Source organism: Pelodiscus sinensis, chromosome 27, assembly GCF_049634645.1.
Source record: "Pelodiscus sinensis isolate JC-2024 chromosome 27, ASM4963464v1, whole genome shotgun sequence".
NCBI classification, from domain to species: domain Eukaryota; kingdom Metazoa; phylum Chordata; order Testudines; family Trionychidae; genus Pelodiscus; species Pelodiscus sinensis.
This window is the reverse complement of record NC_134737.1, coordinates 5,730,385-5,873,732: the sequence shown is the minus strand read 5'-3', so window position 1 is coordinate 5,873,732 and position 143,348 is coordinate 5,730,385. Positions and strand designations below refer to the sequence as shown.

Here is a 143,348-nt window from a genome sequence, read left to right as displayed (position 1 = left end):
CTGTATTATAAAACTTCTCATCGCTTTATTGCAGCGTAGTCAGCTTTGCTGGGTGTGGCAGGCCCGATTCCCCACTTTACATTGCATTGGGGATGGCCATTTACTTCTGTGCCAAATGGGCATAAGCACACTGCCAGACTAGTTGGGTACAGTGTTGTTGTAGCCATGCCGGCCCCCAGGATATTAGGTGGGTGCGGGAATGTTTTTGATGGGGCCAGCTGCTGTCGAGGAGAGAGACAAGCTTCCAAGCTTGTGCAGACCTGATGCTAAACTGGTTTGGCAGCATTTGCAACTCACTTTGCCCAGGGGTAGGTGAGTCTCCCAGATGCAATGCCACGGAGAATCTACCCGAAAGGATGGAGGGCGGGCTGCTCCCATCACAAACTGCCTTGCATGAGGGTGAAGGAGACCAGCAGCCAGGGACAGGGAAGAGGTAACTGCACTGGGACCCAGTGATTAAAACAGGCCTGGGACTCCCAGCTGCTCCTGCAGCAACAGCTGCAGCCAGAGCCCCGGACCCTTTAAATCACCTTTAAATTGCTTCAAGATGTGTGATCTGGGTGGTGCTAAGGGCCAGCTGTTCCCAGCCCAGCCCAGCCCTGCCCTGCCCCGCCCCGCCCCATCCACACAAGGCCCTGCACCTTCCTGGAGCATGGAGCCAGCTTTCCTACATATACACCTTGCCCAGGGACTTGGCAATTCTGTTCGCCCCCCCACTAGCGGCTTATCCGTAGTAGATCTGGAAATGAGATGGCTCAGGCAGTTTAGTAAAAGGACATAATCTCTCTCCCTTCTAGCTCTCCCATTCCGGGCCAGCTCAGGTGAGTAGGAACTATTATCATGTGGAAACTGTTCTTTGGCAATATGTGGAATGTCCATCATTGGCGCTATTTCAGAGCAGGCTAGACACACACCTGTCAGGCAGGGGCTGGGTGGTGCTTGGTCCTGCCAGGAGCGCAAGGGGCTGGACTAGATGACGTCTCGAGATCCCTTCCAGTCCTAGGATTCTATGCATGGAATAAATTTTGTTACGTGCACCAAGTAAAATAGAAACATGACTGCTGGCTTTGGATGCTCTGCTAATGGAGATACACCTGTCTCATAGAAATGGAGGGGACTGCGAGAGATTATCAAGTCTTGTCCTTGGCCTTCATATCAGCACCAAGCACCATCCCTGACAGATTTGCCCCAGTTGCCTAAATGGCCCTCTTAAGAATTAAGCTCACAACCCTGGGTTTAACAGGCCAATGTTCAAGCCACTGAGCTATCCCTCCCCGCAATCAGCTGAGCAGCACCAGAATCTCTCCTGGGTGGCTACCCAAGCACTCAGCTTACAGGGACCGCTAGTGCTGCGGGAGCCTCGGCCACATTGCAAGAACCCAGCAAGCAGCAGTTCCCAACCTTTTCCAGATAGGGCCCCATTTTGACAATTCAGGAAGACTCGGTGACCCAAGGCAATTCAAAAAGGAGGGGAGAGGGGGGAGGGCAAGGCCACCTGGGGAGACACTTGGTGACCCTTTGGAAATGTAATGGGGACCCATATTTGGGTCCCGACTCATAGATTGAGAAACCCTGCCTGACAGTCCCCCTTGCTGGCTGCCTCAGGAAAGAAGCTCAGGATTATCCACAGAGAATGAACCCTACTCCCACCATTCGGGAAAGGCACTTCAGTCCAGGTTGAATCACATTGTGGGTAAGGATGTTAAGGATGATTAATTGAATAGTTAATTGAATTTGATTAGTCGATAGGGTGGCTCCGCCTTTGAAGTATAGCGACGGCCCTAAGGCTGTCGCTACATTTCAAAGGTGAAAGCGTCACGTGGAGTCCAGGTTCAGCTGGGGACTGATCTCAGGCTTCACGCAGCGCTGCCGCTTTGAAGTGCCTGACGCCAGGCTCCTCGTGGCATTTCAAAGCGGCCGTGCCGCAGGGAGCCTGGGGTCAGCGGGGGAGCTCCCAGCTGATCTCAGGCTCCATGTGCCATGTGCTGCCTGGGGACATCCTAGGCTATGTCTAGACTGCAGGCTTCTTTCAGAAGAAGCTTTTCCGGAAGAGATCTTCCAAAAAACACCTTCTGAAAGAGAGCATCCACACAGCAAAAGTGCAGCGAAAAAGCAATCTGCGTTTTCAAAAGATAGCGCCCGCATGGAATGGACGCTATCTTGCATGTAAGCTGTAATTGCTATGGACGGAGTGGCCACCAAGGCACGAATGCCTTTCCCTCTTTCCTCTTTTTTCTAAAGAACTCCCTCTTCCCCATCCCCACGCCTTTAGAAATAAAGCACACCTAGAGCGGGCCTTACAGTTTATCAATAGATCCAATCTGCTGAGCAGCAGACCTGTGTCAAACTGATCGTTTTCCTTTCTGGTATGATCTGGATTTTTGGCGTGTCCGACAGCGCACGTCCTACAAAAAGCAATGCAGTGAAAGAAGGATTGTGATGCACGTTCATCTTGTGTACACACGTGTTTTTCTTGATGGCACCTTAGGAAGTAGAGATGATTTGTATTAACTTGGGGCAGACAAACCCCCATGCTAGCTAGTAAGGGGTTTGTCTGCCTCAGGTAAAACTCTCCCTGAAGAAGTGGGCTGTGCCCACAAAAACTCATCTACATGTTTGTAAGTCTCTGAGGGTATGTCTACACTACCACCCTAGTTCGAACTAGGGTGGTAATGTAGGCAACCGGAGTTGCAAATGAAGCCCGTGATTTGAATTTCCCGGGCTTCATTTGCATAAAGCCGGGCGCCGCCATTTTTAAATGTCCGCTAGTGCGGACTCCGTGCTGCGCGACTACACGTGGCATGGACTAGGTAGTTCGGACTAGGCTTCCTAGTCTGAACTACCGTTACTCCTCGTTTCACTCCTCGTGTAGCCGCGCAGCACGGAGTCCGCACTAGCGGACATTTAAAAATGGCGGCGCCCGGCTTTATGCAAATGAAGCCCGGGAAATTCAAATCTCGGGCTTCATTTGCAACTCCGGTTGCCTACATTACCACCCTAGTTCGAACTAGGGTAGTAGTGTAGACATACCCTAAGGTGCTGCAGAACTATTCATTGTTTTTTTAAGTTTTTCCTGGAGTCAGTGGCAGTTTTGCTTGAGTAAAAATAACTGAAGACTTGAGGATTTGCTCCTTGGTCCTTGGGATTGCTCTGGCCTATACTTAAAACTTAGGCTGACATAGCTCTGTGCTCAGGGATATGAAAAATCCACCCCCTCTCTGCCCAGTAACTATGCTGCCCCGATTCCAGGTAGGAATGCTTTTTTTAACCTACCTGCCATTCCTCAGGGAGCTGATGTTTCTCTGTGTCCCCACTATGAGTTTACTCCACCATAGGTACAGTCTCATAACCATGTTGCCATAGACAGGGTTTGAATAAGGACTGTAGGAGACTTCCCATTGTTAGTGGCATAGCATGGGTCACTGCCAGCATAGTGTAGACCTACACGGCCAGCTCAGAGTCCTTCCCTGGATCCATTACACTGCACATGCAGGAAATAAATGCAGTCAGGACAACAGAGGATGTAACGAGGAATTCAGGATGCTGTCACCATCTCATCCCCATTAATCAAACTGATTTAGTCCTGAACAACATTCCGTGTCATGGCATTCACTCCCGGGCGCTGCCAGCCAGTCAGGGTATGTTCAGCCTGATGGATCCTGCAAACCATTTTGCTCTGACGTGTGAGCAATTCTGGACCCTGCCAGCTTGCTAATTCACTGACGAGAAGCCAAACCCTGTTGCTGTTAGAACCGCTCCTGTCACAAAACGGGATGCCAGGCATACGGTTCTCTTTATCATCCTGTCATGGTAGGATGGTGTGAAAAAAAAGAGAGGAGCCTCTTGGCAGGTCAGGTTTCCAGCGAGCTGCAGATGGCATAATAATGCCAGCTAGCAATGGTTTCTGATTCCACAATAGTTGAGCGAGACAGAGTTTAATATTATTGTATAGTGCCCCAAAATGCAGTCTGCAGGTTCTAGAAAACACAGAAAAATGTTGTAACTGAGCATAATGTTCTAGGATCTGCACATGGATCCTCTGAGTCATTCCAAGTTCCGGGATTGGGACACTGTATACATCCGGTGTGACTTCTGCTGAGTCACTCGAGTGTCAGCCCAGATGGATGATGCTTGCTCCAATCCAAGAGCATGAAACACTGTGAATGTTGCTTTGTCAGGCTGAGAGCACAAGGGGCAGAAATATAGGAGGTTCTGCAGGGAAAAATCCATTGCAGCAGCTTCACTGAGGAGAAAGCATCTGCTAAAATAAACTCTAAGAGTATAAAGTACTTCCAGCAATTAGTGAGCTCCTACTTTGGCAAAGCCAGCCTTTCCTGGATTTAACACCTCATTTACATCAAAAGCTAAGTATGAGACTCTTCTAGCCCACTCAGTTAACCTTATTAGCACCAGTCCTACAATTGACAGGTACCTTTTTTTTTCCTTCCCTTCTTTTTCTGTTATAAATTCTGGGGTCTTGTTATTTCCACTCCAGCTTTCAGCTCATCTGAGGAAGTAGTCTCCAAGGACCATGTCTACACTAGGGGCACGTTTAGACAACATGGCTCCGTCGTCGGAGCCATGTAGATTTGGGTTGTAGGCAAAGGGAAATGAAGCGGCGATTTAAATAATTGCCGCTTCATTTAATTAAAATGGCTGCTGCAGTGTGCTGATCAGCTGTTTGTCGGCACAGTGCTGTAGTCTGGACGCTCCGTGGTTGACATCAAAGGCATTTGTTGACCTCCTTGGTATGTCTCGTGGGATGAGGTTTACCGGGGAAGTCGACAAATGCCTTTGATGTCGACCATGGAGCGTCGTGACTACAGCGCTGTGCCGACAAACAGCTGATCGGCACAGCGCGGCGGCCATTTCCCTTTGCTGAGTAAACAAATCTACATGGCTCCGTTGATGGAGCCATGTAGTCTAGACGTGCCCTAGCTGATTATTTTGAATTTACTAAGTTCGACTTCTGGGCACCCAATTTTACAAATTCAAAGTTTAGTGTCTTCACTAGAGGGAAGCATCGAATGTAGTCAGAGGCAGGCTCCATTAATGTGGACATGCTACCTCAGACTCAGAGCCCAGGAAGCACTGTGGGGAGCTGCGGGAGGCCTCCCAGAGGCCAATTAGTTCGAATTAGCAGCACTGGAGCATCCACACTAACGTTATTTTGATTTACAAGTTCGAGAATAGTGTCATTCCTCATGAAAAGCAGGAGTATTGAAGAATAACAGGCTTGGTAATGTGGATGCATCACTTACAAGTTCGACTTTGGAGGGCTAATTTTGGACGAAGGTCCTAGTGTAGACCAGACCGAACGTGCCACACACAATTACGTGTTACTTTGGTACTATCAGCCAAATAAGACTGTCACGGGAGGTACTTAAATACTAGAGTGATCGGTGACAATATAAGAACATAGGAATGGGATTTTTCATGTTCCACTGAAATTCAATGGTATTTAGGTAACGAAGAGCTGGCTTTATAAAGATGCTTAGTTTTCTAAAGAAGCAGACAAGTCCTCAGTGAGATTTTTAAATGTGCCTATCTGTATCTTTAAGCTCCTAAATACCTTTACAAAATCTAGCCCTAATTCCCTTTGGCCCCTCTGAAAATCTTAGTCTTGATAATGTCAGCAGCTCCTCACCTGGAAAAATGCCCCGCTGAGAGGATAAGAGCTGAATGCAAATGTGCTGAGGCTGTTTACTATTGGCCTTTCTGCCATTCTTGTTATCAAACACAAACCCCTTTAGTAGAGTGCAAACACAATAAGAAAAATTATGGTGCAAAATCCAGACAACAAGGATAAAGGGATTTTAGGTTAAGTGGGATGTTATTAAGTAATATTTATACCATGACAAGCTTCAGCCAGCTTGGGGCCCTATTCTACAATGTGCTGTACAAATATATAGTAAAAACCCTGAATACGTCTTTTATAATAGGAAAAAAGTTCCTTTGTAAAAAAAATCGTTGTGTGGGCTTGTGATTCATTTATTGGCCCTGGTGTACACTAGAGAGTTATTTTGAAATACCCCCCCCCCCTTATTTCGAAATAATAAGGGGAGCATCCACACTACCAAGTCTATTATTTTGAAATAACGGGATGGTTATTTTGAAATCTGCACTCCTGCTTTCCTTGGGGAATAATGCTAATTTAGCAATAGTTATTTCAAAATGGTGGTAGTGTGGATGCTCCACTGCTGCTATTTCAAAATAACGACTCCCCAGAGTCATCTGAAGTAATTAATCCCCAGTGCTTCCTGGGGCTCTAAGTCAAGGTAGCGCTTCCACATTAACAGAGCCTGCCTCAGACTAATTTTGAGGCTTCCCTGTTGTGGGGACATGCTATTTCAATTTTGTTATTTCAGGCATTATTATTTCAAACTTAGTTATTTCGAAATAATTTCCTAGTGTAAACATGTCTGTAATCTTCAGATGTTTCTGTACATCTGTTGGTCACAATTACTTGCCCAACAGTACATCCAGGTTAAAATAATTCCTTTCATCCTAGAATGGTTTCTAAATGGACGTAGAACCTATACACGGAGATCATTTCACTCAGCATTAAATGCCACCGCTTCTGGGAAAGAACACAGCAGCTGTTTAGCAGCACTCAGTAACACTCCATGACACTTCAGAGCCAGCTGTGAAGAGGAATGAATGTATGCAATGAAAACAACTGGGAGAATTTAGTTTGACAGCCAGAAATTTGAATGAAGCTGGCTGGCTTGGTTCTGATTCATCAGTCCCACTTTCCGCATGCCCTACGCATCGGGAAGGATACGTTTCTCTCATTTACACACATAACTGAATGGCGCTCTCCTCATTTTACTGAGAAAGGATAACCACACACAGTACATTTACCAGCAAGCTTTCCCAGCACTACTGCCTGTCCTTACTGCAGCATCCCAGTTCGCTCATTGCTCCAAGAAGGACTTCAGTAGATTTAATGGGAGTTAACAATATTTCTTCCACTCAGTTTCCTCTGTCCTGAAAGCATGCAAGGCTATTCAAATGCATGTAATTTTTTTAAGGGGGCGAAAGGGAAGCTTGTCACCAGTTTCACACAGGCACAGGCACAGACATATCCATGGACAGGAGCTGCAAACATACAGCCTTAACAACTATTACCCTGAGCCGTCAGGGCCTTTCCCCCCCAATAATGCAGCTGTAATCTACTATATATTGTCTGTGCATATGTCTGTCTGTTTGTTCAAGAACTCCTCCTAAATGGGAAGAGTGAGGACCACCACATTCGGTAGGCATCTTCGTCTTATTGTAACTTAAAGCAAGGTCAGGGCTTGAGTGTGCCAAGACAATGGGAAGTGCCTGGAATGGGATTGCTTCTCATAAAACCATACAGAAAAGAAACAGAATAACTAGACAGGTGAAAGGGGCTGCCTGGGGGTGCCCAGCCCCGAGCCTCCCACCCCCTAAGTGTTCTTTGGGGAGAGGAGGCTGAATCCCCTTCCCCCCAGTTCATACAGGAACATTGCTGGCTGTTCCCTTTCATCAGGGAGTGAGGGGAAAATGCATAGTTTGCTGCATTCCTCACTCTGGCTGGGGAGCACAGGGGGCAGACTAACTTGAACCTGCCCCAGCCAGGGGACATGCTCCCCTACCTTGGCTGTGCCCACTGGAGTTGCAGTAGTCATGGAGAGGCGCTTCTCACCTATCCCTAACCTGCAGTGGTGCGAGAGGGCTGGAGTAGTCTGAGGAGTAGTCTCTCCTCAGACCTGCCTGCATAATTAACCCCTCACCCCTGTCCTACCCCAGAGCAATGACTTAAATGAAGCCTGGACATTTACATTTTATTTTCCAAAAAATAAAAATGAATTGATTTAAGGATCCGAGCCACTCCGGGCAAATCTTCTAGTGAGTACAGAAAGGCCAAGCTTATTGCCAGCCATTTCTTTTCCCAATGGGGGTCGGGAGAGGGAGAAGGGAAAGGATAGCTTCCTCTCATTGAAATCCACATCCTGATACATTATTCTAATGGGCACGGGTTGGAAGTCACACTATTCAATTGGTTCCTCTGTTCCTAGTCGCAGCTGGGGTTTTTCACTCATCATGGGGAACAAACTGCATTTAGAAGAGAACAGCCTGCCTGGAGAGAGGGGTTTGAGATGAGAGTCCAAAAAGCAGGGGAAGACTCATCAGGTAATTAAATTATCGCCCACACAGCCATTTCTCAGGATAAGTATTTAATCTGTCTATAAGAGCATGGGGTTATGATGGGGCAGACCAAGTCCTGAGCACAAAAATGGTCATAGAGAAGTCCTCCAGGAGGCTAGAATGGGGACAGAAGAAATCGGCCAATCAGGAGCCAGAGCGCCTACAAAAAGAGCTGCAAAGCTCAGTAGCAGTTCAGTGGCTCTGGAGCCCTGAACCAGTGAAGACTAGCTGGCTATGGTACTACTACTGGAACCTGTGTGTGGGGAGCTAATGTGGACTATCTGTTGAGACTGAGATAAAGTCCTGAAGTAAGAGAAAAGGAGTTGTCTCCGGGAGGGGAAGCCCTGTCCAGAGTGGGGCAACAGACTGAGACAGACACTCTGCAGAGGGCGATGGGATGGGCCTCTGTTAGAGGTGTTCCTCAGAAGGGGTTTGTGATATGCAAGGTGTGACTTGGCTGGAGGGTTGACTTGCTGAAGAGGCTTTCAGCATCAGACAGACAGAGTGCAGGCACCTGCACTCGGCCAGAGGGGGTGCTTGGATGAGATGAGTGCTGACCCCATTATAGGGATCCTAGAAGTTTAAATACCTGTAAATCTATTCCCCATTACATCAGCCTCTCCATGGTATTTTTTTTATTAAATAATAAATGAAGATTGCCTATCTCCTAGAACTGGAAAGGACCTTGAATCCAGTCCCCTGCCTTCACAGCAGGACTAAGTACCATCCCCAACAAATGTTTGCCCCAAATCCCCTCCACAAGGATTGAACTCACAACCCTGAGTTTAGCAGGCCAATGCTCAAACCACTGAGCTATCCCTACCTTCTATAATAAAATCCTAGAAGGTAACTATCTTTCACCTAGCAGGCTGGTCTATTTAAGGTTTTTTCTAATCACAGCAGCCTTGAAGCTAGAGATGGGAGAGATGTATCCTATCAGCCCATCCATCCCTTGGGACCAAGTACAGAATTGTCCTCGCCCACAAATTCTTCTTGTCTGGAAATGGGTGACAGGAGAGGGATCATGATTCCTGGTTGTGTTCCCTCCCTCTGGGGCATCTGGCATTGGCCACTGTCAGCAGACAGGATACTGGGCTAGATGAACCTTTGGTCTGACACAATATGGCTGTTCTTATGTTCACAAATCAAGCATTAGAAGCCACTGCTGGATGGAGGTTCGAGGTTTTTTTTTTATGAGCTAAGGCTGAAATAGCTAGATGTTCAGGGGATGGATGTGCTGAAAGAGACATTCCTGCAGCAGACTCAGGATGATGGGGTGGATGATCTAATGTTTTTTTCCCATCTCTCACTTCTACACTTCTGTGAGTAGAAGCACCAACAATGGATAGAGTATCTAGGCATTTCAGCATTTGATAGTAACAGCTCCTACCCTTCTGATACTTCAAAAACAGTCAAAATGAGTCACAGATGGCTTCCAAAACAGGGGTGGGGATCTGTCTCCCCAGGATTATCTCTGGTGGGTTTCCACGGCTATATTTGCCTGCATCCCACAGGTACGGATGATTGCAGCTCCTGTTAGCCATGGAGTGTCGTTCCCAGCTAATGGGAGCTACGGGACGTGGTGTCCCGGTCTGTGCCGCATCCTGCCGCTCCCATTGGCCAGGAACAGCAGTCCGCAGTCAATGGGAGTAGCAGTAGTCCATCGCTGTGGAGGCGCAGATAAATAGAGCCGTGGAGACCCACCAGGGGTGAACCACGGCTGTTTTATTGCCCACCCCTTTTCTAAAACGTTAGGATGATGAACGCGAGCATAGCTACGCAGGGGGCAGGTCTTGATTGTGGCCCATTCTCAGGCCCACATCTTCCCTTCTGAGACAGTCAGGGCTTATTTATAGCAGCAGGTACAGGTTTTACATCAGCTGCCCAACTTAGGAGCCTGGCCTTGGTCCATGGAAAACATCCTCACAGCTGGCCCCCTCGGCAGAGAGGCCAAGGCACGTCTGGGATAAGGAGCCTGACCTCCTCCCTCAGCCGGAAGGGCTTGTCCCTGTAGGAGGGTGTTAAGGTGGACGCAGGTGATGATCTGCATTACAAAAGTTCTTAAAAGACCCAGTCTGATCCAGGATGCCAGTGCGCTAAACATGGTGCAAACTCGTAGTAAGATAAGTCTGCGAGTCCATTTTACAGATGGGGAACAATCCTGGGTGGTGGGTGAAGGCCCAGCTGGGGAAGGCAAACCTCAGCACCGCCCTTCTGCAACCATTTCCCCCTGCCCCCGTGGAGCCATGCCCAGCCCTCCACCCTGCTGAACGTCTCGAGACCCCTTAGTCTCCCCATCCCAGAAGGTGGCGTGGCCTCACCCTTCCTGACCAGCTGGAGAGCAGCCCCCAGCCCTCCCAATGGGCCAGGCAGCTGCCCTGCAATCCCAGCATTCCCCAGCGGCTGGAGAGCTGGGCAGCCACACTTCAGCCCCAGCCCCTACTGGGTGGTGGGAGTGTAGGCAGTTTGGAGAAGGCAATGCCTTCCCGTGCCTACATTATCTGCTGCCCATGACTGAGAGATTTACAGCCCAGCTCCTCAAAGGAGGAGAAGCACCAAACTCCCCATGAAATCAATGGGAGGTAAGTGCCTAAAGGCCTCTGAGGATCTGCTCCCAAGTGACTTGGCAGGAGCTCAGAGAGGAACCTAGGGTGTGTCTAGACTACCTAGTTTTGTCGACAAAACTGGACTTTTGTCGACAAAACTATACCAGCGTCTACACTACCGCTGAGTTCTGTCGACATAACGTCGACAGAACTCAGCAGTTTTGTCGACGCTGGTAAACCTCATTTTACGAGGCATAACGCCTTCTGTCGACAGAAGGTGTTATTGCCTGTAACATTGCGTCCAGACTACGGAGTTCTGTCGACAAAGCAGCTTGCTTTGTCGACAGAACTCAATGTGTCTGGACGCTCTTTGTCGATGGAAGTTTTTTCGACAGTATCTGTCGACAAAACTTCCGTCGACAAAACGCGGTAGTCTAGACGTACCCCTAGTGTCCCAGCCTAGTGCCAGAGACATAAGGCTTATCTTTCCTCCCCAAACCTGTTGCATAACATTGTACCTGCCCTGTGGCTCACCGGGGGGCACAAGTCCCCAGGGCTACAGTTACTGACAGATTAAGGCAAAGGGAAAGACTAATGTGACATCTGTGCACGCTGTCGAAATGGTTTGGGATAGCTGTGTGTCTCCTGGGGGTAAAACTAGTAGCCAGGAAGAAACGTACAGCAGTTTCTGAAGAATATGATGGTTCTTGAAGCAATTATACACCTGTTGGTGAAGTCACTTGGAACCAAAGGAACCCACAAGACTAAGTGCCCCTACTCTAAGTCAGCTGTATTGACAACATCTTCATCATCTAGGCCAAGGGTGAGGAACCTTTTTTGGGTTGGGGGCTGCTGATCCTCAGAAAAATCAGTCAGGGGCCACACACAAGTGAGAAGCAAAACAAAACAAAAAAAAAACCCCAACCCCTCACTGATGTGGCCTCAGAATGAGAAGGAGAAAGACACTCCCCACATTCCTCTCACATACCAGAGCCTGGCAGGGGCCCAGGCTAGTAGATTTTGTGTGCTCCAGTCCCACGAGGGGATGTGTATGTGTGTGTGTGGGGAGAGGGGGGGGGCAGGAGCACCAGCACAGGCTCTCCAATGTTTGAGGGAAGCCCCTGAGCCTCGGGGTCTGGATCCAGGCAAGCCAGGGGCCACATCCGGCCCCCAGGCCTTGGTTCCCCACCCCTGATCTAGACCCATGAGAAGGAGGCCTTTGAAGAATTCCACTGGGATTTCAACGATTTCCACCCCCCTCCCATTCATCTCAGCCAGCATCCCTCCCCCCCTCCCCCCCCCCCCCCCCGCCTAGCTGCTGCTTCCGGCTCTGCGCAAGGCTACTGACTAGAGCCAGGACGGGAGCCCCGTGGAGCTGAAGCAGCCCTCTACTCGGGGCGGGCGGTGGGCAGGAGGCTGCTTCTAGGTAACATTTAACCATTACCCAGTAAGCATCACCCGTTAAGGCTGAAGCGTACTGGGTAACTCATTCACATCCCTAATTTTAACCTCCCAGGGCATACAGGTTACCATTCTCAGACAGAAAAACTTCAAAAAAAGACTGCAGAGAGAAACTGCTGAGCTGGAATCCATATGCAAATTTGACACCCGGATCCAAGGTCTAAACAATGTTTGTCACATTACATTAGGTAATTTCCTATTCAGGTACTCTCAGCTTCTCATCTGTGCTGGAGATGAGCCATGTCCATTCTCATTTAATTAGCACTGATGTCACACTCCCATCTCTGTATCCTTTTTTTCCCTGTCTTGCTTTTTCTCTTTGGCATCTGAGGAAGTGACGTGTAGCTCATGAAAGCTGATGCTCTAACACCCTAATAAATGTGTTAGTCTTTAAAATGCCACTGGACTCCTTGTTTTTACAAGATCATGGGACAGTCTCAGAGCTGAAGCAATTTCGCCCTCTGGTGGTTAGAGCGGGAGAATGGCAGTCAATTGGGGTTCTTGGTTGGAGCAGGAGGAAGCTGAAAACCCTAAATCCTGTTTGGGTTTTTTTTTTTCTATAAAGCAGAAACTCAGCCCAAGTTTGCCAAGAAGTTTCCTGGGATTCACCAGCCCTGTGGAGTGAATCCGGACAATTTTGTGACCAAGAAGTGGGGACGCGCTGAGATTTCTGCTCCATTTGAATTGGAGGCTTTTGGCTTGTTTGCCCCTTGAATCCTAAAGCAAAGGGCATGTGAACCCAACGAGAGTCACAGCCGCAGGGCAGGTTCCCAGAGAGCCCTGTCACCAAACCCTCCATGTCCCCCAGGGCACAAATACTGGGGGCCTCTGGGGAGGAAAGAGCAGAGTAAAGATTTGTTCAGGCTCTGCCCTTTCTGTAGGGTTTTTTCCAAAGAAATGAAGAGAGAGAGACAGACAGACAGCCTGGGGGGTTCTTATATTTTTGTTGGGATCTTTTATTGTAACCATATACAGGTTACTCCAGTAGCCTATCTGAGCCTTCATGTGGCCAGACTGTATCTACATATCTGTGGAGGCCATTTTCTTTTTCTTCTGGGGAATCACTTCCTCCAGGGACAAGGCAGGGAAATACAAGGCATACCCTCACTCTCCTTCTGGGCTTTCCCTTGTGAGCACAGACAGAAGACTAGCAGAGGGGAGTTTACACCTCGTGGCATTGCCCTCCCCCCGCTCCCCAAATGCATTGGCCCATCAATTTCTGTTCTGTATTTCTGCCCCTGTGGTTCACTCCAGGTGGTTGCCCACAGGGAGTATGTGCATGTTAAGAGAACTCTCTGCGGTATAACCCTCCCCTGAATCTTTCCAGCAGGTGCTGGAGGATGGCAGTATGATCTATAGCAAGTGAAGGAAAATGACTTTGGTATTTGGGGATTGTTTCTTATACAATGGCTTGTTAATGAACCAGTGAACAGTTTGCAAACTGCACATTTTAGGTAGGTGCTTTTTCACCAGTGACCAAAAGGACAAGTATTGTCATCTGCTTACCAGCAGGCTAACCTTCAAGTCTTTATTTTGTTCTTAGCTATATGGTGGCATAACTTTGGTGGGAAAGCAGTGGTGTAAACAGTAGCAGAATTTTTCCTTCTGTCTCTTTCACTCTCCCCTCCTCCCCCCGGGCAGCATTTCAACTGCCATACATTTCGTGACAATCTAACTCAGTTGTTTAGAATATTGTGAGCAAGGTAATATTCTGTGAGGATAGGAAGAAATATGGGATCCACCCAGAGCAGTCCATGAATGCTGCTTTCCCCCTTTCTGGCTAATTGTAACACTTTAAAGAAAAGCTATTACTGAAAGGTCTATATAGGCCAATCTGCAGCCTATTGCAAGCTTCTTTCTGTGGTGAGCACTGCAGATGGCTAGACAGACACACATACAAACTTACCCTCCATACAGACATACACATGCATGTCTCCTTACCCCCCCACTTCACATCCATGCAAATATTTCCCTTCTCGTGCCCCCCCAAATCACAACCTTGCTGCATCCTGTTAGCTTGTTGGTTTTACTGAGAACTGCAATCAGTCACACGCAATACTAAGAGGAGCAAAAAAGAATCCTTCTCTAACCAAAGGAAGAACCAAAGCAGCTGAGGCGTCATTTTCATTTCCAAATGAAAATTATGGAGGTGAGATGATTTCCTGGTTTTAGGGCTGGTTCCCCACTGTTTGTTCCTGGAGCTGCAACATGCAGTTTGTCTCAGACACATGGGGTACATAACTGCTGGACCCTGCAGACTGTTCCGGGAGCTTGGCCTTTCCAGTTGCCCTGCGTGGCAACCATCCAGCAAGGTTTCCTATGAGCTGCCCATGCTATTTCATGGAAGGCAGAGGCTTGCAATGGAAAATTGAGGGACTTGTTTTTCATTTCAAACCCCAGCTGAAATGGACAGTCTGAAAAGTTCACTACTAGATTCTTTGCGGAACTAAATCAATGGTATCATGGGGAGAAGAAAGCAAAGGCCACCGTCTATATATATAAAATGTGACTATTGTATTGGATGGATGAGATCTGGGCAGACCACATTATGCCTCTTTTCTACTGCTGATTGGCGGCACCAAGGAACAGAACTTAGCTGGAAAGTGGGTGAGTTATGTGCTTCCACTTATCTGTGCGGTTTGGGATGCTTCTTGCTGAAGGCCAGTGTGATGCCTGAAATGACTCAGTTAAAGGAAATTGCTTCTGGTTCATTGTGAAACCGGAATGGGAAGTAAAAGGACCCTGTCTCTTTTGTCACCAGAGGATCAGTGTCCTCCGGAAGGTCTTGAAATGCTCATTCTTCCTTGAATTCCATGGGGTTTGGGGAGGGTGAAGGAGGTTTCTCAGGGAGGATTATTCTTGTGGGATATGGCACATGTCAATCAGCACTTCCCTGCAGCATGACACGAGTGTGGTCTGTTGGCCAGACTAGTAGAGTGGCTCATCCAGTCACCGGCTGGCCTTCTCCTCCTTGTTGTTCAGTGCCCTTAATAAAATGGAGAAATTGCTGTCCAAAATCATGGTGGATTGGTTATTTCTCCTGCAATTCCTAAGTCTCAGTCCAGAACGAATGGTGTCATTACCAACATAAAGTTATGGCGAACGCTGTACTCATTCCTTTGCATTAAGATGACAATGTAACAGGGACAGGAGAGTGACACAGGCCCAGGACGAGGGCTACTCAACACGTTTGTTTGTGGCCTGCGGTGTGGTTTGGGTTTACGTGGGGCTCAACACGCGGCCGGCAGGTGGGAGCCAAAACAAAAAAGGAGTCAATATAATGGTCTTCTGTTGAGATGCGTTTTAGTAGTTAAATTCCTGGACTGTCATTGCTCTTTACAAGTGCTGTCATATGGGTGGAAATCGGGTAACTATTGCATTTTATTAATATCAGCAGAACTGACTGAAATGGAGCCTGCATGTTGTATAGTCTTGACTTAATCTTTGTATTCATTCCCGTCAGTGTGATAGAAGCTATTTGCATATATTTGCATGTATATGCAACCCACACTTAAATTGCGGCCCTCGGCAAGTGCTGTGAGTATCTTTGTGGCCCCCGGAGTTTCCAAAGTTGAGTAGCCCTGCGCAGGTGTCGTGTATGTGAGACTAGGAGGTCACTGTTTCACAATCCTTGGCTGTAGTACTGTGTCCGGTTCTGGGTGCCACACTTTAGGGAGGATGGAGAAATTGGGAAGAGTTCAGAGGAGAGCCACAAAGAGGGCAAATGATTTAGAAAACTTGACCTATGAGGAAAGATTAAAAGAACTGGGCCGGGTTAATGGTGAGAAAAGAAAACTGAGGAGGACCTGAAAACAGTCTTCATTCTGTTAAGGGCTGTTATAAAGAGGACAGAGGTAAATTGTTTTCCATGTCCACTGAAGGCAGGACCAGAAATAACAGGCTTCTCTGAAGCAAGGGAGGTGTAGGTGAGATATTAGGAAAATCTTTTTCAGGATAGTTAAGCTCTGGAATAGGTTTCCAAGGGAAGGGTGGAAACCTTGTCATGGGAGTTTTTTAAGACCAGGTTAGACAAATACCAGTCAGGGATGGGCTAGGTCGGGGTGGGCAAGATATGGCCTGCGGGCTGAATTCAGCCCGCCAAGCCTTTGGATCCAGCCAACGGCCCGTCCCACAACCCTTAAGCAGGCTTCCTGCCTGCCACAGCCTTGGGCTGCTCAAAGTGGCTGGCTGCTGGGGCCCTGTGTCTCTCTGTGCTTTGTGCCCAAGGGAGAAGGAAAGGGGGAGGACTTTGCATGCCGCCGCCACCCCAGCCCAATCATCCTCCCCTGCATCCCTACCTCCTCCTGGACCCTGATCCCCAATCCCCTGTCCCGGGTCATAACTCCCTCCTTCACCTAAACTCCCTCTCAAACCCCACATCCTCTCTGGCACCCCAGTCTCCTACCCTGAGCTCCCTTCTGCACCCATTCTCTGCCCCAGACTCCCTCCACAGGAAAGCGCAGCCCTTGACTTACCAAAAATCTTGGAGTGGCCTCGCCCATCCAAAATTATTGCCCAACGGTGGGCTAGATTTACTTGATCCAGGGACTGCCACAACCACAGGGGGCTGGACTACGGTGAGTTCAACCCTAGATTTCTGGGATTCGGTATTGCTGGTGGAGAGAATGTTTTATGGCGACTGCAGACACAAAGCACTGTGATGACGATGAAGTCCAGTATCACGTCCTCTTTGAGTCTTTTTCACGTTGCTTGGCACCGTTGCTTGCTTTTTGGTGCCACCTAGTGGATAGTGAGTTAATCACCGAAGCCATAACAAACGGATGTAACAGGATGAGACGTGAATCTGTGGCCACAGCCACTTGGGATCGTGAAATATCCCACCACACATATTACTAAAGATGTTAACCCCACTCCCTCATCAGATTCCAACTAAGCTAACCAAATCATCCTCACATAAACCACAATGTAATGTTGCTGTGTGCTGTTCAACAGCAGCTGTGCACCAACCAGAGGGGCATCTACATTTCAGCAGAGGATGAAGAGGTACCTTGTGTACAGTTTGCTTGTAAAGTGTTTTAGGATCCTGTAGGTGCTGCATAATGCAAGATGGAGTGTAGCATGACTGGTCCTTTATCAGAGGACTAAGTCCTGACCATGCAAGGGAAAAGACTCAGTGGTCTAATGGGTCCATTCTACAGGTTGAACCTCTCTAGTCCAGCACCCTTAGGACCTGACTGGTGCTGAACTGGAGAATTTGCCAAATCACAGGAGGTCAATATTGTCCAGCAGCATTACCAGCACTTGCATTGTGTGCTGGGCTCTTAGAAGCTCTTTTGGGGGTAAATTAGAGCTAACAGCACAGAACACTGAGCACTTGAAGTGGCTGTAAACAAACTTTATGGGACTGCAGGAAACTTGGCCATACCCATGCTAAGTGGACAGCCAACTGACAAAGTCATGCCAGACCATGGATGTTGCCGGACCAGAGAGGTTCAACCTGTATATTCAACCACTCAGACATCATTGACTTTAGATGTTTATGTCTAGCGAGTGACTGATTCTTGTGTTTCCTTGCCAAAAATCATCCCCACCTCGTGATCATTGGCACACAGAAGCAACATTATCCTTTCCTTAAAAGATGCTAGTGACTCCCCCTTGTTTGGCCTAGCAATGGATTCACAAAGAGACCATGCGTTTTAGTATCTAAATCTCCAGGCACACTGAGATTGCTCGGCAGAGATATAATGAAGAATTTCACCTCCCCTCTAGTATGGGGAAATATTGAGGTTAGATGCTCCATTTTGTGTGGCTGAGAGACTTTTGCAGGAATCCCTATGAGCCAAGGAGGAACAGCCTTTGTCAGGCAGTCAAATACTAAGGGCAGGGCAGTCCTTAGGCATACGCAGAATAGGCAGCTGTGCCCCAAACGTAGTAGTGCCTATGCTGCGTATGCCACACCAGCCCGGGCGGCCCAATCCCCCAGCTTCTGCTCCACCTCCTGGCCCCAGGCCCCTTCTCTGACTGCCTCCCACCTCTGACAACCACAGTCCCCCACTCTGCTGTGCCTCCCATCCCCAGTGGTCCCAATCCCCTGGTCCCCTGCCCTGCCTTCCGTCCCTGGGGGCCCAATCCCTTGGCCCTCTGCTCCGCTTTTAGCGGTACTTGCAACTCCAGTTGCCCCCCCCCGCACTTTGCCTCCTGGCCCACAGCTCTGGTGGGCTGCACCACTCCGCTTTCTGCTTGTTCCCTCCCCCAGCCTCCCTGCCCTGTTCCTGCCCCCACAGCCCTAAGCGTAGCCCCCACCCCCAGGAGAGGATGGGGGTGCAGGTGCTTGGGCTGTACAGGGCACCATAAGGTGACTGAGGGCGGATTTTAAGAGAGTCTGATTGTGTTGTGAGGTGGGTGGGTGGATCCCTCCTGGGGGCTGGCATGTTGGGGGTTAAGAAAAACTCTGGTTCTTGCAGCTGACAACTCCAGGCTTGCCCGTGTCTCCCTCAGGAAACTCCTTGCAGGCAAATTAAAGTTGGCAGGCATCTGGTTCCCAGATGCGCTTCACCTTCCTCTGAAGCACCAGCACAGCTGCGGATAGAGGCCAGGTGCAGGATCCAAGGGATCCATGGCAGAAAGGATAGTCACATGGTTACGGCATAGCACTGGGACATAGGAAATGTAGAGTCAGTTTTTTGGCTCTGCCACAGATTGTCCGGGTGACCTTGGGCAAGTCATTTAATCTTCTAGTATCCCAATCCTCCATCTGTAAACTGGCAGTGAGAATATCTCCCATCTCAGGCCCCTTTCTCTGTGTTTAGATCATAAGCCGTTTAGGGAAGAGTGTTCTTTTTCTGTGTGTAAGTACAGTACCCAGCACAACAGAGCTCTGAGCTGTGGAGGAGTTTGAAATTCTACTTGGTCCATCCAGGCAAACCCTGCTTTCCCAGACAGTGTCTTAAATAATGCCAGATCTTCGGGACAGGCCATTAATCTGAATAAAAGGTCAGTGTATATCTGGGGATGGAGGGAGTGGGGGAAGAGAAATGAGTCAATCAGTTTCCTTCGCTCTCAGGTACTTTTACAAAGAGCAACTTTGGCTCCATGGATAACTCTCACAGCATCTAATGAAAGTAATCTGTCTCAGGGGAGGCAGACCAGGAAAAACTCCCATGAACTGTCTTTCAAGTGTCTTTAATCTCTAAATGGCATCGTTATAACGCCTATTGATATTTAATCCCCCCCCCCCCCCCCAACAAAACAAAACAAAAAAAATCAAGACCAAACAAAACAGTAAAAAAAGCTTCTTAGGGTGAAGGAAAAAGAAAAAAATTGATTGAAAGCAAAGATTCTCTGGTTTTTGTGATGAGGATACGTGTCAGTATGGAAATAGCTACAAGACACTTCTTTCAGACCAGCAGGCCAGTGTAATCTGTGTGAATTGTTGACCAGGGTAATAACTGAACAAATGTGCACGTTATAACTAAGGGTGAGTGTTCTGTTATTTAATGTTTCAGTGAATATTAGTCAGCGATCCTGTGACAGTAGTTCCATCTGCTGGAGTCATGTGCAAATCCCATTTCCGGATGGGCCCTTGTTTAGGGATTGCCCAGGTTCAAGTTTCATGTAAAACCAATTGAGCAGTGTGCATGGTTTTCATATAGTCTGTGAGCAACTCCAACAGTGTTTACAATTGTTAGACACGGATGACCAGATCCAGTGAAGCATGGAAGAGCCGTGTGTACCTAGACATGGGGGTAATTTCCATGGGTAAAACTTTCAAAAGTGCCTGTGGCACTTCGGCTCCTAAAGTTCCTTTTTCATAAGTAACGTAGGCCCAGATCTTCAGAGGGATTTAAGCTGCCCACTTCCACTGAACTCAGTGGAAATTCAGATACCTTTGAGGTATCACAGCAGCCTGACTGTTAGGAACAAGGACTTGAATCTCTACCTGCCCAGTCTCCAGGGAGCCTATGAGCACAGCTGAGTCCCAGCAGGACTGCCTGATTGACCACACTGGGGATTTGGGCAGTCATGGCTAGTGGTTGGAGCAAGGGTCAGCAGAAGGCTTTTAAGCCCAACAGTGATACATGGTCTCTGGCAGCTCAATGCACACACCCCTGCACAACTGTGAACACTCCTGTTGGCCTGGCTGCATCCTGAGCCTGTCCTGTTCTCAGCCTTACTCTGTCCCTGCTTCCTGATTCTGACAGCTGGCTTTGATTCCTGGCTAGAGTTACTGGCTTCCTGAATCCAGCACTGACTCCTGCTCCAACCACTAGGCATGACTGCCCACGTCCCCAGGTTTGGGATCCTCAGATCTATGAACTTTCAGTGATGTTTAGGCTCTTAAGTGCCTGAGTCATGCTGGAAAATGAGACTTGAAAATGTTACCTTCCTTGGAAGAGACATAAACATGCTGAACTTTAAGCACATGCTTGGATACTCTGCTGGATAAAGGCCTTAATAAGGAACATGGCAGGCTACCATGTAGGAAAGAAAAGGCTGTAAGATCCCCCTCCCTCCAGTGATTATCACCTTATATCACTGTGCTGGTCCAGCTAGTTAAGGACCATTCCAGGGATGTGCTTTGTGTCAGCCCTGCTCTGCTTTCCCAGTGCTATTCCTGCCTGGGTGTGCAGCTCTTTTTTTTCTCCATAAATCTTATCTGATGCTGCATGTAATAGAAGGGCCGAGGGCGTAACCTAGCATTGCTGGTCTGGGAGGTATTAACAATGGCAGATGGTGCATTGAGCTAAAAAGGAATCTACTGTGTGTCTTGTTAAAGGAAAGACGTCACATCGAACAATGCAATGGAATGCCGCTTTCATTTTTTAACCCGTCATCATTTTGGGTTAAATTCACTGCTGTGCGAAGTCCAGCCAAAGCCCTACGATCTCAAACCAGGGCTTAAACGGCAGTTAAGTGGTTCATATAGGCCTTGAGCTGGCTGCAAGATAATGACACTTTGGAAACTGCCATCATGTACCAAAATCCCCGAGCCTTTTCTTTGGTTCTCATCCAGTCTATTTCCAGCTTCCATGGTTTTATAGCATGTCTTCCAGTAGCGGGTGTTTTTGCCAGGTGCTCTGGAACAGTATGTATAGTGGGGGGTTATATCCTGTAAGCTCTCTATATAATGGAAATCATTCCAAAACGGGGTGTGTGTCAACCCCCTTACTTGCAGCATCTATTGTTTTTCCTTATAACCCCAGCAGCTAGAATCTGGTGTTTATGGGAGAATCTCAGCTCCACCATCCATGTTCCCCCCTCCATTACATTTTAAAGAATGATTTTAAGCCAATTTCATGACTTGGGGGGGGGGGGGAGCTGACTCATTCTTCTTGGTTGGCTGGGGTTGGCTCCACAACATTCACATGTCTGTTCCTATATTAAGAGCCCTTTGTCACAGTGTGGTTCCTACCCAGGGGCTGATATTCTTGTTGCTGTTTTTTGAAGAAGAAAAATGCAGCAAAAAATGTTCTTTCCTCCCATTTAAGCTTCCCCCTGCAGGGTTAGCAACAATGAACCCAAATGTGTGCTGCTGAGCAATCTGGTTTCATTGTGGAAGGAGAGCCACATGCAGAAAATTAAGGTCATCGGCTGAGCGAAGGAAGGTGGGTACAGCACTTCCGGATTTGAGACCCATACGGCACAAATTATTTTGATTGCTCCGGATTTTAAAAATGCTCCGTTCTCCTAATCTCTGGCAGGAAGGGCGGGTCAGGGGTTGGGACGGCAGCCTGCCTCTTGGGAGACCTGGATTCCCTTCCATGCTTTGCTACAGACTCCCTGTGTGATCTTGGGCGAGGTGCAACTCTCTAGACACACCTAGACTAGCTTTACTCTGGCTAGCTCAGTAAAAATAGCCCTGAGGAAGTGACAGTGCAGTTCTGCACAAGTGAGAACATACTCATGGATTTGTGTGATCTGCAAGGCTGTGTTCTCACTGCTGTTTTTTGTAAACTAGCTAGATTAAAGCTAGCCCAGGTACACCTACATGAGCTGCAAATCACACCCTAAGCTGCAGCACAGATATACAGGCAGTCCCCGGGTTACATGGATCCGACTTACATCGGATCCCTACTTACAAACGGGGTGAGGCAGCCCCGCACTAGCTGCTTTCCCCCAGCAGACCACGGACACGCGAAGCTAGCGCACCCCCCAGCAGGCCAGGGAGACGCGGAGCGGCTTTTCTCAGCAGACACCTCAGCTTGAGAATAAAGGACTGAGGGAAGTGAGGTGTGGGAGAATAAAACTGAACTCTGGAGAAATGTTTGGCTAGGGTTTCCCCTACAATATGTACCAGTTCCGACTTACATACAAATTCAACTTAAGAACAAACCTACAGTCCCTATCTTGTACGTAACCCGGGGACTGCCCGTAGTCTTAGGCCACATTTTTACTATAGGGAAGATCGACCACTATGGCGGTTTATCTTGCGGAATTTGATTTAGCGGGTCTAATAAAGACCCGCTAAATCGAATGCTGAGTGCACCCCCATCAACGCTGGTACTCCTTGATTCATGAGGAGTAAGGGAAGTTGACAGGAGCGTTTGCTTCCATGAACCTCCTCTTTTGGAGACGGTGCTGCAGGTCACATTAAGGGATGGTGACTCCAGCTACACAATTAACAGAGCTGGATTTATGTATCTTTATTCAAACGTCCAGTTAAGTATAGACAAGGCCTTAATTTCTGTGTGCTGTGTGCTTCAGTTACCCATCTGTACAATGGGTGTAATAGCACTGTCCTAACTCCAAGGGGAATTGTGAGAATGAAGACAGACTCTGAGGTGCTCAGACACTGTGGTAATGAAGGTCACATAAGTACCGGACATAGTCTTGGGTTGCGAGCTGGGACTGAGGAGATCTGTGTCTGTTCTTTGCTCTGCCATTCACTGCTTGTGACTTTGGGTAAGTTACCACAACTCTCTCTGCCTCATTTCCCACACTCCACATGAATGCTTTGCCATGTCACTGTTAGGCCTGTGCGTGAGTGTTGGTGAGAGCATCAGGCACTACAGTGATGGGCGCCAGAGAAAATCCTATATATGAATTAAGAGATAAATACAATTAGGTGTTATTAGTGACTCCAAAAAGGCATGGCTGAACCTTGACAGTGACTCTTCTATAGTCACTGCATAGCAAATGCTTCTAAAGTGCAGTCCATTTCACACCCATAAATGAAAAATCTCTGCCTTCCTTCCCTGTAGCCCCAACTAAAGAGCTTTTCATTGGCTCTCGCCAGATACCAGGTTGCTGAATGATAAATTGGCTCTTGGCAAGGATTCCTTATCTTTGTGGCCCAGTGCTGAGGTGTGTGAGTTTCTTTATTGAATTCTGGACTGAACATGGAAGCAGGTTAATCTGCTCTCCACGGGATGTCCTTTGAAGAACAGTTTTTTACCTCTTATCCTTTCCCTGACACTCCCGCTGCTGGCTCTATTTTCCATGTCTCTTGTCTTCATGGGAATTGATTGTAGATAAATGCTCATCAAAAAACCAGGGCATTTTGGCAAATGTAATTATTTACCCATTGACATTTTAATTTGTAATGTTGTGGATGCCTTCGGGAGACAGGGAAGAAGCTGAAAACGGTGGGAAGCTTGTTAACTGGCTCCCCGTTGGGAGGATCTGGAAGCCTGCGGTGCACTGAACTCTTGCTATGTGTTTTGGTTTTATCACATAAATTGCAAAATATCCCCTGATTTCCCTATTGCTCACTTGTCGCTTTATAGGGGATTCCTGGGTAGTACAAAAACAACCAAAGAAAATTCAAGGAGGCAAGATGGCTGATGATGTCCTAGGTGACCTCCTAGTACAAATAATCAGGCCCTCACTGCTGTGGTGTCTGAAGCCATGTCTTCGCTCAATGGAAGATCGATGCTGCCATGATTGATCTTCTGGAGTTCGATTTAGCAGGTCTAGTTAAGACTCCCTAAATCGAACTCAGAGGGCGCCCATGTTGGCATCCAGTTCTGTTGCTTCTGCAAGGAGCAAGGGAAGCCATCTGGAGTGTTTGTTGCCATTGGCCTCCAGCTGTGGGGATGGGCGGGAAACTCAAAACAAGGTACACCGACTCCAGCTACATAATTAACACAGCTGGACTTGCGTGGGACCACTTCATCGTGGTGGGACGACCAGCAGTGGCTCTAGAATTTCTGCATGAGGAAGGACACCTTTCTGGAGCTCTGTGAGTGGCTCGCCCCTGCCCTCAGGCGACAGGACTCCCTCATGAGACCCACCATCCCCTTCAAGAAGTGGGTCACCATCGCCCTGTGTAAGCTCGCTACACCAGACAGCTACTGATACGATGAGAACCAGTTCGGCGTGGGGAGATCATTATGCAGGTATGGCACTCTCTGGCTGTTGTCCCAGGAGGATGATGGAAAGAGGGTGGTGTTGGTGTTGGTGGTGGAAGCTTCCTTCCTGGGAGGTTTTTCAGTCCTGCCTTCATAAAGCCCTGCCAGGGGACGGAGTAAGTAGGGTTGCTAACCTGGATCAGAAGGGGTACTTTTTGATAATCCTGCAGGCTGTCATGGACCACCATAGTCATCCATGGACATCTATATCTGGTGGCTGGGTAAGGCGCACGACATTCATTATTCCAAAATAATGTTTCTGTGTACCCTTACTGTACCAAATGTCACTTATTTATCCACATATCCTTATTTTCAGAGGCTTTCCGAAACCCATCCTTATTCAGACAGCTCTCTGGTGTTGGTCTTTTGCTGGGAGGAGGAGGGAATATTTGAATGAAAGATTAATGGTCCTCTTGTATTTTGGGGTGACCCCTGTGAGTCCCAGATCAAGGCCAAAGGCCCTTCATAGCTCTCCTTTAAGCCCTGTTTCCAGATCAGAAGTGAAGCAAAGTATTCGCTCTGCAGAGGGGTCAGTTTCACCCTGTCTTTGTTATTGTCCATTCATGGTGAACATCACTGCATTTGAACAAGGCAGTGTGGGCACAAGCGGTTCTTATTCTAAATGTGTCTTCTCCTCCTCCCCTAGCACCAAGCAATCCCAGGCATCAGACAGGACCCCACTGTGCTAGGCGCTGCACCAGACACAGAATCAAAAGTCGATGCCCACCCTATATTTTAGCAGGCCCTTCCTGTTGGACTCCCTTGAACAAATTTCTCTCCAATCTTCTTGCTAAAGATTTCTCAGGCTGTCTCCCTTCCAGTAACTGAGCGATAGCCTTGTAAGCAGGGTGAGGACCAGGGGACTGACGTGACACTCAGGGTAAGATTAGGACTTGCCTACAGCCAATGGCACAGTTCAGATGTGGAATGGTTTGATGGGATGAAGGGGTCCGCCTCCAGGAAGCACCAATTTAATTGCAAATGTTTTATTTCTTAGGGATGGGGGGAGGGCGGGGGGACCCTCACGGAATCCTGACATTTGGTGATACTGGGACAGCTAGAGGAAAACTGGCAGGTCTGTGTGGGGTCGGATCACTGGGGGGAGGGAGAGGGGCAATCTTCCCAGTCTCCTCCCCTGTGGGTGAAGTAAACATGCCCCCAACCTTTGCAAATTTGTTACCTCCCCCAAATCTGAGATTCCTGCCCAAAGTTTAACTTCCCTCCCCTCCCCCTTCCTTTCTCCCTCCCACCCCATCGCCTCTCCTTCCCTTTCTCCTCCCTCCCCCGTATCCACGCCCCTGGGCCCGCCCCGCCACAGGGAGGCAGCCAATCCACGCGAGGCTGTGACATCAGTGCCGTGAAATTGACCCGGGGAGAGAGTCTGCTACATTGTAGCAATTCTTTTTCCTCTCTTCGCCTTCCAAGAGCGAAGCGGCCGGGTACAGGGACGCGCCTGGGGAGGGGGTGGGGGGGTTGAGGGGTGGGGGGCCCCCAGCAGCGTCTCCCCTTCAGAGAGCGGGGGGCTGAGCAGCAGTCTCCGCCCGGAGCCTTCCCTGGGACAAGGGGGGATTGTTTTCTCCCCCCGTTTCTAAGCGGCGGGGGATTGAGTTCCCCCCCCCTGCGCCTGTTGAGATCAAACTTCCCTCTGTGGGGGGGGAGGAGGGGACGGACGACAAGGGCAGGAGCCGCTGTGGCTGCCCCGGCTTTGCTGCTATGCTGTCCAACTCTCCTAGCCCCAACCCCCAGGTGCTGTTCCCCACCCCGCCTCCGCCGCCCCCCCCGCCGCCCCACCAGCACCCCCTGCCCCCGCAGCACCCCCCCATCCAGCAGCAGTTCCCCCAGTTCAACGTGAAATCAGGCCTCCAGATCAAGAAAAATGCCATCACGGATGATTACAAGGTCACCACGCAAGTGCTGGGTCTGGGCATCAACGGGAAAGTTTTGGAAATCTTAAACAAGAAGAGCGTGGAGAAATTTGCTCTGAAGGTAAGCTGGCGGCGAGGGGGGGGGGCGGGAGCTGGTGTGCCCCTCCCATCTTTTCCTCTTTTAATTCCACCCTTCTTATGTCCCCCTCCTCCCTCTTGGGCACAGGCTGTTCTTGTAGGAGTGACACAGAAGTGTCACTGTCTTTAGAGAGGCGGGCTTCTGAAGTTACTTGGGGGGGGGGGGCATTTGAGCCATGCTTGCTTGGTGTAAATTATCCCCTCCCTGGAATTGACGGGCAGAAAAGATGGTGCTTTAAATTCTGTCTAGGCAGATACCGCGGAGCGCCCGTGGTAGCCTCTTCCTCTGCTTTGGGTGTGGGCCCAAATCCCCCACCCCCTACGGCGAAGGTCTACCGGGGAAGTTCTGCCTCTGATATTTTTTTTCCGGAGGGGGAGGGGGGGGGTTGTTGGATGATCTAATCCTTTGCCTTTTGAACAAATGAAACTCAGCGTTTCATTCCCTCCCCCACCCTCCGTTTGCAAAACAGGACTTCCCAGCGACAGAGGAGAAACCCCCCAGTTAGGAGCTCCCCGAGGCCTGCAGTGGGATAGGACCCTTCGTCTTGCCTCTCAAAGAGTTGGGCTTTTGTGTGTCTGTTTAGTCGTGGTCTCCTTGGATCCACTGATCAAAGCAGTTGGTGTTCGCAGAGGGAGGGCAGGCCGTGTGCTCTGATTTCTTTTCAGATCAATTAGTTTGGTAAAAAGGCTGGTGGGAAGGGGAGAAGAAAGAGCAAAGAGATCCTCCTCCCTCCAGCACTTATGGCCTTGGGCACTTCAGTGATCACTGGAGGAAAGAGTGTATCTTGTCAGAGAAATAAATTCCGTTGTGGTTCTGAGAACACAAATGCCCCCCTCTTAGGTTGTAATGTCTTTGATTGTCCATTCCCCATTTTCTGTCTTCCCCTCCCATCTTTGCTGTGCTGGTTAGTGGTTTTTCTCTGTAAAGTCTGACTTGACTAGGCTTCCAAAGAAAGAACTTGAAATTTACCAGCTGTGCTTAGTCCCTGACAGGAAAGGAAAGGAACATTTTTTGCTGTTTTGTTATATGTAAATATAACAAAGAGAATCTGTTTTAAAGACAAGTGGTCTCTTGGGATGGAGTCAGAACCAGTAATTCAGTGGTTTATAGGGATGCAGTAGAGGAAAAAAAATGATATTGTGGAGCGTAACAATAAAAATCAAGACTTTAAAAAAATCATGGACTTTTAACAAACATACTTTATCTGTCTCAGCTGAGCGCAATTAAAAACAATGAGGTGGGGATAGTCAGTTTCACTTTCTGACTTTATTGCACTCCATTGCTGTGTAAACTAGTCTCATTAAGAAAGACACAATACAGTTGTGTGGCCTTTTAATTTAAGACAAAGCAAAACAGCATTGGGAAGGGATGACTTAATGACCTGAGCCTCGGGTTTAAACTCTACTGAAACCTCTGGACTTGTTGATTTAATCTAGTAAGTTTACTCTGTTGTGTTTTGTGGATGAGCCCTTTAAAATGCATGCTCCTTTACGTGGACAGTAAACTTCCTGTAGCGCTTTGTGTAAGAATAGATGTTTGTCTGGTTTTCCCTGTTCAGTAACGCCCAGTTGTTCTACCACTGTTCTTCTCCCCAGATGTGGTTACATTTGTGGTTCTAGATCTGTATACAGAAGTCCTTAACATGCATTTGATTAGAAGGTTTATCAATACATAAGGTATTGTACTAAAATATACTATTTTGCATCCAAAAAAATTTGATGGTTGCCCTGTTTTTTAATATATTTTTTTGGAGTGAGGAAGGGTATTTCTCTGTTAGAGGGAACCTGGGGAAAATGTAAATGGATTGTGATGGGTAATGCTAAGTATTAGGAGAGATGGGTACAATTTGTCTCCTCCAGTGTAGCTGAACATTGCATGTCTTAAACACAATTTGTTCCCACACGTTAGCTACTCAAAAGCACTATACGTTATCTTGCTTAATTGTGAAGATTTAAAAAAAAGCCTCCTGTTTTTACTGCATTTTTTCTTTTAAGCCAACATAACACCTTAAAGCCAACAAGTCACTAATCCTAAAAGAATACTGAAGAATTTCATGTAAAAAATCTACTTCTGTGTTACATATCCCCTTCAGAAATGAGGTGTCTGTGTGTGGGGGAGGGGAGATAAATCTTTAAGGCAAATACATTATCATAAGGAAAAGAAGTTCTTCAACTTACTCAACTGAATGGCAGATATTTCACTTTTCCCCCTCTGGAAATAAGGAAGTTTCTCATTAGTTGCACTATTACATTTGAGGAAGACAGTGACTTTTTTTTCTTTAGGTTGTAAATGAGTGGGATCAGACTCTGTTTTGACACTCACTTTTCTCCATTAATTTTCAAGTTGACTCAACCACTTAAATAGCAGTTGCTAACACTTCCCTGAGTGAAATAACAAAAGAAGGAGGAGGAGAGGGGAATGGCATATGGAAAGGCACAGCTTGTGTCAGCAGTCTCCCCATATCAAAATATTGGCTAAGATAAGATCATAGCCTCCTAGCTCTGATGAACTTGTCAGTACCGGAGTGGGATACTATAGACACATTCCGGATCTAAGTTTGATGTATTATTTATACAGTTATCCATAAAGTGATTTTAAAAATAGGGAATTTTTAGATAGCAAGAATTCAGCATAAATCATGGACTTTAGCTTTTTGCTTAGATCTCATCCCCTGCTTGTTTCACCAGCTTTTTACCATATAACAAGGGACATATTACGACCACACACATCTACAGCTGTCCATCTTATCTCCCTGCGCACGAGAGATCTCAGAAGGAATGAGAGAAAAATGGAATCAATTCACAAGGTCTAATATATTCAACTCTTCTTTGAATTTTTTCCTCTGAGAAGTTTTTTAAATGTTTGTTTTCCATTCCCCATGGTCTTATGGAGAGTTAGAGGTTTAGTGGAGCCATTGAACGTGCCAGTGTCAGTTCAAAGGGCAGCGCAGCTGGTGCTATAAGTGACTCCTTCTAGCTCTGTAGAAAATGCTGTGCTGTTAGTTCGGGGTGTTAGCAGACAAACTATACTCTGTTGATATCTAACGGACAAGGGTGTATGACAAGCTGTTTGTTTGTCCGGTGAGTTTTGGATACTTCCTGTCAAGATATAGGTCTAAAAGGTAAAGGTGTAGTGTGGATAGATCAAAATGCTGCTTTTTGTTCTTTGGCGGTGGATCTGTTTATAAACTTGTAGAGTATTGTTCAGAACTTCTGAATGACTCAGAATCATCCAACACAGATCAACACCATTTGTTGGGAAGGAGGCTTTTGTAAAGGGAAATCATGCCAAAGACTCTATTAGAATTATTTGAGGGGGATCAACAAACATATAGACAACAGCATTCCAGCTGATACAGACTACTTGGACTTTCAGAAAACCTTTGGCAAGGTTCCACGTGAAAGGATCTTAAGCTAAGTAGGCTGCCAAGAGGGAAGGGCATATCGTGGATTATTAACTGGTTAAAAGATAGGGAACAAAGGGTAGGAATAAATGGTCAGTTTTCACATTAGAAAGAGGTAAATAACAGGCTCCCCCAGCATCTGTACTAGTACCTGTTCAGTTCAACATATTCGTAGACAGTGGTACTATTTTGGGATACCGGAATAGCTATTCCGATCTTTTGAGTGCACCTGTTATTTCGGAGTAACGGGCGCACTATTCCAATGTCCCTGTAACCTCGTTCCGCGAGGATTAAAGGATGTTTCGGTTAATAACTAGTGCTTTATTTTGAAATTAACTCAAAATAAGCTACACAACTTGCATAGCTCAAATTGCGTAGCATACTGTGAGCTAAGGAAACAGTGTAGATGCACCCAAAGGGATCTCACCAACTGGACGACAAAATAATAGAAGTTTAGTGTTGAAAAGCACAAAGTAATGCCCATTGGGCGATATAATCCCAGCTGTACATACAAAATGATGGGGTCTAAATTAGCTGTTACCACCGAGGAAAGAGATCTTGGAGTCACTGGGGAAACATCTGCTAAACTGCGCAGCGACAAGCAAAAAAGCCAATTATCTGTCAGGAATCATTGGGAAAAAGAGTGATTGATAAGAAGACAGAAAATATCATAATGCCACAATATAAGTCCATGACATGCCCACACTTGAATACTGCATGTAGTTCTGGTCACCCCATTTCAGTAGAGTTGCCAGATGTCCGGCATTGGCCCAGACAGTCTGGTATTTGTGGCTTCTATCTGGTAAAAAAATCACAGAAAATACTGGACACATAAAATGTCCGGTATTTTTTGTTTTTCTTGGCTGGAAGGCCGCTTGGGACATTCTGGGGGGGGGGGGGGGGGGGGGGGAGTGTGTAGGGATTTAAAGGGGCCATGACTCTTTGTTTGGTCTATGTTTTCCCCCCTTCAACCAATTTTTTTCCTGTGGTGTTCGGTATTTTTTGTGAAACTATCTGGCAACCCTACATTTCAAAAACGGTATATTAACAGGCCCAGCCTTAGAGCAAGGTGAGCAAGGCGGTTGCCTTGGGCCCTGTGCCGTCAGTGCCCCATGCTGCCCGGTGCCCGGCTGATCGCTCGCTGCCCTGGCTGGGAGTCATCCAGCCATATGGTGTAGCCAACCACAACGGCCCTGCAAACTTTTTGGCCAGGCCTGTATGTTAAAGATGGAAAATGTACAGAGAAGGACAACAGAAATGATTAGGAGTATGAAAACTCCCATATTTGAAAGATTGGGACAGTACAGCTAAAAAAAAGGGAACACGAAGGGGGGAAACGATAGAGGTGTACACCTCTATCATGACTGGTGCGGAGAAAGCGAACAAGGGAGTGTTATTTACCCCTTTACATAACGCAAGAACCAGGCACCGCCCAATTAAATGAATGGGCAGCAGATTTAAAACAAACATAAGAAAGTATTTGTTCACACATTCCACAGGCAACCTGTGGAGCTTGTCACGAGGGGATCTTGTGAATGTCAAAAGCATGACTGGGTTAAAAAAAGTTACGTTAATGAAAGATGGGCTGGTCAGTGGCTATTAGTCGGGATGGTCTAAGTGTCTCAACCTCTTGACTGCCAGAAGCTGGCAGGGGATGGATCACTCAGTAATTGCTGTAGTCTGTCCATTCCCTCTGAAGTATCTGGCACTGGCCATTTTTGAAAACAGGATACTGGGTTAGATGGACTGTTGATCTGCTCTTATATTCTTATGACTCATTAGTTACATCAGTGTAAAAGGAATAACTCAGATACAAGGAATGATTGCACTTTCTGGTGACCTTCAAAAGCATGCAAGTGGCCCCATAGCAAGAAGCCAAAGGTGAAATTGCTTTGTGTTGCGTGCTAGGTTTGAAGACTAGCATTTCCATTCTAAACGTCTCTATTTACATCTCATGTTCCAAAAGGTCTTATGCATTAATACAATCATGCAGCGATGGGGAAATAATGGTAAATCCCATTAATATGAGAGACTTCTGGTTCTGCATGCTTGGGAATTTTGTCCCTCGATAATTTTGTAAAACCACAAATTATAAAACCTCTCTATTCTAAGGTCTGTCATACTTTATTCTGGGATTTCATGTAGAAAGCTACCACTATAATGTGACTGTTCAGAGGGGTAGCTGTGTTAGTCTGCAACTTTAAAAACAACAGGTAGGTGAAGATTGTGTCTAGAGAGCAGTGAAGATTGTATCTAGAGAGCAGTGCTATTTCAGCAGATGCTGGGGGACCCGAAACTGATACCTCCGGTATCTGGAAATAGCTATTCTACGTCTTTTGAGTGCGCCTGTTATTTTGAAATATCTCTTGTGCTATTCCGACGACCCAGTAAACCTCGTTCCACAAGAATTAAGGGATGTTTCGGAATAGCACTTTATTTCAAAATAAGCTATGCAATTTGCATAGCTCAAATTGTGTAACTTATTCTGAGCTAAGGGTGCAGTGTAGACACACCCTAACAAATATATCAACAAATGCCAGATGAGGTTATCTGAATAAGTGGGTTTTACCCACAAAAGCTCATGATCCTATATATTTGTTAGTCTCTAAGGTGCCACAGGACTGCTTGTTGTATTCAGAGTTCAGTAAGAGATGTATCAGCTTCAGCAACAGAGCAATGGGGCTAATTTCTCCATTTCTCCATTTCCCATGTAGAGTTAGCAGCAGAAGCATTTGATTGCTTAATAACATACATTTCTTCCACATGTTTGTAAGTTACTTGACTATCATCTTGTTTGCCTGCACTTTGCCTAGTTAAAAACAATAGAAACTCTTTAACTTGTGCCTTATTAGTAATTAGTCGAACTGGTGAGTGTTCCACTGATTACTGCAGCAGGAAAACATCTCCAGTGGAATCCATAAATTGACTAGTATTAAACAGGCCCAGTATTGTTTAAAAGGGCAAATTAGCATTGTTTTTTAAAATTGCATTTTAGGTTTGGATGCTTTCTCCTTTAGGGGTTCAGGCCCATAAGGTGCTGAATGATCTTAGCCCCAGTGGGAAGCATCCGAGCTCAGCAACTCATGGGAAGCTCTCTGCCGCAAGCAGCGGCAGGCCCATTGTGGATTGTTTGGTGATTTGCTCATCAACATCTGGCAGTCTCAGGCAAAGGGCAATGCAGCTATGACCAACAGTAGGAAACATGGGGTGGGGTGTACTGCGAATGTATATTTTCTCAGCTTGGTGTGACTCCTTATTTGAAGAAAAAGAGATTTGTAATTTCTGGAAAATGTGTCGTATGTAGGTCACTGCTGAGTTTATGTGGCTTTGTTTGTTGCGCTTGGGCTGTTGGTATTAGGTGAAGCAGATTGCAAGGGCAGGAGAGCGGGCAAGACCTAATTCTGTCCCATACTGTAAATTCCATTTCTAGATGTTCTTTTAAGCCTAATCTTCGGATGAGACCAGCATCAGTGGCTGGCTGCCTCAACGCAGCTTTTCACAAAGAAATCGCAGGTACTCTGGGTTGGAGGCTCAGCTAATGCTGGATGGACAAAGCTTTGCTTGCGAATCGCTTTCTCTGCCAGTTTCAGTTGGGGCTGTAGGATGCAGAGCAAGATTCTGCTCCATGAAACCTAGCCTCTAACTTCAACTCTTAGGATACGTCTAGACAACATGCCTCTGTCAACCAAGGCATGTAAATTAGACATACCGACATAATCAATGAAGCGGGGATTTAAATATCCCCCGCTTCATTAGAATAAAAATGGCCGCCACGTTGTGCCGGCTCAACTGTTTGTCAGCACGAAGCAGCAGTCAAGATGGGGATCGGTTGGCAAGGAAAGCCTTTGCTGACCGATCCCTTATGCCTCATGCAATGAGGTTTACAGGATCAGTCGGCAAAGGCTTTCCTTGCCGACCAATCCCCGTCTTGACTGCCGCTTTTAGCCGACAAACAGCTGAGCCGGCACAACGTGGTGGCCATTTTTATTCTAATGAAGCAGGGGATATTTAAATCCCCACTTCATTGACTATGTCAGTATGTCTAATTTACATGCCTCAGTGGGCAGAGGCATGTAGTATAGATGTACCCTACGGGTAGTTGTCAGTGGCTGCTACCACGATGCGTGGCCACAGAACAGTAGCTTTAGGGGCGTCATGCCTTCAAAGGTAACTTGCTAGCATCTGTAGTGCTGTAGAAGCTTCTCCATGGGACCTGTTTCCACGAGTGCAATACACGTTGGGACGATATCATCCCATTTATACACACACAATGAAAATTGACAGAAGTGGATCAGTTCTTCATGAGTAAGTTTATGCCACTAAATGCCTGACCAGTAATGCAGTTTGATTCCATTAGATTACCTGTCTGGAATGGCTTCTCTGGGGGCAAAATCTAGGTACATGAATGGTATTCTATTTGGGAAGTGCCCATCACCATAGTGTCTAGGTATGCTTTACAAAAGCCACCTGGTAGGGAAGGAGGGCAAAAAACTAGCAGACTGGTTTCAGTCCATAGTCTGCCATAGCTTGTTTGATATTAGGGAAATTGCTTACAGTGTGCTGCTGTTCTCGTTATACACCAGGGGGATAATGAAACCCCATCATCCTCTGTCAAGTGTTTTGCAAGCAGTAGATTTGACAGTTTTCAGCTCTTGAACACTGTCTTCTGCTACAGAAAATGTGACCAGAAGTTGGCAGGGTTCACCTTGTCCTTTGGACCCAAAGGACCAGCGTCCGGGACAGCTGCTGTGTCTCCGAAAGTAGGGATCGTAAACCAGCTGTTTCTTGCTGAACATTGCCAAACGAATGGAAAAAGCTACACATTTCCTCTCGTTTCCACTATGGTTTAGCTGACATGTCCATTACATTCTTCCCAGCTCCAACACAGAAGGGGTTTGGTCCTACTGTCTCAGTCCACTTTTCAAGATGCTTAACAACTTAGACTAGCCTCCTTGAGGCTGAGCTATATGAGATGATCCTTGATGTGAACTGGTACCCACCATTATCTGGAGTGCAGGACAGGTTCTATGGATATTTTCTTTCCCTTTGCTCAGGCAGTGAATCTGTCAGTGCCCCCTGTACAGTGATTACAGTGAACATTATGGAATGTGATCTAGTAGTTCCCTTGAAGCTATAATTAGCCTCCAAGACTCAGGATCTGTTTTTAACTCCGTTCAGCACAGAATGTTAACAGAAGGGCCTTCGCTAGCCAGGAGCGGCTGGGCCTTGCGTTTGAGCCGGAGAACTCCAGAAACTGCTCTGAGATTCCCTCACTTCTCGTTATGCTTGCTGAACATTGTGTTTTGTGAGGAGTTTAGTTTGAATGCCCTCTCCAGCTTTCAAAAATAAATAACACCCCCGCCTCGATCTTCTACTGATTGTTTGCTCTACGGAGCATGAATAGGCTTCTACCTGGCCTATTGAATGGCTGCAAGACACTGCACGTAGCCACATTCTTTCCACCGATGGTCCTGTGAGCATTCTCCTCCCAGAGTAGGATTTCCATTTGGACTTCAATTGGGATTGGCACCTTGCTCTTCAAAACTCCCGGTCCCAAACTATTAACCCTCTAAAGCAAGGTTGGGTAAAATGTGGCCCAGGGGCTGGATCTACGAGCCCTTTGCTGCAGGGCTGGCCTTACCATGAGGTGAACTGAGGTGGCCGCCTCAGGTGCCAGACTGTGGGGGGGTGCCACTAGGACCCAGAGTGTAGACAATTGTGTCGGCTGCTGGTGCGTATGTAGGTAGCAGAGCAGTCCCATGAGAGGAGTAGAACAGGAAGAAGGCAGAATTGAGACCTTTCAAAGTTTTGGCCTAAGCGAGGAGGTATGGGAGTGTCATTTGAGCTCCCGGCCTCAGGTGCCAAAATTCAGGGGCAAGGGGAGCCGCTCCGTGACCACATACCAAAATTCATTAAGTGGCTCCCTTGCGAAAATTATTGCCCACCCCCACTCTGAACTTTAGACTACATGAATGTTCAGGGCTAGGGTGTATGTGGCCTATTGCAGGGCAATCTGTGGAGAGCACTTCAGATACTCTAGCCCAGTGGTCACCAACCGGTAGATCGGGATCTACCAGTCGATCTTGGAGCCTCTGACAGGTGATCCTGACTAGTTTGGCCAAGAGGCTATCAGGTGCTGGCACTTCAGCTGCCTCTCCCCGCACTGCCCTGATACTCCTGCTCAGAGCTGCCCCTGGGAGCCAACCGCTTGTTGTGCAGGGTGGGGGAAGACGGGGGCGCTGATGTCACTCTGTCCCCCTCGCCTGTACCCCATCATTACAGAGTGAGAAGGGCAGGGCCCCAGTGAAGGGGTGGAGCAGGTACAGGGCCTTAACGAAGGGGTGGGGCAGGGGTATTTGGGTTTGTGGTAGATCCTAGACTGACTTAAATTCAAAAAGTGATCTGCTTAAAAAGGTTGGAGACCCCTGCTCTAGCCTGTGTGGGGACTTTTCTGGGTTTTTTCCCCCCCCTCACTGTATAGTTTGGACAATCAAAAGCATCCTCCCGTGACACTTCCTTTTTTTTTAAAATTGCGACAGTGATTTGTGGGGGTTTTCCAGAGCAGCAGTTTATTGCCTCTCTGACTGAGGGCTTCTGCTGGCTTGGGTTCTGAGTTCTCATCAATAATTTAGGCATTGTCATATTGTTTCTCAGTTATTATGAATGACAGGCCCTCGCCGCCGCCTCCTGAACTAAGTGTCCGAGTTAAACTGACAAGAGTCAAGCAATGGGGAATTGACTGTTGCTCTGTGCTCAGGAATTCGGACCTTAAGGAAACAGCAGCCCAGTTCCTTAGTTGTAACATGTCTCTATGAATTTCTAGTGCTTTGTGATTTAGATTTCAAGGCGCTTTACGAAGGAAGATCATTATGTCTCCTCCCCTTTTGCAGATGAAGGGAGCTGCTGTCCAGAGAGTTGAAATGTTTTTCCCAAGGTTATGCAGGAGTTGGGTGGCAGACCTGGGTTTTGTTCTAGCTCTCCTCGGCCAATACCCTGTCCACTGGCCCGTGCTTGGGACAGCTAACCCTAGAGGTCACAGAACAATAGGAAAGGCACCATTAAGGAATGGTTCTGTGCTGTCCAGAGAAGATGTGTCTTCATGATCTTTCCTCTAATTCAGTGTTTCCCAATTATTTTTTTTTTGGCCATGGAACCCTTTAAGAATTTTGAGGAACCTCAGCCAGGAAAATTTGTCGGGGGGGGGGGGGGGGGGGAGAGGGGAGGCATCTGTCTCTTTAAGGGGGGGAGGGGAGAGGTCCAAGTTCTTGCAGAACCCTTACTTACACTTACGGTACCACACCAATTAGAGCAGTTTCCCCCAAACGGTGCTCTGTGGAACCCCGGGGTTCCGTGAAGTGAAAGAGAGCCTGTTGCGTTATCTTTGTTACATCATGTTTCCTTTTTTGTCTGAATTTCCTGCCTTTCTCATCTTCCCTTTTAAACATTTCCATTAATTTGCAATACTGACGTGAAAGAGAAGATATGTAATATTGTGCCACTCTTGGACAGTTCTGAACGGACAGACTTGCTGTCTCCTTGAAGGTGGCAAATGGATAAAGCTTGGTGTAAGGCGGCTGTCAGGGTGGTTAAGCACTGGAATAAATTGCCTGGGAAGATTGTGGAATCTCCATCTCTGGAGATATTTAAGAGCAGTTTGGATAGACACCTGTCGTGGATGGTCTAGATGGTGCTTGGTCCTGACGTGAGGGCCAAGGACTGGACTTGTTGACCTCTCGAGGTTCCTTCCAGTTTTGTGGGTCTAGAAAGCACTGGTGATTTGTCTTCACTCTCTCCTCCCTGTTCTTTATAGATAAAGGGCTGGGTTGCAGCCCTGAAATTGTCTCGGTAACTGCAGGGTGAGTACAAACGAATGCTTGTCCTTGCACAGTGCTATGCAAGGATCCCCTAGCAATGTCCCTGCCCTTGTGAAAGATCACGCCCAGGTAGGGATGTGAATGTGTACTTGGGTACATGGCTAACCGATAAGTCTGGGTTCACTGGTTAACCCTCACGGTTGCACTCAGCTCTCCCTTCCCCCCGGGCTACTGCTTCTGTAGCAGAGACAGCAGCACGGTGGAGCGGGGAGCTGGCTCCCATGTGCAAATGTGTAACTGCTGCAGTTTTCAGCGGATACGTGTTTACAAAAATAAATGCATTTTAACATCCTGACGCTGAGTTCTTTGTGCTCATTCACTTTTATCTCTTCATCTGAGACTAGCAAGAGTGTTAACCACCAAGGTGATTTTGTAATGTGTGTATTTAAGCCTACATGTGGCTTTTGAATGATGGTCACTGGCTTGGGCTGGATTTAAACCCGTGTCCAGATCCACCTTGTGTTGGGCTTCATTGCAGCTGTTTTTTGGTATTCTTTCAGCCCTTGCCCAATAGGGAACCATCGTATCATAAATCTGCTAGGTGGGTTGCAAAGGAGAGGGAAGCACAACTTCCCTGTGAGCAGGCTTTGCTAGAGAAGTGTGACTCAGGTGAGCGTTTTGTTGGAGTTTCATTTAATGCCACGGCTAGGGTCTTAACACACCTGCAGCGCTGCTGGCCATTGTTGAGGTGACTTGAATAGGCCTTAGCATTGGATCCAGCAGCTGATTCTCTTACAGAACTGTGACTCTGTTATCTCAAACACAGCTCGGGTCAAACAGCTCCAGTAGGGAACGTGGCCGAATGATCCAAATCCAGACCCTCCCAGCAAGAAGAAATATTGTGCGCCAGTGCAAATTAAACAGCAGGGTCTTCAGATAGCCAGGAGCAATGTTCCCTCTAATCTTTGCCATCCATGTGAAGAATAAATGTAGCTATGTGCACCAAAGTGTGTGTGAATGTGCACCACAAGGAAAAACCCAACTGTAAGCGTGGGACAATTGGCTGGGCGGCATTAGAATCTCTCTTGGGCGGCCTCACAGGGAACACTGGCCAGGAGGATGTGATTGAAGCACAAATCTATCAAAAAGTAGAGAGCATCCCATCGTCATTTTCAAAAGTGCTGAGTGCCCTGCCCGGCAGCTCCTCGATTTCTCTGAAGGCAACTGATGGATGATGAATGATGGATGAGAACCTAACCCGAAAGGCATGCATGGACAGGAAGCTTGGGGAAACCATGTAAGTGGCTTTGGTCCTCTCTCAAAATCCTGAGGCCTGCCAGTCCCAGTGACAGAAGTTGCCTTTCAGTGTATTTAGTTCCAAGTCACCCTTATTTGGACAGTGCAGCAGTGCAAGGGTGCTTGAAGGAGCTAGCACTGGAGAGAGCTGGAATCCAGGTGCTGGGTGTCTGGGAGAGTTATAGGGTCACTACAGGGAGCTAGTAATAGAATGCAACAGAACCTCACCAGCCTGTTCCTACACCGTCCCACCACGGACACATCCATGCTACAGCTTTGCTGGGGTGTTTATTCCATCCATTTCCAGGCATCTTAAGCCCAGCAGGCGAGCAGATGGGGAGAGCCAGAGGGGCAGGGAGAGGAGAACCCTGCAGTCATAGCTACAGCTGGTGGGCTGCTTTTGGAAGTCCCTGTCTGCACTGGGTTTGCCCCAGCCACAGCCGTCGGTGCAAATCCCCAGTGTGGACAGACATGACTGCTGCAAACCGCGGTTAGCCCTGCTGCAGCCTACTGCCTTCTGGGCGTTTCAGGGGGAGGGACTTGCACCCATGTCTGGTATTCCCCGGTGGTGTTTAGGCCTGAGGTTCCTCTCCAAGAGGCTCTGTTACCCCCCACAAATAGAGTTCAGTCTGCACTAGCACAGTACAGCGCTGTACCTTCTGGCTCAGGGGTGTGAGAAAACACCCAGTGCCACGGCTCCCAGCTGTTAGCTGGGGGGGGGGGGGGAAGTGCTGGGAGAACTCTCTCCCAGCCCTCATACCCTGGCCGCGCTGTCCGTTGAAAGCACTCCTGCAGCTGCGCTTCCAACTGTTCAGTGTAGACAAAGCCCAGGAAATGCAACTCCGCCCTTGCCATGCTGAGCTGCTCTTTGGTGCTGTGGTTGCCTCAGGTCCCTGGGGGCTTGCTCTGATCCAGACTCATTCTCTCTGCCGAGAGGCAGGAGAGAGAACACGGGAGCCTGCCTCTCAAATCAGCCATGAGGCTTGAGCGGAGGGCTGGCTTGTTCCAAGCAGAGCTGGCCCCGTGTGCGGCTTCAGGTTGCAGCATTCAGACCGCATGACCTCACCTCCCGGCTTGCAAGATAATGCAAGGCCTCCCGTTTTGCCTTGCCATTGCTGTCCGCAGAGCACGCGGGTGCCTTAATGCAGCATCCGGCCGCATCCTTGGCTCGGAGAGGTGTGGTAGACAAGCCAAGCCCCCAGTGCAAAGTGTCCTCGCCTGACGTGGCCTGGGAAGAAAGCACGGCAGCTGACGGGTTGTCTGTGACTTTATCTCCCTCACCCGTTGTGTGCAGTGGGGTTAGGCACCTGGGAATGGTAGCCAGCCTCTTGAGTGTGCAGACTTGTTCTCTTTGCGGTAACGTGGCAGTGATGTGTATCCAACGGGCTCAGCACTGATAAGGTCACTGTGGAGTTTTTAACGCAGCGTAAAGGATGATCCCTAGAATGGAAATCTTCTGCTCTCTCCTTGCCCCGAAATTACCTACTAGCCTGGGGTTTCTTGGGCAGCCTTGCCCCATCTCATGGGGGTTGTGGTTTCCTGCCACCCAAGCCTATTGTTGCAGGTGTCTGTGTCAGGCGGTGATGACAGGCTGAGAGAAGCATGTCTGGAATGTGGCTCAGCAGGTGAAGTTCCTTCTACCCTGGCTGACCCATCTGTTGGGCACCAGGCCTGTTGCTGGGCTGCTAGGTTGGTATGGAAAGAGGGTTGGTTTGTGGAAGGGAGCAAGAAACCTAGAAGCACTGAGGATAAATTATCCCAGATCGGATCTGTTGATGTCAGTGATGTCTGGGCACGTTCCACGTACCCTGAAATCATGTGGCCTGCGAGTTCTGACTGCAGCTAGGTGCTGTTTAGGAATGCAATATGGAGCTTCCTTGGGCTCCTCTCGACATGCCCTGCCAGCCTGGCTGACTAGCTTTGTGGGGTAACATTTGTAAGAGCGCCTAAGTCATTTAGGGCTCACATTTCCAATGGGACTTAGGCCCCTTCAGTGCTTCCAAAAGACTATAAGCATCTTTCTAAATGGGGAGTTGGAATAAGAACACCCAAAGTCCTTGTTGCTGGACCTTAACTTGGAGCGGGACATCCTAGAAGTAAATCCAGCTGTATACTGGGATTCAGCACAGTGGGCATTGGTTTAAACCTGGAAGGATCATACGTTCTGGTGTCTTTGACAGCGAGATGTCTCTTGTGACATGAGTCCCGGATTGCTAACGTGGGGGAATGTCCAGGGCGGTACCAAGAAGTTTGTCTACGTGGCAGCATAGTGAAAAACCAGAAGGGTGGGAATTGTTCTCTATGCTACAGACCTTGGTGGCATGTTCTAAAAGGAACCCAGTAGCTGTTAATGTCCTGTATGAAACAAGACTACATCAACTCTCGGAGCTGGAATGCGGGGGCGGGGTTTTACCCACGAAAGCTCATGATTCCTTATATTTTGGTGAGTCTCTAAGGTGCCACAGGACCACTCATTTTTAGAGTTGCAGACTCACACTCATCCCCCTGAGACTATTAAGCCACTGGTGCAAGGGATGTCTGTGATTCTAAACTAAATCTGAGATCTGAAGATCCCTGACCTTCTGCGGGAGTTTTGAGCCAGACCTGAATTTTGCAGCTCTCTCCAACACGAGACATCCTAGCCCCACGTCGTGAGCAAGGTAGCTGCTTTGCTAGGCATTGAACTCTTCCCCCCCCACCCTTCCATGCCCTTCTGCTGCTCCACCATTCACCCCTAACGCCAGTTGTCCCACGCTTACATGTTCAGGTGAGTCCATTGTGTCTCCTTTCCACGCTGCTGCAGACTTGAACTGGAGCATCAGCTGGGTGTGGGTTCGTAACAGGATGTCTTCCCATGCTGACTTTGCATAGTCCATCAAACCTGTGCTCTGAGCCTAGTCTTAAGTGAGCTGGGGAGAAGGGCACAGAAGCCCTCAGCTGCGAGAGTATTTTGGAGGCTGGGAGAGGTGAGAAAAAGGCAGGATGAGTAGCTGGGAGTGGGATAAATCTATTTGGGGGATGGAGGATTCTAACCGGTCAGAGGGGTTATTGAAAGGGAAGCCCTGAAGTTGGAGTGTTTGTCTTCCTTACTTTGGCAAGAGAGCTGCATCTTTCTCTGCTCATGCCTGCCTCTATCTGTGCTTCCTTTTTTCCTGTCTCCGCACTCAAGTTCCTGTTGCTTTGCTATTTTCTTCTGTGCCTGGCAACCTGGGCCCTTCCTGAGGACTTGTGCTACCTGCTAGAAGAGCTCTGAAGAGCCCCTAAGCCATGCATCCGGTGAGAAGGTTGAGGCATGGCATTGTGTCTAACCGACAGTGGTCTGTTAAGCTGCTGTCTCGCAGGGTGTCTGTTGGAAAGGGATGAGTGGCTATATCTGAGCAAGCAACACACCTCCCACTGCTCTGCAGTGTCCTTCCATCATGGAGTGACACATTCGGTCTTCATGGTCTCCGGAAAAGCTCCATCGTCTTCCTGCCAACATGGGTGTGTTCAGGGAAATCCAGTCTGACCTAGAGCCGGGAACCACTGTGGAAGTTTGGCAAGGCACCCAGACAGCCTGGAATTGCAGCTGCTGCAGATAATTGTTTCTCAGAAAATGAGGGGGCTGGTCACAAACTATGCTGCTCAGAAATGGCTGCAGAACCCCGGATACCTGGGCTCATCTGTGCAGCAAAAAAGCCATGCGAGCTGACTCTGGTTTTACAAATACTGATGATGTGAACATGGATTTGGTTTTGGTAGTAATATTTCTCTCTCGTCCTTCCTCTGAACAACCAAAATAATTCCCCAGCCCTATTCCCCTTAGCAGGAAGATAAGGCTTGTTGCTATTTGCAGAAGGGGCTATTGAGGCACTGAAAGATTAGGTGTGTTGGCCCAGGTCACCCACTGGATCAGTGTCAGAGCTATGAATAGAAATCTGAACATCTACTCCCATGCCTCAGTGACATGATCATCCAGTAATAGCATAGCTGAACCAAATGGAGCTTCCTTACGAGCTATCCCTATTATCCCACTTCTGCCAATAATCCTTGTTACGTGCATAGGTGTGACAGGGTTTTCCCCTCTATTCCCCTCCTTCCATTTCATATTTAAGCAGCAGACTGCTTGGAAAACACTGACTGGTGTTGCAGAAGTCACTTAGTCTTTGCTGCATTTGGTGGCCTCCAGTAGATTGATCTCTCTCTCTCTCTCTCTCTCTCTCTGTACGTCTACACTGCAACACTATTTTGAGATACCGGAGTATCCCAAAACAGCTATCCCGTGTTTTCACAGCAAGCCCGTTATTTCGGGCTCACTGTTCCAATGTCTCTGTGAACCTCATTCCACGAGGAGTGAGGGACGTTTCGGAATGGTGCTTTATTTTGAAATTTGGCGCTGTGTAAATGCTTATTTCGAAATAGCATTGAAATAAGATGTGCAATTTGCGTAGCTCAAATTGGGTATCTTATTTTGAGTTACAGTGCAGTGTTGGGATGAGGACTTGCTAGTAGTTCTAAAGCTGGGCTGTCTCTTAGAGGTTATCAGGAGAGTGAAGCCAGCTTTTAGAAGGAATAATTGGTATGTCTGAGACTGTTGTGTGGGTCTTGCAGCTGAGCCTGCCAATGTTAACATTTGTATAATTATTCAAACTGCATCATCATTCTAGTGAAATAGTGACTCAGCACCTTTTGGCTGATGGCTCTGCCTGTGGTAATCCGTGTATAGGCATCCGGGAGGTTGCATTGCTCTGCAGTGCGGAGGGGAGAGCATCAGGAAGTAGCAGATGTCTATGCTGTGGCTCATGACTCACATTTTTGGTTAGGTTGCTTCAGGACTGCTAGCTATGCATTGGTGAGGTGGGGTGGTGGGGTCTGCAGTGGGGAGCTTAGGGTACCTTAACCCCTTGAGCAATCACTAAGTCAAACTTTCTCGGGGAAGCCTGGATGTAAGGTATAACCACCAGCCTCCCTCTTTCTTTCCCCCTGTCCAACCTAGTTCCCAGTGTCCTCTGCTCTGATGAATGCATGGACTGACCATTGCAAAAGCCGAGGTACTTCTGGACTTGGTCTGTTTTTACTCAGTATTGAAGGATGACATTATGGCCAATGGTGCAGTCCTGATCAGATGATTATAAAGCAACCTGCCCTGAACTTATGGGGGTTTTCTCTTTAGCTTCAGTTTGTGGCTGAAGCCCCTGATCACAGCTCAGGAATGCTTCCTCCTTCCCTGTCAGATTGCCTTGGAGCCGGTTATCTTCTTCTTGACGTCCTGGTTTTGTGTGCCCACGGCTCCCCTCTTCAGCTCCGAGTCCTTCCCATGCTCTGAAGGAAGCCGTGCCCGCCCTCATTGCGGATGCTGCTTGGGTTCGGTGACGCGTTCTGCCGCAGTTCTGTAGTGAGGTGTCGGAGCTGGCGTTCGAAACGCCGCCCTCCCCATCCCAGGCAGAGGGCTCACGGGCTGGGGCTGCTGGTAGAGAAGGACCTGCCCAGCTTGCGAGCCAAGAGCTTAACAGCTGTGCAGACCAGCCGGCCAGAATATCGGTGCTTGTGTTTTGGAAGCGGACGGACTTGATGCTGTTCCCATAGCTACTAGAACTGATTGACTGAGGGGCTTCTCTTCCCCAACTCCTCACAGGGATAGACACCTGTGTTGCCAAAGCCGGGAGGGCGTGCGATTGACTCTAAGGTGCCAATGCTATCCTGGTGAAGGCTTCAATATATGAAAAGCTGGGGAGTTCCTAAGCTTGTGACTAAAACAGGACCATGCCCATACTGCTGGGCAGCAGATCACATGGCGTCACCCTAAACTCTTGGAGGACTGGCGTGGTGAAAGCTGGGCTTGCTGTCCCTGTCACCAAGACCTTTAGGCTTCCAAGGAGTAAATTTAATAGCTAGGGCTGTACCAAATTCACAGCCATGCAAGATGGGCCTCAGACCATGAAATCTGGCCTTATGTGCTTTTACCCTATCCTACACAGATTTCATGGGGAATACCAGCGTTTCTCGAATTGGGGGTCCCTAATGTGGACGCACTGACTCAATGTAGAGCCCCAGGAGGCATTGGGGAGGAATAACTTAGAATGGCCCTGGTGAGGACCTATTTTGACATAGCAGCAGTGGAGCATCCACACCCTCCCCCTCCTTCCAAAAGAGCTTTTTCAGAAGAGGCCTTATTCCTGGTGGAATGAAGCTTACCAATGTTGGAAAAAGCCCTCCGTTATTTCAATTTACTTTCGAAATAACACAATGGCTATGTGGACCCTAGTATTGTTTTTGTGGAATAGCAGCCATGTGGATGCACCCCTACAGACAGAGACAAACACCTACAGGGTCTTTATCAGGCATTCTTAAACCTTAAATACCCACCTGGGGAAGTGAGAGAACACGTTGACAGAGCCAGACAAGTACGCAGGAATCTGCTTGAAGACAGGCCCAACAAGGAAAACAACAGAACACCACTGTCATCACCTACTGCCCCCAGCTAAAACCCCTCCAGCACATCATTAATGATCTACAACCTATCCTGGAAAACCACCCCTCACTCTCACAGGCCTTGGGAGACAGGCCAATCCTCACCTACAGACAACCCCCAACCTGAAGCAAATCCTTTCCAGCAGCCATACATCATACCTCAGATACACTGATCCAGGAAACTGCTCCTGCAACAAACCCCATTGCCAACTCTGTCCACACATCTAAACAAGCGACACCATCACAGGACCTCACCATATCAGGGGCTCATACAACTCCACATCCACTAATGTGATCTATGCCATCAAGTGCCAGCAGTGCCCTTCTGCCATGGATATTGGCCAAACAGAACAGTCTCGACAACAAAGGATAAATGGACACAAATCAGATATTAGAAATGGTAACACACAGATGGTAACACACACATTAATGGATATAAAAATAGCCATTCTGTTGCTGGCTTGTGAAATTCCTTTGCAGAATAGAGAGAGTACAAAATTGACTTTCTTATGCAAATGTTTTAGACGGGAGCCAAGTTAGTCTGTACAGAAAAAAACAACAAATGGTCCTGTAGCACTTCAAAGTTTAACAAAACATGTAGATGATATGAGCTTTTGTGGGCACAGCCCACTTCTTCAGATGTCTGGAGTTTTGTGTTTAGGATGTGCAGACCCAGAATAAATAGGAGAGAATGGGCGGGGGGAGGAAAAAAAAGGAGGGAGTAGGAGATAGGGAGAAGAGGGTATAGAAAATTCAGGAAGGTAGAGGGAATCAGTAAATGTGGCAGTTTCTTCTGTGGCCTGAACAAAGATTTGAACTGGTTAACCTATTTTAAAATGAGCTTTGCTTACAACACCCCACTGTCATCAAAAGCTAATTATGGGACGCTTCCAGCCCACTCAATTAGCCTCATTAGCACCGTCACTACAGTTGACAGGTATTCCCCCCCCTTCTTTTTGTGTTATAAATTCTGAGTCCCCCCCCCTTTTTTTCTCCACTCCCGCTCATCTGAGGAAGTGGGTTTTGCCCACACAAGCGTATGATACTATGTATGTCTATATGCATTCATTAGTCTCCAACGGGCCACAGGACTGCTTGTTGTTTTTACACCTTTCAAGTCGGTGAAGAAAACAAGCTTCGGGCCTTGCGCTTTTGCGAGGGTTCCTGGAAGCTGCTGTTCTATGAAAGATGGCGGGTGCTTCCTTTGTCATTTCCGTACGAGTGCATGTGCATGAAGCGCATCTGGTTTATGGATTTTACCTTGAAGAGCAGAAGAGACTCTGACCTTGTAAAACCCAGCAAGTGAGACCTAGACTGGTCTCCTCCTGCTTTTTACACAGGTCAGCTCCTGACAAATAACGCCTTCGCGGTGTGCTGTCAGTGCTGGTGGTTGGTAAATTCTGCTGGGTCTCATTAGCACCTGTCGTTCAGCCGGTCACATGCCTGTAGCTCTTTCTAATGCAGCCTCATAGAATCATAGAATACTAGGACTGGAAGGGACCTCGAGAGATCATCGAGTCCAGTCCCCTGCCTTCATGGCAGGACCCAGCACTGTCTAGACCATCCCTGATAGACATTTATCTAACCTGCTTTTAAATATCTCCAGAGATGGAGATTCCACAACCTCCCTGGGCAATTTATTCCAGTGTTTAACCACTCGGACAGGTAGGAAGTTTTTCCTACTGACCAACCTAAACCTCCCTTGCTGCAGTTCAAGCCCATTGCTTCTTGTTCTATCCTCAGAGGCCAGGAAGAACAAGTTTTCTCCCTCCTCATTATGACACCCTTTTAGATACCTGAAAACTGCTCTCATGTCCCCTCTCAGTCTTCCCTTTTCCAAACTAAACAAGCCCAATTCTTTCAGCCTCTACTCTCTTTGTGTCTGCCAAGGACTGGATAGAAATGCCCAGACTGGTTTCCCCGGTAAGAGAGACCAGATGAGTTTTCAGATTTCTGGAGTAAAAGGTGTTGTTGGCTCAGAATGGGATTGTAAGGGCTTGTACTCTGCAGTCAACCAGAGTGATATCTTCGGCATAAATTCAGCATCTGGAGAATACCCGTCATTATGTATTTAATGGTCTTCTTAATTGTTGAACTATAACACTCAGTTCATGGGTGTCTACTAGGGACACAGTAAAATCCTCAAATCATTTGAGAGAGAGAGATTGTGTAATTCCAGTTCTGCAGGGCAACACAACCTGATCTTGCATGTTTAAAGTGGTCACTGGGATGGTCTGATGAATTGGAAATGCCAGGACTCCTCACTGCAAATGGCCTGCAATGAGAACTTGGGCTGGTCTACACTTGGAAGTTAATTGGGATTAAGGTGGGGTTTGCATTTCAAATGCAGGAGCTATTCCTAAATATTTCCATGTGCCGACTTTCTCAGTCCAGAGCAAGAGTGCTGATTACGACTCAGCTGGAGAATTGTGTCCAGTTTTGGGCACCACATTTCAAGAAAGATGTGGAGAAATTGGAGACAGTCCAGAAAAGAGCAACAAAAATGATTAAAGGCCTAGAAAACATGAGCTATGAGGCAAGGCTGAAGGAATTGGGTTTGTTTAGTTTGGAAAAGAAGATTAAGAGGGGACATGATAGTGGTTTTCAGGTATCTAAAAGGGTGTCACAGGAAGGAGGAGGGGGGGGAGGGATTGTTCTCCTTGGCCTCTGATGATAGGACAAGAAGCAATGGGTTTAAATTGTAGTAAGGGAAGCTTAGGTTGAGGGTTAGGAAAAACTTCCTGACTTTCTGGGTGGTTAAACACTGGAATAAATTGCCCAGGGAGGTTGTGGAATCTCCATCACTAGAGATATTCAAGAGCAGGTTAGATAGACATCTAGCGGGGATGATATAGACCATGCTTGGTCCTGCCTTGAGGGCGGGGGCCTGGACTTGATGATCTATTGAGGTCCCTTCCAGTTCTATAATTCTATTAAATGCAACAGAAACTAGACATCATTGTTACGCAATAAGTGACCACTCATGGAGTTCACCAGCAAAAATTATCTGTAGGCAAGCCTGAAATCTCCCCATTCTGGTGGTGAGGAGAGAGATGCTTTGGGAAGAGAACTAGGAGCAAGGGACACCTGAATCCTGCTTTTGAAACAGACTTCCTCTCCAGCCTTGGGAAAGTCACTGAAACTTTGTGCCTCAGTTTGCCAATGGAGCAAAAAGTGGATGTAATACTGACCTACCTAGCTCCTGCTGTATCTGGGTGTGTATGGATTGTGACTGACTAAACATTAATAAAAAGCTTTTGAAGTTTGAGAGCCTGATTAACTGAGTGGGCAACAAAATGGCAAATGAAATTTAATGTGGATAAATGTAAAGTAATGCACATTGGAAAAAATAACCCCAACTAAACATAATATGAGGGGGGGGGGGGCTAATTTAGCTACAATTAATCAGGAAAGAGATCTTGGAGTCATCGTGGATAGTTCTCTGAAGTCGTCCACGCAGTGTGCAGCGGCAGTCAAAAAAGCAAACAGGATGTTAGGAATCATTAACAAAGGGATAGAGAATAAGACGCAGAATATCTTATTGCCCTTCTATAAATCCATGGTACATCCACATCTTGAATACTGAGTACAGATGTGGTCTCCTCATTTCAAAAAAGATATACTGGCATTAGAAAAGGTTCAGAGAAAGGCAACTAAAATGATTAGGGGTTTGGAACAGGTACCATATGAGGAGAGATTAAAGAGACTGGGACTTTTCAGCTTGGAAAAGAGGGGACTAAGGGGGAGGGGATATGATAGAAGTATATAAAATCATGAGTGGTGTGGAGAAAGTGAATAAGGAAAAGTTATTTACTTGTTCCCACAATAAAAGAACTAGGGGCCACCAAATGAAACTAATGGGCAGCAGGTTTAAAACAAATAACAGGAAGTTCTTCACACAGCGCATAGTCAATCTGTGGAACTCCTTGCCTGAGGAGGTTGTGAAGGCTAGGACTATAACAGGGTTTAAAGGAGATCTAGATAAATTCATGGAGGTTAAGTCCATAAATGGCTATTAGCCAGTATGGGTAAGGAATGATGTCCCCAGCCTCTGTTTGTCAGAGGGTGGAGATGGATGGCAGGAGAGAGATCGCTTGATCATTACCTGTTCGATTCACTTCCTCTGGGACACCTGGCATTGGCCACTGTCGGCAGACAGGGTACTGGGCTGGATGAACCTTTGGTCTGACCCAGTATGGCCATTCTTATGATTGGTTTTTCTCGCCTACTGACACCTGTGTACATCTGGGCTGACTAGAACACCTCATGGAGCTGCCATGATGTGAAGCCAGGATAAGGGAGAGGAGAAGTAGGCCCTGAAAGTGTGACGACACTTTTATAAACTGCAAAGCTCTTCTTACTTAAGGGAGCTGGCTTTGCATTTGGCTAAATAGCATCTAGACTTCTGGAAGTGAGGCTCTGGGAGAGAGGCACAGAGGCTGGATTGTCTGAACGTTGGCTAGTCCTAGTGTTCCTTGAGCCGTAAGCTTTTTTCATAATGCTGCTTGTGTAAGTGGGATTGAAGAAGCTTAAAACTCTTACGGCACAAGATCTGGGATTCCTGCTGGCCTGCTTGGTGCAGGTTTGCCCCAGGCTCAGCTCATCCCTGGGGGCTGGGTGAAATCCTCCCTCCCTGTCTCTCTCCCTCTGGGATGCCCTAGTGGTTAACCTCTGTTGAACAAAATTAATTGGGAGCCATCAGGATGGCTGTCACATGAATTCTGTTTTTCAAGATTGGTGACTGAAATGTCCGAGATGAACAGTCCCCAGGGACTGCTGATTAATTCCAATCAGCACGCTGGGGTGGCTGAGGTAGAGAGGATGTGCGTGTATCTTGAAAATCAAAGAACTATTGTGGGCCCCAAATCCTCGTTATTAAACTTAGCTATTAACTGAGTGGGGAGCCAGGTGCTGTGAGCTGATTAGCCGTGGACCGCTGGGCACACTGCTTAAAAGGATTAGCAAACCTTTCCTGATGTGTGCCTTTTAATTACAACAACAACAAAAAATGGGATTTGAGTGTTTACTAGCTCTGGCTGTACTGTTGCCTCCTGGTTCTAGGGCTATTTGCGGCATGCACGGATCTCAGAGTTCAGCCGTGGAAGCAGGTCATAATGTGAAGAGGATAGTGTGTTTTGTGGAAGGGATGAAAAACTGAAGGGAAAGCAGATATGTTGTCTCTTCATTGGCATAGCGCTGGGCAGGCTTCTCAGGTGACGCATTTTGGGACACTGGTCTGAGATGCTGAGGCTCTGGATTCTGTCCCTGGTAAAATCACGGACTGGCAGAATGACCTCGGGCAAGCTGGTTTACCTTTTTTGCCTCCGTTTTCCCCGTATGGTGCAGATAACAGCCTTGCAGGGGTGTTGAGGCTTAGCTGATTAGTGTTAGTGTGTTGCTTAGAGGCTCTGGGTGGCACTGGGGTGTGCAATATTAACACTTATTACGTGAATACTGGAGGCTGGTTTCATCAACTGTGTGTCCTGAGTTGTACGTCAGAGTGCAAGCAGGGTGAGAAGAGGCCCTGGATTCCCCTTATAAATAGGGACGTTGCTATTTTTTCCTGTCTGCTGAAGGGGAGAAGAAAGACACCTGCCTGCTCTGAGGATCGGTAGAACACTGTCGCCTTTGGAATGGAGGCAACAGCTGACATTTGGCGCATGTGACTTTGAGAATAAAACCTGGCCATCCTGGTTTGCTCGTCTGGTTTCAAAGGTCCAGTCTCCCTCTCCTGACCCTTGCCTAGCAACAGAGGGTGTCTCAGCCATCCATCAATGTCCAAGGACACTTTCAGGGATGAGAGTGAGAGAGAGCTGTGGGGATGGAAAATCTTCAAATTGTGAGGATTTATGGCCTTCCTGCGTGTTTCTTATGGTAGCCCTTCAGAAGCTAAGCTCTCATTTAAAATGTTTCTGGCCATTTCAGTTAAGTGAACGACATGACTGTAGATGCTGGACTTGAGTCTGGAGCTGGAAGGATTGCAATGCTGGCGCCAAAAGGCATGGTCTTTGGGTTGCTGTTTAACTCTGAACCCTAATAATGATTGCCAGCACACTCTTAGCCACGTGGCAGCTGACTGCGTCGAACACTGACTGCGTCGAACAACACCGCTGTGGAGTAGGGATGTAATAGTATAGTTGGTTAACTGATAAGCAAAAGCTTATAGGTTAATGCTACAGACTACATGCATTTCCCCCCCTTCCCACTGCCAGTTAATTTTTTACCAGGCTGGCCAACAGCCTGCCTCAGTCCTGGCTCACGACGGGTCTGGGACCTACCCCTGCTGCAGCTCTGCATTTAAAGTGCATTAGGAGCCAGGTGGCCCAGCTCAGTTCCGGCTTGCACCGGCTCCGGCTGTTCAGCTCCCACCTGGACAGGGGTTGCTGCCACCCCGCACTGCTGCCTCTTTGTCAGAGGCAGCAACACAGGGCGACAGGCAGCTCGTCCACAAGGGGAGCTGTTTTTTTAAACTGGCTCCCCTCGCGGACCAGCTCCTTCCTGGCACCTTGCACTGCTGCCTCTGATACTGTGGCAGGGGGCTCTTCAGGAGGGGAGCTGGAGCGCACTGGCTGCCTGCCCCACTCCCAGGGACTAGAGAATAGTCAACTAACCAATAAGAATTCATGAGATTACTTGACTTCAATTAACCGATATTTAACATCCCTGCTGAGGGCATTATTAGAAACAGTAGGTGAAAAATTGAAGATTCAGGGATGATCTTGCCCAAGATAAAACAAAAGAGAGGACTATGCAGCCCTTTAAAGTCTAACAAGATAGTGCAAGATAATGGGTGGCAGGTAGAGACAGAACCCAGGCTGACTGTTCATCAGAACCAGCCCTGATATGCTGCTGGTAGATGATGGATAGTTCTACCTAATGGACAGCAGTGATGAGGGGTGTGTGTGTGTGTCTGTGTGTGTTGATCAGCGTCCCCATAGGTAGCAGCCCCCAGGAACTTGTCAGCAATGCAGATCCTCTCCTTTCTTGTCCCCTCCTCCCTATTAGCGCCTGTTCTAATTGAATGTGTCTGCCCCAGATCTGCTCCTTTCACAGTGTTTGGTCAGGAGCCAGGTGATGGGCAGAAAGCATACGGTTAGTGCCCCCCTTTCCTTCCGCCCCCGAGCGCCAGGAGCTGTGTTTCTGAAAGGGGCCCTACGGCAGGGAAAGCCGCATCAGAATGAAGTGTCTTTGGGGAAATAAAAAAAAAGTGCTTTGATTCTTTCCCACCCCCTTTCCTTATCGGAGGTAAAGAGAACAAAGCAGAGCAGAAACTGTGATTACATCTGTCGAGCGTGTATTTGTTTGTGTAGCTGGGGGAGGGGAAAGATGGGTCAGCTCTGTTTGCCGGAGAGGCCGTGGAGACAAAAGGATGTTATGAAATCTTCATATTACTCTCCCTCCTCCCACAAAACTCTCTTTCAATAAGCCAGGGGAACCCCAGAGCGGTTTTTATAGTGCAGCGCTCTGGAAAGCATTCCGGTCCCTGCTCTGAGGTTCTGGTGCGCTCAGGGGCTTTTCACCATAGTTATATCTTTCTGGCTTTCTTGGGGGAACAATCCTACCCTGAAAAGGCTGGCTAGATGAGACACTGCAACAATGGATGCTGTAGAAAATGCTCCAATGGATGGGAGCAGTAGGAAGCAATAGGTCTCCTCCCATCTTTAGTGTTTAGGCTTCTTTACTGTCCAGCACTCGGGTACCACCATTATCCATGTAAACAATGTCCAGGGGAGATATTCCCACCTTGTCTGCTGCTCCCGCCCAGCTCTCAGAGAAGTAGCGTGCCATTAGAGTCAAAGGATCATCTTATGACTTAAGCCCAGGATAGAATATCAGATCCAGGTCCTGTCCCCAACTCTGCCACTGACTTCCATTGTGTCCTTGGGCAAGTCACTTCTCTTTCTGGGCCTCCATTTTCTCACCTGACAAAGTGGAGCCAGAAGATTGGCCTGTGTTGCATCAGCGTCGGAGGAAGACTCCTCCAAGCGGTTCACAAGCGAAATGAATGCTGGTCAGGTTAATGGGATTGCACAGAGTCCCGTCTCATAGTGGTATGGGAATTATTTTTATTTAGAAGGCAAGCCTAGCTGCTTTAGATTGCGGTGAAGGCGAGGGCTCTGCCCTCAAGACCTCGCCATCTCCTGTCATCTGCTTGGTAGATGAACTTCATAGGGCTTTGTGGAAGAAGTGTGTGCCCTCTTTGAAGGAGTGACACGAATGAGTGTGGAGGAGAAGGGGTGATTTTTGGACATCTGTACATTAGCCCAGGCATCAAAATTAATTTCTCTCTGGGAAGCAGTTCTGATATCTCCAAGATTAGGAAGAAATCCAGAGGAACAGGGGTCTTACTGTTCTGGGTCGCACGGGGGTCTGTTTGGTGCAATATCCTTGCACTGGGATGGTCAGTACCAGCTATGGAAGAAACTCTGCAGTCATCAGCTATGGGGCAAAGCTATTAGAAGATCCAGTGGCTGGAGGTTGCAGATAGGGATGTAAGAAGTTAACCAGTTACCTGGTAAGCAGCTGGCTTATCGGCTTGCTTACAAGGTAACCAGTTAACTGGCCTTGCTGGCTGGACTCATCCTGTGGCAGGTTGGAGCAGCCCCCCACCCATGGCCAGTGGTTAACCTGTTAAACAAATCGTTTAACCATTTCAAAAGGGTTAGTCTGTAATTTAAAAAACAGCAGAGAGTCCTGCAGCATCTTAGAGACGAACACAAAAGGTAGAAGGTAAATCATTTAACTGGTCAACTAGTATAGGCAGTTTTTACATCTCTAGAAGACAGACCAGTTCAGACTAGAAATGAGTCTTTTATTGGTGTAGGTAATTAATGATTGGAACAACTGACCTAGGAACGGAGGGCATTTTCTATCACTGGAAGCTTTTTAAATCAAGATTTGCAGTATTTCTAAAATTTATGCTCTGGCTGCAAGCGCAGTTACTGGACTTTGAAACAGGCCATTTAATTTAAGTTTTATTGTGTTGCAAAGCAGATGTGGCTAGATGAACAATGGCCTTTTCTGGACTTAAAATCTATGAAACTCCCTGAAGAAAAGCTTCTTTCTGCCTCCCCTTCTCCCAGCTAAAGGTTACTTCATGCCCTGAAGCAGGAAAAAGGAGGAGTGACACACAGGTACCAGATCTCCTGACTACCTTTCTCTGCATATCCACATGATGCTGGAGAAAGGCAGCATGGCTGAGTCTACTGTGTGCTAGCCAAGTCACTTTGAACACGGAGCCTGTCACTTATTGAGTACGTGAAGCTGGGGTTCTCTGCGTGCAGACACAGAGTCCAGAGTGTTTCTCCAGGCTTTTTCAAGGAGGCATTTGCTGTCGCATGGATGCTTATGGGGCCTGTGGAGATGGCAAAATCCTTGTAAACGCTTAGCCGAGGAAAGGCCAAAATGACGTTAAAAATCCCCAATCTACTGCATTTTACTGGGCATCGACGTGTAAATAACACTCCCCTCTCTCATGTGTGCAATGATGGAATAAAAATGTGTAAGCGCTTAAGAACCACAGGCTGCTAGAGCTTACTGTTTTGTTGTTTATCTGTATTCCCTGGGGAGGGGGGGCGCAGGTTCCTTTCATGGCACTGTTAGCAGAGTGCTTGGGGAGAGGCGTGACAGGCAGGTGTGTCTATTCTGTATATGTTCTTAATCTAACCGCGTCACCAAAGTATCTAAGCACCTTTTAATAGTGCATTAAGTAACATGGCTAACATCTGTCATCTGTGGTTCATTCTCTCCCAGGGGAAGAATTGTGTGTGTTGTGGGTTTTTTTTTTTTTTTTGTGTAAGGCCCATGCTGTTATTTGTTTATCCTAGAAAGGCCAGTTGAAGAGGTGTGCGGAGGACTTGGCACAGGATGGAGGTGGGCAGACTCGTAATGTCCTGAGTATCTGAGAAGTTCTGTTGCAGAGTCGTCCACCACAGTCCTCATCCTAGGGTTTTGGGTCCCCGAGATATGCTGGGTGCAGGCCCTTGTGCCCCTTGAAAGACGGGGACTGTGTCTGTGAGGGGAAGCCAGCGTGGCGAGCAGGGCCCAGTTTCGATCCACTCAGGGTAGCTTGTGTTGCTGGAAAGATGCTGTGGAGATATTTTCTTAATCTCTGAGTTCATGAATCTAGATTCCCTTGGGCCTTAGACAGAGTTGGGTGCAACTCGTCTGCGTTTCCTGGTTGAGGGAAACATAAGTACTGTATGTTGGAGCCGCTGAAAGGCCACTGAAAGCCCGCTGAAGTCGGCGGGGCTCATGGAAAAGCGTTGGATCAGGTCCGTGCTGGAGCAGACGGGAGACGCGGGGCAGTGATTGATGATGGAGTGTAGAGCCTTCCATCCCAGAGTCACTAGGACAATGAGGGGAGCCCAGGTTGGTAAGCGGACCACATGAGTGACTCTCCATTGCAGTAGGCCGCAAGCTTGTTGTAACCAAGGCAGTCTCCTGAGAGAGGGCAGTTTTGCTCACTGTGCTCGTGTACCTAGAATTTGCAGGAGGTGCCGATTGCACTGTAGCAGCGCTGTGATTGGATGCACGTGGGAGCACGTGGCAACCAGCATGGGGGGGGGAAAAATGCTGTGCACAGAATCTGGCAATCTTGGGTGTCTGCATACATGTGGTCAAGGCTTGCAAGGACACGTGGAGACAGGAACTTCACGTAGAACCTCAGTGGATCACAAGTTGCTCACCACTGAGCTAGGGTAAGAGCAAATCCAGTCCGGGTTGGTAGTAACCACAGATGGTGACCATCGGCTGGCTGTTTGGCCCATGTGGAATGAGTTGGGTGGGTCTCAACCCCCTTCCTAGACAGCAAGTATCCAACATTTGCAGCCAAATGTCCCTTCAGTTGTCGGGCCTAGTGGAGAGGCCAAATGTTCATTAGACCTCGGAGGCTATGCCTGTCCCTCCTCCCCTAAAGGCAGCTATCCCACGCTACAGTTGGAGCACACTGGTAGAGGGGGAAAGTTTGTGTAGATACTGTCAGAGCTTCTCTTCTCTATGGAGAGTAGGGTTGCCAGGTGTCCGGTTTTGACCCGGACGGTAATTGCGTCTTCTGTCCGGTTAAAAAACAAACAACCCAGAAAATACTGGACATTTTTCACCTGCCACATCTGGTGGAGGTGGGAGAGGGGGAAGCGGGAAGCGGGAATTTAAAGGCGCAGTGATATTATTTTTTTTTTTTTTTTTTTTTTTTTTTTTTTTTTTGCTCAACCAATTTTTTTCCTCCTGCCATGTTTGGGATTTTTTGTGACAGTATCTGGAAACCCTAGCAGAGAGGCTTTCAGTCTCCAAGGCCATTGAAGCCTTTTGCCAGCAATAAATCCACTACAAAAATAAAGGGAAAGAGCTTTTTAAAAGAAGGCCTGGTTTCCCCGAGACACAGCTTATTTGACGTATGGTTCTGAAGCTGCGGCCCAAATGAATGATTGGTTCAGGCTTGGGAAGGAGGTAAATTCCCCCAGGAAAGTGTGATGTTGAAATATAGACTGAGGTTATCAAAGAACCCTGAAGGAGGCCAGTGGGAATTAGGCACTGAACTCCTGTAGGCATATGTGAAAACCTGGCCCTTAATCCCTGCCCTTTGATGCCAGGGCCAGTTTGCACCTCTGGGACTCTGACTGCAGATTCACCCTATGGCACTAAAAATAACGTAGTGCTATTGAGAGCAAAGCTTCACTTCTTTCAGGGAGGAGAGGAGGGTGTTCAGTCTAACCCACCCCTTCTCCTGCATGCTTCCTCCTCATTTGCCCCGAACCCTGCGGATGTGGTGCAAGTGTTTCCATTTGACTCTGGCCCATCCAGGTACCAAAATGACAAAGTTATAGTTAATTGGTTTCTGACTATCACCACAGAAAGCAGGTGGCCTGTTTGGTCACGTCATGGAGGCTGATGCTGGCCAGTCTTATCTGATGGGTGAAGGAAATCCTAGAAGCATCTTGCAAAGAACAACAGGAAATGACACCTGTGTGTTACGCATGAGGCTGGCTCGCAGGTGGCCGATTCAGCCTGTACAATTCAAGCCGGGGGTTCGTTTTAAGCTCTGCCCGTCTCTTGCGGTACCGTGCAAAGTACACTGGTCGCTGCTGAGTTAATGGTTTACAGAGGTGTTTACCTTTTAAATTAAATGTGACTGCCAATATCTGCCCATTTCCTACAGTACAAACACCATACGCAGACTTGTTCATTCACAAATCCTGCAGCCCTGATAGGAAATAGAATTAGCTACAGAAGCTTGGTGGGGGAGGGGGAGGATGGGAATTGGAAGGACAAACTGAAACATGCCTAAGAGGGACTTGGTTCTGTCCAGAATAAGAGGACTTTGTATGAAACGGACTGCTGGCCTGAGCCAAATGGGGTGTATTTGGGTTGAAAATGTTCATCCCTCCGTTCTCTGCCGATATTTGGTTTGTGAAGGGGCTGGCGAGAGACACCTGGTGACAGACGTTCACTCTTTAATTGGGTACCGTGCGGACCTTCTGTCCATCCCTCGCTGGGCGAAGCTGGGCTGGGGAGCCGTCCGCATGGTGGTGCCTCTGCAGAGGGTGCCGGCTGTGTGTGCGTGTTCATGATCTGGACATCGGTTAGCTAGGATGCGGACTTGAGACCCCCTGCCCACGCAACGCTGTTGTCGGATACCGCTGACTTTGGCCCATGTCATCCTGAGCCAGATTTAGTCCAGTGTCCTAGAGGTGAAAGGCTCGTGTCTTATTACTAATGTCTTAGGCCAGCCAGTCCCTCTGACGTAAACCTTCCCGTTGGCTTCCGGCAGGAAATAACCTCTTCAGGGCAAGAAGGGAGGGATGGATTAGATCCGTGCATTTTAGCTATAGAGACCTCATGCACTCCTCTCTCTCTCTCTCACTGTCTCTCTCCCTGAGTACTAACTCGTTCCACTAGGCAACCTACTAGCTCCATAACTCCTCAGGATCTGCATTGCCACGACACGCTGCCTAACTGAGAATGGATTTATCCATCAGCCGCTCTCTCTCCTGCCTCTCCCCCCCCCCCCCAGGGTCCTCCGTGGATCAGATGCAGCATTCCTGGCACGTCACGTGGCCCGCTGCATGCCTTAGCTCCTTACATGCCTATCACTTGGCTCAAGGAAAAGTGTTTGTGCTGTTTTCCTTTCTCATCCACTTAGCCCGTCTCCTGCCCTTTTCGGATGTCTCATTCGGAGGCACATCCTGCCCCCCACCCCTCCAGGTCCAAATAGGCACAAGCAGCACACCCATGTCAGGAATTGACAAAGACCTGAGGTTAAGAAAACACTGCTTCTAGAGTCACCATTTCCATTCTCCCACATTTGATGTGATGTTACAGTAACAGTTGGGTGGAAATGTAGGGGATTGACCATGCTTGGGTAGGACGGGTCCCGATCTTATAAGGGGCATCCCTCTTAAAGAGGGAATGATTAGAAGCAGAGCTTGGTGTGGTACCAACTCAGTATCTGCATCTGCAAAAAATGAGCTGCGGATATCTGCATCCACCTCCGCGGATACGCATATCTAGAGAGGGGTCTACTTAGAAGGTGTTAAATGAGTCCAGCTTGCAAAGATCACACTTGGACTGGGGCGATGCCAAAGCTGGAGGGTGACTGGATGCAAGGGACCAGAGCAGCAATTAGAGAAGGTTCTGTCTTTCTTTATCAAATGCTCTGTCCTACTCTGCTTCTGTGTCCACTGGGGCAATTGGCAAGGGAGCGGCGTGAGGGGCAACCTTGCAGCCCAGGAATGGTAACAGCTCTGTGCCCAGGTTACATGTCATCTTAAGGTTCTGGTAAGGCTGCTCTTCTTACCCCTGCCACCTTCCGTGGTGGGGTCTGTCCCCGTGTCCGCATGGCACGGAACGGTTAGTGAACGTCTCTGAGTCAGCCGCGCTCGTGTGTCTGCCGCCTGTGTGGTCCGGGAGGCTACTGGCCCTGTGACCCCTCCCTCAGCCTGGGGAAGGACTGGGATAGCCTCCCTCAGCTCTACCTTCTCCCTGTCTCTTCTCCATGCTTACTTCATCCCTGTCCCACCTTTTCCCCCCCCCCCAACCAATGCTGCCTGGGGGACTAGTGGGGCCGGCACCGGCAGAAGGGATCCGCTTCCCCCCACACTCACCAGCTGCAGTGGGGGAAGCAGAGCAACACGGCCCCCGCTCGCTGTGCTATCTTGGCCGCATCGTTCCACTTCCCACATGTGGGGTGGCCGGGGGAGCAGAGCGAGCGGGGGGCCATGCTGCTCCACTTCCCCCACGGTGGGGAGGGACCCCTGCTGTGGGTGCCAGGTCTCCCCTCCCACCGCTGCTACCCGGCCCCTTGCCCCTGCCGGCCCTGGCGTTTGGGAGCACGTGCCCCCCACGTGCCGGCCCTGAGCCTGGCGAATAGGCAACGGAGGTCGACGCGAGGAGCGTTTGCCTTTCTCCTCTCATGCGGCTGAGCCCTCTTGCAGGAAGAGCCCAGCAAACCGACCACGTGGAGGCGATTTTGTAACTTGTTTCTGCCAGGGCAGAGAGTGGGCTGAATGTGGCCCTTGAGAGAGGTTCTGTTTGAGGAAGGAAATAGACCGGGGGAGGAGGGGAGGATGTGGAAGCCCAGCCAGGGGATGTCCGTACGGGTGATTATGGCTGACAGACAAAGCTCTGGTCGCCTGTCGTGCTGCACGGTATGCACAGGGCACGAGTGCTCCTCCTGGCATTCCTCAGAGCCTGGCTTTCGTGGCCGCAAGGTCTTGTAGCGCCCCCCCCCCCCCATGTGCGCACGTTCCCCAATAACGTGTCAGCTGCTCTTGTTCTCCTCATGGCTCTATAAATAACCAGCTGACACAAGTGGCTGCTTCTAGCGCTTCCGTCTCCCTCTGCGTCGCCCCACCCCCCTCTGGCTGCACACCCCTTAGGGCCATGCTGCTCCACTTCCCCCACGGTGGGGAGGGACCCCTGCTGTGGGTGCCAGGTCTCCCCTCCCACCGCTGCTACCCGGCCCCTTGCCCCTGCCGGGCAATGTTGGTACGATTGCTAGAAGGATCTTCTGTTTGGTCACAAAGGGGCATTCATTCCGGGGCACCTGGCATTGGCCACTGTCGGCAGACAGGATCCTGGGCTGGATAGACCTTTGGTCTGACCCAGTGTGGCCGTTCTCATGTTCTTATCCCAATAATAATTCTATGCAACTCTTACTAGTAGCTGCGCTTTTTGTCCTTAGATCTCTAAGCACTTTCAACTGAAGGGAAAGTATCACTATACTGGTCTTACAGGGGGAGCTGAGGCAGTGACTTACCCATCAAATGTAACAATAGGTGCAAAGAAATTACCTTCTCTTTCATGTAATATAATCAGCAGAACTCAGTACCACATGATATTATTGAGACTAGTAACTTGGCTAAGGCAAACAGACTAAACCATTTTGAATAGGAACAGGAGAGACTACAGAACAAGGGCCACGGTCCCTTAGCATCCTCTTTTCTCCAGCCAGGGCCACGTAGCAAGCTGCGGTCTGTCCGTCCGTACCTTGGCTAGTAGTAGGATTATGTTCTGGTGTCAGGCTGGGTTCAGACCTTCCTTCGAAGCAGCCACCTGTTGTTCTTTGCTGTTGGAGCCAGATGCTGTGTTGTTTTAATCTCCTAGTGACGCTGTGTTCTCTGAAGTCAGCAGCTATTTGTGTGCACCGAGGGGACTCTCCCATATATAATAAAAGCAAAGAACTCGACAGATGCAGTAGGAGGCTTCCTTCCTGTGACGGGGGAAAATCCAGGAGTGGTCACTGGGTTTCTTTGACGCCGCAAAAATTGCTTTGTCTGCATGATCAAGGCACTCGCTCACCTGCGTCGCTGCCGGTTTGCATTGGACATCAGACCGGGGTGGCTTGTTTGCAGCCAAACTAGCCTCATGAACATCCGGGCAGAGAGATGGTGCCTTCTTCCTCCTGGCTTGATTGCTGCGCAGAGCGGCCATGTGTATGGTGGCAGCGCCTGGTCGTCCATCGGGACCCTGTTGAGTGAGCACTGAACAGATGTAGAACAAAGAGAGTCCCGCCACCACTTCCAGTGAGTGGGGACAGAAGTTGCTGTGATTAGCTGGCTAGCTCAGTCTCTAACCCAGTTTAAAGGAACTTGTCTGTAGTCATCTCTCTGCCTCGGCCCGGAGTGAGCAGGGTGATGTATAGAGTTTAATCTGCTGCTGCATTGAACTCCACCTCTTCAGGTGTGTGCTTGTGTGGAAAGCTAAGGGATTTTCTAGGGTGACATGATTCCCAATGAATCCACATCTGGCTGGGGAATTCTCACCATTTAATGCCTCAAAGCACAGAGCAGTGACACCACAATCCAGCAACTTCTCTGCTCAGAATGCTTCTGATTTCTGTGAGACGTTTAAAAGTCTCGGTGGGGTCAGCTCTGTTAGTCTGTAACTTTAAAAACAAGGACTAGTCCTGTGGCACCTTGGAAACTAACAAAAATAGATAGAATCATGAGCTTTTGTGGGTAAAACCCACTTCATCAGAGGAGTTGGAGTGGAAATAGCAGAAACCAAGAGATCTATAATCACATAAGAAGTACCTGTCAATTGTAGGGTCCATGCGAATGACGCTAATTAAGTGTGCTGGATGTGTCCCATGCATAGCTTTTGATGTGTGGATGTTAAAAGGAGGAGGAATTGGCTTTGTAATGCACCAACCAGCTAATGTCTTTATTCTAGCCCAGGTAACAGTGTCAAACTTGCAGATGAATTCCATTTCTGCAGTCTCTCTCTCTCTCTCTCTCTCTCTAATTGGTCAATGAACTTATTTTGCAGAAGAATGGCTACTTTGAAATCCATGATTGAGTGCCCAGGCAGGTTAAAATGTTCCCCAACAGGTATCGGTGCACTACCATTTTTGATGTCTGATTGGTGTCCATTTATCCTTTGTCGCGGAAACTGCCCGGTTTGGCCAATAGACATGGATGTTCATGTTATCAGGCAAAGTATTAAGGGTGACAGTGTTTATTGGTCTCTCTTGGTCCGTACCAGGTGCATCGTGTTGCTGGAGCATGGCTCGGTGAATTGCTAAAATAACAACAGTGCACGTTGGCTCTGAGTGCCCTGACTTGAATGCTGTAGGCTGCAAAAGCTGTGTCCTTTCCTGCCTTGCTTTATCCCTCTATCTCAGGGAGCATCCCAACAGTAACACTATTGGCTCTTTTCCAAATGGTATCCTCAGCGAGATTCCTTCGTCCGGGCTGGTGCTTGGCCAGGAGGATGGAGGTAGTGATGGGAGAGTTGTCTGGTTACGTTTCTATAACCCCTCTTATCCCAGAGGGCCCTGAAATATTTTCACGGATGTTCTGTACAGAGCCGTCGCCACCACTTGGGTGGAAATGGAATACGCTCTGGTGCTTATCCTGGAGGGAGTTTTAGGGCTGGAAAGAAAGGACAGTAACTTGCCCAGCGGGAACTGCATACAGATGATGGGTTGGCAGGTAATAGTTGCTGAAGTTGGTGTGTGTGAACCCAGATGTGTCTCAAACTGGATTCTTAAAGTCATGTGTTGTTGATGGGATTTTGGGCAAGCAGCGTTCCCTGTAAGTTGTGCACTTGGGCAGCCACCCGGATGATTAGCAGCGTGCCCACAGCTGGCAGCATGTGTGTCTATTGTGGTGCATGCCTCAGTGCACATGGCAAAATGTATTCTGCACCTACACGGGGAAACAAATAGAGGGAACATTGCTTGGGAGTCCTGTTGGATCATTCTGTTCTTGGTCCTTGCTGCGTGTATTGTGCTATCTCTTGGCTTATGTGCCATCCTAGATGTCAGAAAACCACTAGGCGGCCGTGCAACTCAAACCCACTGCTCACTTGGGGTGGATTCTGCCACTCTCCTTATTCTGATTAGTACTGCACATCCCACTGAAATTGGAGGGGCTGTCTGTGAATGAAGCGAGAAACCGTGGCAGGGTCTTGGCTTTATAATGAGGCTATGAACATAAGTCTGCCAGTTCTCAGGGTGGAGTGCAAAGCCCTGTATTATATCAGGGGTATCTATGTGTGGGGTTTGCACTGTGGTTGCCTGGATGTAACCGAAGCAGCGTAGCCTCGCCAGTTCCGATATCTCCAGTTCACGGGTGTGTTTAACCTTCCCTGCACCCCCAGCCTGTTTTTTTTTCTTCCTCCCAAGCCTTGCTTTCTCAGAGCTCTGCAGCAAAGCCCACCACCTCTTGGGAAGAATAGGAGAAACCACGGTCAGTAGACTTTTACGCAGTCAGAATGAGATGAGCCAGAGCCAAACCCCTGGGGCTGAAGAGTCCGGAATGGTTTGATCAGAAGCTTTTGGCTCCTACAAAACTGTAATTCCCTCTCATGCATCCCCCCTCGCCCCCATGTTCTTTGTCTGTTACTGCGAAACAGTGAGTCATTGGAGACTATTAATGCTGCCTCCCTGTTGCCCTTTACCTGATTTGATCTATTCATTCAGTTTCCCTGTCCCTCGCTCCCCACCCCCCTCTTCCAGGCACTACTTCTCCCCCTCGCTCGCTGCTCCCTCTGATGACGTGCACATTGTGGCCTTGCTGGTTGAGGTGCTTTTCTCCTGCGTCTCAGGGACGCGCGCTTGATTACCTGCTTGAGGCGCACTTTATTTTTAGCAAGGTTGGGAAAATAAAAATGTGCCAGGAATATCAGCCGCCCTTGGGAGGCAGGGCTGGGTTTGGTGTTTTTGTGCTGTTTTATCAGTGACACAAAGGCAGGCTGGGCAGAAGTGATGCGTCGTTTACACACCGTTTCTGTGCTCAGGCCCAGGTTGCCCTCTTGGGAGGGGGAATGAAGGCCTCTGGCAGGTGGCCCCCATTGAAGCTCAGGCTTTCTCGTGCGCGGTCAGCCTTTGTGCTTCTGGAGAAGGCTTTTGTTCCCCTCTGAAAGGACCGAAGAGCTGCCACATCTGTCATTCTCGGGAAAGCGGCCGTTTGGGGGGGAGGGAGAGAATAAATACTCGGCAGATGCCTTGCTTGGCCGGGGGATCACAGAGATGCGATGTCCCACCTGCATCGAAGGGCCGGGCCGGCCCACGTTTTCCGGCATGGCAGCTGCTGGCTGCACACAGCAGGGAGAAGAGGAGAGCAGCCCTGATGGATGTACTGGAGAGAAGAGGCTTCTCTCTTGTCTTGGCCCAGTATAAATGCACTGAAGTAGGCTCTGGCGCTGCCAAGCAGTGGGAAGACGTAAGAGTTGTTGGGAGGCAGCGTCCATATAATCACTTGCGTTTGCCTTCCTTCCAGATGGGTGCTTTATTTTTTACGATGGGAGTGCTGAGTGGCCCTGGCTGGAATCTCCAGGGGAGCCGTCCCTGTGCCTTGTTTACAGTCTAAACAGACAAAGAATGGAAGGGAACAGAGGAATGAGGAGGGCAAAGTGGCTTGCTTGAGGTGAGCCAGCCAGTCAGTAGCAGAGCTGGGAATAGAATCCCAGTCTCCTGATTCCCAGGGCGACACTCTATCCATTAGTCCACGCTGTTCGTTAGGCAGGTGCAGCAAGTGGGGTGGTGGGTGGGTGGCTGGCTGGCTGGCTGGCCTTGCTTTCCCGTAAGTAAGGGAATCTGACCTGCAGGGAAGCCAGCACCCTATGGCGTGCGTGTGTGTGTGTGTGTGTTGGGGGAGTGGGGTTCCTTACTAACACGGTAGGTGTAACTAGCACTTCAGCCGCTATGCGAAGGGAGGCAGAATTGCCTTGTGAATGGAACGTGGCACTAAGCTTCAGGAAATCTGGGTTCTGCAGTGAATCCACCCAAATTTGCACATGCCCAGTTAGTGGTAACGTTCCTTCACCTCTGTCTCCATCAGTAGAATGGGAATGCACTTGGACCTCTTTAATCTGGCAACACGGATGCCCGGATTAAAGACTTTGCTGGGCCAGGGAGGACGAAGGGGCATGAGAGTGGGGCACTTAACTAGCTTTGTGTGTTCACCACCACTCCCAGGGTACGTCTACACTACAGCGCTAGTTCGAACTAACTTAGTTCGAATTAGTTAATTCGAACTAAGCTAGTTCGAACTAACGCATCTAGAACTAAAAACTAGTTCGAACTAGCGTTTTGCTAGTTCGAACTAGTAAGTCCACATTGAGTGGACTCTGAACAGGGCTTAAGGATGGCCGGAAGCAGTGTCGGCAGGGCATAAAAGGAGGACTTAGAGCATGGAGATGCTGTCTCAGGCTAGCCGAGGGCTGCGCTTAAAGGGTCCCGACCCCCACCCCGGACACACAGTTCTAAGGGGTGCCCCGCTTGCAAAGAAGTTCTGGCTTGGAGTGCCCTGAGTGCCCACACTGGGCACATCACACCACTCGGCCATCAGCCCGGCTGCACTTGCCGCAGGCTGCCATCTGGGGAGAGGGAGTAATTGGGGGGCTGCAGGAGAGCTTCCACCCCCAGAAGCCCGCAGAGCCAGCCCAGTCCTCCCCATCGGGGGCTCGTACCCCATTCCTCCCTCACCTCCTTCCACTTACCCTTCCCTAGCCCCCCTTCTTATTGATGTACAAAATAAAGATAACGTTTCTTCCAACATTGACTCTGTCTTTATTGAAAAAAACTGGGGGAGACTGGGAAAAGGAGGTGGGAGAGGGGAAGAGAGAGGCTGGGAGAGGGGAGGGCAACTAACATGATCAGGGGTTGGGAACAGGTCCCAGATGAAGAAAGGCTACAGAGACTGGGACTGTTCAGCTTAGAAAAGAGGAGACGGAGAGGGGACAGGATAGAGGTCTCTAAAAGCAGGGGTTGGGTGGAGAGGGTGCATTCAGAAAAGTTCTTCCTGAGTTCCCATAAAGAAGGACTAGAGGACACCAAAGGAAAGGAATGGGTAGCAGGCTTGAAACTAGTAAGAGAAAGTTGTTGTTCTTGACAAAGCAAATAGTTAACCTGTGGAACTCCTTGCTGCAGGAGGCTGTGAAGGCTACAACTAGAACAGAGTTGAAAGGGAAGTGAGATAAAGTCATGGAGGTTGGGGCCATGGAGTCCTATTAGCCAGAGGGTAGGAGTGGTGTCCCTGCCCAAAGTTTGTGGAAGGCTGGAGAGGGATGGCACGAGACAAATGGCTTGGTCACTGTCTTCGGTCCATCCCCTCCAGGGTCCCTAGGGTTGGCCGCTGTCGGCAGACAGGCTACTGGGCTAGATGGACCTTTGGTCTGACCCAGGACGGCCATTGTAAGCTCAGGGCTCAGTGTCGGGGGTCTCAGTGGACCCCCTTGATTTTCATGCACACCTGGTCCTGGGTGGCCAGGCTGGCAGCTCTCCTGCCCTAGACGGCCACTTTCCTGTGCCTAGTGCGGAGATCGTGGACGAGGTCCACGATGTCCGCACTAGCCCAGGAAGGTGCCCGCCTCTTGCGGTCCAGGGCAAGCTCCCGGGAGCCGCCAGCCTGGTCCCGGCAAGAGGGGGTGGGCTGGGGGGCATCGGGTGGGTGGCTCTGTGCCGTGCCAGGTGCAGGGTCTGCTAGCTGGGTGCTGGCAGGCTTGCACCTGGCATGGGCACCGTAGCCAGCCCGTGCCCCTTTAAGGGGTCCGGGGCCGGGAGGGGGGCATAGAGTTTCCCTGGTGTTGGCCAGAGTGGCCACCAGGGAAACCTGGGGAGGGCTAGCCTCCCACTAGTTCGAACTAAAGGGCTACACAGCCCTTAGTTCGAACTAGCTAGTTCGAACTAGGCGTTAGTCCTCGTAAAATGAGGTTTACCTAGTTCGAACTAAGCGCTCCGCTAGTTCGATTCAAATTCGAACTAGCGGAGCGCTAGTGTAGCACCTATTAAAGTTAGTTCGAACTAACGTCCGTTAGTTCGAACTAACTTTGTAGTGTAGACATACCCCCCGGTATCACCCCCTTTCCCCACGCCATTGTGGGAGCTGCAGGGAAAAGCCACCGGCAGAGCTATTGCTGGGCTGTTGTTCCCCCAGCTGGGGGAGGGGGAGAGGGGAGTGCAAAGCCTTTTTCCTCCTCTCCACTACCAGGGTCTGTATCATGGGTGTTCCTGAATTAGGGGCACCAGAGTATGGTGGTTACGGTATATTTACTGACTGGCTTTACCCACAAGATGAGTTGATCTGGATAGACTCTAAATAGAGCATCTTATTGCATACACTAGTATTGCCCTTGTGTGCGGGTAACTCCTTACTAGCCTGTTGAGCATCTCTGTCCGTTTTAAGGCTCAAGACTTTTAAATTCCCAGTGGTATACAAATGTGGCTCTGAATGTACGTCCAGGGCGCTGGAAAGTGCAGAGACCGAGTATTTTATACCGAGCGCAAGTGTCTTTCCCGCCTCTGCACCCTTGGGTCCATCCGACATCTTAAACCAGTTTATCCTTGTCCCTACACTGTCTCCAGCCTTTGTAAGGTGCCAAAAGATTGTGCAGCCATTGTGACTAAGGGCCGTGTCAAGTAATCATTCAGTTCCCCTGATAGGGGCTTCCTTACAAAAACTTGCTCATGCAGCAGCTGCGTTTCTCTTTGTCAATGCTGAGTTGCCCTTCTCTTCTGTCTCGTTGAGAAATGATCTGCTGGCTTTGTTCTGAGGGGACAGGGCGCAAGGCGTTAACTGTACAAAATTGTGGTCAGTGTCTGGAGCCTTCTGGAGCAGTATTGCTGTAAAATGTAGAACCACAAACCCCAGTTGCATTATGCAATCAGAGGGGCTGGATGTTTTTAAATAATGGAATAGAGATCCCCAGCATTCCTAGCTCTTGGACAGTAGATGATACAGGATGCCCTGGAGAAAGGTCCAAGAAACTCCACCTTGGACAGTAGTTGAATCACTTCCTTGCACAGATCAGTTCTAGAGTGGGTACAAAATACCAGCTTGTGACTTCTCAGTTTAATAGAAGATCTCTTTATTCTTCGATTATATGGGAAGGTGAGTAGTAGAATCCCAATTAGCTCTGTCCCATTCATTATTTTGCATAATTCTGTCACGTCCCCTTGGATATATCTTCTTACCAAACAGTCCCTTTCTTTTCAATCTCTTCTCTCATGGAGATCTCACGGTGCTTCTAATCACTTCATATATTATTATTATTATAGAGGTAGGTATTTCTCATAGAGCTGGAAGGGACCTTAAGAGGTCATGGAGTCCGGTCCCCTGCCCTCATGGCAGGGCCAAGTTCCATCCTTGACAGATTTGCCCCAGATCTTTAAACGGTCCCCTCAAGGATTGAATTTACAACCCCAGGTTTAGCAGGCCCATGCTCAAACCACTAAGCTATCCCTCCCGACCTTGTCTGTTGCTACACCCTTGGGAGAAAGACACCAAAGCTGAACAATGTTCCACGTAAGGACGTACCTTCCATTTAAATATTAGCTACATTACAGTGCGGGGGAGAGGGGACGGCGGGAAGAGTTTGGCCACACACTTTACATTTCTTACACTAATACACCAGGGAGAGAGAGAAGGTAGGTAGAAAAACAGAGGCGCCCGGAGTTGAAATGACCACAGGTCAGTGGCAGAGCCAGCAATAGGACCGAGATGACTGGCTGCCCAGTGAAACACACACACCGAATCAGCATGCCAGCATGCTAGAGTGGGATTAGCATGTTCTTGATCCCTATTTCGTTATGTAAGCTAGCATTTTAGGGTTACACACAGAGATGGTGTCCATTGGTCTGTCTATACAGTGACACCCAAGTCTTTCTCCAGATTTGTTATAATTAATTTGGAACCCAAGAACGTGGCTAAGTGATTCAAATTATTCCTTGCAATGTGTGTCACTTAGCATTGGTTGACACATGTATTGTCATGCTGCCCTTTCACCTAGTTGCATATATATTTAGGGCTTGTTTGCACTTGAAAATTAATTTAGCTTAAGAGTAGCCTATGAATTTGCTATTCCTGAATAACTCTGCATGTGGATGCTCTCAGGCTACGTTTCCACTTACCAGAGGTTTGACCCTCTTGCAGTTGAGTTTCTGGGGTTTGATTTAGCGGGTCTAGTGAAGACCTGCTAAATTGAATGCTGAGGCTGCCCCTATAGGTGCCAGTACTTCTTGCTGTTGCGAGGAGTAAGAGAAGTCCATGGGAGCATTTCTCCCGTCGACCTCCTGCTGTGGAGATGGCGCCAAACACGGCTTAAGGTACGGCTTCCCCTTCGCCCCTCAGTGTAGACCTGGCCTTATTCCAGAATAAGAGGGCCTCATTCCCGCAGGCAGTAATCCAATACATGAGCCCTTTGATGCCTCTGAAATTCCTCAGTGTCTTTTGAACCTTTCACTGACTTAAATAACTTCTTATCAGTGAAGTTTGGCCATTTTGCTGTTTACCTTTGATACAAAACAAATTAATATAGAGCATAGGGATGATAGTGTCTAGTCGTTTACACGATTAACCGATAAGCCTGGGTTTTCGGTTAACTTTAATGATTACATACATCCCTCCCTTTGCTACCTCTACATCCGAGGCAGCAAGGGCTTGGGGGGAGACAGGAGCTGGTGCCCATGGGGAGCTGGCTTTTAAGCTGCTGCCCCCTGAGCCTGCCACCTTTGAAGAACTATATGTGCTGCCTCTAATAGAGGCACTAATGTGGGAAGGGGTGGGAGAGTAGGTGGGAGCTGGTACCCACAGAGCCACCTTCCCCCCACGCTACTGCCTCTTTATCCAAGGCAGGCGGGAGCTGGGAAAGCCAGCTTAAGAGCCAGCTCTCCACAAGCACAAGCTCCCACCTGCCCCCCTGCGTGTAAACATGTAACTGCTAAACATTCCAGTGGTTACGCGTTGACACAATGACACGTTAGCTAACATCCCCTATTAGAGCGTGACCTTTTCTTTGAAGCAACCCCACAGTGAGGAAATTGATGATTCACCAAACTGGGTCTTGCCTCATTCACAGTCTGTGAAAACTCCGAGGAGTTACAGGTTCCTTCTCAGATTTCTCAAAACTAAAGATGCCCCGTTTTTTGGGTTTTTTTTTTTTAAACCTTCCTTCATAGGTCACATTTTCTAAGCCTTCTGTCATTGTAGCTCTCCTCTGGACTCTCTTCAGTTTATCCACATCAAAATTGTGCTGCTCAAAACTGGAAGCCGCCTTGTAGCTTTGGCCTCACCAGCATTGAGTATCATAGAATCATAGAGCCCCCTGGCTCTAGGCAGGACCAATCCCAACTAAATCAACCCAGCCAGGGCTTTGTCAAGCCAAGACTTAAACAACTGTAGAGCAATACAGTTACCACCCATGTGTTACATGCCACACACCTGTTCATATTTACCCTTTTTGCAATTGCATCACACTGAATCCTTTTCCTGTGCTTTTGTAATCTTGTAAGTTAATATCAATATTTATTTCTAAATGCTGTAAAATGTGCATCACTGTTTAATTTTCAGATGTGATAAATTGAGGGGTCAAAACTAAACATGCCCAGTTTTTTAACTGTATAGGTCTATTTTCTAAGACTTTTGCCACTGTTATAGCCCTCCTCTGGGAGTTATTCAAAAGAGTCAGACAACTGTTGTTTGATGATAGTAGATGCCGAGATTCAAAAAGTCAAAGCTTTGTAACTGTTAGAACGCATGCTGTCAACATCAGACGTCGAAATATACAAAGTAAATATCTTCAAGTCAGACTCTAAATACGCAAGCAGCATTTTTGTCTTATCTTGCCTATCTGCGCATTTTCAGTTATTATTGCTGGAAATAATTGTTTTTAACACTTTGTGTGTATACACTGAAAACGCCGTTTAATGATGCTTGCCAATAAAAATCAAATCCTTCCAAGCCTACTCAAATTCAATGTATGGTCTGCTATAACTCTCAGATCTTTTTAGCTGTACTAATGTTGTGGTAGCTCTGTTGCTCTCAGGATATGAGAGGGGCAAGGTAGGTGAGAAAATATATAATGTAACATGCCAGTTAGTCACCATTTGGTTGTTATTGTTTGCACTTGTCTTTACAGATGTTCATCGTGTTGGTTTCAGACCCATTCTCCAATTTTTAAAGGTCATTTTGGATGTTAATCCTGCCCTCCAAAGTGCTTGCGACCGCTCTCAGCGGGTATGGGACTGTGCGTATTTTATAAGCATACTCTCCGCTCCACTTTGCAAATCATGAATGAAGATATTGAGTGATAACAGAATCATACCTGGAGCCTGCAGAACACTTCTAGATATACCGTCCCATTTTGACAGTGAACAAGCGATTACTAGTCTTTGAGTACAGACTTTCACCCAGTTTTGTACCCATTTCCTTGTAAGTCCATCTAGACCTGTGATACTCAGATGGAGGCTTGGGAGCTTTGTAGCACATTATGTTAAAATACTGTAGGACTGAATTATGTACCAGTCTGTTGTTAAACAATCAGTATGCTCCTGCTGTGTTAACTGATTATAGCATACTTGGTCAGTCATTTTGGTGTGAGAAAATATGAAAGACTAAACGAAACAATGAATTTGCAATATTGGGGCTCTTTTGCGTAATGTTTGCTAATTTGCTTCCTGAACCACTGAGCTCTGAGCATTAGTGACCTAGACCACATTGCTCTAGTTTTGCTTATGAGAATGTCATGTGAAAATGTATCTCAAGCCTTTCTAAAAACAAGATACATCATGCCTACAACTATGGATGTAATAATGTAGTCGATTAACTGTTAAGCAAAAGCGTATAGGTTAATGCTATAAACTACACACATTACCCGACAGTAAATGTTTTAGCAGGCTGGCCAGCAACCCTGCTAAGTCCTGGCTTGCACTGGGTCTGGGACCTGCCCCCGCTGCAGCTCTGCATTTAAAGTGTATTAGGAGCCAGGCAGGCAGGCAGCCCGGCTCAATTCCAATTTGCACCATGTCTGGGAGCTCAGGCCACCCCCCCACCCCCCCTGGACAGGGGCTGCTGCTACCGCACACTGTTGCCTCAGGCAACAGGCAGCTGGTCTGTGACGGGAGCTGGTTTTTAAACTGGCTCCCCTTGCAGACCAGCTCCCACCTGGCACCTTACACTGCTGCCTCTGCATCAGAGGCAGCAGTGCGGAGTGGCAGGGGGCTCTTCAGGAGTAGGGCTGGAGTGCACTGGCTGCTGGCCTCACACTGGGGACTATAGAATAGTTGAGTAACTGAGATGGATTCATAAGGTTAATCGACTATTCAATTAACCAATATTTAAAATCCCTATCTATGACTCCTCTCCTCTCCCCATCCAATTTGCCAGTAATGCTGTCCAAGAAGGAAATTAAGTTTGGTTGGCATGATTTGTTCTTGATAAATCCATGTTGGCTATTATCTTCTAGGACAATAAGAACTGGTGGTTTAATTTATTCCGGTATCTTTCCAGATATCAAAGTTAGGCTGACTGGTGTATAATTCTCCACATCCTGTTTGTTCCCCCTTTTAATGACAGGTCCTTCTGTCCCCTGGCATCTCACCGGACTTCTCAACAATACTTGCGAATGGTTCAAAAAGGCTTCCGCACATTTCTTACATAACTTGAATACCTTTACCTTATCTAAATCTACTTGAACCTGTTCTTTTCCTGCTGTGGCTTGTGTTCCTGTCCTCCTTGTTGTGAATTGTGTTAATTGTTTCCTTTCAGTGAAGACTGAAGCAAAATGGGCATTAAACACTTCAGTCTTGATGCCTGTTATTAGCTCTCCTTACCTCTGAGTAGAGGACCTACACTTTCCTTTGTCTTTCCTTGCTTCTAATCCATCTAAAGGTTCTCTTGTTACTGCCTTTTATATTCCTTATTTATTATGTGTAACTCCTTTTGTACCTTAGCCTTCCTGATTTTTGTTCCCCACATGCTGCTGTACTTTTGTACTCATGCTTTGCAGTCTGTCCATGTTTCCTCTTTATCTAGGGATTTTTTTTTTGATTTTCAGGTCATTACAGAACTTCTGATGGAGCCATATTGACCTCTTACTGATATTCCTAGATGTCCTTCACACTGTGATAGTTTGCCATTGTACCTTTAATATTATCTTCTGAGAATACTGCCAACTCTCTTGAATGCCTTTCTCTCTGATTGTTCTGCCTTTGGGGCCTGCCTTACCCATTCTCTGAGGCTGTTAATCTGCTTCTTTGATTTATCTTTTCTTTACTATGCCTCTTTTACTTCTTCCTTTCCGTAGAATCATGAACTCTGTTTTTATGACCACTTTCACCCAAATTACCTTCCATGTCAAGATTCGCAACCAATTCCTCCCTATTGGTCAGAATCAAGTCTAAAATGGCTGTTGCCACAATTACTTTGTGGACAAAATGTTGTCTCCAATACAGTCCAAGTACTTATCTTGAGATGGGCCATATGAAAGTCTCCCATTACTACCAGTGCTTGTGTTTTGGCTATTTTTGTTGTTTGTTCTAGAAATGTCTCATCCACCTCCTTCCCTGATATGTTGATATACAGAAGACCCTTACGGTGATGTCCCTTCTTATACTGGCTTGCCTCTCACCACCACTGGAACTCAGAACATGTAGATAAATTCTTCATGTATGATGCAACATGTTCTTCCTTTTTTTTTTTTTAAATTCTTGCCTTTCCTGAACAAGCCATACCCATTGTTGTTGTTAATTTATTTAATTACTTTCCAATGAGATTTATCTTTCCAAGTATCTCTTATACCAGTTAGGTCATAATTTAGCTTATGAACTAATATTTCCAGTTCTTTCTGGAATACCACGTGATAACTGTGCGTATTTAAGCTGTCCCTGCTTAGCTGTCAAGAACATGCCTAAGTTTAAATGCACGAGTAGGCCCACTGATTTCAGAAACTTCAGATGCTTCTGTGTTTGCTAGATCAGGTCAGAGCACCTACCCTCCTCCATTTGAGTAGAGCAGGACCTAGATCTAAACCCAGTTTTCCAAATGTGGACATGCTAGAACTGTATGGAGAAGCCCTCTGTCTTCCAGCCTGTGCAATATAATGCTGCATATGCATCTAGGGTTTCCAGATGGTCCCCCCCAAAATACCGGACACGCGGTATTTTGGTCAAGCAAAAAAAAAAACACTCCATTGCAGGCTAAAAATTTTTGTCAAGCAAAAACAAACAAAAAAAAAGAAGCATGGGATAAGAAGTATTGCCTCTCCCGGTCACTCCCCTCATTTCTGATGCGCCCAGGGTAGCGATCGTGGCCCTGCCTCCCATCTGGGACTGTCGTGCTGGGAGGCGGGACCGCGATCAGCACTGGGAGTCCCAGCTGGGAGGCGGGGCCATGATCACCGGTCTGAGCCCGTCAGAACAGTGAGGGGAGGGCTAGCTGGCAGAAGCAGTACTTTTTATCCCACGCTTTTTTTTTTTTGGCTTGACCAAAATACCGTGTGGCGTCCCTAGCTGGGAGGCAGGCGGTGGGAGTGGCTGGGACTCCCAGCCACTCCCCCCGCCCCCACTAGGCTTCTGATGCGCCAAGAGCAGTGATCGCGGCCCCGCCTCCCAGTCTGGGAGTTCAGCTGGGAGGCGGGGCCGCAGTCGCTGCTGGGAGCCTGTGATTGCGCAGAAGCCTGTTGGAGGTGGGGGAGTCCCAGCCGTTTCCTCTGCCCCCGCCAGGCTTCTGCGCAATCAAAGGCTCCTAGCGCTAATTGTGGCCCCGCCTTCCAACCACTCCTCCTGCCCACACCAGGCTTCCATCCGGTGTGCAGCTGGAAAAATCAGAGAATACTGGATATTGCATGTGTCCGGTATTTTCTGATTTTTTTTTACCAGACAAAGCACAAATACCGGACTGTCCGGTAAAATACTGGACACCTGGCAACCCTATATGCATCCCCAAATCCCAAAGGTATATATTTTTGTGTCCCTCTCTCTCCCACAGAATACCTTCACCTCAAAACATTCTACCTCAGGTGAATGTGCTTAGTTTCCTCCTCTCTCTTGCCTTCATTTCCTGCCTCTATTTGTAATGCCTCTTGGGCTCTCTTTGTGCATTTTTTTTTCACAATCCTCCCTGAGATTCATATCTCTTGGGTGAGTTTCGTTAGTGTCCAGTTGGCTCTCTCATCTGCATCCTTAATGAAGTCACACATCACATACGTCCATTTGGCTCCTTGCTAGATTCCTTTCTCCCCATCCCTGTCCCTACAACTCAGAGCCGGTCTTAAGGGCAGGTGAACTGGGCGGTTGCCCAGGGCCACCATTTTCAAGTGGACACCGACAGAGCTGGTCTTAGGGGTGGGTTGCGAATGTGTTTCAGCCCAACCTGCTAAATAATCCTCCCCCCAGGTTTCCCTGGTTTTCCCGACAAATTTCCTGGTGGGTGCTTTTTTTTTTTTTTTTTGCTTTACAAATTTTTGTCTGTGTTTTTTTGAAACCTTCTGGCAACCCTTGGGGTGAGTAGGGTGGTCGCCTGGGGCCGCCAATTGGTTAGAACCGGCCCTGAACTCAATGTGCTGCCATTCGTTGTTGGTCCCCATTTGCTTGCAGTCTGTCAGCCACTCTGGACCTTGCTAGGCAGCCCTCAGATAATACCCAAATTATTTACATATGCGTCTTGATTATCATGATGGGAAATCTCTTTGATTTCCTTGCTAGGCTGATTCCTCAGCAAAAGAACAAACAGTTTGCAGTTCTCACATTAGATAAATCTTAGGTTCTGGATTAGCTAACAGGTAGAAGAAGAACAGACTGCCTTGCCTTTTCTAAGAGTTTGCCACTTGTTAATTAGCATAAAGTAAGATCACAGCTCTTTCCCCCCTAGTATGGTCATGTTCTCAGGGAAGCTCTTTCTTTCTCCCTCCTTGCTCTCCAGGCAGAAGGGACGGTGCAAGTCTCTCTGGTTCCCTCTCACTGAGGGGTTCTTACTCCTCATTTTCCTACAGAAGCTAGAATACAGCACATGTGCTGCTCCCCTGGGACAAGAGGTGGATCATCTGTATTGAGTGGTCGGAGCTGTGGAGACAATGGGGCATCTAAGATTCAGCAGGAGGCAAGGTAGCAAATCAGAGGTTTGTTCTGTCCACAGATTGGACAGAGTCTATGTCTCAGCTGCCGTTGCTGTGAATGGAAGGTGTTAAATCCACAGAAATGAGGGAGGTCTTAAAGTGTCTGGAATGTGACTAGCATCTCCCCCTCACACACACATCAACACCTCTCATGGTACCAGCCTTCATGGCTGCCTGCCCCTTAAACCGCATTTGTCCTGTGGCCTTGAACGCAACCAGAAATCTGCCCCTCAGCTAGCAACATCTTCACAACGAAATTATAGCTGCAAGTGGAATTTCACTTGTATAACTCTCTCCAGACAGGGTTTCTTCATTCCCACGTGTGTGCATAAAGCAGACCTTCGAACAGATTACCCTTTTGCTTGGCTGGCCAGCGTCCCTGGGTCAATCGGGTGGGATCAGTGTACCCTGTGAGTGGATTGCGGGGGAGAGAATTCTGGAGTGCCAAAGTTGGTGGATTGGTGGAAACTTGCTGGGTGAGTCCCGGAATGATTCATGATATGAGGAGGAGGTGAGACTGAGTCAGTGCAGTGGTGTCTGAGAACATGCACTTAATTTCCCAATACTGTTGTGTATAATCCCAGCTGCCTGTCTTCACCAGTATCCCTCCCGTCCACCTACATCACAGTGCAGAGAATGGAGCAGGCTTCAGTCTGAGCGACATGCTCTGTACAGGTCAGGTAGAGATGGGATTTGTGCTGTTCTTTTAGGTATGCTGGTTTTCAAGAACTTTACTGGAGTCTAGCTGTCTGGTAAGTGTTGAGCTAGTGCAGGAAACCACTCCTAGGATTCTATGGCATCCAGACTCCTAGAACTGGAAGGGACCTCGAGAGGTCATCTAGTCTAGTCCCCAAGCCCCATAGGCAATTAACCTCCCATGTTCATAGCTGGGAGTGGGTAGAGGTGGGGGGAGAAGGGCTGGTATTTTTGTGTCATGGCCATGTGGGCAGACCTAGCTAACACTGCTGTTCTGTGAAGTGCAGGAAGGACTGTGACACTGTTATGGGCGGTAAGAGATGCAGGAGGCATGCGGGCCAGAGCAGAGAGCTCTGTTGCGCATGTGAGAGGCCAGAGTGGCATGTGGAGAGGCCTGTATTTTGTCTATCAGCGGCCTGGCCTGTGACATTTTTCAGGGGAAAGGGATGTCCATTTTCTAGCCAGTTCTAAGTTTGTGTGCTAAGGTACAACTCCAGACTAGACCCCTGCTGGAATCTTAGGCCAGGTCTACGCCAAACTGGAACGTTGCTTTAAGATATGTAAATTAGGCATAATTTAGGGATGTACTATTGTAGTAGGGATGTAATAGTGTAACCCATTAACCAATAAACAAAAGCATATAGGTTAATGCTGTAGTCTGCACGCCTTGCCCCCCTCCCGTCTTTGCCAGTACATTTTTTAGCAGGCTGGTCAGCTGCCCAACTTGGTCCTGGTTCACGCTAGGTCCGGGACCTATCCTTGCTGCGGCTCTGCATTTAAAGTATATTAGGAGCCAGGTGGGCAGGCAACCCGGCTCAGTTCCAGCTCACCCACTCTGGGAGCTCAGACCCACCCACTCGCACCAGGTCTGGGAGCTCAAGCCACCCCCCACCCTGGACAGGGGCTGCTGCCACCCCTGCTGTACAGCAGTGCAGGGTGACGGGCAGCTGGTCCGTGAGGGGAACTGTTTTTTAAACTGGCTCCCCTCATGGACCAGCTCCCGCCTGGCATCACAGAGTGGCAGGGGGTTCCTTGGGAGTGGGGCTGGAGCACACTGGCTGCCAGTCTCATCCCTGGGGACTATAGAATAGTCAAGTAACTGATAAAAAATTCATGAGGTTAATCGACTGTTCAATTAACTGATATTTAACATCCCTAATGTAAATAATGTAGCTGGAATCGACTTACCTTGAGCTGAATTTCTCCAGCATCCCCACAGTGGGAGGTTGACGAAAGAAACTCTCCTGTCCACTTTCCTTACTCTTTGAAACTGTGAGGAGTACTGGGGTTGACAGGGGTGCCCTCAGCATTTGATTTAGCGGGTCCTTACTAGACCTGCTAAATCAAATACCAGAAGATCAATTTCCATAGCATTGATTTTCCATTTAGTATATACATGGCCTTAGCCTCTTTCTCCAGTCCTACTCATGGCCAGCTGAGGGAATGAGCTGAAGCAACTGACAAAGTGTGAGCTTTTCTGCTACCTCTGATTAGATATTTTGTTTCAATAACAGATTTGGCAAAGGTGCCCTGAAACAGCTTCTTTTGGAATTATGGGAGCTGCATGCTGTTGGCCCCTTAGGAAACCAGGCCCTGAAGCTCCCATGGCTGAGCGGCCTACTAACTAAATGTGGTTGGTAAGTCTGAGCTTTTCAGTGTGTGGTCTCGAAGCTCAGACAGTGGCGCTTATTTAAGTGTCCGGCATCTAGCTTGAGGATTTCAGTAAAGCTAGCAAGTATGTTTAGCTTGGTGTGTAACTCATTTCTTTTATGCTGCCTAAATGGCTCCTTAGGGAACTAAACTGAGCCAATACACACAGTGCCAGCAAAAGCCATCTGCTTCACACTGTGGATGTGTGTGTTTGTGAGACAATGCCATAATGCAGCAGGGGGAACCACTGCTTTTCTGTGCCACCTAATGCTGCCAGAGGGCGCACGGCTCCGTCCCCTATCTTTCACTCTTTCCTGAAGCACAAATGTTTTAACGGGAGGACATGGCTTAGTGGGTAAGGCCCTGGGTTGAGATTCTGGATTTGAGGGCCTAGTGCCCAGCTCTGCTACTGACTCCTCTAGTGATGATGGACAGGTGACTTAAATTCTTTGCCTCGCATTTCCCCCATCTGTAAAATGGGGATAATGGTAGAGAGGTTGTGAGGATTCATGCCTCAGAGGCTACAGCAATAGGGTCATATACCAAGTTAGAAACCAGGAACAGTGTTCCCTGTAAGCCAGGAGTGGGCAATAATTTTTGACAGGGGGCTACTCCAAGATTTTGGAAAGTGGTCAAGGGCCGCTCTCTTCCATTATATTAATGGAGGAATTATGGGGTCTGGGATGGAGATTGGATGCAGAAGGGAGCTTGGGGGAAGGGATTGGGGTACAGGAGGGAGAATGGGGACTAGGAGGGAGTTTGGGTGAAGGAGGCAGTTGTGACCTAGGGGAGGGGACTGGGATGCGGGTTTTGGGATGTGATCTAGGGTAGGAGATTGGGATGCAAGATCTGGGAGGGGATATGGGTGCAGGAGGGGGCAGAAGGTTTGGGTATGTGGAGAGGGTCAGAGGGTTGGGAAGAACAGGGCTGAGGTGCCAGAGGCAGGCTCTGGTTGGGAAGCGCTTACCGGCAGAAACCTGGGGCGGGCAGACTGCTGCAGGCTGCTCACTGCTCCATGTTGCTCAGCTCTGGGCGTGAGAGGGACAGGGCGGCTGAAGGGGACGGGGGACAAGGAGGGAGGGAGAAGGTTTCTGACACTTCCCCTGCTTCCAGCAAAAATTCTCCTATTGGCCAGAAACTGAGAGATTGGCCAAGGGGAGCTCAGAGATTTTGCTGGGGGGCGGGAACAGCATGAGAAGTCTCCCTCCTCCCTCCCCAGCTGTCCGGAACGGAGAACAGCTGGCTTTTTAAAGTGTGAGCTGTTCTCTGCCTAAGGGTTCCAGCGAGGTGGCCGTGGGCTGGATCCGGTCACTTGGCGGGCCGGATCCGGCCCACTGGCAGCCTCTCGCCCACCCTTGCTGTAAGCTGAACACTTGAGTGGTCACCCAGGAGAACTGTAAATGACTCCCAGGTAATTAGCAGGGCGCCCATAGCCGGCTGCATGTGTTCCTACTGGTGGTGCACATTCATGCATGTCTCGGTGCAGAGAAGAAAAATGTATTCCGCATATGGTTGGAAAACAATGGAACATGGACCAGGAACATAATTTTTAGGGAAAAGGTTAAATGGTATAGGAACCTGTTTCCGAGATGAACGTGACACGAGAATGTACACAGGGTGACAATTTCAAGGCATTCGTCTTTCACTGGGATGATGCCTTTTGCTAGATAAGCCTGTCCTGCTTTTAACCCACAGACCAATCCTTTTAAAGAGCACATCTCTTGTCCTCCTTGGCTGCTGCCTTTTTTCTACACTGCGGGCCAATCTTTCATTCCCCATCCATGTATCTGGCACAATTTTAGAATTCTCAGCATAGCTGCATTTCTTCTTCTTCTTTGAGCACTGCTGGGAAGGGATGCATCTGGCGAGGTGGGCTGAAAAATTTGTAACATCTTCCCTACTCGCTGTGTTTAATTAGGAGCCTAATACGGGAAGCCCCTCGTGGAGTTGAAGCTCAGTTAGCACAAGGATTCCCCCACTTACATCCTTTGAGGCTGATACTTAGCACAAACAATTCATCCTGGCCAACAGTTCTTTTGAGGCCAAACTCAATGGGGGTTCTTGCGGATCTCCTAATGTAAAACCAGTTTTGCTGAGGATGGGCTTCTGGGCTTGCTGTTCTTTAAACTAGCTTTGGCCACCCCTGTTGACCAACCAGGAAGACTGTCAAGCTCTCATCCCCATTTCTCTTCACACCCTGGAGTGGAAAATGCCTCCAGAAATTATACAGGAGAGCAATTGCAATGAGAGCTCTTGATGTGAGGGAATACGAGAGTCTCTTCCAAAGTTGCGTCTGTGTAATGGGTATAAGAAACTGAAACCATGGGCTTTGCTTAAAGAAGCTTTTGTAGTTTTCATGTATATTTCATCAAACACACATTTCTTTGTAGCGCTTTCTCTGTTCTTTCCTACTTTTTGTTTTTAAACCTTCAAAATATTGTGTGCACACAGAAGCATCTGCACATTGCTAATCAGCCCCTTCCTCCTTCCCTTGGTTGACTGCTTCAATACGGCCACTATCCAGAGCTTTCCAAGGGAGTTTGCATCCCTGGTGTGACTAATCTGTAGTGAGGAACACCAAATTTAGATGTCTCTGGTATGTAGCAAAGTGACCAGCAAAATATTTGTATATCCATCCTTAGATGCTGTCTGGCAATGGTAGAAAAGAAAAAATAGAGTAAAACAATGAGAGGATTGACCGGATGTTTAGATATTGGATAGTCACAGAAGCAATAGGTTGTAAGACTACTTGAAAACACAATTGATACTAAAGATGCCATAGTCCAATTGCATGTCTTTTCTCTATACTTCCTCTGCCTGTGTGGAAGTCCACATGGTTAGCTGAACGCTTTGATTAACATTTTGGTTAGTCCACAGCATGATCTAGAACATAAGAACATGAGAACGGCCGTACTGGGTCAGACCAAAGGTCCATCTAGCCCAGTATCCTGTCTACCGACAGTGGCCAGCACCAGGTGCCCCAGAGAGGGTGAACCGAAGACAATGATCAAGCGATTTGTCTTCTGCCATCCCTCTCCAGCCTCTGACAGACAGAGGCCAAGGACACCATTTTATCCCCTGGCTAATAGCCTTTTATGGACCTAACCTCCATGAAATTATCTAGTTTCTCTTTAAACTCTATTATAGTCCTAGCCTTCACAGCCTCCTCTGGCAAGGAGTTCCACAGGTTGACTACACGCTGTGTGAAGAAGAACTTTCTTTTATTAGTTTTAAACCTGCTACCCATTAATTTCATTTGGTGTCCTCTAGTTCTTCTATTTAGGGAACTAATAAATAACTTTTCTTTATCTGCCCTCTCCACACCACACCATACCTCTATCATATCCCCCCTCAGTCTCCTCTTTTCTAAACTGAAAAGTCCCAGTCGCTTTAACCTCTCCTCATATGGGACCCGTTCCAAACCCCTAATCATTTTAGTTGCCCTTTTCTGAACCCTTTCCAAGGCCAAAATATCTTTTTTGAGGTGAGGAGACCACATCTGTACACAGTATTCAAGATGTGAGCGTACCATAGTTTTAAACTCTATTATAGTCCTAGCCTATAGAGGGGCAGTAAGATATTCTGGGTCTTATTTTCTATCCCTTTCCTAATAATTCCTAGCATCCTATTTGCCTTTTTGACCGCCGCTGCACACTGTGTGGAAGTTTTCAGAGAACTCTCAACGATAACTCCAAGATCTCTTTCCTGATTTCTCGTAGCCAAATTAGCCCCCATCATACTGTACGTATAGTTGGGGTTACTTTTCCCGATGTGCATTACTTTACACTTATCCACATTAAATTTCATTTGCCATTTTGTTGCCCAATCACTCAGTTTGGTGAGATCTTTTTGGAGTCCCTCACAGTCTGCTTCTGTCTTGACTATCCTAAACAGTTTTGTATCATCTGCAAACTTTACCACCTCACTGCTTACCCCTTTCTCCAGATCATTTATGAATAAGTTGACTGTCATTTTTAAAATTGAGCTTTAGAGGTCAATTTATCCTCAGAGCGAGAATGTGCTAATGTTTCTTGTGATTCAAAGCTGCCAATAACTGAACTTTGGGAACAGGAATGCTGAAAATCAGGTTTACTCCTTTTAACTCGACTGGGACATGGTGCATTTGGGGGAAGGATGGATTGGGGAAAATGAATAATCTGCTAAAAATAAAAAAAAGAATGGGCCTTTCTAAATAGGGAAATTCCATACCTATCCTGAAATAAATCCCACCCTCATGAAGGAGAAAACGTCAGCTGTCCAGCACCTCCTTTAACAAATCAGTATTACTTAAAAAACAACCAATAGTTTAGTAGCACCTTAAAGATTAACAAAACATGTAGATGGTATCATGAACTTGCGCGGGTACAATCCACTGCTTCTTACTTAGGAACTCAGTTGTGTTTGGTACCAGCCTTCATCATCTAGGTTTCTAGCAAAGGGCTTTCTCTAAACCATGATATTCATGAAGAATCTTAGAATCATAGAACACTAAGACTGGAAGGGACCCTGAGAGGTCGTCATGTCCAGTCCCCTGCCCTCATGGCAGGACTAAGCACCGTCTATTCTAGATCATCCCCGATTGGGACCTTTTGTCTTTCTCAGATCATTGTGGCTGTACAATGACTGTGTATCAGTTTCCACTCTGCGCCACTGTCCTTGCACTCTCTCAAGGGGACTCTTTCATAACTCCAGGATCCAATTACTGCACGTCATGCCTGACTTTCTGTTACAGCTTCAAGGTTGTTTGACAGTAACTTATATCAGAGTTTAGGGAAACTTGCTGGTCTGGCTTTGTGCAGCCTGTTCAGAGCAGAAGGGAGTGAATGACCGTTTCAAATCCTTTTGCTAGCTTCAGAGGAACATTCCAGACTGGCATGTGATTGATTTGCATTGTCCAGGACGAATATTGTAAATGTCTGGCATGGAAGGTGCAGAAAGAGGGTCATGGGTTCTGTCCCTGGAATTCACCTACCCTGATAGCAAATGAACATCAAAGGCTACTCTGGATAGCTGGAGCGTTTACCTGTCGTCTTGCTAAACCTGGAGATCCACAGCTGATGTGAAAGCTGTTAAGTCTTCCCCCGAAAACTTCCCCATCTGTGAACAAGAATATTTCCCTCTCTTTTGCGCCTCAGATGAAAGGATCCGTGTAAGAGCCTCTGCCACTCTGAACCTTGCCCCTCAAGCATTCACTCCCTAAGACTCCTTGTGAAGTAGGCAGCGCCCCCATTTTACAGATGACAAAACCAAGGGTGGGAGAGGCAAAGTGACTTATTTAAAGCGAGGGTGGGTGTAGAAATCTGGAGCTCGGCTCCAAGGTGTGTGACCAGTCAATCACATGACTACATCACCGGATATCACAGGATAGAGAGGTGGTAGGTTTGTATCTTTAGGGTACGTCTAGACTACAGGCTTTTGTCGGCAGAGGCTTTGTCGCAAAGCTTCTGTCGACAAAGAGCGTCTAGACTACATCCAGTTCTGTCAACAAAGCAAGCTGCTTTGTCGACATGACCGTGTAGATGCAAAGGACAGTGTAGATGCAATAGCGCCTTCTGTCGACAGAACTCTGTTGACAAAAGGCGTTATTTCTTGTAGAATGAGGTTTACCGCCATCGACAAAACTGCCGAGTTCTGTCGACTTTATGTTGACAGAACTTGGCGGTAGTGTAGATGCAGGTATAGTTTTGTCGATAAAAGTGGCCTTTTGTCGACAAAACCCTGTAGTTTAGACACGCCCTTAATGCTGAAGGTCCCCCGCTCTGCCTAATCATCACAGGATATGAATAAATTAAAGCCCTAGCTAGGGAGGTGCAGTTCTCTAGCTCTAGCTGTAGCTGGCTTACGTGTTTAGCTCTGAAGGTGCCTTGCTTAGCCCCCCCCATGTGTCTGGTAAGGTGCAGCCATCAGATAGGCCTTGCCAAGAATATTAGATGGGGTGGAGTAGAGAGAGTTGGGGAAAGGAGAGAGAACTTGTTGGTTAGCAGGTGGTTTTTATTTTGCCCAGAGTGGGGCGGGATTAGTTGTCTTCCTGAGACGCACTGTAGCTTTCATCTTATCTGATGCCCTTTGATACAGTTTGGCGAGCACCTCTTGTCAAGTGATTCTAAAACTGCCTGGGGTTTAACTTCCCTCATTGCTACTTCCTCTGCTTTTTTTTTCGGTGGGCGTTGCTCAGCAGGCAGCTCTGTGAGTGGTCATCTTTCCCCTGTCGCTTGGGAGCGGCAACCAGTTTGGCTTGCGTGTGAGCTTGTTGTGCTGTCTTCCTGTAGAGCCGCACTGTGTGTGTATCTGTGTGGGGGCATATGCAGGAGGGTCGTGTTCTCTGTCCTCACCTCAGCCCTAGGGCTGGAGAAAGTTTGTTCTTCCCACCAACCCCCAGAGGCTGGAGGAGTTCTGTCACTACTGCTTTTTTTTTTTTCTCCGGGGGGCGGGGGAAAGGGGGACGTGCTCCTGCTTGCCACCACTCACCCCCTCGAGCATACCTTTATATGCAGGTATCTGATTTAGCTTGGAAAAGAGACAGCTAAGGGGGGGACATGAGATAGGTCTATATGACTGATGTCTAAACAGCAGAGTCATTTGCTTCCATACCACAAGAAGGAGGGGTCGCCAAATGAAATTAATGGGTAGTAGGTTTAAAACAAAACAAAAAAAGAAGGATTTCTTCACACAGCATAGTCAATCTGTGGAACTCCTTGCCAGCGGATGTTGTGAAGGCCAGGACTTTTAACATGGTTCAAAAAAGAACTAAAATTCATGGAGGTTAGGTCCATTAATGCTTATTAGCCAGGATGGGCAGGGATGATGTCGATAGGCTGTTTGTCCGAAGCTGGGAATGAGTGACAGAGGAGGGAACACTTGAAGATTCCCTGTTCAGTTCATTTCTTCTGGGGCATCTGGCATTGGTCACTTTCAGAAGACAGGACAATGGGCTAGAGGGACCTTTGGTCTGACCCAGTGTGGCCGTTCTTCTGTTCTTGTTGTCTAAAGTTGTGTGACTTGTCTTGTTCTCTGATGATTTGTAGATTTCTTTAGGGCTATTTGTCACTGCAGCCCTCCCTCTTTATGGACACTTTCCACAAACTGGTTGCGCCTCTCTGTTGTAAGTACAACCCTAGTACCCGGTAGATGGGATCAGTCCTGTACCTTCGAAAGTCATTTTTTGGAACAACTTGTTCTGCTTAGTCCAACTTCCATTTCTCACTGTTGAATTTCATGCTGCCTGGAGTAGAGCAAAAGTGAGCAAAAGCAGCTCATGCTTGAGAGGCTATTCAATGGCTTCGGGAAGGGAATCCAGACAAGGATGACCAGATGGTGGGAACTCTTGTGTCTGTGAATTGATCTGAATAAAGAGGAGTGCCGTTTAATTCTAACAACACCTCACTTCCTTCATTCAAACAAAGGTTGGAAATGCAGGAAAAAGGAGTTTATTCTGTGCCGCTGTGGGCCAGGGGAGTGAAGACCCGTATTGTTGAGACAATATACTGGATGCTAATGCTTGGCGCATGCCAACAGGATCGATTTTATGCGTCACGCTAGTTGTGTCTGCTCTGTTCCAGTTGTGAGGAGTCAGCAGACTAGCGTGTGTTCCAGCGATGTCTTCGTCTGTGCAGATGTTCAGGCCAAGCGGACGTCCTGGCTAATTTGATTACCATGGGGATGTTCTTTTTGCTAACAAGAAATGAAGATGGTTGAGATCCCCTTGGATTCCCCAGTTATCACTTCCCCCTTGAAATATCAATGGTGTGATCTCAGCAGAGGCCTGATTTAGAAGGGGGAACCAGAGATAGACGACATGGAAAAAACTGAAGTGAAAATAGCTGCTTCCTGTAGGGTTTTTACTACAAATTGTCAGTGTCTCATTTGTTATCTTCCTCTTCCTCTATTTCCCTCTCCCCAAACTTCTGAGTTAGGGAGGTAACGCCTCAGAGCAACCTTTCTCTCTTCAAAGTTATATTTAGAAAGCTGGTAGCTCAGTAGCAGATATTCCTCAAGTTAAACCACAATACGAACAGTTTTTGCGTGAGTAGCTCTGGGCAGTGATGAATTAACCCTTTCTATACCCTGATCTAACACAAAGGTTTCCACTCCCCTTTCCCCTCCCCTGTTCAAGATAAAATAGGAAGTAAAAATATTGCCCCAGCTGTAAGCTGTTTAAGATAATGGAACTAAATTAAGGACACGGGATTCAAGGGGGGCAGGGGGAGGGCTTCCAAATCAACACACCTGAACGCACTACACCAGCGGTTCCCAATCTTTTCCAGATGGGGACCCATTTTGACAATTCAGGAAGACTTGGTGACCCAGGGCAATTCCAAAAATATGTGACTGGCTCCTTAAGAGCCACCTGGGGAGACACCAGGCGACCCTTTTGAAATTTAATGGCGGCCCATATTTGGGTCCCTACCCATAGATTGGGAAACCCTGCACTAGACCCAGTGTCCAAGTGATCACAACCTACTGTGGGCTACAACAAAATATTTGATTCACACTGATAGAGCAACATAAATAATGATTAGGGAACAATGGATAAGGCCAGGGCTGTCCTTTCCCATACTTAGGGATTCCAGATACTTTCCCGAACATGGCAGGGAAAAAATTGGTTGAGCCCAAAAAAAAGGTTGCTGTGCCTTTAATTTCCCGCGCTCCCAGCTCCCCCCACCAGATGTGGCAGGGGAAAAATGCCCAGAAGACTGTCCAGGAGAAAACCGGACACCTAGCAACCCTACCCATACTCAGAATATGCAGCTGTGTAGGGCACCCAAAAATTTGGGGCACCGCTGGGTCTTAATATCCGCCTATCCATCTCTTCCTATCTCTGTTCCTCTCCTTTCTCCAGTGAGAAAGTAGTTAACTTAAAAGTGACACAGCCTGCCAGACCCATTAGCAGCACACTGAACCTGTGAAAGAGCCATTCATGTGGCAATGAAGCCATTTAACAGGCAACCCCAGGTATGTACTGTCAGTTCCCCAATTTCCTGTGTTAGTCAACAGGTCCTTAGTTTAAAATTTAAATATTTAAAAATATTTCATTTGTGTGTTGCTGAAGATTATAAAATCCCATCTCTGAAAATTAATCTGACTGTCCTCGGGGTGCCAGTTCATTAGTACTATGTAGGATCCCGCAAATCCTAAGGATAAGGCTCTCAGCTAGAAAGCCTGGGTTCCATTAGGGATGTTAAAATTTTGTGTAATAGGGTAATCATGTAACAGTTGAAAATCTCAGTGGTTACATGGTTACCCACCCTGCAGGCTAATCTAAGAGTTGCATATTATGAGCCCTATTTGTTAATGCAAGAGGCAACTGATCCCTGGAGTAATTAGTTGAATTCCTCATGCCCTCTACTGAGCGGGGGAAGGGAACCCAGATGTCCTGACTCCCTGCCTCTTGGGGGGAAAAATCATCTTATAGAAGGTAATGTTTTAAAGGTGGCTTTGCAGCATCCTTGTGACCTTGTTACTCCCAGGATATTAGAGACAGAATCTGGAGAAGCCGCTTGTGAAAGAGACAAGCTTTCAAGCTACTCGCAGCTCTTCAGACCTGGAAGCTAAAAAATGCTCATCTCTTTCACCTGCAGAAATGGATTCAATAAAATATGACCTCATGCACCTTGCATTCTCCGAGAGCTGTTGGAACATCTTATGCAAATGAACCATTGGATCCACTCTGTAGAATTTTATAAAATAGAGAAAAGGAGGAAGGGTCTAATTCTGGATCAGATTCTGTGGTTTGTGTCGAATCTCCATAGAAACCCAGTTAAAGGCCATAATAAGATGGGTTGTAACTACGGGTGTGTCTAGACTACATGCCTCCGTCGACGGAGGCGTGTAGATTAGACAGATAGGCAGAGGGAAATGAAGCCGTGATTTAAATAATCGCGGCTTCATTTAAATTTAATGGCTGCCCCGCTCTGCCGATCAGCTGTTTGTCGGCAGATCAGGTCAGTCTGGATGTGCCGTGGTCGACAAGGAAGCCTTTGTCGACCGGCGCAGGTAAACCTGGTTTCACAAGGCATACCTGCGCCAATCAACAAAGGCTTCTTTGTTGACTGCGGCGTGTCCAGACTGCCCCGATCTGCCGACAAACAGCTGATCGGCAGAGCGGGGCAGCCATTTAAATTTAAATGAAGCCGCGATTATTTAAATCGCGGCTTCATTTCCCTCTGCCGATCTGTCTAATCTACACGCCTCTGTCGACGGAGGCATGTAGTCTAGACACACCCTACAAAACTACCCTTCCTTTCTGCCATTGGCACCCTACGTGCTAATGCAGAACAAAGACAGAAAGGTTTTTATGTCTATACGCGCACACACACACACACACACACACTTTCTCTCTCCCTCCTTCCTGCCCCATCTGGGTGTGACGCTTGTTCCCCCCACTCCCCTTTCATCCAGGCTGTAGAAAACCCATCACTGGTAAAAGGAGAGTAGGGGAAGGGCATAGTGCGGGGGTGGGGAACCTAAGGTCCAGGGGCTGTGCTGATGCCCCCACCCCCCTTTGGGATTGGAGCGCACACAGTCTACTAGCCTGGGCTACCCTCTGGCATAGTGCTTCTCTCCTCTTCTCCCATCCCCCTCTCCTCCTGAGAGATAATTAATTTATTCTTTGTAGTCTAGTAGAATCTGAGACCCCAGCTGAGATCGGGGCCCCGTTCTGCTTAGGGACTGTGTATGCACCTGGTGAGACCATCTCATACAGTACAGGCAGGCCCTGGGTTACATGGATCCGACTTACATCGGATCCCTACTTACAAACGGGCTGAGGCAACCCCGCACTAGCTGCTTCCCCCCAGCAGACCAGGGAGACGCAGAGCAGCTTTTCTCAGCAGACACCTCAGCTTGAGAATAAAGGACTGAGGGAAGTGAGGTGTGGGAGAATAAAACTGAGCTCTGGAGAAATGTTTGGCTAGAGTTTCCCCTACAATATGTACCAGTTCTGACTTACATACAAATTCAACTTAAGAACAAACCTACAGTCCCTATCTTGTACGTAACCCGGGGACTGCCTGTATAAATAGACAAGAGGGTGTGTGTGTGTGTGTGTGTGTGTGTGTGTGTGTGCGCGCGTACGCGTTGGGGGAGGAGGAAGGAATGGAGATGGGGGGGGCGGGGTTGAGTGAATTACCCAAGGCCACTTCTGGGAACTGAACTCTGCTCTCTTGCCCACTAGACTGAGGCTCAGCAGCGGCAAAGTGGGCCTTTAATGTGGCTCTTTGCAGGGCATGCTACTAAAACACTGGGGGAGATAATTATTAACCCATCAGGATGCTTTTACTAGGTTATTAACCCATTGTGGAATACTTGGCCAGTCATTTTGCTGGGATTTGCTGCGCAGAAGAGTAAATAAAACAAGTTTGCACCACGGCATCTCTTTTGGGTAATGTTGATCACTGATTTCGTAGCTGAATCCCTGAGGTCTGGGTACCACTGCACTAGACCCTTCCCCCAGAATTAATTGTGTGTGTGTGTGTGTGTGTGTGTGTGTGTGTGTGAGACCCTTCCCCCTTTGTGTGTGTGTGTGTGTGTGAGAGACCCTTCCCTCAGAATTAATTGTGTGTGTGTGGGGGGGACCCCTTCCCTGTGTGAAGCAAAATGCAGGACAATCTGAGGAAGTGGGTCTGGCCCACGAAAGCTCATCATCTAATAAACCATCTTGTTAGTCTTTAAAGTGCTACATTGTCCTGCATTTTGCTTCAACTACCCCAGACTAACAGGGCTACATTTCTATCACCTTCCCTGTGTGTGTGAGAGAGACCCTTCCCCCAGAATTAATACTGTGTGTGTATTCTGATGGCAGCTGGGGATGAGGGGTGGGAGGAGTGTTCCCAGATGGCCGCCTGCAGTCTATGGGCAGGACCTCTCCTGGAAGCTCTCTGTCCGGGATTGCTGTTTGTCACCTGACATGCACAGCCGGAATGTACAGGAGTGGGGTGGGGGGATAAGCGGCATGAGACATGACACTAAGAATAGGCATGATCATAACCATGAAACTCATTAGCAAGTTTCCTGCCCTTTCTCGGCCCAGTGACATCCCGAAGCCTTAGGGATCAGGAGGGAAGGAGTCTGTCTTCTTAGCCACGCTCCTGAAGTGTTGAAAGGCTGAGCTGATTCTGCAGGACTGTGGAAAAGCCAGCTACGCTGTAGACTCTCTCTTGCTTGAAACTGGGGTGCAGCGGGGAGACGTAATGCTGGGTGCTCCGTGTGAGATGAGAGAAAGTGGGGTACTGCCTGGGGGGTGCACGGTTCTGATGGTGATGGCTCTTATTGTTGGAGTGCAGGGCAGGAGGTTCAGAGACGCTGCCTCCCCACAGAGAAGGGTGCACGTGGGATGCAAACGGGCCATTCTACTCCTTGTCACTGGTCAACATTTCCCTCCCTGGTCAAAGATGGGTGCGTTTCAGCAGCACGGCACTTAACTGAGATGTGGCCTGCCTGACGGATTCACGTGACCCACGTGAAGACTTGGAATCTACGTTTTCCTTTTTAAATGAACCTCAGGGTTGCAGCGAGAGACCTCCAGATGTAACCATTGCAGGGCTGGCATTATCTCCCTTGCCTGTCACCCAAGCCCAAAGACATTTGAGAAATCAGCACAAACTGTTTCATTGCTTATTTTACTGGCGGAGTGGGAGGGGTATGAAAACTTTGAGCAGGGCCGTCCATTACTGCACACAGATTATGCAGCTTCAGCTGCAAAATTGTGGGGTACCGCTGGGTTTTAATGTCCACCCCCATGCGCCTCTTCCTATTCCTGTTCTGTGACTTCACTTCTTCCTGAGAGGATCTAGATGACTTAAGTGACACAGCCTGCCAGGCCTTTTAGCAGAACACAGAACCTGTGGTAGAGCCATGGAAGTGAGGGTGAAACATTTATAGCAATGTTTACCAAGCCCAGGTAGATACCATCCGTTTTTGAATTCACCTTTGTTTAAAATTTGCTTTAAAAATGTTTCGTTAATGTATTGCTGGGAGAAAAAAATCACATCTCTAAAAAACAAATCACCATTGCCTCCCCCAACCCCCTCGCTCCCAGGATGCTATCTGGGGGCACCAGTTTTATAGTGCTACATAGGGCCCCATAGATCCCAAGGATGGCCGAGTGTGTGGGTGGGTGGGTGGCTGGCTGGGATTACAAATTACTATGGGGAAGGAAAGACAAGGAGAAGAGGAAAGGAAAGAGAAAGGGCATGTGGGTGAAGGGGGAGGGAGAACCAAAGGGCAGAAACTGTGGTGGCTCTGAAAGTGTGTGTGTATTTTTGCACGGAGCAAAGCTGAACGCAGCTATAAGGTACTAAAAAGTTGTGAGTTCGGTCCTTGACGGGGTCATTTAGGGATCTGGGGCAAATCTGTCAGGGATGGTCCTTGGATCTGCTGCGAGGGCAGGAGACTGGACTTGATGGACCTCCTGTCCAGTTCTAGGAGATGAGTATATCTCCATATCTTTTATATATTTATTTATCTCGCTGCTCTCATCATGCTTTTCTTCCATCCCGCTCTCCAGCTGCTCAATCCTGCTCCCCAGATGTTTCCACTCGGGAAAAAGGGACCTTCTGCCTCAAGGCCTGAGCCGTGCAGCAATTTGCCTGACTTTTACTTTGCCAAGGCCTCCGTATGTCCCGAATCAGAGGTCTTCCCTTTCCTTTCCAGGCCCCTGCCATCTACTCAGCCTATTCCCCCACCAGAAAAACCTGGATATGAAAGAAGCTTGATTAAATCTGGCCTTTGTGAAATTCTCATGCTGTGGCCCAGCTTGATCTTCCTTCTGCTATCAGAAAAAACCTCCTGAAATGGAAAAAATTATCTTATCAAGAGTTAATCAGGCTGCTAGGCCAGCTGGAACGGATTGCCCCCCTTCCCACCGGGAAACAGGAAGTTGGTGGGGAACGAGGGGAATGAATATTTCTGTAGTTGCATTGCAGATAAGGTGTTTTTGCAAGCCATGGAGCAGCTGTTGACTTGCCTGTGGAGGTGGCTGGACATTCCTCTTACAAAGGCAAATGTCACTGCGGGCTTGACGTACCTGCATGTTATAGAGGCCTCAGGTCTGATTTCATTAGCAAGATGTTGAGCTGTTTGAAAAGGATTCTGAATTACTTCTAAAAAAAAAAAAAAAAAAAATCATCTATTTATACCCTTCCTGGTCTGTGGGAATCAGCATAACATTATTTCCTGTTGTCCAGCTCTTCTAGCCTGCAACTGCAGACAGTTTTTCTCTTCCTGCCACTCCCCTTCCACCACCACGGCTTTTTGGGAACAGCTAGAATTTAATCAAGCTTTTAAAAAAAGTCACCACGCATGTGTTGCGTCGTGATCTTGCCAGATTATCTTGTGATCCACTAGCATCTCTCATACTGGCAGTGCCACAGCAAACAGCATGCCAAGTGCAGTCCTGAGAACAGTGGTGTCTTAAACTCTCAGAAGACTTGGGTTCTGACTGGAAGAAAGTGGAGGGAGCTCCCTGTGCCATTCCACCTATAGCTTGTGTGAGTGACACGTGTGTTTTTGTTAGGGTTGCTAGGTGTACAGTTTTTCCTGGACAGTCCGGTAATTGCATCTTCTGTTCGTTTAAAAAAAACCCCACAGAAAATACCGGACATGTAAAAGGTCCGGTATTTTCTGTTTGTTTTGGACGGTAGGCTGGCGAGGACATTTTTCTCCTGGTGGATGCAGGGGAGAGGGGGAATTTAAAGGTGCAGCAACTTCCCCCCCCCCCCCCCCCAACCAATTTTTTCCCCGCCATGTTCGGGATTTTTTTGTGAAAGTATCTGGCAACCCTAGATTTTGTGTGCCGTCCTGTGCTGCCCTCCTGCCTCCCAGGAGCTCCTCATACACATCTGCAAACCTACCTCATTGTCCTTCCACTCTCTCCTTAAATCTCTCCTTTGGGCCAAGCCCTACAAAAAACTTGACTGTGGTTAGGCTACTGAGGCTGCTGCCTGCCATACTGACCAATATTGTCTCATTGAGGAATGTTAATGGGTAAGTGCTCCAGTGTCACTTGACCCCTGGGCAGGTCTGCCCACCCACCCGGCTGAAGCAGCCTCCGACCACAGCAGGTGGTGGAGGGAGCGCCAACTTGCCTGCGGGTGGGGCCTGCTCCAGCTGCTCCCTCATTTAATCAGTTAACGGGTTAAACTTAACATGTAACCAGTTAACTAGCTAAATGGGATTTTACATCCCTCATCTGGTTGCTTCCTTGTGCCGTGACGCTGTGTGGCAGTCAAAGGTGAGAAGCAAAGCAGGTCTGTTTAGGCAGAATGTCTCTGGCTGGGAGGAAGGCAGTAAAGAAAGGAGACTGTTCAGCCTGGGAATACCCGGGTCAGAAGGTAGAGAGGGATGTGTCTCTGCCCAGGAGATGACAGACAAGGGGACCAGGAACCTGATTGGCAGAACTCTTGTTGAACCACATGGGGGAATTCACATGCTGTGCCCCGACCTCTGACTATGACCTCTTAGACTCCCCCTTGGTGCTTTTTCCAAATGTCAGGATGTTAAAACGCCATGTCCTGACTGAATTCCAAGTTTCGTTGTGTCTCCTGAAATTCCCCTTGCGTTTGTTGCCAATTTCATACGCTATTCTGCTTCACTTCTGGGCCCACCTGCTGTGCTGTGTTGGTACGAAGTGGCTGCCACGCTCTGCCCCAGAAGCATCTGCAAGGGATGAGGATGAATTTGTATGCACTAGTGAAATATACTGTGAGATAGAGTAGGTCATTTGGATTTATTTAGATATACTAGAAGCTGTACACTCCAGATGCACCAAGAATCTCAAAGTCTACACTACTCAATTTAACACACAGGCCCCCCCCTCCACTACAAGTGAGCCAGGCAACTCAGTAACCTCAGTCCTCTGTAGCACCTTGCCTGTTGTAATACCCCAATTTCACATACAGAGAGAACACTCTCTTTTTTCATATGCTTGGGCTCATGGGGAGGGGAAGGTTAGTGCTGCATTGTGAGACGTTAATAGCAACGGGGCAATTCCCACAACTCCATCTTCAAAGGTCACTGGCTTGGCTGGGTGGATAGTGGAGACCTGTTTCAGACAGGAGCTTCTGCAGTGACTGCCTCTCGTCTGTCATGACTCTCTTATTTCCTTGCCTTTTACAGTGTCATACTTTCTGTTCTTTCATCAGTCTCCAAAGCGCTCGGAGTGTGCACTAGTGGGGGGAGGAGTGGAAGTGATAACTTTTTTTTTTTAAGGGGATGGGATACCCCCCTCCTTAAATTCTGTGTATTTTAGAATGTCATGCCTGCTTCCCCAGATAAACTAGAGCAAAGAAAACAGCATCCGCTCTCCTGTCACATGGGGGGTAGGTGGGTTTTGTTGCGATACTGGAGCACTCGTGGGAATCCGACAGCGGTGACCTGGGAACTGGAGGTTCCCAAGCCAACCCATTATCCCCAGGGTACCAGGTCTCCCCAGGGGGAAATCTCATGCTTTTTCCAGTCCAGTCCTGCTGTGCTTTGTGGGAGATTTTCTTCTCAGTAATGGGGGAGGGTGGAGAGTGTGAGAGAGGAAATGGACAAATATGAACACATAAGAACAACATAAGAGTGGCCATACTGAGTCAGACCAAAAGTCCACCTAGCCCAGTATCCTGTCTGCCGACAGTGGCCAATCCCAGATGCCCCAGAGCTAATAGGTCATCATCAAGTTATCCCTCCCCAGTCACCCATTCCCTGCTTCTCACAAACAAAGGCTAGGGACTCCATCCTTGCTCACTCTGGCTAACAGCCATTGATAGACCTATCCTCCGTGAATGTATCTAGTTCTTTTTTGAACTAGTACTGATCTTCACAACATCCTCTGGCAAGGAGTTCCACAGGTTGACTCTGCAATGCATGGAGAAAAACTTCCTTTTGTTTGTTTTAAACCTGCTGTCTATTAATTTCATTTGGTGACCACTAGTTCTTGTGTTATGGGAGCAAGTAAATAACTTTACTTTCTGCACATCAGTCATCAGTTTATAGACCTCTATCATCAGGGCTTGCTGAACCGTGGTGAGCCCCGCTCGCCAGCCACGCTGTCCGGCGATCTGCGCATGCGCAGATCGTTCTGTGCATGCACAGATCGCCCGAACCTGGCTCTTCCGGGTTGCAATCTACTCGCCACGGGCGAGTAGATTGTATTATTTGTCGAGCACTGTCTATCATATCCCGCCCCTCCTTTTAAGTCTCCTCTTTTTTTAAGCTGAAAAGTCCCAGTTTCTTCCATCTCTCCTCATATGGCAGCTGTTCCAAACCCTAACCATTTAGTTGAATCAGAACAGAGTGTGTTGTGTCATCGGGGTGGACTCAGCACTCCTATTCATGTGACTTGACCAGGGGCAGCCTGCAGCTTTCCAGAGCTTTGCTCTGAATTTCCAGTTTCAGTCCAGAAACTCCTGTTAAACAGCCTGGTGTCTCTCACCCTCTGCTGGTTGGAATCGGAGCAGCTGAAGCGAACTCTGCCATGAGCCCTGCATTGCTAGCGGATGCTTTCCTTCCACTCCAGAAGGAGGTTGAGTTCTAAACTGGCTTGCCACCATGCTGTCTTCACCATGCTGACCGGGGATTTTGTCACCGTGTGTGGATGGTCAGCAAGGGCACGTTTCTTTTTTGATGGCATAGGAGAACAAAGTGAGGAGGGGCTGGGCAGCAGTTCCCCCCAATACCTTACTAAACCCCCCACACATGTATTTTCAGAAAGCAGCACATTTGGGATTCATGTCTGCTCTTTCAGGTGAGCAGTGGCGTAGCAAAGGGGGGTGGGGGCTAGCCTCAGGCTAGCCTCCTCCTGCCACCCTTCAGCACTATTCAGGGCTCCAGTGGTGATTTAAAGAGCCCGTGGCTTTGGCTGCTGCTGCTGGTACAGTAGTGGTGGCAGTGGCCAGTAGCCCTTTTAAATCACTGGGCCCTGGGGTAGCTCCCCCATTGGCAGGCATCTGTGCTACAATATGATTTCCAGATTCTTCCCACAGACTACGTCTTCACTGTGAGATCTTCCGGCAGAAAATATGTTAATGAGGGACTCATTACCATAAGTCACGGTCTCATTAGCATATTTTCTGCCATTCCTTTTTGCGGAAGGGGTTTTTGTGCAAAAAGAAGCAGTGTGGATGGAGGTTTTTTTTGGTGTAAAACCCCCAGTTTGTGCAAACATCCTTCCTCCCCCATCCACTCTGCTTCTTTTTGCACAAAAACCCCTTGTGCAAAGGTGGCTTGAATAAATTATGCAAATAAAGTGCAGCAATATGCTAATCCACACTTTATTTGCATAGGCTCTTGTGGCAAACGCTTCAGTGTAGACGAGGCCAGTGTTGAAATTCAAAGTGGGCCAGAGATGGGCTCTTGGTCTGGACTTAAAACTTTCTCTGGCATGGACATGCCAGTCCGGGTGTGTCAGGCAGAGAAGCATGGGACTGGAAGGAGGTATGAGTGGTTGAGTTATAAGTAACCAGACTAATGGGTTTAGGGACCAAAGGGCAGCTCTTGGCTACCCCCTCCCTGTAGCCAAGCACAGGGTTTTATGCAGGACAAATCTACGCCAGGCGCACTTTGCTGGATACCAGCACACTACCCTGTCCCTGCTTTCTGGGAGAACTCCATTTCTACAGGTCAAATGGCACTTTCAGCACTATAGCTTGTTCCACGCCTCTCTTCCCCTCTCGCCCCCCTGCACCCGATGAAATCAGCCACAGAGACAAGGTTAGAGTGTTGCTGGTAGAACTGCATTTACACTGTGGGGTTTTGCTGGCACAGCTGTCAGGGATTGCACCTCTGCATGCCCCTGATTGACCTAGCAGTGCCAGCAAACGTGCGTAGAGTAGGGACGTTGAAATGCGTTTCCTTTGGTAAATGTGTAACCGTTGGAGTTTTCAGTGGTTAGACATTTACAAGTGGGGGAGGCAGCGCTGCGGGGCCTGGTATATGTGGGAAGCTGGCTAACACGTTTGCATACGGGGGGCAGGCGGCTCCTGGGGAGCCAGTTCCCCACAAGCACTGGCTCCCACTCTCCCCTCCCCTGCGTGCTGCTGCCTCAGAGGCAGCCGTAGGGGGCCGGGGGTGGGAGGCTGAGTGTAACCCAGACTCACATCCCTAGTCTAGAGTGGACCCCTGTTCATTTGTCAGAGACACGCAAACACGTGCAAGGATGGGGCGAGATTAAAAACAAAACCAAAGCACACGGATTTCCATGGCCAGGCGTTCCTGCCATCTCTCTCTCTACTGTGGAGAGAAGCAATAGTTTCCTCTTGAGGAAATGTCCTATAGCAATCAATGGAGAAGCCTATTGCTCACCTCGACCGCTGTAAGATGATTTGAAAACTCACAACAAGCATTTCACTCTCCCGGGGGCTTCAGCGTGATTTCTGTTGGACCCCGTCAGTTCCTGCCCTGTGACATTTGTGCGGCTTTGTCCACAAGAGGTGACATTTGTCTGCTCCCTCACTGTGCCCGGGAATTCATCGGTGGTTTTATTAGCTGCTGCAGGCCAGGAATGCACCATGCTGTTCTGTCTAACTGCCAGCTAGTGGCTTTTCCTTTGGTTCCCTTCTTCTCTCTCCCTTCCCCCTCGTGGAATGTCTTTGTGCCTGGAATGCAGGTTTGACAGCCTGTAGAATGCGCCTGGCCTCCGCGGGGGCCCCTAGCTCTGAGTATACCCCGGCTGGCTGTATCCGGTAGGCTGTGGCTTGGCACTGCATTCTTTCCAGGAGCTGTCATGTAGTTGGCTGACACGGAGTTGCCAGTTGCAGCTTAGGTTTCCTGGAAACTTTTTAGGCCAGCTTCTGTGCAGAACGCTCTTGGCTTGTAATTAGAGCAGTTGGAGGCAGTGTTCCCCAGTGGTTAGAGCAGGGCAGTGGGTGCTGGAAGTCATGGGTTTCCTCACTGTGTCAGACTCTGAGCAAGTGACTTTCCTGCTCGTGTGTTACAAATAAGCAAGTGTGGAAAATCAGGACATTTATTTTTTTTAAGTGGAAAATATAAAAGACAAAGCCCCCCATATTGGAATGGGCCCTATAATGTTAAGAGGTCTGGTCACCCTAAATCACAGTAATACCTACTGCCCTGTTGTCCTGGATGCTGTACAGGGCGTCTCTGCTATAAATCGCCCCGGTACACACCCGTTCTGCACTAAAGTCGTTGATGCTTGTAGGAACTGATGCATTAAAAGTCCTCCCACTCCCTGCTTTTAAGTCACTCACAAATAATGAACTAAATAAATGCACGCAAGTAGAAGTCAACCTCGGGGAAAAAAATTCCCCACTTAAAGTTGTTTCTCTATAAGTCCACGTTTTTTGCAACGCATCTTGGACTTACAGTGAGGACGGCCTGTACAAACATAGAAAAGGACCCTCAGGTGCTTGCAGTCCAATCAGACAAGATGTTAATTAGTGGCTGAGGTTAGTGGAAAAGCTGGGAATAGATTCCCATCTCCCAGTTCAGGGCTCTATCCACTAGACTACACTTCCTTATGTGCTGTTGGTATCACCCTTTGTAAAGTGAGGGTTACTGTTGCCCTTTGTACGTGTATGTGTGTGGAGGAGTGATACTTGGCTTTAACCCAGTGAAAGTCTTTGGCCCTTGGAATGAAAGTCCTCATGGGAATGTGCCTTATCTGTTCCAGAAGTGTCACGAAACAATAAACTTTGTTCAAGCACCAGGTGCCATTCTTGCCCTGCATGGGGTGGGTTTTTGTTGGTGGTGTACGTCAGCCACTCATGACCCCATCTCTGGCTGTAGTTAGCACTAACACGCCTTTTGGCACTTCTAGCAGGCTTGCTGGAGGAAACCTGGATGAGATGAGAAAATCATTTTCGACCATGCAGGAGCCAAAGGGCTAGAGGTGGGGCAGGTCGGTGTGGCTGGCTGGAGCCTGATTGGATGCAGGCCCTCTGGCTGCTCCATGTTATCTGAGAGAATGAGTGAGGGAGAATAATTTTATTACCTGCTGTGAGGGTAGGGGACTGGACTTGATGATCTCTCCAGGTGCCTTCCAGTTCTAGTGTTCTGTGATTCTACTCCTGTTGTAAAATGAAGCCAAAATTGCTTTTTTTCCCCTCTCATGGTAAAAGAAAAGCCCCAGAAGTGCCCCTAACGTTGTTCAATTCCCACATGGGGAGTCTCTTCCCTTAAGGGTGTAATACCGTCTGGCTTGCGGGCTCAGTCTGAGCGCACACCAGTACACCATCGATGCAATAGCTTGTGCTTTTTCAAATCATTGTTTGCCTGAAGCTTGTGCTTTTGCTCTCGATCTGAGGCTACATGCTGCCAGAGAAGATACAATTAGACTGTCAGCGTGTTAATCTGAATGGAGCTGGTAGGGGTAGGCGTTGAGTGCACGCACATGGTGAGTTTTCTAAGGGTAGGTAGAGATCTCTGCACCTGGGTAGTCCAGTGTGACGGGTTGGATCCCAGAAATCCCCCTGGGGTTGTCCCCTGGTGTACGTATCATGCCTGCCTTTCTTCCCTCTGGGGCACCTCACCACCCTGCTGAGTCAGAAGCTCTGGTCTTCCCCAGACAAAACACAAAGCTGGGGTTAGAGCCACCCTGCAGAGCAACCCAGACACTGGCAAGGCTCAGCTATAGAGACTCAGCACCCAGGAAACCAACCCCCCAATGGCACCAAAATCCCAGATAAATCTGTCTTACTCTATGAGCTTTCTCTGCATAAAATAGGGTTGCCAAGTATCTGGTTTTGAACTGGACAGTCCAGTATTTGAGGGTTCTGTCCGGGAAACAAATTGAGAAAAATACCAGACATATAAAATGTCCGGTATTTTCTAATTAGTTAAGTTTTATTATTATTAGGAGTATCCGTACGTACTTGCGAACTGCCTGGCTGGTAGACACGCTCACGCTGCATCAGTGTGTCTACCAGCCAGGCAGTACACAACTACACGAGAGGGGGAGGTGGGAGGGAATCCCCGGGGCTGGACTCGCTCCTGCTTTGCTGGGACTGTGTGCGGGACTGGCAGCGCCCCGGAATCTGCGTGCACCTGGGTAAGTCCTGCTCCCCGCTGGCCGGTTCTCTCCCCCGACTCCCTCCTGGCCAGCCAGCCCCACTCCTCCCACCCGGTCCCCTTCACTCGGATCTCCCCTGGCCAGCCCTTATGCCCCGACCCTTCCCTCCACCTCCCAGCCAGCCCCGTACTCCTCCTGGCTGCCTCTCCCCATCTGAGATCAAGTGTGTCCGGTATTTTTTTTTAATGCACCTGGTAACCCTAGCGTAAAACTTTCACACACAGCCAGTCCCCTTTATCAATGAAAGAGAGAGATGCACCCCTCCCAGTAACAATTATTGACACCGGGCCTGATGATAAACAAAAGTGTTTTCATTAAGTCAAACAGGAGGATTTAAGTGATTGAAAGCAAAACCAGAGAGATCAAAGTAAATTATGAAGTTAAAATAAATGACTGCCAGCTAGTTGTAATCCACTAAGAAACTTGTTACATGTAAATTCTTGCCCTAAACAGCTATTCTTATCTCAGGTAAAAGACTTAGAGTCTTAGAGTGACTATAGGCCAACTCGGCTGTTGGCTAGGGCGCTGCCTTCAACGGCGCCCGATGATGATGTCACAGGGCACCCGATGATGTCACCCCATTGACGGCCCATTGACAGCCATGCAGGCAGGGGCACCGATCGCGTGTTCCGCCTGGGGCACCAGCTGCCACAGCCCGCCTCAGGCCACTCCTGGTCAGAGTTGATCTTTACTTTGGCTTGGGAGAACAGCTTTTTTCAGAGTTCTTTGTTGTGATGTTTCTTCATGTGTATTCTCTTAGGGTGGGTGAGGCAATTTCCAAGGCCAGCTGAAGACAAAGACCTGATTGTTTGCCATTCCTTAAATAGCCTTTTCCTCAGGGTGGGAACCCTTTTGTTTAGCATTCCCCATCCTCATGGAAAAGAACCATGTTCAAGATGGGTTCCAATACTGGGCGGCATGGTCACATGTCTTTCTAGGACCAACCACAGTTAGGGCTTACTGGAAGACTAAAATCATTCACAGGTTGTTGATTTGAGTACTAAGCCATTATGTTTAGTGTTGCCAGGTGTCCAGTTTTGAACTGGACAGTCCAGTGTTTGAGCTTTCTGTTCGGGAAACAAATTGAGAAAATATAAATGTCCGGTATTTTCTAAATAAGATGTAATGTAGATTGTGATGTCATGTCAAGCATGTCTGGTATTTTTGTTGAAACCATCTGGCAACCCTAATTGTGTTCCTCAAGTATCACTAATGGCTCTCCTTAGCACATTTAGGAATTAAAGCCAGATTCGCACTTCACATTTCTAACTTCACATACCAGAATGAGACATGCACAAAAATAGGACATACGGATTCATCAGATTGTAACTTCAAAATGGATATGGTACAGGATGCATTTTGCATAAAGCTTCCTAAAGTTATGCATATTCATATTCTAATTTTAAAGCATGGGAAAGGGGTGACACCCAGCTCTGATGCAAAACTTTGCCATTAAACTGAAACACAGACCCTAGCAAGAGCCTGGATGCAGAATCAGCGAGAACAAAATTCAGTCTACTTAACAGCATGCATGCAACAATAAGCCTTGAAATACTTGCTGGAGGCGGGCAGGGGAGGGCATGTGGCTTTATGTGAGACACATTTGTTGCCTTGTATTTAGGCGTCTGCTGCATATAATTAAGGCTGTTTGTTTATGCTGACAAACATGGTAATTAATAGACTCTGGCAGACTAGCAAATCCTTCCTGTACCTGAGAGCTGGGAGCAGCCTTTGTGGAAGTCAGGGGATTCCTTAAAGAGCTGTTGACTCCTGTGGGAAAAGCTGGGAATCGTACTATTTAGAGCGAAGGCTGCTTATTTATTTTGTCTTCCTTGTGCATGGGATGGGTGTGTTATCTCAAGGGGATAGTTACTAATAGGCTTTCTGTGTTGACTTTGACGTGAGATCATGTTGTGCTGTTCCCCAACCAGCATTAATTCTCAGGGGGTCGCCGTGTTAGTTTGTTGTTTTAAAAGCATTCGTTCTGTATGTTTGATGCATCGAGGGTCCCCAGTGGGGGTATCCCAGGACTCTGAGTTGTGGATTTTTTATGTTCCACATCTGGCAAAACAACTTCTAAAGGGCTTCACAGCAGCTCAATGACCCTCCTCACCAAACTTCCCATCTGTTAACATTTCCAGTAGAAAATTGTTTCAGAAAATTAAAATCAAACTCCTTCCCCCCCCTTCCCAAACTTTTAATTCTTGCTGCTGTTCTTTGGCCGCATTTGCAACCATAAAGCCCAGGCGTTGACCGTTTCCACTTGGTGAATGTACTTGACTTCTGCAGCTCTCAAAGGGGTCCCAAGTTTTCATGGCAGCTGGGTCCACATGTTGCCTGCCTTCCAGTGCAGTGAAGCATGCTACCTCCCTTTTAGCTGTGAGAACATAGTAGGGAATGGGCATAACAGCTCACGGCCAGCTCAGGTTTATGCCCCATTCTGCTAATAATCTGAGGTGATGCTAGTTCGGCAGGTAAAGAAGCTTGTTTTTTTAAAAGCATGATTAACCTGGCTGTGTAGGCGCAGATCCTCAAAGGCTCTGTAGGAGTCAGGCGCCTACATATCTTTGAGGATCTGCACCATGGTGCTTTTCCCAGACAGTGATGTACAAGCAAATAACTTGGCTTTTCTTACACTTTCTGGGCAACCTTTTCCAAATCTTGCAACTTTTTGGTGTAATTTTTCCCATTGAAAATGTAATTTTAGACTAAACCAAAACCCCTTGGAAAATGCTGATCTGTAACTTTCGCTGGAGTATGTGTGCGTGTTGGGTTTTTTTTCCAACGCCAGAGCGCTACATTTTTCAACGATCAAAGGATTTCCTGGCCATCTTTTTGAAACTTTGAAAAATCCATGAAATAATTAAATCCCCACGAGGGATTTAAGAGTTTAAACGGGTAAACGATAAGCTGATTCTGATCCGCTCCTGCTACCGTGTAAACTCTGCTGGGGAGTGCAGGTGGGGCAGGCAGGAGTCTGTGGGGCTGATGGTGATTGGATTCCCACATCCCAGAGCCTGCAGTGGCCCCCCCCCCAAACCCAACTGAGCCCATTTCATTAATGGGATTTCCATCGGTTACAAGGTTAATATTGTAAAACCTTTTTCACATTCCTAATCCCCACAAGCATTTCTTGCTGTTGATAACTAGTTCTAATTATATAGTGGCTGGATGCTTCTACCAGTGAACTGATGGGAGCATTTTGCCTTTGACTTCAGGGATGCCAGCCCAGTTCCCTATGTACCAAAAGCACAGTCCGCACCCCTTCCACCACTTTAGGTCCAGCCTCATAAGTGCACAGAGGGAAGCATCTAGTCAATGTCGTTTACTAGCCAGTGCTCCAATAACAGTAATTGGATGAGGAAGTTAGTTAATGTGCTCCCAAAAGCTATTTTAATCAGAGCAATTACTGGGTACATTGATGTAATTAAGGAAACCAGACTCATGCAACTCAGCAAAATCCTAAATGGACTCATTTGTGACGATCTTTCAAGTTTGGGTGGTAATACTCCCCTCTGTCCTTCCCTTGCACCCTTCAGGTGTTTAAGGGTGTAGCTGATGGATTCGGTGTCTATTGACTGGTGTTGACTGTTGATTTGTCGGTAATATCACTCTTATTTCGGTTTAGCAGACTCGATAAGGCCAGCAGATAAACCTGTTTCATGAGGTTAGAAGTTTGAACCTACGTATCACTAACCCACTGTGCTATCTTGGGAAAAATCACTTTCCTGGTCTGTGCCTCAGTTTCCCCATGCGAGAGAGGACGTTGATCCTGGCATCCCTCAACAGGGCGTAGTGAGGCGCTAGCCCATGCTGGTATGTAGGGCTCTGTGAGCTCCTGAGAGGAAAGGCAAAGCACAATTCAAACGAGTCGGTAGGGTTTTGCAGCTGTTTGTAATGTAGATTGATTCCTTCAGCCAGTGGGGGACACACGCAGCTGGGAGTGGATGGGATGAACATCTCTGCCGGTGCTTGTGTGCACTGCGGTTCTAAATGGAGTGGCAAGTATTTTTATGCAGCCGCATGTTGCCACTAGATGGTGCTGTCTGCCAGGGAATACAACCAGCTGCTCTCTGCTGGACTCCTTTCACACAGTGGGTGCAGAGCAGGATTGGCATCCAATGGCCCATCAGTCATATGTATCGAGTAGGGTTGTGGATGGGTAACCGGTTACCTCACCGGGTAACGGTTGGGGCTGCTGGCTCTCAGTCTGCTTGGGGTTGGGAGCCAGCAGCCCCTGCCTGCAATGGGAGGAGGGGGGAGTTACGTGTATGTTGTCTAATCAGCAGTGGTGGTGGCCAAAGCAGGGAGGGTTAATAGGTGGGTTCGCAAAGGAACATTGTGATGGGAAGCGTTTTAGAATTTTTCTTGAACCCCTTAAAAATGTCCCAGTGCAGCATCATCGTAGCTTCAATTGGCCTTTTAACTTTCTAGCTCTTTTCCATCGTGGGATCATACGCAAGCATTTCATCCTCTTGCCCACTATCTTCATCACTCGCTTTTCTTTGGGGTGCCATCACTAAGCGTGTGTGCCAGCACTGAAATACTACTGCAGAACAACAAGAAGTCCTGTGGCATCTTATAAACTAACAGATGTATTGGAGCATAAGCTTTCGTGGGCAAAGACCCACTTCATCAGAAGCATGTAGTGGAAATTCCAGAGGCTGGTATAAATATACCTAAAAACAGACTTCCAAGAGAAACTGCAGATTTGATACTATCATTTTAGGATTAAACAAAGACTGTGAATGGCTAGCCAACTACAAAAGCAGTTTCTCCTCTTTTGGTGTTCACACCTCCACATCAGCTGCTAGAAGTTGGCCCTATCCTCTCTGACTGAATTGACCTTGCTATCTCCAGCTTTACTCTTGATTGGAACTCTTTTCTTATACCTCTGGAATTTCCACATCCATGCATCTGACGAAGTGGATCTTTGCCCACAAAAGCTTATGCTCCAATAAATCTGTTAGTCTATAAGGTGACACAGGACTTCTCGTTGTTCTTGCAGATTCAGACTAACACGGCTACTTCTCTGACACTGCTGTTTAGTGACTGGTAATGGTTTGGTTAGAGCACACCGAAAAAGCATCTGCATATATGGCGTTGCGCACAGCGAATATGCAAATCTCTGAGTACCAAGGCCTTCCTGTATCCAGGACCCCAGAGCATTGCATCCAGACTGTGATGTGGTCTAGGAGTGGGCTGAGACGTGGGAGAGGTCTAGGTTGGATATTAGGAAAAACTATTTCCCTAGGAGGGTGGGGGAGCACTGGAATGGGTTACCTAGGGAGGTGGTGGAATCTCCATCCCTAGAGGTTTTTAAGTCTCGGCTTGACAAAGCCCTGGCTGGGTTGAGTGAGTTGGGGTTGGTCCTGCCTTGGGCAGGGGGCTGGACTTAATGACCTCCTGAGGTATCTTCCAGCTCTATGATTCTATGACTTCTGGCCCTGACTTAGGTTTAAAGTGTCAGGAGAGAAAGCAGAACGTACCACGGTAACACTGTCCTTTACTCTAGGTGTGAACTGCTGCAGTGTCTATTCCAAATAAAAACAAAATAACCCTGAAGGCAGGGTCTGGCTTTCCCTGGAGAGTTTTGCTGCTGTAGACGTTATTTCCTTGTTGATCTAAAGATGTACTAAGTGCAGGCCTCCTGCTGCTATTACAGACACATGTGACCTTTTCTTGCAAATTATATTAATTTAAGGGCGCTTGTTTTCCCAAGTTACATTCAAGCAGGAATAAATGCTGTTGACACAACTGCACATGGCTAATAGCCCTTGCTTTGTTTTGCTTTGGCTAGGAACCAAATGGTTGGAATTGCATGTATCCGCCACTAGATGGCGCGTCTGGTCAGGCTAGATTTAGTTCGTGTTGGTTTCCAAATACTGACCTATAATGCATGCAAATACATCAGTGTCTATTACTTTGACCGTCATGCCTCTAGTTGTTCTATCTGTGGAGGTCGAAGGAGGATCACATGAAAGCTTATTAGTGGAGTATCATGGACGGCATCATCTCTGGCCTTTTGAATTCAGAACCTTTTGTTAAAGCACATTGGACAGTGGTGGGCAACCTACAGCCCATCGGGGTTCTATAGGTAGTCCACGAGACGTTTTGTTTAACGTTGGCAGATGATGCTGGTTTCTGTCTGTGTCGTTTTTTTATGGCCACTGTTACTAATGTGACACGGTATGTAAAGCCAGGGCACATGAAGGGGGGTGGGCGCTGATTGCGCACAGCTTTGACTGTGAGAGCCGTGTGCTCCCTCTGCAGCCTATCAACACGCTGCCACAGTTCAGTCAGCACATCCTGCAAATTGTAGGTACACGGGCTCAGTGAGCAACACTGCTCTATCCCAGGAGAGCATCTTGGTTATGACAGTTTTGCACCCCACTCCTGTGACCCGCTCGCTAGCCTCGGCTGCCCCTCGCTGATTTTGTGATTCTGGAAATTTTGCTGCCCGGGAGATAAAAGACTGAATTTTCCTTCTTTTTTTAAAAATTTTTTTAGATGCTGCAGGACTGCCCCAAAGCCCGCAGGGAAGTCGAACTCCACTGGAGGGCATCTCAGTGCGCCCACATTGTCAAGATCATAGACGTCTACGAAAACCTGTACCAGGGGAGGAAGTGCCTCCTTATAGTCATGGAATGGTAAGTGTTGTGCCAGAGGAGAAACAACCTAAATCCCTCCCCCCGCATGACTCTCAGGAGAGGCCGATGCTCTAGAGTCTGCACCCCATGGAAAACCCTTGGGAAATCTTAGGATGTTAGAGATTGTCTAGAAAGAGCTGCTGTCCAAGCTTCATAACTAGGGCCCTACCAAATTCACAGCCATTCAAAACACGTCACGGACCGGGAAATCTGGCATTTTGTGAAATCTGGCCTTGTGTGCTTTTACCCTATCTGCTACAGATTTCATGGGGTAGAGCAGCATTTCTCAAATCGGGGCTCCTGACACACAAAGGAATTGAAGGGGGATCACAAGGTTATTTTAAGAGAGTCACAGTATTGGCACTTTTATTTCTGCGCTGCCTTCAGAGCTGGCCAGCTGGAGGGTGGAGGCTGGAATGTGGGCTGGACACCCAGCTCTGAAGGCAGCACCCTGCCAGCAGCAGTGCAGAGGTAAGGGTGGCAATACCATCCTCCTGTCGCCTTTACTTCAGTACAGCTGCTTTCAGAGTGGCCAGAAAGTGGCAGCTGCTACCTACCAGTCCAAGTCTGCTGGCGGCAGTGCAAAAGTAAGGATGGCAATACCGTACCAGGCCACCCTTACTTCTGTGCTGCTGCTGGCGGTAACTCTGCCTTCAGAGCTGGGCTTCTGGTCAGCAGCTGACACTCTCCCATTCCCCAGCTCTGAAGGCAGCACCCTGCCAGTAGCTGCTGAGAAGTAAAGAGAACCATACTGCAATCTCCCTGCAATAGCCTTGTGAGCACCGCACAACTCCAGATTTAAATATGTGAAATCATTAAATTTACCATTTTAAAAATCCTATGACTGCAAAATTGACCAAAATGGACCGTGAATTTGGTCATGCCCTACTCATAACTTGTGTGTTCTGAGCATGGAAATGATTGGCCACCAACACTTCCTGAATATTAGTAACAGAAAGCTGGGCCACGTGTCTTTTGCAAAAGCTGTGTCCTCTGGATTGACAGGATTTACCTCCGACCTTGCCAACCTGTTAATTCAACTGTTTTGAAAGCAGCTTGATGTGAGTACATGGCTGAGGGCCAGGCCTGGGTTCTGACATCCCGGATAGTTCTATGCCAGTCATTTTACTTCTCTGGGCCTCAGTTTCCTCATCTGTAATATGGAGACTTTTATACCTTTTCACCGCATGGGATGAAAATATTCATGAAAGTTTGTAGAATGGACTGAAGCAGCATTTGCTATAGGAAGGCACAGTGCCTTTTTTGTGATGGTCCTGGAGAATTGTTGGGTACGAGGTGGAAGGGGCTGTTTGTGTTGTAAGCTCAGTGTGCAGCGGGATGCTCTTGGGATGACAGGTGTGGGCAGGGGGGAATGTCCATCTGTGCCCAGGATGAAACAAAACCATAGAGAAATGGAGCAGCATGGCATGCAAGGGCCAGATTTCTTGTTTAATTGGTTAATCAGTTAAATGTAGTGTTTAACTGTCTGACCCATTGAAGGAGGGTTGGGGGGGGGGGGGGAGCTTGGAGCATCCCCCTCGCCACAGGCAGGGGCTGCTCCAGCTTGGCTGCTTCCAACTCTAGGTGGGACTGCTGGCTCCTACCCCAAGCAGGCTGGGAACCGTCAGCCCTGTGGGGGAATCCAGCAGTGCTGGAGCAGCTGTCTCCCCAAGGAGGGCCACAGATAGGGGGCTGCTCCCAGGTACTGGCTCACTTGGTAAGCATCACCCATTAACCAGTTACCCACTCACAGAACCCAGAACGGGGGCCAGAGTGTGAGCTGCTGGCTGCTGAGTCAGGTTAGGCCTATGCTAGACCCAGAGGGTCAGCTTAAGGTCCGCAACTCCATCTAAGTGAAGAACGAAGCTGGAGTCGACTTACCTTAAGCTGAGCTTGGTCCCTTCTCCACAGCAGAGGTTGATGGGAGCAACACTCCCATCGGCTTCCCTTGCGACTGCGAGGAGTACTGGTGCCAACTGAGGGTGCCTTCAGCATTCGATTTAGTGGGTCTTTACTAGACCCACTAAATCAAATGCCAGAAGATCAATCTCCAGTGCATGGGAAAACCGGAACATTTGCAAGCTGGCTTATGGCTTGTGGGTCTTTGTCCAGGTTATAAACAGAACTCCTCACAAGCGAAGAGTCCTTTATCCCCAGACCTGCTTTTGCCTTTAATAAAGTGCTGGCCACTTTGGGATGTGCAGGGCTGAGCTGGTGGCTGGGCAGCAGTGGCAGTCATGCCAGGTGTCTGCCACCAGCACGGAGCAGGCGAGTGGCAGGCTCGTTTTCACAGCAGTGTCTGAGCGAGTTGGCGGCTCTCAGAGGTTTGATAAGAGGAGGGAGGAATGAAGGGGAAAGTATCGAAACCACATCCCAACCGCAGTTGTGATTTTTCAATGCAGCTTCCTTGCCAAAACCTCTCCTCGGGCAGAGGCCAACGTGTTGTCAGGTAGGGGAGGGGGAGCCGCTCAGGGCTCGAAAAGGTTAGGCTGCCGACCTGTTGTGGAAGAGCCTTCTCAGTTCTATGTGTGGGAAGAGGCTTCCGACACTCGTGCTGAGATCCCGGGTGTCTGCAGGTGGAGGAGGTTTGAGCAGCTCCTCATACGTACGGGGAGACGGCAACCTCTGAACGATAGGAAGCTGGTTGCACGCTGCCAAATGGGCGTGTGATACCAGTTGAAGCACTGCTGTAATAGCCACTGGCTATTTTCAAGCTAGCTTGAGCATGACAGACTGGGATACCCTTCGATACTGCCAGGACCAAAGTAACCAAAGAGGGAACAGACTCTGTGGCAGTGTCTCATTCATCCCAGTGGCTCAGGTCTGCTAATGTCTTTGCTCCGATCCTGGCATTTGTGACTAGGAAGCTCTTAGCATGAACACAGATTCTCTCCCCTTCTCTGTGCCCTCTGTCATGCAGCTGGGCCCTGGGTGTGGTGTTTGTTTTGTGGCAATGCTGAGATTTGGGCCCCATTGTGCCAGTCGTAAGAACGGCCATACCAGAGCAAAGGTCCATCTAGCCCAGCGTCCTGACTTCTGATGGGCCAATGCCGAGAGCCCCAGAGGGACTGAACAGAATGGAATCCCCATGTGATCCACCCCCTGTCACTCATTCCCAGCTTATGGCAAACAGGTGAGGGACACCCAACGAGCCAGTCCCTGCCAGAGTTCCCTGTAAGCTGAGCACTCTGGCGGCCACGCAGGAGAGAGTCAAATACTGCCCAGCTGATTGGCAGAGTGCCCACAGCCAGGGGCATGTGCGGTGCACATCCGCACATCACAACATTTATTCTGCATATGGATGGATAAAATAAGAGGGAACATCGCCCCAAAGAGCTTGCAATTGCAATAGACAAGACAGAGAGAGGAAACGTTTCCCATAACTGAAAGTCACACCAGGAGTCTGATCGAGCTGGGACCTGACCCCAGATCTCCTGAGTCCTCAGCCAGCCTTTGAACCCCAAGACTATCCGTCCTTGGCCTCCGTCTGTCTGTGTGAAGAATGCAGAAGTGAGCTCTGTCACCAGATGTTTGAACTGCGTCGTGCACGCAGCTTAATTCGGATGAGTGGCTTCAAAACCCAAAACTCTCCTGGGAAAGACCAACCCTGCCCCCAGTCTGAGAGGTTAGGTCTGCGAAATCAATGGAGCAGCTTGGGGCAGGGCCCCTTTGAGCACTGGGGTGCTGCTGTGCTTTGTCTCGTTGGCCCTGGTGCTCGGTAAGTCAGCTGAACACCCGGCATGTCAGGTGACTGCCCGGCATAGGAGCTCAGCTCGCCCGCTCAGTGGAAGTGTCAGCCGAGTGCCGCCTTTGTGTGGTTACTTGCTGAAAAGTAGGCCAGCGAGACTGGGAACTCTTTGTAGCACAATCTGCTCTTGTTATCGTCGAGGTGCCTCGGTACGGTTGTTCTCTTGTGGCCAGGAAAGCCACAGCCGCTGTCATCATGCTTGGCTGCTTTCTGGAGAGGGGACAGAGGCCCGGAAGTGCAGGCATGCAAAAGGGGCAAAGTTGAGGTGGGGAGGAAGGGGGTTGGTAGTAAGGATGTAAGCGACTAATTGACTAATCGACTATTCGATAAGCAAAAGCTTATCGGACAGTCGACACGAGTCCACTAGTAGCTTCCCCTCCTCTTGCTGCCTCTATCAGAATGAGGAAGCCAAGGGGGTGTGGAAGAGGAGGGGATGTTGGGGGGAGCTGGCTTAAAAGCGGTTTCCCCCCCCGTCTAACTCTGTGGGAGGAGGCAGGGGCGCAGCAGCAGCGTTCCAACTTTGAAATGTACAAGAGTCCCTGCTGCGGCCCTTGTACATTTCAAAGCGGAAGCGCCCGCACAGAGCCCAGGGTCAGCGGGGGACTCCCCTCTGGCCCCAAGCTCCTTGCGGCATTTCAATCTTTGTCAGGGCTGGGAAGAAGTTGGGAAGCTAATCTCCCTGAACTTGGAAACAGAAATATTGCGAGATCTCCAAGCAGTGTGTATTGGAGCTTCTCCCTTGGTGACCTCTGGCAGCGCTTGGCTTGGAATAGTCAGTTCAGCTCTTGAAGGCCCATCGGAGAGGCCCAGTGAGATTGGGAAGTCACGGCCAAATCTTGAACTCTTTGTGTTTCTGTCTTCCAGCTTGGACGGTGGGGAGCTCTTCAGTCGAATTCAAGACAGGGGAGACCAGGCCTTCACGGAACGGGGTATGGCATGGACCGGTGGCTTTTTTAACCCCGTGGCTGTTTTATGTTGGTGGTGGTTGAGGGAAAACACCTTCTCTTAGAGCTGGTTGGAACGTTGGCCCCCACTTCATGGCACGGCAAATGAGGGGTGGTCTGTAAAATGGTTTCATCTTCTTACAGAGATGGACTAAAATATTGTGGGCAATTTTAAGAGACCCTGATTTCCCCCCCCCCCCCCCCAACCAGGAAAAATGTTGGAAAGAAAAAAAAAATCAATTTCCATTGAATTTTTTCCTTGGGAAGGAGGCAATATTGTTTCCCAGACAGCTCTCACCCCGCCTGAATCTCCAATTTGTGCACTCTCCAGCCACGTGGTGAGAACCGAGCTGCTGACTGTCTAGTTCTCGGTCTCCTCTATGTCCCAAAGTGGCAGGCAGTGGCCTCTGTTTGCTGTAATGAGACTCCGACTACTAAACAAGAAAGGGTCAAAGAGAGTGACGGGCGCACCCTCAAATCCCCCTGATTGGGAGTGGTTGTTTGTGGGTCTTCTCTCTTCAAGGGTGATCCCTGGGAAGAGCCCTGCTCGGAAAAGGAGGCTCTACGCATGAGAGGTTCTTTGCCTTCTGCCTCTCAGAGGGTTTCTATGTGACACATTGGGAGGCCGGGGGGCGCTTTCCTTTGAGTTGCTGAGCTGTAAATGCTTTTATGTTTTTTTTAACTCCTCTAGAGGCTTCAGAGATCATGAAGAGCATCGGAGAAGCCATCCAGTACTTGCATTCGATTAACATAGCCCACCGGGACGTTAAGGTATGGCTTGCCTGCCTGCCTAGCAGACGCTAGAGCATGTTTTCAGGGCCTTTTGCCCCTTTCGTGGAGGCAAAGACCTAGCAAGACCCCCAGCATTCTGGCCCACGTAACATTGTACAATCCAGATGAGTGCTGCAGCTGCTCCCTAGCTTGCATTTAAGAGGCCCACTGGGGTTAACAGGCCTCAGGTAACTTGCATTTATTTTAAAGGCAGCAGAATTGCGAGGTGGGGTGGAAGAGCAGAGTAGCTCATAGCTCCTGTCGGATCCTTCCACACACTCGTATGGGAACGTGGCACTTCTGATCAGGAGCTGGACTCTTTCAGGGTGCGGGTGTTTGGACCACCGGCCTGTAGTTTGGGCACCATCTCTCTGGGCATGTCTGTGAGAACGACCTCCATTAAAGCAGAGGCCAGCTGGGAAATGCCCACTCCCTCTCTCTTTGGGGATCAATTTCAGGATACCTGCAGAGGTCAGTGAGAACCCATGATCATAGCCCACTAGAACCAGAAGGGACCTCGAGAGATCATCATGTCCAGTCCCCTGCCCTCACAGCAGGACCAAGCTCCGTCTAGAGCACCCCTGACAGATGTGTCTCTAATCTGCTCTTAAATATCTCCAGTGATGGAGATTCCACAACCTCCCTAGGCAATTTATTCCAGTGTTTAACCACCCTGACAGTTAGGAAGTTTTTCCTAATGTCCAACCTTGCTGCAATTTAAGCCCATTGCTGCTTGGCCTATCCTCAAAGGCCACGGAGAACAGTTTTTCTCCTTTTTCCTTGTAAACAACCTTTTAGATACTTGAAAACTCTTATGTCCCCTCTCAATCTTCTCTTTTCCAGACTACACAAACCCAGTTCTTTCAGTCTTCCTTCATAGCTCATGTTTTTCTAGACCTTTTTGTCCCTCTTCTCTGGACCGTCTCCAATTTATCTACATCTTTCCTGAAACGTAGCACCCAGAAATGGACACAATACTCCAGTTAAGGCCTAATCATAGAGACCATGAGGCGGTATCTGGTTTGGCGTAGGAGGAAGGGGGTAACTTGTTGGAGTCCCCTGTTCTCTGGTGTGTGGACCTAGCTCTTACAATTTGCCCTGCCCTGCCTTGCAGGAAGATGTGTATTGAAACAATGAGTTCTTGCAAAAATGGCATTTCCCCTCTGCAAGGGAAGAGGGATTTTTAAGTTCTGTGGTGTTTGGAATTCTCTTGTAAGCAGGCCAGACTTCCTTGCTCCAATGGTCTTGTAATTTCATGTAGTATCTGTCATCCCGAAGAGCTTTGTGTCCTGGGGTGTGGCGGGCAGGTAATGTTCAGAAAGAAACCCCCTCTTCTGCCCCACCCCATCCACCTCGGAAGCACAGGCGCCCCTCAGCAGCGGTTTCCCAATCACACAACACGGTTGTGTGAATCCACAGGGGGAATTTTGTGGAGGCAGAAGAGAGTCACTTAGATTGCATTTGCCACAGGAAACTGCGGCTGAACACCTCTAGTGGGTGACGGATTTACAAGCTGCAAAGGTGCATGCTGTTCCCCAAAAGATGCAATTTCCTGGTTGAGGAGATTATGGTGTGGGAGGGGTGGAGGGAGAGCTGCCAAGGAAAGCATGAAGACTGAAGATCTGAAATTGTGTTGGGGAAAATCAGCGCATGTTGCCTGAATAGCACCAAGCCCCTGGGGCCAGGGATGGGCACAGGAAGAGCTTGTGAGACTTGCCCTTCCCTAATGATTATACAACGCTGCACCACCAGTGTCCACGCTCCTCCTGCTAGCTCTTCTGTATCACTTGGCATAGGAGAATAGGGAATATCTCAGGTCTTGCTTGCTGGCTTGTAATAAATCTCAGAAGCTGAATGTGCTGGTTACCGGACTAGCCTGAAAATCCCACTAACCTTGCCTTTCTCACCTTGTGCTCCTGGCCTACCTTGGATCTGGAAGGCTCGGAGGGGGGGGGGAAGCGATGGGGGATGAGGGATGTTTCTGGGATCTCTGGCAGTGCTCCCTGTAAGTTACGTGCTTGTGTAGCTGCTTAGGAGAAATTCAAATGCCAGCCAGCTGCATCATGGAGCACCCCCAGCTAGGGGGTGGTTTCTGCTGGTGGTGCACATTCACATATGCCTTGGTGCGCACACAAATTTATTCTGCACTTGGATGGAAAAGATTAGAACATCGATGTCTGGTGCATTTCAGCTGTTACAAATCAGGTTGCCTGGGGGAAAGAGAAAACTCGGGGTGCCAAAAGTTGAGCTGCAATGGGTTATATGGGGTCCTCTTGGGTTCACTTAGAACCACTTGGCTCCCATTGGTCATGGTCCAATCTTCCTTGACTCTCACATGGCAGCGCTGTCCTAATGCTGCCCCCCCCCCCCCCCCCGCTGTGCAAGAGGTAGGAGCCCCAAGGACTTAGCCGCACTTAGTTTGCTTTTTATTCATTGTGTTTCCACAGCCTGAAAACCTCTTGTACACTTCCAAAAGGCCCAATGCGGTGCTGAAACTCACCGACTTTGGCTTTGCTAAAGAAACCACCACACACAACTCTCTGGCCACGCCGTGCTACACGCCATACTATGTGGGTAAGTCTTTGGGGAAGCTGCGATGCCTCGTCCCCTTCCGGGGAATGGGAGCACAGGCATCCAGAATCTCCCGTGCTTGCCACAGAAAAGGCCAGAATTCATAGACTGCAAGGCCAGAAGGGACCACTGTGATTCTTTCCTCTGGCCTCCTGGATGGAACACCACCCAGAGAATGTTAGTCATTTCTGCACCGGACCTATAATTACAGTGTGAACTACAACTGTGGCAGGGTGTAGGGATGGGCCTGAGAAGCAGAACATGGACCCCAACATTTCCCGTGCTTTGGGATGTTTGGATCTCAGGTTTCAGGGCGGGCTTCCATCCTTGCTGTTGTGTTAAAATCCAGACTCCTCTGCCCAGCAGCCCAGGGGGCTGCTCTGGGGATGTGTTCCCCTGCGGTGCCTACTCAGGAGCTGCTGGTAACAGCTGACAGCCGGGTGCATTGTAGGGAGGTTAGCGGTTAACTGATCGACTGTTTAACCGATGAAGTTGATGCTTCTCCATTAATGGTATTGGTTAAACTCAGCAGGCTCCTAGAAAGGCAGTTTCACTGTGGCAAGGCAGCAAAGACGCCTCCCCAGGAACCAGGTGGGCAGGGGCTGGCAGCCCCACTGCCCAGCAGCCTGCAGCACGGGTAACTGTTGAGATTTTCAGCGGTTACCTGGTCACCGTATGAAACAATTTTTAACATCCCTAGCGTATTGTAAATGCTGTTCCAAGTGCTGTGCCAGGTGTGGGAAGCAGGGCAGGTTGCCCCGGCTTCTCCTCTTCCTACAGTGCGCCAAGCACAGCTCAGGCCATCGGCTGAATAATTCACAGTGTTGGCACACAATACTTTTCCTGGCACTTGCCACGCACAGCTCTGGCCTGATGGGTAGCACCCTGGCAAGTTTAGCCCTGGCTCTCCCCCGCAGAGCATGGCTAAGGGACCTGTATAATTCAGTCCTCTCCAGGAGGGGGGGCCTCTCGGGAGCTCCCCACCAACTGTGCTAAGCTGAGTCTACTGCCAGGAGCCTCAGGATTGGGATAAAAGGGTCATCAAACTTGGCCTGCCTCATTGCTCCTCCCTCCTGTGTAGCCTCCTGACAAATCTCTGCCTGCCTGGTGAATGTCTCTCTTCCTTTCTTTCCCAGCCCCAGAGGTGCTGGGCCCGGAGAAATACGACAAGTCCTGTGACATGTGGTCCCTGGGCGTCATCATGTACATTCTGTGAGTAAAGCCATGTCCCAGCCCCACCCTGCTGAGCGTTGCTCGTGCCTAACCCAAGGGAACTGCAGCTTCCACCCTCCCAGGATCTGTCCACACACTGCCTGGCTGGGCGGACTCTGGGTGACGCAGGCAACGGCCCTTTCCCTGTGCTTGGCCAAGCGGCATGCTGGGAAGGCTGCCCTAGGTGCATTTGTGAGCATCTGACTTCCTCCCCCTCGGCTGCAGAAAGACGCCAGCCTGGGCTGGCTCCCCGTGAGCCCCGCATGGCTGCTTAGTGTGCGCCGACATACCCGTGTCTACCCAGACCGAATGGCATTGAAGATGGGGGCAAACCTATTGCGTCACATAGGGCCTGTCTTCATGGGAATACAAGAGCGATGGCAGGGCTGCGGCTGCCCGGGGACAGCCGGCTCAGGCTGCGGGGCTGTCAATTGCTGTTTGGGCTCAAGCGTGGGCGGGGTTCCTATGCTGAGGTCCCAGAGCTTAGATTCCAGCCTGAACCTGAACGTCTCCTCAGCAGCTTTGCAGTCCCATAGCCCGAACGTGAGTCATGAGTTGTGCCAAGCTGCTGTGTAGACGGACTTTCGGGGGCAGATTTTGACAGGTGTTGGGGCACCAAGAGAGAGCATCTAATTCCCAGGGCACCTAGTGGAAGTTAGGCGCTTCTGACAAGCCTGCGACCATGGAAGACCTTTACAAATCTAGTCTCTGTAGTCCAAAGTGCAGGATTCTTCCCCGGTGCAGCAGTGGTCTCTCTAAGCTGTGCGGCAGCCCTGCTTCATGGGTGATTGATCAGTGCCGCCCTGAGCCTCTGACTGGGTGGGGCTGATGACTCACCTGTGAAGCTGGGCTGCCCCGCAGCTTAGTGGGACCACTGCAGTGCAGTGTCTGTCTAGTGCTTGGTGTGGCCTGTTTGCAAAGCAAGGGCGTTCTTGCTCTTCCCTTAGAGAGCTATTCAGAGACTAATCTCTACTGGGAGTTTCTCCTGTTATAGGCCTAAAGTGTCCCCTTTCTTAAACAATCTCAGTTAAGAAAGAGACTCCCTTACGTGCCTCTCCCTTCCTGGCGTCCACTCCTGCTCTGACTTTCCTCCTGCCCCTCCTGTTCCGTGCCTCCACCATGCTATGGGGACTGATGTCACCTGTGGGATCCTTTGCAGCCCTGCATATCATTCCCATAGAGATGGGGATAACCCACTTTTATTCTCCAAAGATGCTGTTAGGCAAGCTATCAGCACTGACCCCACTTTGATACGAGCAAGGAAACGTGGTCTAGTAAATCTGTTTCAGCAAAAACACGTGGGCATAAGCCTTCTTGGGCTGGAGTCCATTTAGGCCATGTCTCCTATTGCCACGTCGGCGATTGATCATCCGGTGTTTGATTTAACAGGTCTAGTTAAGACCCGCTTAATCAAATGCTGAAGGCAGCTCCCGTTGGCATCAGTACTCTTGCAGTTGTGAGGAGTAAGGGAAACCGATGGGGAATGTTTGCTTACATTGGCTTCCCTCTATGAAGACGGCGCCACTCTTGGCTTAAGGTAAGCTGACTCCAGCTATGTATTTTACCTAGCTGGAGTTGCTTAGCTTAACCCAACCGTCTGGGTCTAGTGTAGACCTGGCCTTTGTCAGGTGCCACAGGACTCTGTGTTTTTTTTGGTCGAGTAAGTTTCTAACGCCCTCTAAAGGATTTGCCCTCTGCTGGTCACTTAATTACTTTCTCTCTCTTTGACTCAGGCTGTGTGGGTATCCCCCTTTCTATTCCAACCACGGTCTGGCCATTTCTCCAGGCATGAAAAAACGGATCCGGATGGGCCAGTATGAATTTCCCAACCCTGAATGGTCGGAAGTCTCTGAAGAAGGTAAAAGCAGAGGCAGGGTATCTGTGCTGTGAGCATATGCGTCCTTGCGACCATAACATACTGCTTTTTTTTTTTTTTTTTTTTTTTTTAAACAAAATCAGTCTCCTGTACTCAAGGCACCCATGATGCCAATAGTCCTGGGGCATGTCAGGTTTGTGGCTGTCATGCCCAGTGGCAAGCCAGTGTGTGTCTGCAATCTCCTGTGGTAGCACAAGGCCTTGCTTAATGTGGGGATTTGCCCTATGGCAGCCAGCAGGGTAGCTGCAGACCAGCGGTTTTCAAACTTTTTTTCTCATGATCTAGTTGAAGAAAATCGTTGGTGCCTGTGACCCAACAGAATTTGACTAGAGCGTGGGCTCTGGGGTGGGCTGAGGGAGCAGATCTTTGTGCTGTTGGAGGTGGGGGGGGGGATCCGGCTTTGGCGGGAGGTCAGGGCTGGGGCAGGAGGAGTTTACCCTAAGTGGCTCCCGGTCAGGGATGCAGCAGGGGGGCTAAGGCAGCTTCCTGCCTCTCCTGGCACCGCAGACCATGCTGCACCCCAGAAGCAGCCAGCAGCAGGTTCCCAGCCAATGGGGGTGCGGAGCTAGTGCTCAGGGAAGGGGCAGTGCACGGAGCCCTGGACGCTCCCTCCCCGCACCCAACATGCCGCAGGACGTTTCTGGGGCGCAGTGCAGTCTGCAGTGCTAGGACAGGCAGGGAGCTGCCTTAGCCCCCCACTGGTCCCCCTGTGGCAATGTGACCCAGCGCCCGACATTCCATGACCCAGTACTAGATCGTGACCCCTAGTTTGAAAACCCCGCTATGAACCCCTAGTGTAGACAGGTGAAGTGGTAACTTACACGGGCTCCGTATTTCCCATTTGAATAGAGGCTTTGCTTATTGGCGTGATGGGCTGGCACTTGCCACAGTTCAGGGCTGCTGCCCCTGTGTTCCCCTTCCATGGCTTCCAACTCCCCAGGCCATCACCTCTCTTGTGGGGAGACCCCGCATCTCACTCCTTCCTGACTAGGGTATTTCCAAGTGGTGTGGTTCCCTGCCCTTGTGGTGTTCCCAGCCGAGACAGGCTGCCCTCGTGCGCCTGCCTGCTTTCTCTCTGGCATGACTGCCCACCCTCAGAGATACCGCACAGCCCTTTTTATGCATGCCTGCTTTATTCCTGAGGTGACGATGTTACAGGGAAAAACAAACATCCCGTCACGCTTACCGTTAAGCATAGCAGAGTTTGCCTCAGCTGAAACGTGGGTGCTGGCAGGGCTGGTCCTTCAATAACCCAAACACATGGCTTTGAGTTCACCACAGCTTCAGCTCAGAGCAAGCACACGGTTTGACAGGGCCTCCGTGGGCCTCATCGTTCCTCCTCTTCACTAAGGATTAGGGCCCTCTGTGAGGCTTTGTTTGTGTGCCAGGTCAGGAGGAAGGCCCTGAGCCTGGTTAAAACAAGCCTTTTGATCCAAACAGAGGGGGGGTGTGTGTGTGTGTGTGTGGTCGGTCGGTCGGTCGGTCGGTCCCTGGAGAATCCAATTTGAATTAATACACATGAACCTCTTCATGAGGTAACGTCAAAGGGCTGATAACCAGAGGAGTTACTCTAGCATCCCCTCCTCCTAGGGAAGATGCATACAGTTCTACGCTAACAAACACACAATTCCGTGTTTTTAAGAACAATGGACTCCGAAGGCATTAATCCTAAATTAATAAGTTTTTATCTTAATTCCCTAAGATTGTGTCCAGGACCAGGGGCGGATATAGGGCAGGGCGAACGGGGCAGCCGCCCCGGGCCCCGCGCTTAAAAAAGCCCCGCGCATGCGCCGTGGCAAAGTTACGCTGCCTGGGGCCCCGCAAAACAGTCATCTGCCCCTGTCCAGGACATTACAAGATACTGTCAATCTGTCACAGCCCCAATGGCTAGGCAAGTCCCTAGCACAGACAAGGCCAAAGAGATAGCACAGCTTCTGGTAGTTGTTTGGGCATGGTATACCACCAGGGAGAATATTCATCCTCAGTGCTGCTTTTTCTTAACACCTCCCCACCCCTTTCTCCAGTTAAGCAGTTGATCCGGAACCTGCTGAAGACAGACCCGACCCAGCGCATGACGATAACGGAGTTCATGAACCATCCTTGGATCATGGTAAGTGTGCAAGTTTCCAGAGGCAAGACATGGCTAGAAATCTGACGGCTGCTCGATCTGAGAAATAGAAGGGAGCAGTAAGCGGTGTTCCCTGTAAGCGAGGCGCTTGTGCAGCTGCTCAGGGGAGGTTCAAATGCTGCCAATCTGATTAGAAGGGCCCCCACAGCTAGGTTTTTTTGTTTCAATGGATGGTGCACATTCACACATGCCTCAGTGCACATAAAATTATTCCCGCACATAGACGGAAAAAATGTGCATATAGATGGAAAAGATTAGAGGGAACATTGGCAGGGAGAGCAGTGAATTTTATTGGAGGCTCATCCTTTGTCTCTCTTGCTCTCCCCTCGAAAGCAATCGATGCAGGTGCCCCAGACTCCGCTGCACACTAGTCGAGTCTTGAAAGAAGAGAAAGACTTGTGGGAAGACGTCAAGGTAAAAACTCTGACTTGCTTCTGCCCCTGACTCCGATCGGTTGCAGGAGACACAGTTGGTACAGCCTGCTCTCCAAGTGCATCGCCTCAACGGGCATAAACAGCATGCTTTGCAAAGCGGGGGCTGGGGAGGTTGCTTTGGGTACTGCAGTCAGCTCGCTGGCCCCACTCCTGCCAGTTGTGCAGGCAGAACCACCTGCAGTAGCATACAAGATCAAGGCCTTGAGTTGCTGTGTGAAATTTAATGCTAATGAAGAGAGCTGTTCTGCACAGAAATTATATTGAAATTACATGGCAGAGAGGTGACTTGTGGGAGGTAAGAGCTACTATTCACAACCCGTTTCTAGGCAAGTCTTGTAAATAGAAAATTAGTGTAATCAGAGGACTAGACTAATTTTACAGCCACATGCTAAGAAAGTATATGTGATTAGTGGCTCTGCAGAGCATATTCTCCACTTCCCACCAGCAGCCTTGTTGAGGTGCTCGAGGCATGACTACATTGTTACTGAAACATATTTTTTCAGCTGGGTTTTGAGCTGGGGGGACGATTGTCTTTGTGGCCTTTTCAATTCTCTGCACAATGTCTGAGGCTGCTAGTAAAAGTGTTTCTGTGATGTGAGCATGAAGAATTGGGTGGAAAATGCTGGCTAATTGCACATGCTGTTGGCTACTAAGACAGCTGTTGTATAGTAACAAGCATTAGCTTGGAAAATGACACAACAGGAGAGGGTTTTTGCTTGCTAGCAACCAAGCCTCAGGCCAAGTTGGAGTGCTTCGTGGTGTGTTGTTTCGGAGGGGTGGCTGTGTTAGTCTGTGGCAGCAAAAACAATGAGTCTTGCAGCACTTTAAAGACGAATACATTTACTTGGGCATCAGCTTTTGTGGGCTGGAACCCACTTGGTCAGATGCATGGAGTGAAAACTTCCATTTGCAGACATGTACATGCAAAGATGGGTGTGTTACATTGTTATGCGGAGGGCCACTGCTAACAAGGTCAATTCCATTAGGGTGGATGTGGCGTGCTCCCAACAGTTGATGAGAAGGTGTGAATACCAAAAGAGGGAGAAATACTTTTTGTAGTGAGCTAGCTACTCCCAGTCTCTATTGAGACCCCAGCTGATAGTGTCAAGTTGGCATGTGGGCTCTAAACTCTGCAGTTTCACGCTGCCATCTGGTTTTGAAGTTTTCTGGTGGAAACATGGCAACTTTCAATGTGTTACAGTGTGTCCAGGGAGACTGAAGTGCTCTCCTACTGGTTTTTGAGTTGCAGATTCAGACTAACACGGCTACCCCTCTGATACTGGTTTTTAAGTGTTACCATTCTTGATTTGTGTCCATTTATTCTTTGGGGTGGAGACTGCCGTGTAGCTTGACCAAACTAGACAGAGGGGTATTGCTGGTGTAACCCACACACCCAGTGTGGTTCACTGTCCCATTTAGTGGCACGTAGACCACAGCAACAGCGAAGATCAAGAGACCTCTACAGCATGGGTTGGGAGCTAGCTGGCTTTTAGCTCAGAGGGTAGAGGCTCCTACACCAAACTACAGAGGTCCCAGGTTCAGATCTGCCTGGTGGTGGTTACATTGGCACATGATGGCATGTATGGTATGATTAGGTATGCAGGTGGATCAGCCCCTGCTGATGTGGTTAGGTCTACGTGAGTAGATATGCAGATAGAGTTAGCCACGGGGCTTGGTCCAAGGAACAAGACCTAGATCAGTGGTTCCCATGGCTCCTGCTGGGGCATTTATATGCGCCCGCCTAGCACCACCCCCGGGTGCACTGCGCATGTGCGATCTCTGCCCCTGGGCGGTCCGGCAGCCCTGCGTGGCGCCTGCCACCCAAAAAGGTTGGGGACCACTGACAAGAGCTGGACCTTAGAAGCTACAACAATTTGAACAGGAAACAAACCACAGATTTGTAACGGTGATGGTAATGAACTGTTAGAGCAGCTTCCCAACAAATGAGGTGGAGTCTTGATCACTAGACTTATGCTCAGGCTTGGATATTGGTTGTGAAATGAGGGGGGAGGGTGTGTGTGTTCAACCACACAGAAGTAAACTTGTTGGTAGAACTATTGGCTGAATGACTCTGGCTTGTGTTACGCAGGAGGTTAAATGATCATAATGGTGTTGTCCGGCATTGTCCGGCCATAGGATCTAAGCATGCCCTAGTCAGGGATACATGTGTGGATGGGTATGGACAATAGACATGGGTGCATGTGTGTGGGCCCAAGCACATGGTTTTTACCACCAGTGTTGAATGGCCCCATCACTAACCAGGCCTTATGTTTTCCTTGGTGTTTCTAGGAGGAGATGACGAGTGCCTTGGCTACCATGAGAGTAGATTATGAGCAAATCAAGATAAAGAAAATTGAAGACTCCTCCAACCCTTTGCTCATGAAGAGACGAAAGAAAGCGAACCCCTCAGAGCCGACAGCACTCCCCCACTGAGGGCTCATGCCACGCCCTTCCTGGCCACCAAGAAAGCAAAAGTACATTTTATATAAAATATATATCTATATATATATATCTATAGATATATAGATATATATTTAAAGAAAAGGACAAAGACGGACTTCCTCTCACGTATGGGATTCCAACATGTATACCAGACGTGTTGTTTTTTAGCTCCTCTCCCGTGTACCTGGCCTTTTTGGAGCAGGTTGGGGAGATGCCCCCCTGCGAGATGCACACATTTTTGGTTTTGGTTTGAGAGTTGAACAGCTCCGATAATTTGGATTTTTTTTCCTTTGGTTCAATATTCCCCCCCGCCACTTCTTCCTTACAAAGACATGGAAATTCCTGTGGCAACCTTTTTAGGGTATATAATATATACATATTTTTTTTTTAAACTATTGCAAGCCCAGACAGTGTGCTCCCAGTGCAAAGCGCTGGCTAGGGATGAAGGCTTCTGGCTTTTGGGCCTAGTGCTGATGGGTTGGGCTCTTCAGGTGAGCGTCTGGTAAATGCAGGCTGATGCAAAGGGGCTTGGGTTTGGGAATATGCTCTGTAGCTTCTAATCCCTTCAGCCCTCCTATTTTTAATAATTTCCCTTCACGGGCTGGTGGCTTAAGGGGTCTTGCGAGAACCTGTAGATGTGGAGCGCCTTGGCAGGCCTGGAAAACCGCTCTTGAAAGGCACTGTGGCACAAGTCCCCACCAAACAGGAGGCCTTGGCTCTATTGGTGCAGGCACTGGGTTACTCCCTTTGGGGGTGTCCGTGTTGCGTGCGTGTGTATGTCTGGGGGGTGTAGTTTGTGGGTACCATGCACACGCTGGGGTGTCCTTTCTGAATGACGATGTGGGGTGTGTAACGTGCCTGGAATACAGTTCTAATCTCAGGGGTGTTGGGGAGTGGGGGAGAGGGGAGGCGGGTTGGGGGGGACGGGGACGTTGCCGCTAACAAATCCACTACAGCCGCCCCAGCCGTCATGGGATTAGACCAGAAGCACCTAAAGCAGATGCCCTCTTGTCCCGTTACCATTACTGTCCCCTGCGGTTAGTGTCGACACTGGTGCTGCTGAGAAGTGGCAGGTTGCGAAGAGACCCCTCTTCAAAACGTGCAGTGGAGGTTAAAACAGACATGGCCGAGCCCTTCTGCAAGCTCCCCTCTCCTCAGGGGGCCTCAGCTACTCTCTTCCTGCCCCACTCGGATGTGGGAAAGACACTTTCCCCGCATCGGGGAAGCAGGAGTCAAATGGGGCAATCCAGTTCTCTTCTTCTGAGCCATCTGGATGGTGACTGCTGTGGATTTTCAGCTCCTGCAGTGCTGTAGCATGTCTGTAAGCTCCCTGGCTGTTTGTTACTTGTGGCAAGAAGCCACTATGGGAAGAAACCAATCAAGGTCTCTCTCCAACCCCCAGAAAACCAGTTGACTCAAGCACGGATGGGAGAAATTGGGGGTGTACCTAAAAGATCAGCCGGATTTTAGTCTTGTTCAAAGCTTCAGCTGGGATATGAGCACTGATCCCCTCTCCCCCTCCCTTTGCCTTCCTTCCCCACTCCCCAAAACTCCTGGCTCGTGGGGACCGCTCCTCGTAATCCCATCTTTCTGGATGCCCACGTGCTACCAAAGGGGGAGGCAGCTCCGGACTTCATCTGTGGTCCCCTTCCTGCTTCTCCGCTCCCAGTGGTTGGTGTTTGCAACTAGCCTCTACTCCTGGGAGCTGAATAGCTACCCTCAAGTCTTTAGTCTGATTTTTCCTTCCCTCTTTGTCACATTGTTTCACTGCATTGTAATGTGTTCAAACACCAAAACAAAACCATTTTTTTATGGAAATGTTTAGATTTTAGGTGACATTTTAAGCACTGTATGGAATTTGAATTTGTTTTAAAGACAAGTTTTTAATTTTTATTTTTTTGTGTCTGTTGGCTTATACTAATCCTTCTGGTCTGCTTTTCCCTCTTTCAGATTAAAGACACTTAATACATCATGCAGCCTTCCTCCTCCTTGTGTGTGTGTGTGGTAGAGTGGCAAAGTGGCATGTTACTCCAGGCCAGCTGCTGGGGATTCTCACGATGTCATCCTCAGGGCTTCATGGTTTTTCCAGAGGGGCTGAGTACAGTGCGGGGTGGAATTCACCCAGGGTCTGAGCCAAAGTCCAGGCAAAAACTCAGGGTACGCCTGCACTGCAGTGCTAAAGTTGAATTAAGCGATGCAACTTCAGCAATGTCAATTGCACAGCTGAAGACGAAATAGCGTCAGTCGGCTTTTGGCGCTGTCTACACCGCAGAAGTCGAAGGAAGAACGATTTTCCTTCGACTTCCCATGAAATGAGGGTTATAGGAGTCGGAGTAAGAAGTCCTCCAGCTCGACAATATGTCGAAATAATGGCTTGTAGTGTAAACGCTCACTATGTTATTTCGGAACGCTGCTGTGTAGACATGCCCTCACTGACGCTGGCTTCAGCTTTCCAGGCACAGGGTCTGGGCACTATCACAGGCTTATTTTGGTGCCTTAAGTGGGATTGGCGTTTGCATAGACTTGCTCTGGCCTTTTGCACCGGGATGGGTTTTACTCCACTTATTTCAGCTGGAGCTGTACTGGTGCTTGGTTTGCCTTTGCTCTGTGCACCTGGGACTCCCAGACCCCATGTGGCGCTCAGAGCGGGTTTCAGGCCAGTGTTTTCCATTAACCCTGGCTAGACACCTAGGGGTTCAAAAGAATTTCTTTTTCCCCACATTATGCTGCACTCCTGGGCTCAAATTCCCACCCCTGCCTTTGCAGTGGGGGCAGATTTTGTTCAGTGGTGGGAACCCTTCCAGCTGGGCTCACCATGGTTGCATGACAGGGCTGGGTTTGCTCCAGTACACCCCCCTCCCTTGTCTTGGAGCCTGCAACGTTGCACTGCCCCAAATCCTTTCGCAACACAGAGCCCAGGGCGAAATCCGGGTCTGGTGGGTGTCAGATGGTGGGAGGAGAAAGTTCTGTGGACTCCCATTCTTACCATATGTTTGCAAGTGGTCTCCTAGCCCCACCCATCCCACAGAGGGATGGCGGCTGGACCCACAAGTGGTGGCTTGATGGGACGTACTCCTAGTAAGTAGCATCCAGCAATACATGGAAGAGCCAGCAGAGGGAGTTGTGCATCCAACTTTGGCTCTGCTGTCCGTAACATTGTTTGATTTTGAGCCACATCTGAAGCTGGGCTATAGAAAAGGGTATGGGGGGACTCTCAGTGCGCCAGAAGAGTGTCTCCTGGGACTCTCACAGGCCAGCTGCAGATCCGGGGGGGGGGGGGGGGGAGGGCTCCTGTCCTCTTCAGGGTCGGTTTGCCAGCTCTTGTCATATGGGATTTTGGAGATGGGAGAGCTCGTGGGATAGCAATGGCAGTCAGTCGGGCTGGTCTTTCCTTCCGCTGGCAGGGGGCTGACTAAGTGACCGGCTCTTCTGGTGGGTCAGAGCGGCCTCTCATGCTATGGCAATTCTCCAACCTTGGTTGCTGCTGCAGCTTGGTGCGTGGCTCCAAGCAGTCTCCGGTGCTGCCAGCGATGCAGATGCCACCATGCACACATGCCTGGGGATGCCTCTGCAGCAGCTCTTGATCCTGGCAGTTGCTTCCTGCTGCGGCCAGTGATGCGAAGAGGAGAAAGTCCTGGGACCCCTCCGACGCCCTCGTGAAAGAGTTGAGGCTGAACGCACGAGGCAATTGGACGCTATGCTCCTGGGGGGCGTATCCAAGTACCTGAGAGAGACAGGCGGAATGTCCTACTCCTGGCACGGTTCTTTCTCTCCCGATCCCAGCTTTTGAACCTGACACTTCAGTTCTGTGCTTCTGCTGGTAAATCCTGAGGATGCCAGCAGGACACAGGCCAGTTTGGCCGTGCCGGGGGTTTGTTGGAAGGAACCAAGCGGCAGTTGAGTGTAGGGAGCAGCCATGGTTGTGGCGTAGGGGGTGGGGAGCCATGTGGCACAGCGCAGTGGATGCTGAGGTCTGTGGGAAGGAGCTCTGGGTGAGCACAGTCCCCTCATGCTCTGACTTCACGCTGGCTCAAGTGTGGTTGCGGGGGAGGCCGTTTTGGTTTTGGTATTCGCTGTGGTGAGGTTTTCCTCCTTCTCCTGGCCCCAAACTAGGGCACGAGATCAGACCCTGCACAGGGTGAGCTCCCCACTCTGTAACAACCAGACGTGGCCCCAAACCTAGCCCCCAGCCCTGAACACCTCTAAACCTTGAGAGGGGTTCAGAAGATAATCAAGGCTCTGCCCCTCTACCTCCCACCTGACCTATATCACGTGCTGTTAGTCCAGGCCCAGCCACCTTTTTGCTGCACCCAGAGTCTGACCTGCAGTATCCCTACAGCTCAGTTCATCCATCTAAATCCAGGCCTGGCAGCATGGCCTAGCATCCCATTCCTGGGTCCTTCGGCAGTTCTAGTCTGACTAGAGTAACAGGACGCTGTCATTAAGGGATGCCCACTACACTTAATTCAAACCCACACACCCTTGCTACTTTGTTGTTGGTCCCCAGTTAGCTATGCTAAGGCTCCTCCATGCCTATCTGTTAAGCTAGTGTTAATTTCCCCCTCCCATGGTTTCTGGAGATGTCACCATCAGTACCTGCCTGGCATGAGTTCCTAGTCTCCACTAGGGATGTAATATTTTATAGAGAGATACCTACCTCCAGGGCTTGACAAACGGCAGCTCGCCAGCCCTGCACTGCGCGTGCGCAAGACCCGCATTGTGCATGCACACGCCGCTGGTGAACAGGGCGCGCAGCTGAAATCTACTCGCCACGGGTGAGTAGATTCTATAGTTTGTCAAGCCCTGCCTATCTCATAGAGCTGGAAGGGACCTCGAGAGGTCATTGAGTCCAGTCACCTGCCCTCACGGCCCTGCCGAGAGGCAGATTTGCCTCAAATCCCTAAATGGCCACCCTCAAGGATTGAGCTCGCAACCCTGGATTTAGCAGGCCAATGAGCTATCCCTCCCCCCAGAAGGATAATAGGATAGTCAATTAATCAATAAGCAAAAGCATATAGGTTAATGCTGTAGACTACATGCATTCCCCCCCCCCCGCCCCCCTTTGCCAGCACATTTTTTAGCAGGCTGGCCAGCAGCACAGCTCAATCCCAGCTTGCGCTGGGTCTGAGGCCTACCTGCGCTGTGGCTCTGCATATCAAGTGTATTAGGAGCCAGGCGGGCAGGCAGCCCGGCTCAATTCCAGCTCACGCCGAGTCCAGGAGCTCAGACCTGCCCCTGCACGGGGGTTGCTGTCACCCCACACTGCTACCTCTTTCAGAGGCAACAGCGCAGAGTGACAGGCAGCTGGTTGCAAGGGGAGCTGGTTTTTAAACTGGCTCTCCTTGCGAACCAGCTCCTGTTTGGCACCCCATGCTGCTTCCTCGGATACAGGGGCAGCAGTGTGGAGTGGTAGGGGCTCCTTGGGAGTGGGGCTGGAGCGCACTGGCTGCCGGCCTGACTCGCCGGGACTACAGAATAGTCGACTAACCGATAAGAATTCATGAGGTTACTCGACTATTCAATTAACCGATATTTAACATCCCTAGTCTCCACCCGACATGTTGTAGCTGTAGGCGAGCACTTGCCAGCGTGGGTACATGAAAGGGCTGTCCGTGAGCTCTGCCAAACCACAGACAGCAGACGTGCTTTGAGGAAGCAATGCAAAGGGCTTTATGTGATTTATTTTTTCCTAGTCATTTCACTTTTGGAAACTGGCTACTTTTTTCTTTTCTGTTCCAGCCAGTGGGGACTGATGCGCATTCTGATATCACCTGCTAAATTAACAGATGAAATCTTTTTTCCTTTACATCTGACATGGGTCTTTCTATTGACCTATCCACCATGTAACTCAACACTTGCAAAATAAATTAAATCAGCACCTCCAAATATCTACAGGTCGAATCTCTCTAGTCTGGCATTATCTGATCTGGCAACCTCCTTGGTCCAGCATGATTTCAGTTAGCTGGATATCCACCTATGACGGGCGTGTCCAAGTTTCCCATGGTCCCATAAAGTTACAGCCACCAGTCTGGTTCTCACTGTTCCATGCTGCTATGTAAGAAGAGAGCCCTGGTTCAAGATTTCCAGACACGAAAGGTGATTTAAGGAGCCTCCAATTTTGAAAGCTCAATTTAAAACCGGAGTGTGGGCACTCTGGCTTGTGGAGAAGACAGGATCTTTTAACAAGTCCCAACTGAAGCCCCCAAACTACTAGTATCGTCTGCAGATCTTGGTCCCGACAGTCCTGACTGCCCATCTCCTGCTCTGACCATTAGACACACCTCCTCCCTTACCTCCTCCCCATCGATATTGCTCCTATTGATGTCTGAGCTCCTTACAGACCTTCTCTATTAACCTCTGGGCACGATGTTTCATGCTAGCGTTTCATCATGGCTTTGTGATGGGCAAAGGATTTCATTAGGCCCAATGAAGGATGCTGACAGGAGGGAGAGTTGAGGGAATACAGTGTTAGAAATAGTTCATAATATGCATCATCTTCTCCTGTGACCATGTTTTCTTTGGTTTCTGCAGACCAAAGAAAGCCTTGGAGCCTTTCACCCATGTGCTTGGGGTGTTGGGTGATGCCAACTCATATTAAAACTATCTGAAAACATTGTGGTTTTGAGCTGCGCTCCCTGAGAGCCTCTGCCTCGTCAAGAAACGAGCAACATGGCGCAAAGCCATGATGCAGCTTTGAAACGAGTGCTAAGTGAGAAGCCGTGAGCTGAATGCTGAGATCTAACTAGGGTGCAAAGCTGAATTCTCTTCCCAGGTGGCCAGAAAAACCTCCGGTTTGCTATTGCACATGCTCAAACAAATAATTGTGCCTACTGATCTCTGACAAAGTGCTTAATTGTTTTGGTGAGCTATGCAATGTAGAGCATGCAACCTATCTAGAGGGAGTGTACAGCAGGCCCTGACTGCTACAAAGTAGAGGCTGGTAGTCTTCAGTGTGTTTTTTTTTCTTGCACGCTTTCTATGTGCAAAACCAGGTTACTTGTGGTGCCCGCAGGATTAAACTGATGCCTGTGTCTAGTGAGCTTGTACAATGTGCCAATCTGTGCATGCTAGTGCTGTGTGCATGAGAAGAGAGGGAGGGAAGGTGCACTTGGTTTTAAAAGATCCAGCCTCAGATTGTGTCAGATTCTATGGTGGTTAGAGCTGAGTCTTGCATCTTCTGAATGTGTTTCAGATCCCAGCAGCAAAATGGGCTCATGAAAAAATGAGTCAGCAAGCTGCTGGCTATATGTCTGTCTTCTTTTTCAATGCATTGCTTTCCTTGTAGGACTTTTTTTTAGTTACAAGAAAGTTACTTTAGACGGGACCAAGCATCACTAAGCTAGGACTGTAGGATAGCATGAGGAGTTGCATCACCACCAAGAGTGAGACTTGGATTATGCCCATCTGCAATCTTTCAACGTACAGTGATGAGGAGGGCTTTATGCATCTGAATCTTAAAATATTTTTTTCTCTTCCAGCGACCTGAGGAATTACAGGATGAACCTCTCTGGTCTGGCAACATCCATGGTTCGGCATGATTGTAGTTAGCCAAATGTCTGCTTATCATAGGTGTGGCCAGATTTCCCACGGTCCCATAAAGTTTGTTTGCAGCCACCAGTCCTGGCTCTCACTGTTCTGTGCTGTTATTTAGCATTAATTTACCCCTCAATGTCTTCTCAGAGCCCAGCAAGCACTGGAAGTATGGGTGATGCTGCTAAACAATATTGACCCCCCAGTCAGGTCCCAAGGCTGCTGAACTAGAGAGGTTCAACCTGCAGTATTACATGTGGAAAACAGAGGCACAGAGAGTTCAAGTGACTTGTTCAAGGAGTTTGTGATGAAACCAGGAATTTGGGCATCCTGCCTCCCCACTTGGTGCTTTAGACTAGTGGCGTGCAACCTTTTTTCATTTGCGACCCCCACGGGGGCTGCCGAATTTGGTTGAGCAAACAAAAAAAATTGTCGGGTCGCTCTCCTGCCACTCCTCCACCCCCACCACCTGTACGTCAGGTGCCAAGCGGCAAGCCAGGAAACGCGACCAGCCAGATTCAAGCGCTGTGACCCCCCCAGAGGGGCAGCTGTGACCCCCAAGGGGGTTACGACCCATGGGTTGCACACCGCTGCTTTAGCCCCAGAACCGTTATAGTTTGGTTACCTTCTGGTTCTATGATGTGGGAGGATACGTGAGATTTCTCTTTGAGTTACACCACTAAGGAAATAAAGGCAAGATGTCAACTTGCCCAGGCTCTTGGAAAGGGGCTTGCAAGTCCGGTTATGCTGAGCAGAAAGGGAGGAGACCGAAGAGAAGATAAACCAGGAGAGGCGTGAAGCAGAGCCACTTCCTCCAGGGGCTGTGTTGCAAAAGGGTGAGTCCTGAGTTGAGCCCTAACAGTAAATCATGTCCTTTTTTGCATGGTGTTCTGGTGTCGCAGTTACTGTGCTGAAGCGGAAACGGGGGACTGTACCAACGCACAGTGCAGAGAGAGGTGTGAAATGGAGGCAGGCAGTTCCAGGGCCTCGGCCCACAGCTGCCGTTAGCTTGTGCCATCTCGTGTGTTGTGGAAAGTGCTTTAATTCTAAACAAATACCAAACGAGCGATTAAAAAAAAAAAACACACCCCAGCCCGGCTCTGAGGGGGGAGAGGCTGAGATTCACATTTCCTCCTGAAAGCCTCTTTTAGTTGCTTTTGAAATCACAGCGCCTGCGGGCGCGTATCTCAACTCCAGCAGGGCAGGCTTTCGCCTGGTCTAGTATGGGGGGTGGGAGGGGGCAAAGAGGAGAAGGGAGATAACTGAGACCATACTGGCCACAGGAGTCTTGCAGCAGGTGGGGTGGAAGGTGCTTGCTGATGAACTGCTCTCGATGCTGGAATAGGCTGGGAGAAACTTGTAGCCACCTGACCAGCGTGGCCACGTGAGGGGGCCTGATTTGATTTCAGATTGCCCAGTCCTTGTCCTTATTACCTCTCCCAGCAGTGTCCTCTCTCTCTCTCTCTCTCTCTTTCTCCAGAATGGCTCCAAGTCAGGCTCTCTTTTTCCTAGTGTAACAGAACCAGACCTGAGACCTCTGGAGCTTAGTGCACAAAGCCAGCTCAGACTGTAGAGCAAGGGTGAGGAACCTTTTTTGGGTCAGGGGCTGCTGACCCACAGAAAAATCAGTCAGGTGCTGCACACAAGTGCGAAGCAAAACAACAACCCACAACAAACCTGTACTGACATGGCCCCTGACCGATTCCCCTCACACACCAGAGCCTAGCGGGGCCCCAGGTTAGTAGATTTTTGGGTGGTCAGGCCTTGCAGTGGGGCGGAAGGGGGGTTGGAGTGTGCCTCAATTCTGGGGGGAGCCCTAGGTCTCGGGCCAGATCCAGGCAAGCTGGGGGCTACATCCAGCCCCTGGGACTTAGGTTCCCCACCCCTGCTGTAGAACAGATTCATTCTCTCTGTAAGTGCTCTAAGTGGCACTATATGGGGCCATGAACTACACCAGCAGGTCTGTGAGTTACACTTGCACCTCCAGACAGCTCCATTTGTCTGATCTTACAGCTCCATTCACTATCTCACCACTCCAGCTATCCATATCTCCCTGGATCTTCACCATGGTTCTCCTGACCTACACCTTCCATCTACTTCCTTTCCTTCCATCCCTCAACTCTGGCTTCTCCTTTTCTATTAAGCTATATCTACACAACAGACCTTGTCAGGTGTCCCCTGAAGCTGCTTTTTGCTGGCAGGAGAGAGCTCTCCAGCTGGTCCAATTATAATTGCCACCAAGCAAGCAGTGTTTAGCTGTGTTAGCAGGAGAGCCTCTCGTTCCTGCATGTTTGCCCATGAAACTTCTGTCCGTTGGGGTGCGTGCATGCGTGTGTGTGTGGGGGAAGGAAGTTTTCTGCACCCCTGACAGAAGTTTTACAAACAAAAGTGGAGGTGTAGGCCAAGCCTTAGACCAGGGCTGGGAAACTTTTTTGGGTTGGGAGTTGTTGACCCACAGTAAAATTAGGGGCTGCACAAAAGTGAGAAGTAAAAAAGGAAAAAAACGAGCCCTCACTGATGTGGGCTCCTGACAGAGAGAGAAAAAGACCCTCCCCACATTCCCCTCACACACCAGAGCCTGGGGGAGCCCAGGGTAGTAGATTTTGTGGGCTTCAGCTCTGCAGGAAAATGGTGGCAGGGATGGAGTGCCAGCATGGGCTCCCAAGGCTGGCAGGGGAGCCCCAAGACCTAGGAGCTGGATCCAGGCAAGCCAGAGGCCACATCTGGCCCCTAAGCTTTAGGTTCCTCATATCACTCTAGGAAGGTCATGTCTTCCTCACAACCAACAGGCCTCTCTTCTCTTTCTTGCACCACTCTCTCGCTCAGATATGTATGCATTGTGGGGAGTGTGTGTGTGAGGGGGAGGGGGGCTAGGAAAAGCATGCTGAAATCTATTTTCTGTAAAGATGCTGCTAATAAAAGGAATCGCTGTGTCAACATGTGGGTGTTGGTGAGAACAGATTCTTACTCATGCAAGGCGCTATTGTGCTCTCCTCCTAGTTTGAATGAAGAAAAAAATCCCTAGCAAACAAAACCACTGTAAATAAAGATAATAGGAAAAGCAAGATCATAAGAGAGAAAAGATCCTGAGGATTACAGTGGATGAGAAGCTGGGTCAACAGTGTGCCCTTGTAGCCAAGAGGGTTAATGGCATATTAGGGTGCATTGGGAGGAGCACTGCTAGCAGATCTACAGAAGTGATTATTCCCTTTATTTGGCTTTGGTGAGGCCACATCTGGCAGCTTGTGTCCAGTTCTGGGCCCCCCACTATAGCAAGGATGTGGACGCATTGGAGAGGGTCCAGTGGAGGGCGACCAAAATGATTAGGGGGATGGAGCACATGACCTATGAGGAGAGACTGAGGGATTTGGAAAAGCAGCGAGGAGTCCTGTGGCACCTTATAGACTAACTGAAGTGTTGGAGCATAAGCTTTTGTGGGCAAAGACCTCATGTCAGATGAGGGATTTGGGTTTGTTTAGTCTTCAGAAGCGAAGAGTGAGGGGGGATTTGATAGCAGCCTTCAAATTCCTGAAGGGAGGTTCCAAAGAGGATGGAGAGAGGCTGTTCTCAGTAGTGACGGATGCAGAACAAGAAGCAATGGTCTCAAGTTACAGTGGGGAAGGTCTAGGTTGGATATTAGGAAAAACTATTTCCCTAAGAGGGTGGTGAAGCACTGGAATGGGTTCCCTAAGGAGGTGGTGAAACACCTAGGGATGGAGATTCAAGTCTCGTCTGGACAAAGCCCTGGCTGGGTTGATTTAGTTGAGATTGGTCCTGCCTTGTGCAGGAGGCTGGACTTGATGACCTCCTGAGGTCTCTTCCAGCTCTATGATTCTATGAAGAGTGGCCACACCCAAAGGTTCATCTAGCCCAATGTCCTGTCTACCGACAGTGGCCAATGCCAGATGCCCCAAAGGGAGTGAACAGACAGAGAATCATCACGTGATCCCTCCCCTGTCGCCCATTCCCAGCCTCTGACAAACAGAGGCTAAGGACACCATTGCTATCCATCCTGTCTAATAAGTATAGATGGACCTAACCTCCATGAATGTATCTAGCTCTTTCTTGAACCCTTTGAAGTCCTGGTCTTCACAACATCTTCTGGCAGGTCTAAATCTTCGGGCACAGAGGTGTTCATATCTTCTGAGAGCAGAAGGATACGAGGTTCTCCTGCAGTGCACTGGTTTGTATGGGCTGAGTGGGTTGGTTGCCAGAGAGAGGAGGCAAAACCTATAATTGCTTTAGTGAAAACCTGTAGAGGAGGTATGAAGAGAAAGGCGGTTATTGTGGTTCCGTTACTAAACTGGGCCTCAAGATCTGGCTTTGATTCCCAGCTCCACATACATCATGAGCCCTAGCATGAGACACTTAACCTGTCCATGCCTCAATTCCCCATCTTATTGGGGATAATGATTGATTGCTTAGACTGTAAGCTCCTTGGGGGCAGAGACTGTCTTACTGTGGGTTTGTACCATAGGTACCACAGTGTTCTCTGTAGGTAATATCATGATCGGAACAGTAGTAATTGGAGAGAGTTTTCAAGAGGAATGGACATGTTTTACAATGTGGATGTACTTCTAACCTTCTCCCCACAGTTCCCTGATCCAGTCTTTTTGAGAATTTGCCCTTGTTTTCCAGAGGACAGTACTACTGTAAATGTGATAGGTTTAAGTAATGTCGGACTGCGTTTACTGTAGGCAACTGGAGATGAGATTTTTCTGGCAAAGACCACGGCAGCTGTGAATTGCAGTAGCTCAAATACTTGTGTCAGGTCTCGTTATACAAATTGTGAGACGATCAGATGCTTTGAAAGCTCCTTAGGCCATGTCTGCACTACCCATTTTGTTGACGCTGGACAGCTGATGCTGACCTAACGGTGAAGCTGTGCACATGGCAACGCTCCTCCTGCTGATTTAACTCACCTAGTACGCCAGCATAATTAAACCGCCTCTGTGAGGGGCATGGGGCAATGTAGAGCGATGCAGTGTCAGTGTAAACATTGAGTTGCTTAGGTTGCCCCAAGTGGCCTCCAGGAGGCATCCCACAGTGGCCGCTCTGGCCACCATTTTGAATTTCACTGCTCTGGAAGGGTGCAGAGAGGAAAGGCAGAGTGAGGGCACCAGCTTCAGCAATTCAAGTGTTTTTTGGGGGGGGGACTAGACCCATCCAGGGCTGCACATGACCCTCCACTTCCCCCGTTAGTCAATTGTGCGAACACCCCTCCCTGGCCCATTAAAGCCGCAGGAAGCTCTAAACTTGCTCTTCCCATTTGCTCAGTGCAGCGTGCTCACATGGCAACGTCCGTGTTCAGCAGGCCTGCATCACACAGCAAACATGCTTGGGCTGGAGGTGTGAATCTCCTGGGTGTGTGGAGAGGACAGGTCCGTCAGGCCCAGTTTCCCTCCAGCTGCAGGGCATGGAAGGAGAAGGGCGTCAACAGGGGGACACAGTACAAATCACAGAGCTGTGGCATGCTCGGCGGGAGGGCCCAGAGGCGCATAGTCATCCAGGTGTGGAGCCATAGACGTCCTGCTTCTACAAGAAGGGGGCGGGCCGGGGCAAGGATGCTGGTGAGTATCTACCTCCAGCCTGCTCAGCATCTATTATAACCTTGTGCTCGTAGCACACAGCACAATACTGACGAGCTGGGTGGGATCCGGGCTTTGTGACACACTGGCTGGCTTGCAGGTTCTCAGGGCTGGAAACTTAGTAGGATGCCCATGGAATGATAGGCTTGAGGAACCGGCTTTGCTGTGATGTTGAACCTGCCCTCGTGAGGCATTGCAAACCCTTCCCAAAGCACCCTGTGGCCAGTTGCACGATGCCACAGCTACCCACAATGCACTGCTGTTGGTGTCAATGGGAGAGCTGCGTTGGTGGATGCACTCCGCTGAAGAAACATAGCCTGCCAGCAGAGCTCTGACCAATGTTTCCTGTAAGCTAAGTGCTTGGGCACTGTCTAGGTCAGATTCAAATCTCTCCCCTCCCCAGATGATTGGCAGAGCGTCCACAGCTGGCAGCATGTGTGTCTACTAGTGGTGCACATCTTCATTTACTTTGGTGCACAGAACAAAGTTTATTCTGCACATGGATGAAAAAAATTAGCGGGGCCATTGGCTGTGACTGGTAACATTGGCTGTGACAGAATCAAGGTAAAGTGTTATGTATGCTTACAGTGCTGCTTTAGCTGATTAACAGCAACACAGCAAGTCCTCATGGAACCCCTGTTCCAATTTTACCCCAGTTTACCATGACCTCTGGTTGTCCTTACAAGAAGCCATTCATATTTAGTTTCAACTGGAAGCACAAAATCAAGACAAAGATAAGTGGTGATAAGAACATGACACCATAAATTGCTAACATTTTGTTTTTGCAAATGCCTCAAGCATAACTGGAAACCAGGAGTGGTTGTACAGATGATAACTGAGATTAAATGCTTTATCTGGCAACTATGACTGGAACAGGGTTTATCGTGGGATAATCAATGCTTTCACACCCATATGACAAACATTGAGGTTTCTGGTGTGTTGGCCTCTTTGCAGAGTGGGTAAAGGATGGTGCTTGTGGGAATGCTGCTAGTGATAAAAAGGATGTTTATAGCATGGTTCTGTAGACAGGGCCCACACTGCCACCTTCACTTTCCTAGCCCAAAGGATTTGGCCAAATCTCAATAGAATTCTGAAGAATTCAGGGAGTGGCCCTGGAACTAAATAGTAATCAAAGCTATTCCCACCCGGACTCCTCTGTGCAGAGACCATTTTCATCTTGGAGATCCTCCTGCTTAAAAGGGGTGTCTCTTGCCCTAGTCTGAACGGCTCATCCACGCAGAATAAGCTCTCACTGCAAAGACTCTGACAGGGTATGCAGTGTAGTTGTAGCTGTGTCAGTCTCAGGAGAGACATGCAAAGTGGGAGAGATAATATCATAGAACCATAGAGCTGGAAGAGACCTTAGAAGGCCATCAAGTCCAGCCCCCTGCCCAAGGCAGGACCAATCCCAATTAAATCAACCCAGCCAAAGTTTTGTCAAACTTAAACATCTCTAGGGAGGGAGACTCCACTACTTCCCTAGGGAACCCATTCCAGTGCTTCACTACCCTCCTAGTGAAATAGTTTTTCCTAATATCCAACCTGGACCTCTCCCACTGCAACTTGAGACCATTCCTCCTTGTTCTGCCATCTGTCACTACTGAGAACAGCTTCTCTCCATCCTCTTTGGAACCTCCCTTCAGGAAGTTGAAGGCTGCTATCAAATCCCCCTCACTCTTCTCTTCTGAAGACTAAACAGACCCAACTCCCCCAGCCTCTCCTCATAGGTCATATGCTCCAGCCCCCTAATCATTTTGGTTGGCCTCCGCTAGACCCTCTCCAATGCGTCCACATCCTACTTGTATTTGAGGGCCCAGAACTGGACACAATACTCCAGATGTGGCCTCACTAGAGCCGACTAAAGAGGCATAATCACATCTCTGGATCTACTGGCAATGCTCCTCTTATCTATTATTGGACAAGCTTTTGAACTCTTCTTCAGGTCTGGGAAAGGTACCCAGAGTGTCGCAGCTAAGGCAAGCTGGAATGGATAGTTTTGCAGAAATAGTTATCTTTTAGTAGTTGAAAAGGTTGAAAATGGGAGGGAGGAGAGACTTAAGGGGTTACAAACTGTTGTAACAAGCCATCACACCAGCGGCTTTATTAAGAATGCGATTTTTGATGTCTCTGAATTTGTGCTCCCAGGCGTGTCTTTTGTATGCCTTGTGCAGGGTTCCTTGCAGGCTCAGGAGAGGTCAGCCCTGGACCGATCATTCTGTGGAAAGGGCTGATGGGTGGGCACAGGAGATGACATGTAACTGGTTGCTTCCTGGCACCTGCCTGCACTCACCTACATCTGCAGCTTGCAGACAGAGCCAATGCTGCTCAGAAACAAGATGTGGGAGCAAGGTCCTTCTGGCTGAGAGCTGGCACGCAGCAGGGGCTGCACTGTCACACTGGCGGGGGGAGTGGCCAGCCCTGCATGCTACATCTTCACCCCACCCGCAGTCTTGCACACCCGCCCCCATCATCGGCCAATGGACCCTCCATCCCACTCACCGCTGATGGGTGGCTGGCTGCCAAGCAGGGATCTGCCCAGTAGCAGGACTCACCAGTATTGATGTGGGGGAGACAGAAAATTTGGGACAATTTGTCTGGTTTTAAGGCAAAGTTAGGACACTCTCCAGGAGGGCTTAACTAGGAGACTGTCCCTTTGAAAATGGGGTATTTGGTGATCCTACAAGTGATGACCTGAAGACGTGTAATGACCTGTTTCTCTTCTCAGAGTTGATGCATCGTTTAGATAACTATTTGCCATCATTTGGGCCCACCGTGACTTGCAGGTGTGGAAATGAGGGAGTAAAATGGGAGTCCTTTTAGAAACCAGTCCCACCAAATGGAACCTGTCTATGTTCTGTGAGGGAAGGTGTACGTGTGTGTGTGTACGCATGCACATGTGCTCCTGGGTAGTGATGAGACTACACTGCCCTGTTGAAGTAAACCCATGGGGCTGTACCTCTGACTTGCTGACTCTAGAGGAACGTATGAAAGATTCACCGCAACATTTACCAATTTTAATCGTTCGCAGGAAATAAAAAAAGCTGCTCCCAATCACCCCACTCTTTTATTTTTAGCAGCAAATTTCCTGCACAGTAAAAATATCCATTTCTCATTCTCAGTGAAAAGTTGTTGCTTTGGTCACAGGTTTCGCGCCAGCCCAGGTTGATAGTCAGTTTGTGACACTCTTGATACCCGGTTCATTAAAAACTGTGTAAGATGAATTGGGGGAAATTCCTTGGTTCCTAGTGTCTCACTGCCTGCGGTAATTGCCTTTCTAAGTAGCCCCAGGTCTATGGCTAATTTCCCCACTCATCCCAGGAGCTGAGCAGGTCAGCGGAATCTTAGGTTACACTGGCTGGACAGTGTTATGAGATTGCTCATCTGTCCCTCCATGGCATTTAAAACAGCAGTAAGGCCAGTTGCGAAAAGGAAAATTGCTGTCCAAGGATGACTCTCATGAATCCCCGTAGGTGGATGTGAATGGAGAGGTGAACAGCGGTGGTAGTGAAGAACATTCACATGCTGGTAGCTATGAGAAGGTGGCAAAGGTGAGTGCAGAAAATCTAACTGGATGGTTGTGTTGTGAAGACAATCAACCAGAGGAGCAAGGGAATCCAAGTAAAACCATGCCCAATGGGAAAGCCGGCATGTTGCCTAGCAATTTCAATGTCTACATAGTTTACTGAAATGATGTGGTTTCCATGAGGGGAAGGGAGACATTACAAGAGGGCTCCATGTCTGCATATATGCAAATATTTAATAAGGTGGTTCTCAAAACTATGTTGGTCTCGTGCCAGGATAAGTAGGACCAATACAACTTGCTGAGGTTGTGCACTCCAAATAGCTTCCTTTGTGTGGCTCTTTACACCAGCTCTTAGCAAGTGTGAAGGAGCTTTTTAAACAGAGGTCTGCAGTCTCTTGAGCAATCAACTCAGCTTCTTACGCCAGCTCTAAATTGCTCTCCACAATAGAAGTTGCAATAATTGCGCTCTACACCAGCTGAAGTTTTCTTTATTCTATCCTTCATTGATCTCCAGATCGACTACAGCACTTTGGAAAGGCAGAAGTGGTGAAGCATGATGATGAGGCAGCACTGGAGTATTTCTCAAAGTCCACAGGGCTATTTGTGGACGGAGTTGTATAGTCTAGGCTTCTTAATGCTGATTCATCCAGACCAAGCAAAACTGAAGATTTCCAAACCAGAATTCAAAAGCATATAGAAAAGGGAGATAAAAACCCAACATGTGGTGTTTCCCCTGGTGGACTATAGTCATATGATTGTGCACGTCTATCCAGCCAGACTGAACTGGACCACAAAGGGTATTCTTGTAGGATTCACCTAGCCTGTACCTGGGAATCAAGGAGCGTCCTGAAGGCTGTCTTGTGCATCCTTGATTGTGGTAATGTCGCATTCCCATCTCAGGTCAGCAGCTCTCTTGTAACCCCTCTGAGAAACAAAAACAGGGCTGCCAATAGTGCATGCCAGTGAGTTTGTAGTAAAAATACAAAACAAAACAACAAAAAGTCATTTGCAATTTTAGTGGTACCCAATTCATATTGTAAAATGGTAGAGGTGAAGGTGTTCTCTTCATTGAAAACTGGGTAACCGCAAATGCCTCTGGCTAGAATTGCTCTTACAATGCATCCACTGGAAAACCTATTTCAAATGTTCTCAGTGCCTGTTCTACACAAGGAAGACAAAACATTTCTCACTGCTTTGAAGAGCAAATCAAAGTACTCCCGAGCAGCGTTCCCTGTAAACTGTGCTTGGGCGGCCCACTCAGGTGAGATTCAAATTCAGCCCAACTGATTAGGAGAGCGCCCAAGCTGGCAGCCTGTGTTTTGTTTCTCTTGATGTGGTGGTGCACATCTACACATGTCTCTGTGCACAGAAAAAAAAATATTCTGTGCATGGATGGAAAAATTAGAGGGAACATTGCTCCTGAGCATCATTGTCAAGAGAAACTATGAACGGGCTCAAGAGTTGGAAAGGAATAGCAACAGAGGCTGGTGCTGACATTTAAAAGGATTCAGAATATGGAAATCAGAGTGAAAGAAGAGTGAACTGTGATATTACTGCCAGAAAACCAACCTGGAAGTCGAAGCTTTAAAATAGCAAACAGCTGAAAACAAAGAAATAATCCACTCCTGCAATGAGTGATAAAAGGGTGGGGTCATACCTCTGATGGGGGAGTGGGAGGTGGGAAGAAGGTGAAGGTGGAAAAAATCTTACCTGGGTCTTTCAATTCATGCCCTTGATTTGGCATGAATTGAAATACGGATTTGGTCTCTACAACCTCAATAGGATTCTTATGTAGCATAAATCAGTGGAGATCCAAAGAAGTCAATGGAGGGGTGCTGATTAGACCTGCTGAAGGTAAGGTAATATATAATATTATTGGATTAATTAGCATATATAATATAACAGCCAGGGCTTCTGGGTCTCTCCTGGCAGACCGTGCCAATCTGCTCTCCACTTTCCAATTGACACCGTTTAAAAACTGCCCGTTGCCCAGCTTTGATGTCAGGATTTGTGTCTTTGGAGAGTCTGATGCAAGGTCTGGAAAAAGCAATTTGTAACAAAGGGAAAGGCCAACAGCACTGCTTGTTTCTATGGGGTGGTAGCCTTGTGGGTCTGCCCGAGGTCCCTTTCGTGGAGGTAACCTTCCCCCCGGGTCATTGTGAAACCTCCCTTGGCCAGAAGGGGGAGAGACATAGCATGCAAAGCTACTGTTAAACAATGTCACCAGTACCGCTGACAGGGCGCCAAAATGAATCGCCATATTGGAACAACTATCAGTGTTTTAATCGCCTTTTTTAATTGCAGATGATCCCGATATGCTTCGCTTCCCACCAGGCCAGTGAGGTACGGGTTGGGAGGACAGGTAGAGCTCATGGAGCTGGGTGTGTGAAAGAACTCGGCTCAATTAGGCTCTGTCTACACTACAGGGTTTTTGCACAAAACCTGCTGTTTTGCGCAAAAACCCACAGAGCGTCCACACCTCAAATGAGTTTTTGTGCAAATACATTTACAGTAAATCAAAAGAACAGAGGGCTTTTTGCAGTATAAGTATTCCTCTTTCTATGAGGAATAACTCCTTTTTGCGCAAGAGTTCTTGCACAAAAAGGTGTGCGTGACTGGCAACGGGGTTTTTTTGTGTGCAAAAAGAGCCAATCGACAAAAGCACAGGTCCTCTGGTGGCTATTCTGTGCATAGCAATCAGAGCTTTCCTTCCAGAGAGCATCCATGCAGTCTGGACGCTCTCTTGTGCAAAAGCACATCACTTTTCCGATGCGCTTTTAAAGGTGGACGTGCTTTTGCGCAAGAAGATTTTGTGGAAGCCTGCAGTGTAGACATAGCTTTAGAAAAGAGCAAGCACATAAGATACCGAGCAACCTTAGAGGAGAAACAGCTCATGTCCCTGTTTGCATCTTATGCCTTTAGAAATTCACGTCTATACACAGGGGTGGCCTGAGGCAGGCTGCGGCAGCTGGCTCTCCAGGTGGAACATGTGATTGGCGCTCCCACCTGCGTGGCTGTCAATGGCGTGACAACATCAGGTGCCCCAGGCGCCCTGTTGAAGATGGCGCCCTAGGCGATGGCCAAGTTGGACTATAGTCACAGGCTGCCCCTGTCTAGACATAGCGGATTGGTTCTAGGCTGTGGTTCTCAAGGGAGCCTAAACCAAGTTAGACACCCACCTTCCCTTGACTTTCCAATGGGAGTTGTACATGTAATTCTTTGAGCTTTATGAAATCCCACTCTTAAGATGGGATTATACACAACTGTATATATTGTAAATGG

General features: G+C 48.6%; 1 protein-coding gene across 1 annotated transcript; it reads left to right on the top strand.

Annotated features, from left to right (window-relative positions):
• The first annotated feature begins 25,909 nt into the window (after nt 1-25,909).
• On the top strand, nt 25,910-125,397 carry MAPKAPK2 (MAPK activated protein kinase 2). Its single transcript, XM_075910458.1, has 10 exons — nt 25,910-26,479; nt 107,160-107,299; nt 111,912-111,976; nt 112,683-112,762; nt 115,210-115,336; nt 116,470-116,545; nt 118,279-118,403; nt 120,446-120,531; nt 120,883-120,963; nt 123,273-125,397. Exons 1-10 carry the CDS (start codon nt 26,207-26,209, stop codon nt 123,414-123,416), a joined length of 1,197 nt encoding a protein of 398 aa, XP_075766573.1. The 5' UTR covers nt 25,910-26,206; the 3' UTR covers nt 123,417-125,397.
• The last annotated feature ends 17,951 nt before the right edge of the window (nt 125,398-143,348 follow it).

Bases quoted from the DNA above. Each gene is read 5' to 3' on its own strand.
- MAPKAPK2 (XM_075910458.1), top strand. From the start codon at position 26,207: ATGCTGTCCAACTCTCCTAGCCCCAACCCCCAGGTGCTGTTCCCCACC. The intron at 111,977-112,682 runs GTATGGCATGGA...TAACTCCTCTAG, and splicing joins CCAGGCCTTCACGGAACGGG to AGGCTTCAGAGATCATGAAG. The intron at 116,546-118,278 runs GTGAGTAAAGCC...TCTTTGACTCAG, and splicing joins GGCGTCATCATGTACATTCT to GCTGTGTGGGTATCCCCCTT.